This window comes from Pinus tabuliformis, chromosome 2_1 (assembly GCF_031772625.1).
Source record: "Pinus tabuliformis cultivar Carrire ecotype Pingquan chromosome 2_1, CPIR1, whole genome shotgun sequence".
Classification (NCBI taxonomy): domain Eukaryota; kingdom Viridiplantae; phylum Streptophyta; class Pinopsida; order Pinales; family Pinaceae; genus Pinus; species Pinus tabuliformis.
This window is the reverse complement of record NC_142299.1, coordinates 660,528,161-660,672,339: the sequence shown is the minus strand read 5'-3', so window position 1 is coordinate 660,672,339 and position 144,179 is coordinate 660,528,161. Positions and strand designations below refer to the sequence as shown.

The following is a 144,179-nucleotide window of genomic DNA, read 5'->3' as shown; positions in this document are numbered from 1 at the left end:
ATACCTCAAGCAGATCTTGAAGAAGTATGGCATGGAAGAGTCAAAGCCAGTATGTACACCCATGGTTACAGGATGCAGCCTCAGTGCAAATGATGAATCAGCAACAGTTCACCAACCCACTTATAGATCCATGATTGGGAGTTTGCTTTATTTGACAGGTACCCGACCAGATATTACACATGCAGTAGGAATTGTTGGAAGATTTCAAGCCAACCCAAAGGAAACTCATCTTCAGGCAGTCAAAAGAATCTTCAAGTATCTTCAAGGGACCCAAAACTATGGCTTATGGTATCCTAGAAATACGGATCTCACTCTTCATGCTTACACAGATGCAGATTGGGCTGGAAGTGTGGATGATATGAAAAGCACAAGTGGTGGTGCTTTCTTCATGGGTTCCAGATTAGTATCTTGGTTCAGCAAGAAACAGAGTTCGATTGCCTTATCTACAGCTGAAGCAGAATATGTGGCTGCGGCATCTTGTTGCACACAACTTCTTTGGATGATGCAGACCTTGCAGGACTTTCAAATCACTTGCACTCCACCAGTCTCTATCTTATGTGATAATACAAGTGCAATCAGCATTTCAAAGAATCCAGTCATGCACTCAAAGACCAAGCACATACCAATCAAGTACCATTTTCTTCGGGAACAAGTGCTTGAGCAGAAGGTCAAGTTGGAGTATGTTCCTTCTAAGGAACAAGTTGCTGATATTCTCACAAAACCACTGCCCAGGGAAACTTTTGAATATCTCAGACAAAAGCTGGGAGTAGTTGATGCTTCATCCTGCTGTTAAAGATTGTCTGTTCTACAGAAAAGTTGGTATACGCAATTTACGTAAGGGATATCCGCGTATATACGCCTATTTATGCGGGGTAAGTCGCGTGTTTGTTGTACGCCTGTTTCAGAAAGTATATCCGCGTACATACGCTGTTTTATGCAGGAGAAATCGCGTATATGGAATTCTGAACAGCAAGGGCAAACTCTGGTTTGAAAAGGTCTGAGATGGTATGTCAGAATTCTTCAGGCACAGTTTCAGGGGGTGCAGCAGGCACAGGTTCAGGGGGAGCAGCTTAAAAGTCTCATAAAGCATTGTTGGCATTTAGATGTTTTGGTTATTGGTTTCAGGAGAAGGGGCTCAGAAAGAAATCCTGGTTGCTGATCTAAAAGATGTTTATCAGATGTTGCTGGTGACTTTCATAAGTCTTGGTCTAGATCTGTTGTCTCTATGTCATGTATCTCTTTTGTGGTATCTCTTTTATGGTGTCAAGGTCATGTAACGGCCTATGTCGGTTTCCCCATTATGCCTGGGATGAATGATGTAATATAATTGGTTGTTTCTGATGTGTCCCCTCTTGGTAGGGAGTATGGATGTATGTATTAAGTCTTTTGGTGATAGGAAGGTCCCTTATGGTGTATAAGTCTTGGTTCTCTTTGAAGAACATCGTTTGCAGATCGTGCCTACAGTCAGGGGGAGCATGATTCAGCACAGCCAAGCAGAGGTATCAGCATGTACTCAGGGGGAGCACAACCCTTTGCCCTTGATGACAAAGGGGGAGAATGATTCTAAGGATCTGAAGGTTGCCATCAAGTCCAAAGGGGGAGATTGTTGGCATTTTGGCTCAGGTGTGGCGCTATGATACAAGTGTTGTCCTTGATGGCAATGATACAGGTGTTGTCCTTGATGGCAACTCTCTTTGATGACAGATCTCCGTTCAGACTACAAGAATGAAGAGAAATCTCATATACGCAGGTTAAAGTTGCGTATACACGCTGGTGATATGCATAATAAGTCGCGTGTACGCAGGCTATCTATATACGAAGGTGCGTATACACGCAGATGCATGAACAGAAAAGGGCGTATATGTCGGGAAGTTTCCTTTTGGTCCATGGTAGTTAGTCCTCGGTACTTGTGCCCATGTCTTTGGACCAAAGTACCTCGACAGACGTGTAGATCTCTAGTTTTGAAGTTGATGGTTTTGGATTTCTATGGTTTTGGCTCTTGGTATTGAGCAAGGCCTAAGGCTATATAAGGAGAAGAAGATCATTAGGCAAGAACATCTTTGAAAAGGCTTGAATATCTGAAAAAGAAAGAGATCTGGTATGCAGGTTCTGGGTTGCTTGATCTAAGCTAAGGAGAGATCACTTCGGTTGATGGAAGACTAGATCTAAGGATAGATCGGGATCTAATGATTTGAAATGCACTATTATGATATGGTTGATTATGCGTATTTCTAGATCTGCACACTGACGCAATGTTATGTTCTGGGTCTAACTGATGTCTGGTACAGCTGCAAGTTGAGAGAATTTATTTTTAGATCTATACGCAGGTTGGCTTCGGTAAAAGCGCGTGTATACGCGGGTTTCTCTCATTGAAGTAGCGTATATCTTTTGAAGTTTGATTTTTGGGTTTACAGTTGGGTCTGACTGTTATTGCAGAATTCTGTAGTCTGCTCTGTGTTCTGGTAACTGGTGATTGACAGGGTTTCAGTGGTTCAGTGATTGATGATGCTAGTATTGGATGTTTTGTGTTTCAATGATCTGTTGTGAAAGTTGAATGAATTGTGGTCTTCAGATTGTAATGTTATGCTTCAGGAATATCCAGTCTGAAAATGTATGAAAGGTGGTACCTGAAGGAAAGAAGATTGTAGGCCAGCACCTACGTACTAGTATCTTGGCTAGTACAAGAGCAAAGGGGGTTGGAGCTCCCTTCCAAGGAAGTTTGGAGAACGAGAGAAGGTTGTAGCCTTCTGCAGGTTGTAGCCTGCGTACTGGTATAAGGCTGCACCAGTACAAAAAGATTGTAAACTGAAGTTTCATATTAAAGAAAGATAGAGACGACTTGCAGCAGGTGGTTTTCACCCACATTGGGTTTCCACCTTATATCATGGTGTTCATGTGTGTGGTTTTTGTGTGATCTGTTCTACTGCATCTGTTTACTCTTAATATGGTGAATAATGTCCCTATGCACTTAACTGAAGATAAACTGACTGAATTATAAGATTTCTGGTTATACGTTGTTTTCTTTAGACACAGTTGCGTGTACACGCCGGTTCACTTAACGAAAGTAGCGTATATGTTTCTAAGCATTGAAAAAGTTTTATAGTTCTGATAATACTGATTCACCCCCCCCCCCCCCCTCTCAGTATTATTTCCAACAGGGAGACACCTAAGGGTCCTATTCATATTTTCTCTGGCAGGATAGGGTGAGCCTGACAATGCCAATATCGTTTCCAGCAGCTCGTCAAACTGAGTTCTCTGCTTGTGAAAACGTTGTTGAGCCAATTCATTTTCTTACTATTTGAGAGATATATGCTTGAGTGATGATCACACTAGCTGTGTCTAGCCTGATGGAAGGTTCTTTTTATGTTGTTGTAGCAGTGTTGAGTCAATGTCGTGCCTCGTCTACGATCCTCGTCATTTAACCAGCGTTTGTCAACATGAAACAGGCCCTTGTATCAACATCGATCTTCAGCGTTCAGGTGGATTTCGGATGTGCTGCTTGTGCCAGGTTTTGGGCATTCTTGGAGACAGAGACATGAGCGAAACATTGGCTACCCTGACCTTAGACTATTGGTATTCTTTGTTAAGTGATTGGATGCATTTCTGTTGGTTCATCATTCGTTGACAGAAAGCCTTGAGCTAATAGACATCCCTTATTTTCCATTATGTCAGCTTCTTTGTTCAAAGTTCGAAGGATATGGTAGAATGAACAGTTAGTGAAATTCTAAAGCAGATTTCTTAGGATTTCAAGGGTCTTGTTGAGTGCAGAGCTATTGAATTGATCACCACTGTTTAGAATTTTTATCAGGATTTCTAAATCCCCAAAGACTTGAAGGTTTTCCCCTCTGTTCCCCTGAGCTAGATGACATGCTTTGAACAATCCTAGAATCTCGGCCTGATTATTAGTTCTTTGTCCTATGCCCCAACTAGAGCTATCCTTTTTGTGCCTGTCTGGAGAGTAGATTACTCCCCCTGCCCCTGATAACCCCGGGTTTCCTTTGGAGGCTTCGTCTAAGAATATCGATACTTTGCCCTAATTTTTCTGCCACTTTTGAAAGTCCGACTTAGAGATTCGAAGCTGCCACTCTGGGTTGAGGCAAGGCCGGGAGGGATTCTTTTTATTGTTGGCCCGCCCTAGGGACTCACCTAGCCAGCTGATCTCTGTGGGGAGGAGAGGATTGTCTGACTTATGAGGACTATTTTCGTATGTTTCCAACAGCAGAGCTTTTGCTTTGGCTATCACTACATTGGTGGATTGTAATCTGTTGTTGAAGATGGCTTCATTCCTAGCTAACCAAATTTCCCAGCAGATGTATTTTGGAATTGCATTCCAGATTTTGGCCCATGTTGATTTGCTCTTCAGAGTGTGAGGATAATGCTCTTTCCATGAGACGAAGAGGCTAACTACTGTAAGCTGCAATGGAGTTTGGGCATTGAGCCCCAGCATTATTTGCAACCATACTTCTTGAGTGAAGGGGCATTCGATGAAGATATGTTCAATCGTTTCCTGAGCCATGCAGTAGAGAGGGCATCTATGGAGACCCATAATTCCACGTTTCTCTAAATTATCTCCAATGAGAACCCTTTTGTGCATGATAATCCAATAGAAGAAATTGATTTTTGGGAGACCAAAGGGGTCCCAAACATGCTTCCAAATCATTGTAGAGTGGTTCTGAGGTTGTTGTTCTTGAAGAGCTGCGAAGCCCTGCACTGCTGAGTAAGCTTCAATCTTCCCCCAGCCCCACTTGTCCCTCGAATGGAGATGCACAGGAGCCAGACCAGAGAGCTTAGCTTAAAGGATGTAAAGTTGATGGAGCATCCAATCAGGGGGGCGATGGAGAGCCCAATTGCTATAGTTCCCTTTGGACTCCCAAGAGCATATATCAGCAAGCTTGTGGACACCTTTCTAGATGAGCCATTCACACAAATCTGCAATTTTAGGGGTTGGAAGCCCATCATCTTGTCTTCCCACGGCCCAATTCTTTTTCTGTTTCCTGGGATTCTGTAGAGATGGTCTTTAAAGAACTCCCAGCCTTGGTTGCAAAGCTTCCATAGCGTGGTTCCTTTGTAGGAAGCTCCTTCATCCATATTATTTATTGAGAGTCTGTGCAGATACTTTTTAATTAGAACTTGGCTTATAGGATGTCTTTGATTTGTGAAGATTTTCCAGAGAATCTTGCCTCCCAAAGCCAGATTGGCCAACCCGAGATCTCTTACCTATAGTCCACCTTTAGATATTGGCCTTTTCACTATGTCCCAGCTTATAAGGTGAAATTTTTTTTGGTTCCCCTTTCCTCCTTGCCATAGGAAATTTCGAATCATCTTAGATAGTTATTTGGTGATCATTTTTGGAGCTAAGAGAAATGAATCCTGATAGATAGGAAGGGAGGAAAGAACAAATTTAACAAGAATGAGCTTCCCGACTGTGGTAAGCCACTGCCCGCCCCATGCAGTCATTTTTGCCTTGATTTTGCTGATAATTTCCATCCAATGAGGGGCCTTGCTGGTTCCAAATGTTAAAGGAAGGCCTAGGTGCTTGAATTTGTCCCAAGAGATGTAACCTGTGAATCCTAGGGCTTGGGCTATACTGAGAATAGTTTTTTGGTCTACCGCCCAGCCATACACATCATTTCTCCTCTTGTTGACCATAGCTCCGAAGACTCTGCAGAAGCTTTGGATTACTTCATTGAAGGCCCTAGCAATTTTAATGGAGGCTCCTCCAATAAGGATAGAGTCATCTGCGAACAAGGCATGGTTCATTGGTGTTGTTCCATTTATTACCCTGATACCTGGAAGTGACCCATTGAGCTTCTCTGTTGTAAGCTTTCGGCTTAAGGAATCTGCCATCAGAATGTACAGGAAGGGGGATAGTGGGCAGCCTTGCCTAATGCCCCTCGAAGCTTTGAAGTAGTTTGTCGGCCTGCCATTTACAAGAGGGGCTATCCAAGGTTCTCCAATACATGCTTTAATCAATTTTATAAAATCAGGACTGAAACCAAATGCAGAAAGAACTTAGAGGAGGAAAGAGTGCCTTACTTGGTCAAAGGCGTTCGCCATGTCTAGCTTCATAAGCATACCTTGCTCTTTGCGTTAATGGCTGGAATGGATGATTTCCTGCAAAATTATCACATTATCCACGATGTGCCTGCCTTTGACAAACCCACTTTGATTAGGAGAGATAAGTTTTTCCAGTAGTGACTTTATTCTATTTGCAAGTAACTTCGTGAGTATTTTGTAGGATGCATTACATAGCGAGATTGGCCTGAAGTGGTCGAATGCCACCGAGTTCGCTTCTTTAGGGATTAGAGCTAGGAAAGTGGAGTTTGTGCTTCCTCCCATTTTAGCTTTTTGGAGGAAGCCTTTGATCATTCAGTACAAATCAGCCTTGATGGTGTCCCAGCAGATTCTATAAAAGTGGATGGAGAACCCATTAGGTCCTGGACCTTTGTCTGGTTCCATCTTCCATATGACATTGTTGATTTCGTCTTCAATGAAGGGCTTTAGGAGTATTGAGTTATCCTCCTCATTAACTAGTCTTGGAATGTGCTTGAGGAAGCCTTGTGATTCTTCATCACCATCTGCACCTTCTTCTTTGTACAGCTGCTGGAAGTGAGACGTTGCAGCCTCTTTTATCAGATTTTTGCCTTTGTGAATAGCCCCATTCGATGAGGTGATTTCGGCAATGTGGTTTCTATAAAGTCGAGTTCGAATTTGCTTGTGAAAGAAGGCTGAGTTTTTGTCTCCAGACACAAGCCAGAGATTGCATGATTTGAGTCTCAAGGATTCTTCCTCCTCTCTAAATGATCAGAGAGTGCTGAGTTGGAGTTCTTGCTCGATCTGAATTTCTAAGCAGGTGATGTCTTACAGCTCTAGGCCCCTTTGCAAATCAAGCAGTTGCTTTATATTTTGTTTTTTATGAATAGTGGGGGAGTCTGTGGGCTTTTTTATCCATTCTTTCAACGCTGTTTTGGTGGCCTTTAGCTTTTGCTCCCACACATAGCTGGGCGATCCCTGGACATGGATGGACCAGGCCTTCTTGATTGTATCCATAAACCCTTCTCTGTCTGCCTAGGGAGGGTTGAACCGGAAGGGGATTGGCCCCAAATTTTCCTCTTCTTCTGTTGGGTTTATGATCTGAAGTCAGCTTTGGCAGATTTTTGTGGGGATGATATTTCTTTCAGAGAGGAAGGTGCTCTGGAGTAGGAATCTGTCCAACCGGGCTGAAATGTACTCCGCCCTAACTCTATTATTTGTCCACGTATAAAGCCATGTTTTTGGCTTAAAGTCCAGTAGATCCCATTGTTGAATCAGGTCTTCCACGAAGGGAAGGAAGTGGTCCCTACTGCTGATTCCTCCTCTTTTTTCCTTTGGGTCAAGGATTAGATTGAAGTCTCCTGCTAGAATTATATTCTTGAGGGAGTAAGCTTCAAGGAAGTCGGTCAAGGTTTGCCAGCAGTCTTTCTTTTCTGCATAGAGGACAGGTACGTAAATATTAAAGAGAGCAAAGATAATCTTACTAGGAAGGTGTCAGAGTTCAGTGTAAATCCAGTGCTGTGTCTGAAAGGATCTCTCAAGTTGAAACTTGTCTTCCTCCTCGAGAGTGGCAAGCCCACTGCATCCACCCCTTGCACTTACTGCTTTTCCAGATTTTGTTTTCCATTTTAGTTTGTTGAGATCTAGAAGGGCTTCCCCTTCTATTTTAGTCTCTTGGAGCATGAGGATCTCAAGAAATTCTGATTTTAATAGGTTCTTGATTTCTTCAGCTTTTGAGGGATTCCCTAGTCCTCTACAATTCCAAGAGACTAATCGCATTATTTACTAGCAGAGGGAGGGGCAGTACCTCCCTTGGGAGGCCTGGTTCTAGTATTTCTACCGATGGACATCTCAATCATGGGCTGGCTGCCTTGCATTTTTTGTCTCTCCGCCTCTTCTTCTCTGGCCTCTCTGTGAGATTTCCTCCCCACTCTTTTCGAAGGCCTCTCAGTTGTCTCATCTTCCAAGGATCCCAAGATCTCTGGAGTCTTCTTCCTTGTCATATCTACATAGGTTGGGGAGCTGGAGACACCTTTTGGAATTCCGGTTTGGAGAGGGCCTATTTCCTCCTGCCTTTTGTCTTCTTCCATGATGATGGCCTGCCATTCAGCCTCTTTATCTGCTGGATCTGGGTGTTTTTCTGGTGTACTGAGTATATCAAAGGGATTGGTGGGTATGTCGGCTATTGGAGGGATTGTGCTCCCCTCTACTTGAGCTATGGGAGGAGCACCACTCCCATTGGACACTCCTTTCCCTTTGTTTCTGTTTTTCTACTTAGTTGTTCCTGGTTTCTGGACCTGAGTCCATTGGTCTCCTTTCGCATTCTCAGCCCCCTCCTCTGTTTTCTTTTTACAATGCCTGGAAAAGTACCCATAGCCATGGAAATACCGACATTTAAATTGGAGTTGCTCATAATCTAACACTTGGATGTGAGACCAGTCAGCCACCGTGAGTTTGATTACTTCAAGGAGGCCTTCCTCCAGGTCAACTTCTACACAAATTCTCGCATAGGATTACTGGTCCCTCCTTTTTGCTCGATCGATGTATTTTCCAAGTTTATTGCCTATGGCTTCTAAGGATTTGGGGTTCCAACAATGCAAAGGTAAATGAGGCAAGCGCACCCAAACAAGGACAGCCAAGGGCACATCCTGTGTCGGATCAAAGTCTAGAGTCCATTGATTCAGGTACAAACCCTGAGGCCCCATGAAATACGGGTTGTTTATGAATATGAGGTTCTTGTCTTCTATTGCTTCAAATACGAATACAAAGAAGCCTTTGCCGACAAAGTGATTTTTGATTCCTTCCTTGACGATAGATCGCCAGTTCCTTTGCACCCATGCATATACAGCTTTAGGCAAGGGCCACAGCCCAATGAACTATCCAATAAGCCCTCTTTTTGCTAGATTCAACACCGCTATATAGGGTTCTTCAGTCGGCAAAGCAACTGTAGGGATGGATTCCATACTTTTGACGAACTTCTGCTGGTTTTCGGTTGTTGGCCGTTTATTGCTTGTCACTACCAAATCCCGGAACGCAGTTAGCTCAGGTGGAGGGGGCAGATCCAGTTCGCGACCCCCTCCTGGGGCCATGGCGTTAGAGTTGCACATAGTCTCTTGTTGTGTGCTCCTCGCACGTGCAGAGCTCTCTGCAGTTAGGGTTCAAGTTTTTTTGTTCAAAGTATTTATCTTGATGTGCAAGGGAATTGATAATATCTCCACAAAAAGGTTCTTTTCTTCTTGTAGTTCCATATTCCTTATTTTTCAATGCACTCTTATATATGGAGACTACCACTTCATGGATTATAGAGCTTCAACTATTTAAAGGCTTGATTCATGAATATCACTTACTAAAGTATTCTTTCATCATGTACCATTTTCTTCGAGACATGCACATATCATAAATAGAATTTAATTAAAAAAGCTAATTGTTCATGGAAAAAAAAAGACAATAAATCCACATTAACCTTGAATCAATACATTTATTCTTGTAAATCGAAATCTCATTAGTGAACCATAAGTCACCATCGAGAAATACATAACGTGCATAATTAGAAAAACTTGAAATTTCACTAAGTATATAAAAATTATACAAGGCCGTATAAGTAAAGACGTGTGGAGGTAGGAAATGTGTGTGGTATGAGTATTCAAGGCTTTTTGCACCATAATCATCATAAAATTATTAAGTGTAGAACAAATGGGAGAATGCCCTGTGCATGGTGTGAAAGTGTGGAAAAAGACAAATGTGCGAGGGAAATAATATTTCTAGAGTTTGAGTCTATGTAGTGTGGAAGTGTGAAGAAAGGCAATTGTGTGAGGGGAAGAGTATGTATGGAGGATGAGTTTGTGCAGAATGTGGGATTTTTTTTAAAGAGAAGGATCTCCACATAACATGGATTTCCACACGAATTATAAATATGACTAAGTGTTGTAAAACTTCACTTGATACTTAATATAATCTAGACATACGGTGGATTGTGAAAAAAGGAAGGAAGAAAAGAAAAAGGGCTATTGTGAATGACCAAAATTGAAAGGTGATACATGAAAATGGATCAACAACTACCCAACTATTAGGACAAATCTTTGGAATATTTTTTAAACGATTAGGTGAAGGTGTGTTTCTACTAGTCAACCATCTCAATGTTTTTTTATCATGTCCCGTTTCATTTTTTTCTCTTTGTATAATGTGAAACATGGTTGCACTGCCTTTATGTTATGAAGGACAAATTTATCGATGGCATCGATTTATGAATTTTCTTATATAAAATAATTAAAAATGAATATTATGAGATCAAATATATATCATCAACTTCAGTGTAAACAATTTCTCTATACAAAAAAAAAAACAAAAAACAAGTTACTTATTATTTATTATTTATGTTTTTCTTTCGTTCATTTGGAGTAGCTCCTCTTCCCTTTTGTCTTCATCCCATTGGTTCCCAAACCACTACCCCTATTGTGCCATCAATTTTCTTGATGTAATCATTGGAATAATAGAACAACTCGTATACTATGTATCCCTTCACCATAGAGACCTTTGATTTTGTCCTTTGTCAAACAAACCCCTTCAAATTTTTCATGTATCTCTCTAAGAAGAAAGTCCAATGACATGAGAGCAGCCCAAATAAGTCAACATCATGAGTTATATGAACTATAAAATGGACCTACAAGTCCGTAAAACTCGTGGGTGGTTCCTTCTCAAACATGCAACCAATCGTAGCTATCTCTTAACGCCACCAAGAAATGTTAACCATATGAATCTCCTTTGATGTGTGATCCAGACTGGATCATTATATTGTTTGTTATCCATATCGAAGATTTCATTATGAATAAATTGGTGGAATAGACTTACAAGGTCATTTCTGTTAGCAATCCCAATCTAGAAAATTAGGGGCGAAAGACTTCATGAGCCATTTTGATGGCTAAATTACTACTTTTGTGGTATCAAACTTACTATGAAACTAGATTCCATACTATACACACCAATGTCTTTTCAACGACACAAGAACCACCTCAATCAAAGCTTGTATTAGAAAGTTATGCCTCCTATAAGTTGACCTATTGTGATTGACCATCATATTTCAAGAGGATGCCATATTAGCCCCCATTACACATGGAAAATACGCTATCTGCATGGGTACTATTAAGAACACTCTAGAATGGTTGAATTGTAACTCATGTTGAGGGTTTAATGGGTCAAATTTAACCCTTGTAGGATATTGGGCTCTGTTATAACATAGCCACCAGGAAGAAAAGGGGTTCCATTCTATTCAAGTGCATTTTGTTCCATTGTATAGCAAAGTAGTTGATAATGGACAGATAGAGAGCACAATAGGGGGACCCACGAACCACAGGCCTTAGCTAACTCCAAAAATAGTGCTTCCTCCTTTATATTTGCATTATTTCCATTCAGAAAAAAGAGACCAGAGCAACCTCACCTTGCAGTTGGGTTTCCTCCCAAAAGAGTTTCCCAAATCATATTTTGATGCTCTTTTCCATTAGTGTGTGTTTGTATTTCACTATTCTCTACTTTATGCATTTTATCAATTACATGCATAAGAAGAAAAATAGTAAGTAATAAATCCATAAACCTAAGGAAAATTAACCCTCATAGTATAGATTTTAAATTTTGGTATATTTTTACTAGATTTGTTGCGACGAGCTATCCCATGGAATATCCACAATTATTTGTTGCTCATCTAGGTATCAAAGTAAGTTTCTTTGGGTATTTTGTGGGAAATTGCAAGAGATAAAATTAGTTTAAGCAGAAAGACATAAAACCTCAACCATGGCCAATGAATCGATTGATGATAAACCTTGAGATCTAGTAGAGGAGAGGTTTGCGTGGCTAGAAGCACAAGTCATAGATATAAACTGTAATGAAAACCTCTTCATGGAAACCCTAACTAATAATCTTGGAACTCTGTTTTCTCAGCAGCCTTCCCTCCCCTGGACATACGGCAGTCAGGTTTTACTATCGGTTACAATGGTCGAAGAAGACCTCGTGGATTACGAGGAGGACCCCATGCCAGAACAGGAGATTTGGGCTCATCAAGCTGGCCCGGACATGGGCCCCTGGCAGAATAAATCGCTTCGGACGACAGCTGCTATTCAGTCGCCGCAACACCCCCCCTCCTCCGGTAAACGACACCCTCCTGCTGTCAATGTTGATGACATACCCGGTTTGGAATGCCCTCCCCTCTCTCCGGCCACTCTGAATCTGCTCGGCACTAGTCTTCAGGCATCGCCCACTTTTGACTCTCCCTTGACTCATCCCCCGCACCATTCTTTGCCACTGAACCCTCCTTCCTACTCCTTGGCTCCGGCTGGCCCTTCAAACCTCCCGCACCCTGCTCAGTCCTTCGTACATCCGGGCTCGTGTAGCTACAACCCACACTCCCCGATTAGATCTGGCTGCTTCAGTTCTCCCATTCCAAACCCTAGACCTGCAATATCTGCCCAGCAAGGCTCCTCGGAAGCATGCAGAAGTTTACTCAGAGAACATCCCACGGGCCGTCGCACGGACAAGCCCAAAAAGGGCCGGTGCCTCAGAGCGGTGGACACTGACATAAATTTGACCTTTGGAGAAGACGTTCCTATGGCTGACGCTATGGACACGGCGAGGAAAGTTCTTGTTGGACGTGTACGAGGCAGGAACTATTCAGTGGAGCGTCTGCGTCAATGGACCATGGAGATTTGGGGTTCTCTGTTGAAAGAACTTCCTGTGATTAGGGTTTTGGCCAGAGGTTGGTTTGCCCTCCGCTTTCATAGGGAGGAGTACACGGACTGGATATTATCGCGCTACTGGCATATTGAGCTTGCTCCTGTACTGTTGAAGAGATGGGATCCACTCTTCGATCCGGAGCGTGAACAGTTGGGAGCAGGGCCTATTTGGGTCAGACTTCCTGGTTTGCCCATGCAGTTTTGGACTCCTCAGGTTTTCAAACGTATTGGTGATGCACTGGGGACTTACCTTGAGCACGATCAGTCCTATGAAAAGATCGGCATTATGACTATGGCAAGGATTTTGGTACACCTTGACACCAGGGAGGGGCTTGAAGAAAAAATCACTCTTCACAGGAGACATTTCTCGCGCAAACAACTTCTGGACTATGAAGGAGTCCCATTTCGATGTAGGAGGTGCCACAAAGTGGGTCACCTATACAAGGATTGTCCACTGCTTTCTTCGGTGACTACAGAGACCTCTCAGGGGACCAAACACCATATCTCAGAAGAGATGAATAAGGGAGATCAGCAACAAGGACAGGCACCACCTGAGGCTGCGGTGGGCGCTACACAAAAGGCAAAAAATCGGCGAAGGGCTTCGACCTCACCTCCGCGGACTCACTCCAAATCTGCTGCGGAAGCGCCTCCTCTCCCGGGTAATGGATCTATCCCCATAACCTCTGTACTTTTTTTAGATGTTATGTTTTCTACTCTGCATTCACCCATGCATCCCCCTTCCACTGCTCTTTGTTCTATCCCTACCATCCCTTGCTCCATCTTTCCTCCTCCCCCTACTTTCTCTACTACACCTACTTCCCACAGGGATTTTTCCACTCCTCCATCTCATACATCCTCCCCTTCTGGGACGGGATCCCATCCCTACAACCTCAGATCCAGAGCTCGTCATTTAACTCCCCATTTTGGTTTGGGCCACTCCCCCGGAAGGACCAAGAAAAATAAACCTACCAGAGGGCACCCATCCAGGATCAAAACATCCATCAAGACAGCGGTGGCTGATGTAGCGAGGGGCCGTCAATACACCATTGAAAGGGCACTTAGAGCAATTGAGCCCTCCACCCCTGTCTCCCCATGATTTGGCTCTCATATAACTACAGGGGATTAGCCAACCCCATAAAGAGATTGGCTCTTAAACGTCTATTACATGGTTCCAATTGTGACATCCTCTTCCTACAGGAAACCCTTGGCACATCTGACATCATTACCAGAACCCTCCTCTCTATCCTTTCAGGCTGGGTTTTTCAGGGTATGGATGCTATTGGCAGATCCGGTGATCTTGCAATAGGTATAAACCCTAAATCTGTCAAGCATATTTCCTCCTGGGGCAGTTTGGGTTTCACTGGAATGGATATTTTTGTGAGTGAGCTCGGGTACCAGTTAAAAGTGATAAACATATATGCCCCAAATCATAACAGAATGGAGTTTTCCCACAATCTGTTGGAACACAATCTTGTCTCAAGCACCACCATTATTGGGGGTGACTTAAATTTTTCTTTGGGAATGGAGGAATCTTGGGGACATCATTCACAGATCGACCCTATATCGGACCAGATGAGCACACTACTGGATACCTTCAAACTTGTTGATGTTCCAATGAACAAGAAATTGCCCACATGGCATAACAGGAGGACGGGTGAAGCTGCCCTGGGATGGAGATTGGATCGTTTCTTGATTCATGAAGATCTCCTTTGTACCCTACCCTTATACAGATAATGGATTGGTATGGAGGATTTTCTGATCACCTCCCCATATATCTACAAATCTCTGGTCCCTCTAAAAAGCCTCATGCCCCCTTCAAATTCTTTACTGGATACCTAAAAGACCCAGATTTCATCAATCTGGTAATTGAATTCTAGAGAGCACAGCCCCCTCTCAGGGAGCAGAGAATGGCAATTGATTTCTATGTTCGACTTAAAAAACTCAGGACTATGACAGAGGAATGGTCAAGGCAAAAGAAATTGAGAGATAAACAGAACCTAAAGGTCAATGAATTACAGATAGCCCAGCTCATGGATGAAAAGGGGCTTGGATACTTAACGGATGATACTAAACTCCATCTGATAAGCCTGGAAAACCAAAAGGCAAAGATTCTACTTGAAAAGGAAGAACAGCGGAGGCTGAAAAGTAGGGCTATTTGGCTACAAGCGGGAGATGGAAATACTAAGTTCTTCCACAATTTTTCCAATGGTAGAAAGGCCACCAACACCATTTGGCAGCTGCCCTATGAGCTAGATGGATGGGCCTCTACTCACCCTCAATTAGCCAAGTTGGGGAATACCCATTTCAAAAGTCAATTTACTGCACCGGCAGCCATCACCCTCCCGGACATCATTAACCTGGCAGGCCATTTCCCTAGGTTTGTGGATACGGATGATGTGGAGGATCTGATACAACCTGTCACCATGGAGGAATTGGAAGGAACACTTAAATGGTTCAAGAAGGACAAGAGTCCTGGCCCGGATGGCTGGCCGGTTGAATTCTACACGGCTTTTCTGGAGCTGCTGGGACAGGACCTGCTGGTGGTCATTGAAGAAAGTAGAATCACTGGACACATCCACCCGCCCATCAATTTCACCTATTTGGCTTTGATCCCTAAGACTGATTCACCAGCCTCTTTTAACGATTTCCGCCCCATATCCCTTTGCAACTGTCTGTATAAAATCATTTCCAAAATCATAGCCAACCGCATCAAGCCCATTTTATCTAACCATATCTCTCAAGAGCAATTTGCTTTCCTCCACCATAGACATATTCAGGATGCTATTGGCTCAGCCCAGGAAGCCCTTCACTCCATTAAGCACAAAAATCTCAAGGGACTTACTCTCAAAATAGATCTATCAAAGGCTTTCGACAAAGTGAATTGGCTATACATCAAGATGATTATCACTCACTTGGGGTTTCCCCCAGCTCTCATCAACTGGATCATGGGGTGCATCTCCTCTGTTTCGTTTGCCATTCTCATCAATGGGTCTGCAACTCCATCCTTTAATATAGATAGAGGGATAAGGCAGGGATGCCCTTTATCTCCACTACTATTCTTATTAGTTATGGAAGGATTGAGTAGGTTAATTGATTCAGAAAAAAGAAGAGGGGGCCTCAAAGGGCTAAAAATTATGGACCACTACTATCTGACACATCTACTATTTGTACATGACATATTGATTATTTTGAATGGTAGTGTTCTGGACACCACTTCAATGAATGAGATTCTAAATCTCTTCTGCAGAGCGACGGGAATGGAAATTAACAAAGATAAATCCACCATCTCTCTATCTGATTGTACACAACAGGAATCACAGCTAGCCATACAAAAATTTCCATTTCAAGCTACTGAGCTGATGGAGGGGCTCAAATATCTGGGTTTCAGGTTAAAACTAGATGGGTACAAAATTGCTAATTGGACCTGGCTCGTCACAAAAGTGGAGAAGAGAATAAATTGTTGGTGCCATAGGTTCCTCTCTAGGGCTGGCAGACTAATTCTTATCAAATCAGTCCTTGAAGCCACCCCGGTTTACTGGATGTCACTGGCTTGGATTCCAAGAGGGGTCCTTCACAGAATTCAACAAATCTGTTGCAAATTTCTTTGGAATGGAAGAAAGGAGGGCAAACCTTTTGCCTGGGTTAAATGGATCAAAATTGCTACTCCAAAGAAGTGGAGAGATTGGGGCCTTAAACTACTCCCTACCTTTGCTCAAGCCTTGGCCGCAAAACAAAGCTGGTTACTACTAAAACAAAAAAGTCTTTGGACTGAGGTTATCCTACACAAATATATCTCGCCATCTACTATTATAGACTAGATTAGAAGTCCAACATGGAACAGAAAAGGCATTTCAGTGATATGGAGGGCCATACTCAATTCACTTCCCATTATCAAGGATGGACTATTATGGAAAATTGGAAATGGAGCCTCAGTCCATATTGGAATTGATCCATGGACTGGAAGTGGAAATTCCCATCGGCTACCAAGTGGGCTGATAAATAATTTAAACAGCAGGGGCATTAAGTATATTGGGCAGATAGGTGATCAGCAGAACACTACTTTTCATACACAAGCTTGGCTGACTGAGCAGAACTGGAACATACCAAATGAATGGAGCAGAACATGGCAAAACTATATCCAGGCACTCACAGAATCGCATGTTAGATTAAAGAATGAAGAGGATGAACTCATATGGGCACACTCAAAATCTGGACAATACTCTTCAAAACAGGGCTATGATACCATCATTGCAGATAAAAAACCAGAGGTCTTAAGGAGCTGGTGGGTATCATTATGGAAATTAAAAGCTCCACTGCGTACCAGACTGTTGATGTGGAATATTTTAGAAAATAAGATCCCCACTGGAACCTATCTAAAAAAGAGGGCATTTTTGGGTCCTACCTGGTGTGTCCTATGCCTCCAAGAAGAAGAATCGACCCAGCATCTTTTTCTCTCATGTCCGACCACCAGGAACATTTGGACTCAAGTCCTACAAACTCTAAATCTGAATATGAGTTGGCAGGGCACAGATATTATAACAGCTTGGGACAGCTGGTGGGGTACTACTACTATGGAAAATACAAGAAACCTTCCCCTCTTGGTCTCATGGTACATATGGCTCAAGCGAAACATCAAAATATTTGAAGACAAGCCGGTAAACTGGAACCTGCTCCCTCCGCAAATCTGCGCTGCTTTTGAAGAACTTCCAAATGATGAGTGCCAAAAGAGACCTAGGATTATTCGACAGGAACAGATAAACACAACAATACCTTGGGCCTATTTTGATGGTGCTGCCCAGCAGCATGGCTGTGGTGGAGGCATATGTTTCTACCTATCTGAATCACACTATTTCTAGATTTGTATGGGACTGAGACTGGGCACAAATAATCATGTTGAACTGATATCTCTACGCCACCTGATATACTTTGCCATTCTGAAACAATGCTAAAACATACAAATATTTGGGGACTCAAAGATTGTGACTGATTGGTTTAACAATACAGCTGTTTGTTTTGCTTACTCTTTGAGATCTATTATGGAAGAAATTGTTTTTTTCAAAACATTCTTTGATCAGATTTCTGTTTCTCACATCTACAGGGAAAGAAATGAAACTGCTAACAGGCTATCGAAAGAAGCGACGCATCGCCCTCTAGGAGAGTGGATGATCGCCGAACATACACCTGCCGGAATCTATCACTATTTCCACAGGCCATACATCGATGGGGGACTACAGAGGGGCAACAGCCCCTAATTATCAGCATCTTGATTTTGAAATTTTTTGCAATTTTGATATTGTTTATATATTTAGTATTTATGAGTAAATGATTGTAAATATGGACAGCAAATACACACCCGCGTGGATGAATATTATTTTGAACTTTTTATTGAGGTCTTGAACAAGCACAGTATACCCATTGGGTTTCATTGTAAATATTAGTTATTGACAATGGATAGACAACCACATTTATAGCATATGCCTTCTGGCATCTACAACATGTAATTTCACCAATGAAATTATGAATTTTCTTTACGAACAAAAAACAAAAAAAAAAACTAAAAACTAAAAACTAAAAAAAAACTAAAAAAAAACAAAAAAAAAACAAAACAAAACAAAACAAAACAAAACAAAAAAACAAAAACAAAAAAACAAAAAAACAAAAAAAACAAAAAACAAAAAAACAAAAAACAAAAAAAACAAAAAAAAAAAAACAAAAAAAAAAAAAAAAACAAACAAACAAACAAACAAACAAAAAACAAAACAAAACAAAAACAAAAACAAAACAAAACAAAAAACAAAAAAACAAACAAAAAACAAAAAAACAAAAACAAAAACAAAAACAAAACAAACAAACAAAAAACAAGCAACAACAAAAAACCAGCACAGTATACCCATTGGGTTTCATTGTAAATATTAGTTATTGACAGTGGATAGACAGCCACGTTTATGCCTTATGGCATCTACATCATGTAATTTCACCAATGAAATTATGAATTTTCTTTACGGGGAAAAAAAAAACAAACAACAACAGAAAAACAAAAAACTATTAATCTCAAGCTATTCAAAGAAGATGTAAATTCCAATTCAGAGGTCACATCAGAGGGGAAAGTAGGGGATCAAGAAGAACCAGGGAAAGTGTCCAAGGAACCTGCAAAAAAAAAAAAAAAATCGAGTTTGAGCATTTTGAACCACTCATAGTCTCTTTTCAATCAAAATAAAATTGAAGCTTTGAAATTAGATCACTAGTTGTAGTAGTTAGAGGTTTACTTTAGTGTTCACCACATAGAGGAGGAAGATATAATTTCAAATTAGGGGAAAAGCCACATGGAAACCCTAACGTTGGAGGGGGATTCTTTGGCCTTAAACTTGGGTGTGGAGGATAACAATTATTCCTCTCAACCACCTGAGAAAAACCCAATTGATTATTTAATCTTATAGGGAACTACCTTTAATTTTATTTTTTTCTTTGAAAAAAATATGTATTTTTAATGATATAGAAAAAATATATTATCAGATGCCCATGGAAATAAATAAGTGTTGTTAGCATTTTTATACGACATTATTATGCCCAATCCATCATCACAAAAAAGAGTTTCAAATTGTTTACATCAGTGGTCTCTTCAAAAAGGAAAATAATGGCCCTAAAAAAAGTGCATAAATCATTCATCTAAAGAGATATGAAAGTTGGTCATTATATAATAACTGAGATAGAAACTATCATGTCTAAAGTTAAATCCATGGTGCATGAGTATGTTCTACAACATGTCCATTATGGATTACTAAAATAATCTAGGTTCCTCATTCTAGCCCAACTCCATCTTTTAAGAGGGAATTTGTAGCACTATTCTTATCCCTATAAATATGATACATAGATGTATATGAGAAAGATGTCAATAGATTGAGAACTTCATCATATAAGGTTTATAATGTAAAATTTATAAGAGCAATTTCTTTGCGCATTCATTGGAACCAACTTTGAATCTCTAAAAAAATGTAATTGGGATACACCAAATTCTTGTGTTGGTTTTAGATTTAGCTTTAAAACCATCAATTCATAAAAGTTGCAAGTTTATTGACCAATTCCAACTTTAAAATAAATAATCAGATTTGTATATAAGTATAGAATACATATTAGATCTCCTTTGGAAGGGTTCTCGTATAATGCACGATAAAAAAATAACCCATGAAATATCCTTATTTATTGCCACTTCACCTTTCATATGAGAGATATATTTGTCCTACACCTATGGGTAGAAATTTAAAATATTCAAGGATTGGACGACACATTTGAGTGGAAGTGTCTTTTTATATTGGAATAATTTTAGATACTAATAAGCTATATTCCCCATTTTATGTTAGTAGTGCTTTGATCTTGGAAGTCTCCTTTCAATTACACCAAGTCCTAAAGGCCTCTTTAAGACTTTATCGCTCCTATAGATTCCCAACCCTTATTAATATTTACACCTCTTTCCATACCTCCTTGGAATATGAACATTTCAACATGAGGTGCACTATAGTTTATGATGCTTTGTGACATTAACATCACCATATTGGCCCTTTAAAATTCTTGTTAAAGAATATCACATGTGGAAGCCTTGTTGTGTAAGCTCTACCACATAAGATCTTTCTTTTAGTTGGGAATTTTAATTTCCAATTAATTTTCCACCACAAATTTTGGTAGTCTTCTATTCCTTCTTTTGGTGGTGTTTTACAGCCTATTCTAGGAACATATGCTCCAACTAGATTCAATGACCAAATCAACTAATCATCTTCTTCCTTAAGCCTAACATTGTAGCTAATGAGGACATTTGTGTATCTATTCCATTTTTTGCATATGATGCTACCAAATTAATTTCTTCCCATGATAACCATTGTTGTTGCCAAATAGTTGACCTTTCCCAATTTGTGATATGTTTAAGATTAAAGTAACATTTATGCCTCAACTCGTAAATAATTTGAAAGGGAAGTATGTGCTCACTTTGCTCTCTACTTAAGGGTCATTATGTATTTTAACCTTATCCCCTTTTCCAGTTTGTTATATCAACCGTTTTCCAACTAGATGGAAACATGGATAACAACCTTCCAAATTATTGTGGCATTATTTTGTTGCTTGATGGGATTCCTAATCTAATTCTCCACTATAGTAAGGGTTAACCTAAACCCACAACCATGTTCCTTGAAATAGCCTCCAAACATATTCTGTAGCAAGAGCCTTTGAAAAGAGAAAGGCATTTTTGAGGCCTCGTGCTCCAATAACTTTTGGTAGTTCGAGATTTTTCCAAGAGACTAGCACCAATCCTTTCTTTTTTTTGGTCTCAATACTAGATAAAAATTTAGCAAAGCTTTTGAATGATTTCCAAAACAACTTTTGGGACCTAGATAAGTGATATCCAACAGACTAGAATTGCTTCCATAATTAAATTTACCAAAACCAAATGACCTCCCCTAGATAACCATTTATTTCACCATGTGTTTATTTTCTTATCCACTTTATCTATCAGCCATTACAAATAACATTTTTTTATGTTGATTTTGCTTCAAAAAGAAACCTAAATTCTCTAGCCCCCATTTTAGAACAATCATCCTATACTAAAATATTTGAGTAATAATTTTTTTTCTTACTAAAATATCACCAATAAGAACATCATGGATTTTTACATATTAATGACGATTCTAGTTGCTTTACAAAATAAACACATGGGCCCATTGAATTTCTTAATAACCATTATGGTTCTTTCTAAAAAATCGTGTATCTTCTACAAATAGTAAATGTGTGATATTGCATGACACTCCAATAGGTACCTTTTTATACTACCATTTCCTTCTACTTATTTAAGTTGCCTACTTAAGCCTTTGATTGTTAAAATAAAGATAAGGGGGCATAAGGGACATCCTTTTTTGGGGTCCCTCCTTGATCTAAAGAAAGGGTTTCCTGCTCCATTTAATAATACAAAAACATGATATTGAGGAATAACTCATTATCTAAATAATGAATTGATGGTTGTAACACACCCGACCCCCTAATACCTTATGAGGGCTATGGGGTGTAATCTAGACCCAACCTTTGAGGTTTATTATAAAGATGGGGTTATCAAAATTCCTCTTACTCCCATCTCCTCAATTCACAATTCTGATACCACCATTGCCTTTTTCTCATTGAGAGCTTTCCAACAATATAAATTGCATCTCATTCCAAGATAAAAGCACAAAATTATGCCCACTTGAAGATTTACCCCTTACGAGGCCACATCATCATTCTTACACCCACGTGGTTAACATATAGGAGTCATTTTCCACATGTTACCCTCCCGTTGGTCCACGTCTTCAACCTACCTAGCTTATAGGTGATTTCTATACAACATCCATGTCTTCAACCTGCCTACGTCATCATGGTGTCACCCTCTAAGGCATCGATACTCCAATATTTTGAGGCCGTTAGTTGACAGGCCTACTAAAAAGAGATGAGATCATCATCTAACTAGGGCCATGGTAAATAAGGGTTTTCCATATAAAGTAGTTCCTTTTATTCTTCCAAGGGGTGATATTCCGATAAGCCCCCTTTTCAACTAGCTCTTGGTCACAACCCTTGTGTTGGCCATCTGATCAGGGCTAGGGATGAGGCCTCCAAAACTCCAAATTTCTAAGGAAATTTGAGGACTCTGCCTAGTTTCATCTTTGTTAATACAATAACCTTCAACCATATTCAATAAAACAACCCATCACCTTTGACTAGGCAGCTTCAAACCTCCTTATCTGTAGTGCATATACCACATAGAAGGGCCACCTATAGGCTTGCCTCCAAGGACATACAAAGCTTTATGTTTCTCCCAACATGTCAATTTTACCGTGTCATATACTGCACAATAATTTAAAATATTAGCATTCAAGAAGTAGTAAATAAATGTGGTCATCTTAACCAAGGCCAATCTCTCTATTTGTGGAAATACAACACATACTATTCTCATTTTACATATATGAAAGATTCCCATGTCACATATCACTCATATGCATAAAGGAATGCATTTCAATAGTCAAGTAAACCACTTTAGCTACTCAACACTATGGTCATGCATATTCAATGTGTTAATACAACATCTTTCAATCTGTCATTGCACACATACACAAAAAATCCAACATAATAATTAAATATGTCTTGAATATCATTTACAATTCATTTACAAGAAAGGAATACACTTATATGTTCCTCTTAAAGTTGTCGGAAATTGAAAAAGGGATTGCCACTCTCCACTAAACCGTAAGCACAACTACACTGCAAATTTGTTGTAGTCGGCCACCCTCGATCCAGATCTGATGTCTGAAGGATGTTTCATTCAGTGTACTACACCAAAGGTTCAATTCAAGGTATAGAGAATGAAGGCCAATCCCCTTAATTTATTGGGAAATATGGATGCAACTTATCAAGCACTAAGTCTAGGTTAAATACACAATAAAGTATGGCCACTAAGGGACTACACAACAAAAAGGGAGACCCCATCACCACTTCATATGGTTCCCTCAATGACCCTACCTCTTTCCAACGCTTCATGTGCATAATCACAATCAAATAGCCGAGTTCCCGACTCAATCAAAGGGTTGTCTCACTAGTTTCCTCAATGATCACAATTCAATATTGGACTTTGCAGTCCAATTCTAAACATAGGTTTATAGGGCTACAAGTTCACAATGGTTTTGGGTACACATAGTTTGTAAGTATGGCCACTAAGGGATTGCACAACAAAAAGGGAGACCCCATCACCACTTCATATGGTTCCCTCAATGACCCTACCTCTTTCCAATGCTTCATGTGCACAACCACAATCAAATAGTCGAATTCTTGACTCAATCAAAGGGTTGTCTCACTATTTTCCTTAATGATCACAACTCAAGCTTGGACTTTGCAGTCCAATTCTCAACATAGGTTCATAGGGCTATAGGTTCACAATAGTTTTGGGTACACACACAATTTGGCTCTCTCCCTCTCTTTCTCTCAATTTAAGCTTGGACTTTGCAGTCCAATTCTCTCTCTCTCTCAATTCAAGCTGGGACTTTGCAATCCAATTCTCAACTTAGGTTTATAGGGCTACAGGTTCACAATGGTTTTGGGTACACACACAATTTGGCTCTCTCTCTCTCTCTCAATTCAAGCTTGGACTTTGCAGTCCAATTCTCTCTCTCTCTCAATTCAAGCTAGGACTTTGCAGTCCAATTCTCTCTCTCTCTCTCTCTCTCTCTCTCTCTCAATTCAATCTTGGACTTTGCAGTCCAATTCTCTCTCTCTCTCTCTCTCCCCTAGGCATGTCCACATCTTTAGCCTTAGTAATTTATGATTAAATTAGAAAAATAGTTGAGTTCCTCTCTCTCTCTCTTAGGCATGTACACATATTTAGCCTTAGTATTTTATAATTAAATTCTCTCTCTCTCTCTCTCTCTCTCTCTCATGTCCACATCTTTAGCCTTAGTATTTTATAATTAAATTATCTCTCTCTCATGTCCACATCTTTAGCCTTAGTATTTTATAATTAAATTAGAAAATTAGCCTTAGCATTATCATTATTTAATTACATTATTTTGTTTAGGCTCTCTAGCATTATCATCATTTAATTACATTAAGAAACTTGGGGACTAGAAAAAGGGATGTTACAATGGAAAAATCCCAAAATAGTTTTGGAATATTTTTGTGTTGGCTCTCTAGCATTATCATCATTTAATTACATTAAAAAACTTGGGGATTAGGAAAAGGGATGTTGCAATGGAAAAATCCCAAATGAATTAGAATCAATCTGATGTAAAGAAAACTTACCCTATCATAATTTTTTCATGGGTCCACTTTCACCACCATCGATCTTTGGTTTCTAACCTTTACAAAATGGATGCATTCTTTGGCAACCCCAACCACCTTATGAATTTTCCTTCTCTCAAAGAACCCATATTGTTCTCTGAAGATTTGATTTGAGAGAACATGTTTTAATCCCCTAGCAATAACCTTTAAGATAATTTTGTGTATGCAGTTGCAGAATGAAATGGGTCTAAATTTCTTGAAGGTTGTAATATTTTATTCTTTAAGAATCAAAGCTAGGAATGTTTTTTTCCCCTAGGAAAAAATCGTAATTTTATTCATAATTGATAAAATTACATTTTGTAGATGCCATAGGCATATGCAGATGGCTGATCCTGTAATAACAGTCAGCAGAACAAAGAAAATAACACTGATTAGCAGATGAATAATTCCTGTAAGGACAGGATCCAACAGAGTAACAGAAAAAGTAAAATAAAAATAAAAAAAGTTCCAGCAAGCCTATTCTTTTCTTCCCTTCTTCTTCTCCACCCGGCGCCATCCTCCCGAGTCAACTGTGGGTGTAGTTGTAACTAGCTGGTTCCCCATGGTGATCATTTGTTGTTCTTTGTCTGATTCTGAGCCCTCCGAGCTATGGGTTCTCTTTATGCCACTTACTTCCATTTGCAACTCTTGATGTAGATCTGTAATGATCAGCCCCGTATGAGTAGAAAGGTTTTTTGCTTCCTGAGTTTGTTTCTGTCCCATTTGAGGTTCTGGTTCCATGTGGTTCTCTGGAGGGTCCTCCTTGATGTCCTCTTCTTCCAATGGCTCTGTGTGTTGCCAGCCTTTGGGCTTTTTTTGTTGTTTCTTGGTTTTCCTAGGGTCCTTTCGAGCTGATGGACAGTCATTTTGGAGATGCCCTGTCTGCAAACAGTTCCTGCACCGGAATGCTGTGTTTTCGTAGTCAAGCTGTTGTATCCATTGGGTATTGTTGAAGTTTAGCTTGATGTGGTCTGGTAGCCCCTGACTCAAATCCACTTCTACGCATATTCTGGCGAATGTAAAGATACCCCTGACTGCTCTGTCTTCATCCATTTTTAGGAATTTCCCTAGAGAATTCCCAATGGCGGTTAGCACTTTATGATGCCAGAAATGCAGTGGGAGCCCGTGAAGCCTCACCCATACAGGCATGGTTGAGACTATCATTGTAGTAGCATCAAATCCCGAGAACCAGGGGGTTGTGAAGAGGCCAGCACTGCCCCAAAACCAAGGCCCCTGTTTAATAATACTGTCTCTTTCCTGTTCTGTATCAAAGCTAACTATAAAAAACCCTTTAGGGCAGAGGTAAATTTCGCAGTTAGATGTCCATGTTGAGTAGATCCATTGATGCAGGGCATCTGATTTTGGCCAGAAGCCATTGAATCTACATATGACTGCAGTATTTGATAAATCAGTGTATAGGTTAATTACCTCTGGCATAGATACCTGAAGAGTTGGTGATTCTGGCTTTTGTTCGACGATGTAGGGTCCTGGCAATTCTGTTGTTGGTGCTGCTTTGTTTCCCATTTTTTCTTCCTTTCCTTTTACTGCATCCCGAAAGGAACCTGTATTTTTAGAGCTGGTTCCAGAGCTTCCGCCACGCAGTCGGAGGGTTAGATTAATGGTTGAATCATTTGCTATGCCATAATGCTGCAGGGTTTTGTTGTCTTGCAGATTGAACCCTGAATAAATGAGGTTTTGTAGTCGTTCTGGGATTCCATGGCGGCCCTGTATTTCCTTTTTTAACTCCTGGATGCTTGTTGCCTTCCTGAGCTGCATGCAGTAGTGTTTTCCTTCAAGCAATTTGATGAAGATCTGAATCAGATCTGCATCTGTATGGGTTAGATCGGTACTGTGGAGCCTTTGTTGAGCCAGATCTGTACCCCTGCGCAGTGGATCGCTCCTGTGGAACCCTGTCTTTGCAAGGTCTGGTCGGTTGTGAGGCGTGTCATTCTGTGCGGCATTTGTTGGAGCATCCGTTCCCAATCTGGGCGCTTTGTCTTGTGCAGATCTGATTGGGGGCGAGTTGAAACCCCTGTAAGAAGGCCGATCTATCGTCAGGAGTCGGTCTGCCCTGAAGGATTTGTTTTTTGGCCCGCCTCGAAGCCGTCTCCATCTCTGCGCAGGTGCTCCACTACCCTTAAACGCGTTCAGTGGATGCGAATCAAGGTGGGTTTGCGTTATCATTGGTAGATTTGAATATTGGCGAAACTCTGACCACAGCGCTCCATACCTACCCTTAAACGCACTCAGGGGGTGCGGATCTAGGTGGGGTTGCACTATCAAAAGCGGATCTGAACATTGGCGATCTATTTCATCCTGGCCGTGACCTGTTACAGTAAGGGCAGGAGTTTTACCGTGAAAATAACCCTTAATCAATAGAAGAGAAAAATACCATGACCTGTGAGCCGTCTGTTCTTCAAACGAGGCTCGATTTGTTGCAGGGGCTTTGTGTTCTTGTTCTCTGCAATACCCAATCCAGCGCAGCGAATACAGTTCGATTGGATCGGCGTTCAGTCTCCAGGGATTCTTCGTTAACTCTGCCTCTTCGCAGCGCACTGTGACGGCGGCTTCCATGTAAACCCTAGCCATTACTGCTTCAGAGCCGATTCTTCTCTCTAATCGTCCTTACTCAAAGCTAGGAATGTTGTATTAAAGGCTCCCAACTTTTTTCTTTGAGTTCTTGTTATCTCCGCCACTCTTTGTAAATCTTCCTCTATAAAATCACAATAGCCCAAGAAGAATTCCAAAGGTAGTCCTTTAGGCTTAGGACTTTTGTCATTTTGAAAGCTTCATCAAAATTTGAGACAATTCTTCTTTCTAGCCTCCTTTATCAAGGCCTAATTATCTTCCTTTTTGACAAAACTATGGAAGGATTTTAGTAGCTTAATCACTTCCACTATTGTAGTCCATGAGTCTTCCTTGAAAATGGAAGAAAAATGCCTTACTCCTTTAAAAGTTGTGTCCCTGAAATTTGTAGCCTAGGTACCATCTCCCTTCAATTCTCCAAAGAAAGTTTATATTCTATCTACAATTGACATACCTATGAAAGAATTATGCATTATCATCCACATGTTGTAACCATAATGCCCTACTCTTGAGTCTCAATTCTTTTTCTTTTTCCAAAAGAATGTGCTTCCTTTTATTTTCTAATACTTTACTTATATAATGGTTCTAACTAGCAAATCTAACTGACATATATAAACATAGAAATTCATAACTATTAGTTGATAAAAGTAAAGGAAACTTAAGTAGTAATTGCATGATCCACATGATAAGTCAGTGGCATGAATTGAATGATACGACGTTGGTTCCAATGGACCCCAATGTTGGGGAATTGAAATAAGTCTAGAAAAAGAAAGGAGAGAAGGGGAAGATAAGTTATTTCTACATTACTTGATCTTCCCCTTTGTATTGTACTTCTATTTTCTTGTCTTTTTTAGTTTTTACTCTTCTTCAAGGCCTTTTGGTCGCTCTTTCTAAATGCTTATAAGTGTATGTAAATGTAACTTTGCTTTCGTTATTTTGTTTATATTTCTATGTTCACCACAAAAGGGTCTAGGTAGATCCTGGTGAATGAAAACGTCTAGTGTGTATATAAAAAATGTATTTTCTTTCAAATATGAATGGAAGTACGGTTTTTTGAAGAAGAAAAAAAAACGGTGGCATGAATATTACCTAAGAGAGGAAGAAATCAACTTACAACATTGTGAATGCATAATTGTTGCACTTTAGTCTTTGATCTAGCTATCAGAGAAATTCACATGCATACTTAGATTGGGAAAGAGAAATTACATCCTTGGTTTGCAATATGTGGAGGCTAAGGAAACAATGGAAATAGCTTAAGTTCATCATTTCAAATTTCTTATTAAGGCTTGACTTCACATGGGTTAAAAATTTAGGGTCATTACCAGTGAGAATAAGGTCATCAACATAAAGAACAAGGATTATGAGATGGCTTCCTACATTCTTGGTGTAGAGGTTGGGGTCAAAATGACATCTAGAGAAGTCAACGTCAAGAACAAAGCTATCTGTTTTTGCATACCAAGATCAAGGAGTTTGTTTAAGACCATAGGGAGATTTCTTACGGCGACAAACAAGGCTAGAGTCACTCTAAACATAGACAAGAGGTTGTTCCATGTAGATTTCTTAGAGATCCCCATGAAATAAGGTGGATTTAACATCCATCTAATGGACCTCCCATCCATGTGAGCTAGCAAGGTCTTAAATAAGGTGAATGGAATTTGTTTTGGTGACATGGGAAAATGTTTCATTTTAGTCAATTCCTTCAACTTGAGAGGATTCTTTAGAAATTAATTGGACCCTATGTATTTCAACACTTCCATTTGATGCATACTTAGTTCTATATAAACATTTAAAATTGACATTTTTTCTTCCTTTTGAAAGTGATACAAGTTTCCAAGTATCGTTCGCCATCCAGGAATGATATTATCCATTCATTATTGTTTCCCAATCTAGATGGCTTGAAGCTTCTGCAAATATTTTTGGATCACAAGTCTCTAAAACTTGAGCCAAAAGAGCGGAGGCTCATTGGAACTATGAATGGGCACAAAATTGATTTGTAGGATCACCAGAAAGGTGACCAACTACTTCTTGTGTTGAATGGACCCATCATGAAAGTTGTGGTGCCAATACAAATTTATAGTCGATGGACTCATCTTGAGGAAGGTGAGCAAGTTGTGGTGGATTTTCATCCTCATTGTCATCATTTGAAGAAGAAACTAGAATAGGAACAAAAGGTCGCAAAAATGTCGAAGATGGCTCATAGGCCGAAGAGGGAACGACCATCAAGTTAGGCTCACAAGCCAAGATATTTTCGTCAAATTTAACCTCCATTCTAATGATTATTTCATTGGAGTAAGGTTGAAGAAGTCTATAACGTTTTACATCTTCATAATATCCAACAATAATACACTTTTAGGTTGTAAATCTTTCCGTTTTTATTGAGGAATATGAACCCATGCTATATTACCAAAGACACAAAAGTGGCTTACATCTAGCTTAATGTTATTTCATGCTTCTTCTAGTGTTATATTCTTTAAATCCTTTATGGGAGTGTGATTTACTATGTAATTTCCACAATTGATTGCTTCCACATATTAAGGAAGACTTAATCCCTTATATTGAATCATACAATTAGTCGTTTCATTTAATGTATGATTATTTCTTTCAACAACACTATTTTGTTATGGTGTATATGGAACAATATGTTGCATTTGAATGCCCCATGCAGTGCAATAAGTTGTGAATTTGTTGTTGATGTATTCATATACATTATTTGTTCTTAACCTTTATGGCTAATATTCTTATTATTTTTCTACAGGGGTTTTGTAGGCCAAGAACTAGTCAAAAACTTCACTGTTAAGTTTTAAGAAGTAAATGTCCCAAGTGCGTTCAAAGAAGTCATCAGTTAAAGTTAAGAATTACTTGAATCCAGAGAAAGAAGGAGAAGAAAGTGGACCCCACAAATTACCATGAATAGGTTGCAAAGGGACTAAGGCATGCCAAAATGCACACTCGTCAAAATTGTCCTGATGATGTTTGTTGAGAACACAACTACCACAAACACCATCTTTACAAGAAACGAGAGGAAGACCAATCACCATATTTTGGTTACATAGTTGTTGTAATGAACGATAATTTAGATGGCCAAATCACTCATGCTAAAGTTTGATCAAGTTATCGCAATAAAAACCAAGAGAAAATACACTAATCCGAAGTTGTCAAATTTGTACAACCTGGTCATATCATCAAGTATTCTATTGGCAAGGACATTCTTAAGATTTTTAAAAGCCTTAATTACAACTTGGTGAGGTGAAAACTCTATTATTTTACCTTCACCTGAATGAGTAATCTAATATATTAATAGAACGTTGCGGGAAATACTTTGAACATATAATACATCATTGGAATAACCATTATCCAATGGAACTATTCCTGACCTTATAATAGTAAGAGATCTATTTTCACAAACAAATATGTATTTGGTATTACAACCATTAAGAATAAAAAAAATTGGTTTTATCCTTAACCATATGATAAGATGCTCCATAATCAATAAGCCACTCATCAAAAGAAGACGTAGAGGTTGCATTAAAGGAACAATTAGAAGCATAAACTACATGTCCATGAGAAGAAGTGCTAGAAGAAGAACCAAGATTGATGTTGTGCTTCTTCATTGTTGCATTCAAGGCCCCCATCATTTTAGAATATTTAGACTCCATATGACATCTTTCCCATAATTTCAATGTTTGTCAATCTTCTTACTCTTTGATTTTTGGTCCTTTGTCACCATTGGGAGTAGAAGTTGTCTAAGAGGATTTGGACCCTTGTTTTGTTTGTTGTTGCAAGGTGTTGCTTCTTTGGATGCTTATTTTTATATTTATGCTAGGTAAAAGTTTTACCCCCCCAAGAAACATTGTTTATTACTCAAATTGCTCCCATAAGGTTTGAGGCCCCAATTTGCCTAATTAGGTCCCACCGGTAAAAATGGTCCTATGAGTTGATTCCTCATTTTTTTCCACTATGAGAGCATTAAGATGGATGACAAACAATATAATTATCCAATCTTGATCATTATGACATTCCAAAAATAATTATAATTACCGAGGAATATCAATTGTACGTGTGATTGTGAATTACTAATGGTAACTTTTTGGTAATGTGAATCTTGCATATAATTGTGATCGCTTACCAAATACTAATCTATTAATTGTTTTGTGCTTTGTTGAATTTTGTAACAATTGTAGAACATGGTTAATTGCTTAAGTATGCATTCTATTGGTATTGATAAATTACATTGTTAGTTAGGTTGTGCTCTTTGATTCCTGTAACAATATGAAGAATAGACTTATTTATTTTTGCATACATTTCATTGAATTCAATAACTATTTTAAGAACACAATGGAGAAATAGAGTTATTTATTTATGTACATATCTATTTATTTCAATAATTAGTTTAAAAATAAAATCGGTTATCTGTATACATTTCATTCTAATCCCTGTTATGATAATTGCATGAATAAGATGAATCCATTTTCAGACTTGAATTTGGTTCATCGAACCCTTGTAATACATCCAATTGAGTTAATCAAAGTTAGTGCCTCTACCCATCTCTGTAACTTAAATAATAAATACCCATTACTTGGGTTTGTGCAACATAAGACTATCAAGTATGATTAATACATACACAGAGGGTATCCCCTCTCCTATCCATCGAAAGCTTGTAAAATTATTACCTCCTCCACGTTGCCTCTACAGAGTCCACCTCTTACTTCGAAGCCCAAGTACTCTGACATAGTCATAGGGGTACCAAGTAATCCTACCTTGTGCATATATTTGAAGTCACATGCAAGTTACAATGTTGGAAGTTTGTAATGCTATATAGGTTCCATGTAGGAACCCTATTGTTAACTTGGCAATCGTTTTGCAACTAAATTATGGTAGTTCTACGCTTCCTACACTTTCTTCCCCTTTTCATGCAAAAAAAAATTATTCACTGCTTCAATCTCATCACCTCTCCATTTTAGATCTAACTATGATCTATGTGAAATTGTACCAAGGGTTCGACCCTTGAGCATCCTAGTGCTACACCATCAAGCTATAGAACCAAGCATTGTGTTTGAGTGCTTCTATACCAACATATTGACTACCCATAGGGTTTAGCTCTTAAGTCTTTTATATCGGTCCAGTGTGATGGACATCACTCGATGACAATTTTTCCCATCACTTGACATCACCAGAGGGTCCACCCCTTGGAATATCCAAGATCAATGACATTGGGTATCCAATTAATTAAAACTTTGATATGGCTATCGTTCTAAAAAATGAAATGTTAACTAACATTTTAGTCTCCATCCTAGCTTCTCCTTAGTTGACGATGGAAAACTTGGGATATCAAAACTTTGACCATTTCAAATACACAAGCAAAACCTTTACAAAATGTCGAGACTCAAGGTGGAACCTTGCAGTGGAACCAATTGAAAGTTGTTGTCATGATGATGTTAGAGGATGACATGAAAATGCCACGTGTATGACACGTCACACAAATTTGGTTATTTGGCATTCCAGGCAGGCCTGAGGAGAGTGACACATGGCACAGGTAAAAAATGTCATATGGATGGGAACATGTTAGTACCTTCCATGTGTCAAGGGGTGATTGGGTATGGAGAATGATGTGGCATGTTGAGCTACCATATTGTCATATCTGCATATCAGGGTTTTCCAAAGGTTAGAGTTGGGGAAATTGTTGATAATCAAATACCTAATATACACATCAGATTGCCATGTGGTTAATGAGGTGTCAACATTGTACACGTGTCCTGCGGTGATCGTAGGGTGGATTTGAGGAGGTAGTATGAGTGGCAGGCTGAGTTGGCCATAGGCCTTGACCTATTGGAAAATCGGGGTTTCATAGTTATAGACCTTTTTTTTGAATTTTCGTTACCTAGTATGCTATATCGACGTCTCATAGATTTAGTGTCAAAGGGTATGTTGGCGGTATGGCTTACTAACATATCACCATATCGATGATTATGTGTGATTGTATTGTTTATTTATCTCGATATTATCATATTGCCATATTAGTGAATTGATGCTTTTAACATATCGACATATTTGAGACCTGAAGATTTTGGAAAGTGTGAGGCTTGGAAAAATCTGGCACAGTGGTAGTCAATATAATAGTCATGCAGTTGATGTGGACCCACACGGAGGTGTCTCTTGACCAATGCTTGCCATGTGTCAAGCCTAGTGGATTGTATAGATCGTTGATGTGGCCCTCAAAGGGGTAAAACTTTAAACATGAATAAATTTGTGCTTAAAGCTCAAATTTAAGTAAAATTTATATTGGTGGAAAGCTCTCGATGAACAAAAGACGGTCGAAATGTTAGATTTTTAATTTAAGATGATGAAATAAATATGAATTTTGACTACCCATGTGTAATATGAACCTTAAAAGGTTAATCTAGTTAAAACCTACACCCTTAATTAAGGTTAAGGGTTTGGTTATGCTCTGTATGATAGAAGTAGGTTATGGTTGTGTGTCCTAGTTCACCTCATAAGTTATACCCTCAATCAATACTACATGAAATTAATAAGGCCATATTTAATAATAATACGAAGTTATAACAACCTTTAACCAATAATGGGTCAAATGATTAATTAAACCTTAATGATACATTTACCTTAAGGATAGTAACCCTAAAGAGTTGTTTTACATATAGCCTTGGAACCTAGGATGATCTCCTTGTTCAATGATTTAGTTTAAGAGGATTACCATCCTTAAGGATGAGCCTAAATAATACTTGGGTTAATGTATACAGATTTAAGTATACACACATACATATGATTGTTATTCAAAAAGTACATACTTTTGTAAGTGGGAAAATAAATACCTTAATGTTGAGAATAATCCAATGTGTTTAGAATCCCAATATTGAGTTCCTGTGGGGGGGGGGGGAGGTTTAATCCCTAGATAGAACTAAACATATCTCTAACCCAGATAGAGATCCCTTTCCTAAATGCTTGAAGTAACTGATTCTTTGATGCAATATGCTTGTCAATATCTAAAGGTGAAAACAAACTAATTTTATACTGAATCTTTATAGTCGATTTGATTATTACATGAGTATGGTTTACAATTGTGTATCAACCTTGTTATCAATGTTATTCTAACCAGAGTCCCAGGGGGGTAGCTCAATTAGTGATCAATGTAATGTGAAAACTAAGAGATCCAAGGTTTAAATCTCGCCAATTGTGACACAGTTTATGAAGAGGAGGACATGTTGTATACCCCCAGAGGTTTACTAGTAGCTTTGTGTCAGGCAGACAGTTGGGTTCCTTTGGGTTACAAAAAAAATGTTATTCTACCAAAAAAAATGGGTATGTATATGTCTGCTTAAACGAGTGGCATTACACGCGTTATGTGCTCTAATACATTAACTTGTTACCACTATGTTTATATCTAATAGATCTAAACTTATATTCACTTTTATTATTGTCGAAATTGAAAAACCTAGATAGTAGATTGAGGTTATTTTTATCAAATTATCACTAAGAGGGTAGATCTCTTTCTCTGTCTCTCTCAGGGTGTGTATCTATTAGCACCAAATTTATGGATCATTTCTCAAGTTGTTACACATATTCTTTAGTGAGCCCTCACTTTGTGAAAATAATATGTGGAAGCTACATGCTTGGTTCCTTGGGAGCAACCTTTGTACCCATAAATTGGAGAGCTAACTACTTTGTATCATTAATATTCAAGTATGATTACAAATCTTAGAGTTATTATTTTCACTTTTAAAGAAAGTAATTATTTTAACCTTTATTTGGGAAGGCCCAAATGTCTTAAACGTTATAATTAGAGCTATGATATCATACGTAATCACTTTAAGCAACAAATCTAACCTACATGTATTACATACACAAATTCAAACTATTAATTGATAAAAATGAAGGAAATTCAATTAATAGTTGTCTAATCCAGGTGAAAAGTGAGTCGTGGGAATATTACTTGAGAAAGGAATAAATCAACTCATCCAGAACATTGTAAATACAAAAATATCGTGCTCCAGTCTTTGATTCATCTCACTACAATAAAGTGCGGGGGAAAATTGTCCATCCAACCAGCCTCTCAGTGAAGACAACTAAGAACCCTTAAGCCCTCAATCAATTACTTATGCCAGTGTCTAATCTTCACTTCCTAGGAATTCTCTAGGGAAAAGATGCCTCACACCCTTCTCCTCATCCATTAAATAGAACTCCTTGTCATCCATTCAAGGAAACACCAATCTTAACATTTTTTTGTTTTAATTTTTCCATAAATTTATATTTACTCTTTTTATTTTATTGGTAAAATAATTATTTTTATTTATTTGTTATGATCTTTTACTTTATTTGCTATTATTTTTCTATTTTGATACCATTTGTTTATTTATTATTATTACCTATTTAATAGTATGAGACATCACAACTTCATTTTTTTATTCTCATCCATAAACCCAAAACCTTCCCTATTATAGAGCCCCTCCAAGGTTTCCTCTAATTCTCTTAGACCCCTATCATCTTTAAACTTTTTATCCCTTTCATAGTTATTTCCTGTGTGATTTTCTCCCCATTTGTCATAGTCTTTTACAATGAAATAATAGTTGTATTCATATTGTCAACTAGTCCAATTACAACTAACTTCTTTAAGGGTTATTTTTTTCAACTGAAGAAATCGCGCCTAGAGCAGCTCTCAGGCATACATAGTCATGCCTGGGATTGGACCACAAGACTTGTGGGGACCAAACCTCTACATGTAGCCATTGGGCCACAACCTCAGGACTACTTCTTTAAGGGGTTACCCATCCCTTTATAATTGATAGGCAGAAAAATAATTTGCAATCCTCGAAAGGGGCATTTTCTCCAACAACCTCAATTAAGGATAGTTGTTTTCCATTTTTGGCCCAAGGACATGAAATATTTTCTTCTCCTTTGATTGGGTTTGGGTATTTCTCTTCAAAAAAGCCTACATCTACCATCACCTTTACTGGAAAATCAAGCGTTCCTTTTTTTCTAGGTCTCAAATTATATGTCCCAGTTCCAAGGGATTGGATTCTTGTGTGCCATTTCCATACAGACAAGAATCCATATTAGGCCCTGCAGTGGAACCTTTTGGAGCTTGTCCAACATCCACACCCTTTATGATTACAAGAATATCTCTAAGAGGTGGTGGGTTTGAATTTTTTATTCCAGAAAAAACTAAGTAGAAAGTCACTAAGGGATTCCAATTCTTTAGATCCATCTTAATTTCCCCATGTCCCTAAAATATTTTTTTTCGAGGAAATACTTTAATTTACAGAGTGAGACAAAGGGGCATTACTCAAATTTGCCCCACTGTCCTTGTTGTTTTTTATGATATCTTGGTTAGATTCTTTCATCTATCTATTGTTCGAGTTCTATGCAACTTTTATCAGTGTCCCCATTTAAAGGTCAGCGGAGTTCACTTGAACCCCTACATCTTCTTTCCTACTCATAACCTAAATTGTTTCCAATTCCAATGTCTGTAGACTTCTTAGATGCTTCCTTAGAGTCCAATTCTCTTACATACTTAGATAATTGTATTCTACAACAAATTGCCCATAACAATGGCAACATACACATCTAAAAGGTATCACCTCATAGTCTAAATTGAGATGGAAAATATCATCTCCCCTTTTAATTTCCATTGACTTTGAAAAAACTTTGCTCGTCTTTGGCCCTACCAATATCCAAGTCATGCCATAATACCCAATATCTTGAAAGGGTATGTTTGCTTCATAAAAGGTACCTAAAGTGTTACCATTTTTTTCGAACATCTCTTCAAACCATAGAATCATTGGTATTTTGGGAATATGAACCTATACTAGGAGAATGTCCCCATTAGCTTACCATGCATCAAACTCTATATGCCATATCTTCAAGAACAGGGATTGGGATCCTACTTCCAATGTTGGTGCAATATTTTCTCTACTTCATTGGGCATCATAAGAACCTAAACTAGCCACCATTTTACTAGAATCAAGGTCCCTACCATTAGCTCAAAATTGAACTTGGTCCAAATTTTCAACTCCTCACTACTCATTTACTTTTAGGGATGACATCTTATCAACACCCAATCACCCATCTCCATTATGTCATCTATTTTAGTTTTATCGCCCAGGTTTAGGATAATGGTCTCTTATTCTCCTTTGATACATTTACACCTCTTTAGCTTTCTTGAGCCCTCGTAAGATTGGAGTCCTATCACCTCCAAATCCAAGGGTGGAGCACCACCTAGTAGTAACATCATACTAAGAAAACCAAAAATGGAAAAACAATCATGCTAATTGATAACATAATAAAAATAAAACACTCTTTACATACCTCATTCAATGCGTTTTTGTATTCATACTTAGAGTGCAATAAACCATCATCCTCCTTTGACCATGCATTCAAGGTTGAAGGATCTATAGTATTGGATTCATAACTCCAAGTGTGGGGTGAAATGCTTAAGTAATTGCAGTTTTTAGATTAATTGCCCATAATTCATATCACCCTTTTCTTCATTTGTCATGAGGTTCTAGCACCTTATGTATCTAGTTCATGTGCCAACTCATTGTCATAGTGGTCTCCTCCATGGGCTTGGACCCTAGATGGTGTATCTTGTTGAAGCCTTAGGTTACATCCAAATGACCTAAAATAGGGTTGGACCAAATCCCTTGTCCCTCTAATGGATCATTCGTGAAGTCAACGACTTCCTCATTATACCCTAATCTACCTTCTGCATGGTCTAAGTTTGACATAATCTATGATAGGTTTACCTTGTGTCCACCTTGGCTGCTCCTGTAGAACCCCTTCCAATTGGTTTGAATGTATACCCTACTGCGGAAAACCTACCGTGGAAACCGTATTCCAAAAAATACAGTTATTATACATAAAATATATGGTCAAGGTGGGTCTAGTGATATTAGACCATGTAGCAACACATGACCCTTTTGATGATTTTATAGTTTTCTAATAGTTAATTCTTTGGCGCTCCTTCAAATATGATCTCTTCACTATAACTATTAGCTCCAAAGCACGAGCCTCGTAGATATCAACAATATTATTTGCCAATCAATTGTTTTTTAAAGGCTAATCTCTGATTATGGAATGGAGGGATTGGGAGCTCCCATATAAGAGACTAATTTCGATATTCATTAGAGCATGAAATAGACATATGTTTCAAATATGGCAAACCATACAGAATATTGCATTGAGTAGCTGACCTTGATGCCCTAGTTATGCTTTCATATTCTTAGTATATTGCCTTTACAAATGCATGACCACTTTGTGATTTCCTATTTCAAAGCTTTCCGTCAAAAGCCTCATAAGGTTAAACCTTATCAACAACACAAATGGTATATAGGCTTGATCATGTAAACCCTACCATGAAAAACCTACTATGGCAACACTACTCCAACCATTGAAACACAACCATCCTATATTATATGGTTTATCATAAGTGCCTTCAACTCATCATCTATATTTGATGCTTTTAATTCAATAAGTTGTTCTATTTCACCACAGTTTTTTTCCCTTGTTGAGTTCAATTCACTATTCAATATGTTGCAGAGTTACAACATAGTTCAATTCACTGTAAAGTTTCGTTAAAAAAGGCACACACAAATTGTGTGTGGAAATAAACGACGTTGTCTACCAAGATGACAATTTCACTCGAATATTTTTTGGCAGTAATTTGGTAATTTTTGTATTGCCAAATCTTAATTCTTTAATGTTTCAATCACGATTTTAAAACTAGAAATAGATTTAGCATTATCAACAACCTTGTGGCACCCCAAATTCCACAACTTCACAACCGTAACCTGGTTTTTTAAAAATTTCGACTAGAATTAACTAAAAATCTACTAGAAAAATCAATATTTCCGAGCGAAAATGTAGCCTATATAAACTACATGAAAATAATTCTATTAAACATAATTTTATTTTTTTTCAAACTTCTTTTAATTTAAAAAATAAAAAAAATTATAAAATTTAATCATTTTAATTTATATAATTTTTTAAAAATATTATAAAACCAAATTTAAATTAAAAATATTTTAATTAAATATTAAAAAAATAAACCATTTACAACTAACTAAAATCACTTACTAGAACTCCTTTTAATACTTACTTTTAAACATTAATATAAAAATAAACACATATGCTAGAATCATCTTTAAAATTATTGGGAAAAGATTTGGATAACACACTAAAATACTCCACAAAACAACTTTCCATACTCTTTTAAACATTAAAACTTACTTACTTTTAAACATTAATATAAAAATAAACACATATGCTAGAATCATCTTTAAAATTATTGGGAAAAAATTTGGATGACACGCTAAAATACTCCACAAAACAACTTTCCATACTCTTTTAAACATTAAAACTTACTTAAAAACGATCATATTTGAAACTTAAACCTGACAAAATTGGAATCATTTTTGAAATTTTCCAAAAATATTGTTAAAAAATTGTGATGAGAAAAACATTGTCACACTTCAAGATCATTGAAAAAAAATTGTGATGGAAAAAGGGTCGTCACACTAAAATCCCTTTTAGCGGTCAGCGAAGCGGCCAACCATTTTCTAATTTATCGTGTCTTCCTTAGCTCCATATTTTTATTTGACGCTGCGCACGTATCACTACATATACGCGAATTTCAAACATTTCTTCTGGTGTTATCGTGGCTTCCTTAGCTCCATATTTGTATTTTACGCTGTGTATATAACCATACCTACGCGAACTTCAAAACATTTCTTCGGGAGTGGCAGGCAGAGTTAATCGACCGAAATGGCTGGGATCAAAAGGGCATTCGTTCATTGCCAACGTGCAGCAGTATTGCTCCACAACGCGGGTCGAACACCCAACCTCGCTCAGGCAAGAAAATTTGCCCCTCTATTCAGCAGGTACGGTCAATCAACCCATCCCAGAGTACATCATTGTTGATTTTCCAGTGTATTGATCGTCCAACCGCTGTTTTTTATTTATTTATGTTGTTTTCACAGTGAATATGGCAATCCAACTGCAGGGTTATCCCTGCGGTTCTCCACTGAATCTGAGGTCGGGAGTTCGAATCCTACAGGTCATATCCTTGACGAAAACAAACGCCGTTTCCTAAATCGGTAAAATTCCCATCAATCCTCGCTTGATTATTGTCCTTGTGGTTAAACTGAATACTTATATGATACGAAATTACATGTGTGATTGATTTTATCTTGTATCAATGTTATTACTGGATTCATTCAGGAGATATGATTGATTGATTCAGGTTGTTGTATAGAAGCAAGCAAAGGGGTTTGCTGGAACTTGATTTGGTGCTTGGGAAATGGGTGGAGGAGAATATTCAGTCTCTAGATGACACCCACATAAAGGCACTTGTAGAGGTTCTGAACCTGGTAAGGCCGTAGTTCTTTTGTTGTCGTTTTTGAATTGATTTTTTTGACTATTGTTCATGTCCCTTACGCCTCTAAGAATCAAAATACGATGCATGTTGGTTGGAATAATATGACTTTCAGTAAATGTGTTTCGGGGTTTATCAAACACAGACCCCGCAATCTTAAGGCGCTTAAGTTTGAACATCACTTGGGGGATACCCACTGGCCCTGTGAAAATTTTCCGAGAATCCTCCAATAATTTCAGAGCATTAGCAGTAGTCTATGGATGGCCCTTTATTAGCCTCTAGTAGATGCTATGGATCTTTCAAGCCACGGTGAGAAGGTGGGTGTGGATCTTTCAAGCCACGTTGAGAACGTGGGTGCCTAATATATGAGTGCCCACATAATAAATACGTATTATGTTTAAGCCCTGAACTTTGCAAGCTCAAAATCAAGAGGAAAAAGCGTTAACGTTCATGTGCCTTGAGAGAAGGCAAGCTCTAAGCCATATAAGAATTGATTCAAAATTTTAACTACAAGAATACCCATCATTATGGTGGTTTGCCCCACCATCACTTCTGGTCTGGTGTTTGTTTGATGTTGGATTGTTTATGATTAGTATGTGAGTTACACATTAGATAGAATATAGCTAAAACTTGATACCCTAAATCCTTAGAAATCTTTTGTTTGTAGCTATCAAGTAAGATGAAAAGGTGCTTCTCTTGAGCAATATAGAAAAGTGCAGGCAAGTGATCTATAGGAGCTCGATTTCTAGTGGAAGTCCTTTGGATAAAACGCAGAATGAAGCATATCAAGATATTGTTTAATGAGTGCAATCAAATTGGAAAACATAGTAGAGAGCTTAGATATGAAATCCAAATGGTAGCTAGCCTGGAAATTGTCTACAGACCCTATGCATAAGATTTAAATGCTAGCTGGCTGGACTATCAATTGCCACAAGTGGAGTTGATGAGGATAGACTTCAAGATGTGTAGTAGGTCATTTGGCCACATTGACATTAGACAACTGTGTCATGTTAGAAGAGCCCAGGTTACCAAAATCCTTGGGGATGTTTTATTTTTAGTTGACAAGTAATGAGTTGAGCTTGGTACCCGACTTGGACATTATCATTTAGTATTAAGAACAAAATCCTAGAAATGTCTTGAAAGGAAAGGTGAAGAAACCTACTGAAGAATCCAGTGATGCAGACAAAGTGAAGTATGGAGAGTCATAAATATTTGCTACGACACTGATGGTATAAAGCATAAAGGACAATTTTGTCCCATACGTTTCAAATATAGACCATGCTCAAGAAATGTATGAAGCCTTATCAAAATTGTTCACTATTAAGAACATCGGTCAAGTATCAAGTTTGAAGAATGAATTAAAGACTACAAAAATGACAAAGGATGACACTGTGACTTCCTTCTTTGTAAGGATATCTAGAATTAGAGATGAACTTCAAGTCATAGATGAAATTGCACTGGAAAAGGAACTAGTCATTACTGCATTATTGGGATTGCCACCTACTTGGAGTTCTTTTTGCTTAAGGTCTCAACAGTTGGAAAGAAGCTCCTACCTTTGAGCAATTATGGAATGCTTGCACCCAAGAAGAAATGAGAATTTCATTAGTATCCAACAATGAAGAAGAAAAGGTTTCAAATGCATACTTTGCTTTTTACAAGAAAGGAAAATTCAAGAAGTCAAAAGGGTCAAGAAGGAAGGTCGATATGTCCAAAATAGAATGTTACTAATGCCACAAAATGAGTCACTATAGAAGTGACTGTCCTGACAATCCGAAGAACAAGAAAAGAAACAGAGACCAAGCCAATGTTGCTAAAGCAAGATCTCCAAAGAAGAATAAACTTGAAGAATTGGGTATAAGGGACTTACACTACTAAGTCCTTTGATCCAAGGCTTGGTTATTTTCGTTGTTTGATTTCTAGTATTTGTAGGTTTAACATATTTTGGAAAAACATTTTTGATTTGTTTTTATAAGGTTATAACTACCCCTCAAGCTTGGAGGGAGCCCTCACCAACTTCCAAAGATAAGTATCCTATTACCTTTTCATTTTTAGTTTTTCCTTATCTAGTTTTGCTTGTATTAATACTAATCAGATTTCTATTCGTATTTTCCTTGTTTAGGAAAAGCTTGCTAAATACTCAAGGATTATGGAAGAAGGTCTCACAAGACAAAGCATTGAAATTACAAGGTTTGTTAAGAAACAAAGGTCTGTCTTAAAATATAAGCTTTTGCTCTCTTCATGATATTCATTTTTGTTAAACTATTACTAACATCATTGTGTCTAGCTCTCCTGAATCTTAAAGATTCTTGATTGGGTGATTCATCATTAAAAAAATCTACCATCCTCATATCTTTGATTACTCTTGTGGAACCCTAGAAAGGTTCTCTGTGAAAAACCCTACCTTAAGGGTATGTGATCATAATGTGTGAAACCCTAGCTCTGCACTGTGGAGAAGCCAAGGCTCGTTACAATACACTCCACGCTTTCTTTAAGATACACCTATTGGAAGCTTGGCTACCCAAAAGCCCTTACAATGAGTTATGAGGTTCTATAAATAGCAAAGGGTGGGGTGACCCTTGACCTTCCCCTTTGTGACTCTTCACCTACCCTCATGACTCTTCAACTACTACATGACTGTTACATTTGACTATCGACACTTGGTCTTTCACTTTTACAACATGTTACAATCTGCACATGTACCCATGTGAGGCAAAACAGGTTTGAGTAAGCCATGCAAGACATCACTAAGACTCGAACAGCTGTGGAAAGACCAACTCTTCGACATTCTTGCAATGATCGACGGTGGCGAACTGATGCCAAGCTTGGTAGTCTATGATGGTGTCCGCATGCTCAATGGTGACATCTCGTTGAAAGCGAACTCTTGCCTCCGTTGCATTTGGGTACATTGATTTGGCTCCTCCGTCCAACTCATTTGATAACATGCGCATCATAGTCTTGAGTGCAGCTGGATCAACAACATACTGATGCATAGTGTCTGTGTTGATTTCCAAGTCTGTGTTGGTGGCTATGCGCATCAACTCGTCGAAGTGCATGTCCAGCTCCAGTCGGACTTGGTTCTTCATCTTCGCCTCGGTGAGTGTGCTAACGGATGGGATCGCATGCGTGCGTGCGCACAATGACATCCATGCTTTTGAACACTCGTGCATGTGATCGACAACACTGCTCACCCTGTCTACTTTGTGCCAGTTGCTGGGATGGGTCTATAACCTGTATAGGCGCAGTTTCATCAGTCTGTGCATGTTGCGCCTCCTGCTGTACCTGTTCCTGCTGCGCTTCCTTCTCTCTGCACAACTTCTGTTCTTCCTTGAGTTGTCGCTTCAACTCCTGCAACTCCTTTTCTGTTTCCTCCATCTTCTGTTTCTCTCTTCGCTTTTGTGTGATCCTCCCGTCGCGCTGTCGCCTCATAGCCTCAATCTCCAAAGCTGCTTTCATCACGAGTGGATCTGCTTTGAACTTGCAGCTTTGCTCCGCCTCTGCGCTATCAACAACCTTCCTCTTGCCTTGGTTGTGCGCAGGTCTGCTACCCTCTGCTGTTGTTGATGGTGCTACTCTCTGCAATGCCGCGACCATTTCATCTTGATATCCTTGTCTATGAACAACTTGGTGTCTTCATAGATAGGCAAGCTCATAGACACTCGCTCAACTGCATCTCCAGTTGCGCTCTCAATGGTGTCCTTTGACCCTGCTCCTTGGGAAGCCATGTACCTGTACTACTGAGAGGCAGACGAACACCTGTGATACCTAGAGACATAGCAACACTCATGGCAAGCAATCTGTCAGTTGAAAACCAAAACAAAATAGAGGACTGACATGCAACATACCTGTGTGACTATCTATGAAGATTGCGCAATTTTCACCGGGAGGCTGGGAGATTGACTGCCAAAACTGCGCAAGGCACAGTCCGGGCTGTCAAGAGGCTGACTGACTGCTGGAACTGTGCAATGCACAGTACAGCCTGGCCTGCTGGAAATGTGCAATGCACAGTACAACCTGGCCTGCTGAGGACTGACACTGCACAATGCGCAATTTCAGTTAGCAGTGAGAAGCAAACCAGCAAACTGCATTGCGCAGTTTCTGGGTCTAGCAATGCACTGCCTCCCAGAATTGTGCAATGCAAGCCTGGAGGCCAGTGTTGGGCTAGATTTGCGCAATTTTTGGAGGGAAGGCAGAGCCTTCACTTCTAGAAATGCGCATTTACTAGCCGGGCAAGGCAAGGTTTGGGCCAAGGTAGCTCAGACCAGTCGACGGGCGACTGGAAACATGAGAAGTCTGAATGCATGGTGAAGCTGATTGCAAACAAGAGTGAATGATCATGCATACAAACAGTGAGTGCAGGATTCAGAAAACGGGAAAGCCAGCATGTGCGTGAAGCGAGTCACCGTGACGACAACTGTCAATGCAGAAACAATGTCATGCATGCGACAACAGTGAGATGCAAAGAAAAACTGAAACAATGCTTCTACAAGCTAACATGCATCAAAACGACAACAAGCGTTCATTGAAATCAAGCAGACAACACTTACACAAAGCGAAATACAAAAAGCGACAGAAACACAACACAAGACATGAGAAGCAGACTTACCCTGAAAAAGTTGAGCTGAATGTGCCGAAGACTCCTAGATGCGATGTGGGATGTCAGAGTTGTAAGATCGATGTGAGGAATGAGCTCTGCAGTGTCCGACAAATGAGTTTTGATAAGATCGAGGTTATGACACGCATGCCACAAATCTAGGAAAAAACGACACTTGGTGAGAGGTTTCTAAAATGGTCTTTGCATGTAACCTCTAGCTGCTAAGAATAGATCCCTAAAATCTAGGGATGTTTTTTGCTTTTTTCTTTTTCAGGAAAAGCAACCCATGCATGCAAATTAGGATTGCTCAGTCTTGGAGGGAACTAGTCAACCTGACAACACATGCAACAGTCTGCAAGACTGAGGATGAGATTTGCGCAGTTTCTGGGCTAAGCAAGACTGACTGTCCTTCATGCATTGCGCAATTTCTGGACTGAAGCCTCGGTTGTCAGTCAGAATTGCGCAATTTCTGAGCTGAAGCCCAGTGTTGGGTTGGATTGCGCAGTTTCCAGAGGGAAGGTTGCCTCGCTGAATTGCGCATTTCTGGAGCCCAGTTGGCAGCCCAATAGGATTGTGCAATTTTTAGAGGGAAGGCTGGTTCCCCTCCAGAATTGCGCAATTTTCAAGGGGAGCATCTCAACTAGAAAAATGACCAAGTCGGAATGACAGCCTGCGGGTGGGAGACAAACAAGTTGATATGCACAGGCTGGCAGGCCACTGAAACTCAGCTGAAGCCTATGTACTTGACAGTGCAAGACATGCTGCTAAGGATGGTTGGTAGGAAGGCTCCAAAACGAAGCTAAGGCAAAATTTTGGAGGGTGGTTGTAGCCGCTACAACACTTGGCGACACACTGGTAGAACTCCAGCTCTCTGAATGGACCTTGTTTCGTGAAAAGCAAGTCTAACTCCTCTGGAAGTATTGCTCGATTCTCAGATCATCTTGATTTCCACACTAGCTTGATTGAAAGATGTAGCACCTGCCATGCTCTTGGTCGGTCAACACACATTCCAAGCCAAGTCAACATAGTTGTTTCGATTGGGGATGAGGGGTATATTGGTACACAAGTAATATGACAGTCAGAGTTTAAGTTTCATCTCTAGTGTTGCTCCGTTGCCAGCAGACCTGGACAGTACCCTGACAGAGTCACGCAGGAACATAAGCATCGCTCCGCTGGCAGCGAGTGTGGTCAGTACCCCGACGGAGTTACTTGCATCACCTCTCTGCGCAGGTAGCCTTTCTCTTCTTTCGCCTTATTCATTTTTCATTTTTTCAAAAATTTTCATATTTTCATATTTTCATTTTTCAACAACTGTGCATAACACTTATTCATTTTGGAGGCAGAAGAGGGATCCCGACTTATTGAGAGCATAAGAGGTTGTTCCTTCAGAGAAGTATTTTGTATATACCTCTGACATACTTGTTAAGGTTTTCCCCCTCACCTTACTCTACTTGACTGAGTTGACAAGGGTTAACTCACAAACAACTGACTAGAGTAGGTGATGTTAGTTAGCGCGCAAGCGTTTTGTTTTCATCAAGCTTCACTTCGAACATGTAAAAATTTCTGTTTTCCCACCCCGGTTTTCAGTTTCTCCTTATTTCTTCCATGTAGTTAAATGCCCATTCCCATAACCATACATTTAACAGACTGAAAAAAATAAATATTGCTGAAAACACAAATTCTGGAAATTTTTCAGAATGCTGGAAATTGCAGAATTAAAAATCAGCAATTAAAAACAGCCATTAAAACACATTAAAACACTGATATTTTTGGTCAACTTGACCTTGGAAAAACCCCCTACAACTCTTGGGGAAAACCAGTTTGAGAGCTCTTCTTTATTTCTGAAAATTGTCTTTTTACAATGAGAATTATTCAGCAAAAAATCAGCAAGCAAATTTACAACTTATCTCCTTTCCCGTGCCTCACAGCAATCTGGAAATTACAGCAAACAGGATAGCAATAAATGCTGTACGACCTCCGTTTTGTGTGCAGAAAAATCAGCAAACTGCTCCTCGATTTTTGTGCAAAAATCTGCCTTTCACTATGTGCTGAATCAGCTGTACAAATCTGCTCAACTGCTGCCTTGGAATGTGTGCCAAGCTGCTGTCTCCTTCTCCTCCCTGCTCAGAAATCTCTCTTGCTCTCTTGCTCTCCTTCTCCCAATCTGCTCATGAAAGAATGAATGACCTTTTCCTCCTTTTCCTCCTTTAATATAACTCCAAGTGACTTTTGGGTGATCCAAGTGACTTTTGGGTGATTTCTAAATCCAATGGCTGAAATAGATTTAGATCAATGGTTGAGATTAAATGCTCATTTAAATCTCACTTTCTATTTTTTAATTCACCCCACTTTAATAAAGACCCACTTAGTCATTTATTTCCAAAGTCACTTTTCCTTTCTAATTTTTCATTGACTTTATAAAAGTCACTTTAAAATTAGACTTAATAACTTTATCACTTAAAGTCACTTTTAAATTAGATTTAACTTTATAAAATTATAAAGTCACTTTAGGAGAAAAATTAAATTCTTTTGGACACTTTTCCCTAGGCCAAAGATCAAAGCCTAAGGGAACTACCTGTCCTCCGGTACCAAATTTCAACACTCCCTCTTACCGAGGAAGGTGTTCCTCACCACACCCATCTTGTCTCTGAAGTAGACATGCTTGCCCCGTGGTAAGGCTTTGGTAAGGATATCTGCAACCTGCTCATCAGTGGAAATATACTCAAGCTTCACAGCTCCCTTCTGAACATAGTCTCTGATGAAATGATATCTGATCCCGATATGCTTTGACCTGTCATGAAATACTGGATTCTCCGTGAGTTTAATGCAACTCTGATTATCACAGTAAATCACTGAAGGTCTCAACGGCTGACCAAATAAGCCAAACAACATCTTGCGAAGCCAGATAGCCTCACAACTAGCTAGACTGGCTGCCATATACTCTGCTTCCGCTGAACTCAGTGCTACTGACTGCTGCTTCCGGCTGAACCATGACACTACTGCTGAACCCAACCCAAAACAACACCCTGAAGTGCTCTTCCTATCAGAAGCACAACCTGCCCAATCAGAATCAGTGTATCCTGCCAATCTCACTCCATCTCCCTGCCTGTAGTCCAGACCATAATCCACTGTCCCCTGCAAGTACCGCAAAATGTGTTTTGCAGCCACCCAGTGAACCTTCCTAGGCTCACACATAAACTGACTCATCGTGTTGACTGCAAAACAGATATCTGGTCAAGTGTTGACCAAATACATCAAGGAACCAATCAGCTGCCTGTACAATGTGGGATCCACCAACTCGGAATCCGAAGCATGAAGCTTCTTCCAGTTGGTGATCATCGGTGTCGACATGGGTCTACAATCCTCCATGTGGAATCTGCTAAGGATGTCCACAATATACTTCCCCTGCCCCAGGAAGAAATGCCCCTCCTCCTGCCACACCTCCAAACCCAAAAAGTAATGCATCAAGCCGATGTCCTTCATCTCAAACTCCGCCGCAAGATCTCTCTTGCAGTGCTCTATGAGTCTCTCTGCACCTGTAATGATCAAGTCATCCACATACAGCACCAGAATGAGAGGCTCCTCACCAATCACAATAAAGTAAAGGTTCGGATCTGCCTCACTCTTTGTGAAACCCATCCCCTGCAAGTATGCATCTATCCTGGAGTACCAAGCTCTGGGAGCTTGCTTCAGGCCATAAAGGGCCTTCTTCAATCTGCACACATGGGACTCCTTCCCATGCACCTCAAAGCCCTGTGGCTGCTCAATGTACACCTCCTCCTGTATGAAGCCATTGAGAAATGCGGTCTTCACATCCATCTGGTGGATCTTCCAACCCATCTCTGCTGCTATCGATATAATGGAGCGGATCGAAGTATATCGAGCCACGGGAGCGAAGGTCTCCTCATAATCAACTCCCTCTACCTGGGAGAACCCTCTAGCCACAAACCTCGCTTTGAATTTCTCAATGCTGCCATCTGCAGCATGCTTTACCTTGTAAAGCCATCTGGAAGTAACCACGGATTTGCCCTCAGGCCTCGGCACCACCTCCCAAACATCATTCTTCATGATAGAAGAATACTCCTCCTGCATGGCCTCTCTCCAGACCTGCTGGCTAGCTGCCTCCTCATAGCTAGAAGGCTCAGAGTCAAGGATGCTGGTAACCATCGCCATATAGCTACAGAACCTCTCAGGTGGTCTACTCTCTCTGACCGGCCTCTTCGGCTCAGCAACAGATGTGGCATCTCTCAAGGTGTCCTGAAGCCACTTGGGCTTCCTCTTCCCTGAGCATGCTTCTCCCATAGGAGAATGAAACTCCTCCTCCTCATCACCATCAGTAGCCTGAACTCCTGACTGTCTGTCTGCTGTCCTCCTGCCTGCACCTGAACCTGTAGAAGCTGAGGTACCGTGTGAACTGTCCATCAGTGGACTCCCTAGTGAACTGCTCTGTGAACTGCTCTGCATGCTGCCCGGAGCACCACCCCTCTGGCTCGGCGAGCCACTGCTCACTGATGGACCTGACATCCTCATAGATGTACCTCCGGATCCTCCTGATCCCTGCCCACTGGATCCTTGCGATTGACTCAACTGCTGCTGAGGGTCTGGCTGATCCAGATACTCTAACTCCCGTGACCTCCTAAAGGCCCTGTCCTCCTCGAACTTCACATCCCGTCTGACAACAACTCTCCTCTGTGCAGGAATGTAAATCCGAAAGGCCTTTGAGGTCTCACTGTAGCCCACAAAGATACCCTTCTTTGCGGTGGGCTCTAGTTTGGTCCTCTCCTCCTTGGGTATATAGGAGTATGTAATGCATCCAAAGATATGAAGATGACCAAGATCAGGCTTCTTCCCAGAGAAAGCCTCCTCCGGAGTCATGTGCCCCAAGGCACGATGCGGACTCCTGTTCTGCAAGTAAACAGCTGTGTTGCAGGCCTCTGCCCACAAGAACAATGGCAACCCCTGATCATGTATCATGGCTTTGGCAGCCTCTATGATGGATCTGTTCTTCCTCTCTGCAACTCCGTTCTGCTGGGGGTTGTAAGGAACAGTGAACTCCCTCCTAATGCCTGCCTCCGCACAATAATCAACAAACTCTCCAAGGGTGTACTCTCCTCCATTTTCCGACCTCAGGGACTTGATCTTTCGACCTGTCTGAGTCTCCACAAGAGCTCTGAACTCCTGAAACCGCTTGAAGACCTCACTCTTGGTCTTCAAAAAATAAATCCAGGTCCTCCTGGAGTGATCATCAATGAATAAAACATAGTACTCATATCCACTCAAGGAAACATGAGACATCCGACCGCTCACATCGGAATGAATCAAATCAAGTATCCCCGTCGCTCTGCTGTCACTGCTGGGAAAAGGGGATTTGGCAAACTTGCCCATCGCACAACCTCTGCAAGTATCAAAGTGATCAGTACTGAAATCTGGCACACCTGTAGTGATCTCCGCAATGTCCTCAAGGCTCCATGATACATATGTCCCATCCTGCGGTGCCAAATCTCACACAGCTCAGAACTGCTAGCTCTGCTGTCGGTACTACTGCTCAATGCCAAAAGGGGTTGGAATGCAAACTTGTACACCTTTGCATGGCGTACCCCTATCACTCTAGCTGAATCAGCTGGAGTGCCCCTGGGATACATCAACACCTGTCCTCCCCTGAACAGTACGTCATATCCTCTGTCCTCCAAAGCTGAGACAGATATGAGGTTCTTCCTCATCCCTGGCACATAAAGAACCTCTGACACCTTCAAGGGAGGTTTGGACTCCCTCTGAAATGTCACTGTCCCCACCCCGACTGCTCTAACAACTCTTTCATCGCCGAGTACTACCTCAATATCAGTGCCACTCTCTGAAAGCTCTGAGAAGTACTCACGGACTCCTGTCATATGACGTGAAGCCCCACTGTCCACATACCAGATACCTGAAGATGCTCCGCTAATCGAGGGAAAAGCATGCTCCCTCTGAACCTGTGTGGCAGGTGATCCTGCACTAGAGGACTCACATGTAGTGAACGCAAACTCCCGGTCAAAACGACCTGCAAAGTCCTCAATCTCAGCTGAAGCTGCCACGTCCTGGTTCTTTCCCTTCTTCTTCTTCTTCTCCGGACACACAACTGCATAGTGTCCCATCTTTTGACAATTCCAACACTTCACCTTGGAATAGTCCTTCTGTGTGTTCCCCGGTTTACCTTTACCTTTGCCTTTGCCCCCACCACTGCTTGTGGAAGCCTGCTTCTTCCCTTTGCCTTTCTTGCCTCCTGCCACCAGTGCTACATCCTCATCCTGCTCAACTGGCTTGGCTGCCCCAAGCTGTCCTTTCCTGATCTCTGTCTGAATGCAATCATCCCAAAACCTCTCCCATGTGGGAAGGGTCTCACGTGCACAAACCCCATCAGCAAAGTTCAACCATGAACGGGGGAGGCTATTCACTGCAATACGCACCAACTCAGTGGATGGAATGGCCTCTCCAATCGCTGCCAACTCATCTCTCACATTGGTAATCTTTGTGAGATATCCAGCTGCACTATCATTACCCATCTTAATGTTCTTCAGCTTCTCCTTCAGGACCATCTTCCGGTTCTCATTGGTACTCTGGTAGAGATTGGACAATGCTGTCCACATCTCATGGGCATTGCTCTTTCCTCTCACATGAGGAATGCAATGGTCTTTGATTCCGTCTAGAATCAGTCTCTTACCCTTATTGTTCTTCTTTTTATACTCAGCCAACTGAGTAACATCAGTGGGCACAACAACAGGGTTCTGTGCGGTATGCACCATGATATCCCAGACTTCTGCCTCCTCAAAGATACTCTGCATTCTCTCCTTCCAAACGCTGTAATTTATATGCCCATCCAGCCTATCCTCCACCCTCAATCCCAATGACATCCTGCTGTCCTAAAACTGAAAAATAGCACTGCTGTAGTAAAGATAAAACTGCTGTTTATGAAAAAATCAGCTTGCTGGAATTTTCTGAGTGAAAAATCAGCAACTGTAATTTTTCCTTTTGCTGTCCCAAACTGCCCTTCAGCACTCAAGCTCCGATACCATCTAAAAATTTCTGTTTTCCCACCCCGGTTTTCAGTTTCTCCTTATTTCTCCCATGTAGTTAAATGCCCATTCCCATAACCATACATTTAACAGACTGAAAAAAATAAATATTGCTGAAAACACAAATTCTGGAAATTTTTCAGAATGTTGGAAATTGCAGAATTAAAAATCAGCAATTAAAAACAGCCATTAAAACACATTAAAACACTGATATTTTTGGTCAACTTGACCCTGGAAAAACCCCCTACAACTCTTGGGGAAAACCAATTTGAGAGCTCTTCTTTATTTCTGAAAATTGTCTTTTTACAGTGAGAATTATTCAGCAAAAAATCAGCAAGCAAATTTACAACTTATCTTCTTTCCCGTGCCTCACAGCAATCTGGAAATTACAGCAAACAGGACAGCAATAAACGCTGTACGACCTCCGTTTTGTGTGCAGAAAAATCAGCAAACTGCTCCTCGATTTTTGTGCAAAAATCTGCCTTTCACTATGTGCTGAATCAGCTGTACAAATCTGCTCAACTGCTGCCTTGGAATGTGTGCCAAGCTGCTGTCTCCTTCTCCTCCCTGCTCAGAAATCTCTCTTGCTCTCTTGCTCTCCTTCTCCCAATCTGCTCATGAAAGAATGAATGACCTTTTCCTCATTTTCCTCCTTTAATATAACTCCAAGTGACTTTTGGGTGATCCAAATGACTTTTGGGTGATCTCTAAATCCAATGGCTGAAATAGATTTAGATCAATGGTTGAGATTAAATGCTCATTTAAATCTCACTTTCTATTTTTTAATTCACCCCACTTTAATAAAGACCCACTTAGTCATTTATTTCCAAAGTCACTTTTCCTTTCTAATTTTTCATTGACTTTATAAAAGTCACTTTAAAATTAGACTTAATAACTTTATCACTTAAAGTCACTTTTAAATTAGATTTAACTTTATAAAATTATAAAGTCACTTTAGGAGAAAAATTAAATTCTTTTGGACACTTTTCCCTAGGCCAAAGATCAAAGCCTAAGGGAACTACCTGTCCTCCGGTACCAAATTTCAACAGAACAAAACGTATTTTCCATTGGTGTATCATGGACTGAAGTCAACAAGTTCTTCATATAGAGATAGGACGACAGATAACCAAGTATTGATAACTTTACCCAACTTGTTTCAAGAGTCGCACATGGTTCATGCGAAACTAACCTACGAACGTAAACAAGCAATAAACAACAAAAGAGCGAAGAGCAGAAGCAAATGCGAAAGCAAAGGGAGTAAGCAAACAAGCAAGCAAGCAAACAAACAAACAAGAAAGCAAACATGCATGCAAGCAAACCAACAAGAAGCAAACACTACTCCTACTCACGTGAAGTGATACTTCCAATGCAGCCACTGACGCATTGGTTGACCCATGTTGGTGAAGGCATGGTTCGCGAATAGCACAGTCACGCAAACCAACAAACATGAAAGATATAACGATGAAGACAAACACACTCCGGGTTTAAGTGCGTCCACAGAAAAGAAATGAGTGAAAGCGCATGACATGCACTCTGTGGACTTGCCATGGTGTTGTGCTACACTGCGTGCAGATGTTAAGCATACACATTCTCTTGACTGTGACATGCAAGCAAATGTGAGAAAGGTAGACCACTTACATCGCGCAAGTGTGCTTGCTGTGTAAGATTCCTCCAATGCAAGAGCAATGGGATCATGTGATTTGAGTGGAGGAAGTGAAATCTGGGTGTTTGGTTGATCTTCAATGCAAAGCAGAGAGTGATGAGGAGCCTTGCGTGTTTCAACAATTTCTTGATCGGAAGTGAAACCAACCTCAGGACAGCGAGGGCTTGACATAACCATCAGCTCGGGCTGAAGTGCCTCGACAACCTGTGGGGTTTTGACTTCATCGACAAGTAGATCATCGGAGACCAGTGGCCTAGACATATTAACAGTGAGTGAATCAACATCGTGATCGAATGAAGAAGTATAGAGATCATGACAACCACGATCAGAAAATTCGGGATGTTTGTCGACATCCTCATGATTTGATGAATCGTGCAGAGGGGTAGATGAGAAACAAGGATGTTCACCCTCTGTGTTTTCAGAAATGATAGATGACAGATTGGACGGATTTTCAAAGGAAGATGTGTCATCTCCGCAATGTAATGATAGATTGACATTCGATGTGTCCTATGAACGATCGGAAGTAGAAACATCTGGAAATGAGTTTTTGCAGGGGGATCAACAGTGGCAGAATCACAACGGATGTTAGGATAAAGCGAATGAGGCACGGATGGAAGGGAGTCATCCTTCACTGCTGGTTCTTCTTTAGATTCCCACACACACTCATCATGAATGATAGCGCAAGTTGGCTGCACAACACCAACTCCGTCAACAACTTGATCCTCGTTCACAACAAGTGTGGAGTTTGGAACGAAAGAACACAAGACAATACAATCCGGAGGATCAATGGAACGTGGGGACGAAGGTTGAGGGAATGAATCCATGTGACAACCAGCAGGCTTGCAAGCCAAATTTGCGCAGATATCAAGAGCAGGTGGGGTGGGAGGATGTGACAGTTCAACAAATGTGTGTGCATGTTCTCCCACATCACTCTGTGGTGGTGGAGCTGTTCGATGAGGTGAAGGCGGATAGTCACTTGTGATAGCAACTGTGCCTGCCTGTGATTCATCATCCGAAGTATGTTGAGCGGGGTTCGAATGATTTCAAGAATTGCTGATTTTCGGATATGTAAAGAAGATACTCAAATCTTCCATTGAGAAATTCCCAATCAATTTCATCTTTGGGAAATCGGTATGCAAGATTACAAAAACGCATGTAAAATTGTTCAACAGATTCATTAGGTGCTTTTTGTAATTTCAAAATTTCTTTGTTGAGTGCTTTACAGTCAAAGTGATTGAAAGCACGGTCTATCTCTGCGACCAGATGAGAAAGAGAATGAATAGATTTTTTTGGCAGCGTGGAAAACCAATGCATTGGGTGCCCTCGAAGTGTGTAGGCGAACAACGCGCAGGTCATGTAATCTTCAAAGATTTCATGTCTTTCGCATGAGCCTATAACGCCGACCGCGTGCCTAACCAAGGCTACGTAGCCTCCACCATCGTATGTTTTATGTGACAAGTTATTCTAGAGATCTTCCGAGACTTCAAAGTCATTTTCGTAAGACATACACTCCGGAAGAGAAACTCTGTAGTTAGTCATGATAAATATGCAGAGATTCAAAACAGATTGTGAGGGCTCAACGTGTCATCTGGCTCTCCTTCTAGCGCCAAAATATTGACGGTGTTGGACCCGCCAACATGTCAGGGGATCTTCCCGGTAAGAAGTCCCAACTAGACCTCAGACCGTTTGGTGTAGGATTCCCAGCAGTGGGTCGTACGGTATTGCCTTGACCGTGGTTGCGCGCAGAGGTAAGTAGGATATCCTTGTTGGTAGCAAGGGTGTGACCAACGCAACAAGCCAAGGAAGGTGCATGAAAGGTTCTAACACATGGAATGGGGAATGAGTGTGCCCCTTAGAAACTTGTGGAAACATGTAGCTTGAAAGGGAACACACGAGCAAAGATACATCAGAAGCTGGAAGGCAAGATAACCAACGATCCAAAGTGATGGTTAAACCAACAACACATCTCAATAAGATTCATACAAACACATATAGAAAGAGTCCATACATACATGCGTAAGTAAACAGTTACATATATCATTAGAGTAACCAAGACAACTGAAATTCAATAACAACATATGCATGAAACGTGTTGGCTTTGTTATATTAAGAAAGTGAAAGTTCCAATCATACATACGACCATGTCCAACTACTAGTCCCCAAAACAAAACGTTACAGTCACTGCCGCTTGCTTCTCTAAAGAGATATAATAGCTTTGCACTGTGGAAAAGCCAAGGCTCGTTACAATACAATCCAAGCTTTCTCTAAGATACACCTATAGGAAGTTTGGCTCCCCAAAAGCCCTTACAATGAGTTATGAGGTTCTATAAATAACAAAGGGTGGGGTGACCCTTGACCTTCCCCTTTGTGACTCTTCACCTACCCTCATGACTCTTCAACTACTATATGACTGTTACATTCGACTACCTGCACATGTACCCATGTGAGACAAAATAGGCTTGAGTAAGCCATGCAAGGCATTATTAAGGTTCGGACAGCTGTGGGAAGACCAACTCTTCAACATCCTCGCGATGATCGACAATGGCAAACTGATGCCAAGCTTGGTAGTCCATGATGGTGTCTGCGTGCTCAATGGTGACATCCTGCTGAAAGCGAACTCTTGCCTTCGTTGCATCTGGGTACACTGATTTGGCTCCTCTATCCAACTTGTCTGATAACATGCGCATCATAGTCTTGAGTGCAACTGGACCAACAACATACTGATGCATAGTGTCTGTGCTGATCTCCAAGTCTGTGTTGGTGGCTATGCGCATCAACTCGTCGAAGTACATGTCCAGCTCCAATCGGACTTGGTTCTTTGTCTTCGCCTCGGTGAGTGTGCCAATGGATGGGATTGCATGCGTGCGCACAATGACATCCATGCTCTTGAACACCCGTGCATGTGATTGACAACACTGCTCACCCTGTCTGCTCTGTGCCAGCTGCTGGGATGGGTTTATAACCTGTATAGGCGCAGTTTCACCAGTTTGTGCATGTTGCACCTCTTGTTGTACTTGTAACTATTGCGCTTCCTTCTCTCCTTTGCGCAGCTCCTGTTCTTCCCTGAGTTGTCGCTTCAACTCCTGCAACTCCTTTTCTGTTTCCTCCATCTTCTGTTTCTCTCTTTGCCTTTGCGCGATCCTCCTGTCGCGCTGTCGCCTCATAGCCTCAATCTCCAAAGCTGCTTTCATCATGAGTGGATGTGTTTTGAACTTGTAGCTTTGCTCTGCCTCTGCTCTATCAACAACTTTCCTCTTGCCTTGGTCGTGCGCAGGTCTGCTACCCTTTGCTGGTGCTAATGGTGCTGCTCTCTACAATGCGATGACCATTTCATCTTGATATCCTTGTGTATGAACAACTTGGTGTCTTCATAGATAGGCAAGCTCATAGACACTCACTCAACTATATCTCCAGTTGCGCTTTCAACTGTGTCCTTTGACCCTGTTTCCTGAGAAGCCATGTACCTGTATTGCTGAGAGGCAGACGAACACCTGTGATACCTAGAGACATAGCAACACTCATGGCAAGCAATTTGTTAGTTGAAAACCAAAACAAAATATAGGACTGACATGCAACATACCTGTGTGACTATCTGTGAAGATTGTGCAATTTTCAGAGAGGCTAGGAGACTGACTGCCAAAATTGCGCAAGGCATAGTCCGGGCTATTAGGAGGCTGACTGATTGCTGGAACTGCGCAATGCACAGTCCAGCCTGGCTTCCTGAGGACTAAAACTCCGCAATGCGCAATTTTAGTCAACAGTGACATGCAAACCGACAAACTGCATTGCGTAGTTTCAAAGGCCAGCAAGGCACCGCCTCCCAAAATTGCGCAATTTTTGGAGGGAAGGCAGAGCCTTCACTTCCAGAAATGCGCATTTGCTAGCTGGGAAAAGCAAGGTCTGAGCCAAGGCAGCCCAGACTTGCTAATGAGCGACTGGAAACATGAGAAGTCTGAATGCATGGTGAAGCTGAGTGCAAACAAGAGTGAATGATCATGCATGCAAATTGTGAGTGCATGATTCAGAAAATGGGAAAGCAAACATGCGTGTGAAGCGAGTCGCTGCGACGACGATCGTCAGTGTAGAAACAATGTCATGCATGCAACAACAGTGAGATGCAAAGAAAAACTGAAACAATGCTTCTACAAGCTAACATGCATCAAAACGACAACAAACGTTCATTGAAATCAAGCAGACAACACTTACACAAAGCAAAATACAAAAAGCAACAAAAACGCAACACAAGACATGAGAAGCAGACTTACCCTGAAAAAGCTGAGCTGAATGTGCTGAAGACTCCTAGATGCGATGTGGGATGTCAGAGCTGTAAGATCGATGTGAGGAATGAGCTCTGCAACATCCGACAAATGAGTTTTGATAAGATTGAGGTTATGACACGCATGCCACAAATCTAGGAAAAAGTGACACTTGGCGGGAGGTTTCTAAAACGATCTTTGCATGTAACCTCTAGCTGCTAAGAATAGATCCTTAAAATCTAGGGATGCTTTTTGCTTTTTTGCTTTTTCGGGAAAAGCAACCCATGCATGCAAATTAAGATTGCTCAGTCTTGGAGGGAACTGGTCAACCTGACAACACATGCAACAGTCTGCAAGCCTGAGGATGAGATTTGCGCAGTTTCTGGGCTGAGCAAGACTGGCTGTCCCTCATGCATTGCGCAATTTCTGGACTGAAGCCCTGGTTGTCAGTTAGAATTGCGCAATTTCTGAGCTGAAGCCCAGTGTTGGGCTGGATTGCGCAGTTTCTAGAGGGAAGGCTGCCTGGATGGATTGCACATTTCTGGAGCCCAGCAGGATTGCACAATTTCTGGAGGGAAGGTTGGTTCCCCTCCAGAATTGCGCAATTTTCAGGGGGAGCATCTCAACCAGAAAAATGACTAAGTCCGGAATGACAGCCTGTGGGTGGGAGACAAACAAGTTGACATGCACAGGTTGGCAGGCCACTGAAACTCAGCTGAAGCCTATGTACTTGACAGTGCAAGACATGTTGTTAAGGATGGTTGGTAGGGAGGCTCCAAAACGAAGCTAAGGCAAAATTTTGGAGTTTGGTTGTAGCCGCTACAACATTTTGAAAGTTTGTTACTGATTGGGGTTGTGTTTGTACATGTAAATCTCTCAGAGGTTTGATAACAAGCTGGTTACATGAGAGAGATTTGTTACCGATCTGTTTGATCGGGGAGGATTTGTTACCAATTGGAATAATCAAGAAAGTTGAGGCCTTGTGTGTGAGACACATTGCTTGCGAGGACATTTGGCCGACACTTTGTGTTGATGTCTAGTTCCCGAAGTAGGGAGGGTGGCATTGGTCATGGAGCTCTGACCTCGGATACACACCTAAATCCCTTTGTTGATGGTTAGCAAGTAAGCCTGATGGTACCTAGAGAGGCTGAAAGCTTTAGTTCATCTTAGTCCCACTCGGATAGATTGTCCTGGTTAGGAATCTAGTCCGTGGCATTGCAGTGCCTAAACTGTTGAGAAACCTTGGATAGATTGCCCTGGTTAGGAATCTAGTCCATGGCATTGCAGTGCTTAAATTCTTCATGGTTCATGTGTTTTGAGATCTTCCTTGTACTTGTACTTATGAATACATCCCTAGTTAAGAGGAAATGTTGAAATATGTAACTAGGTTTAGTCTTCATAAATATATTTGAGTCACAATGAAATGTATTTATCAAAAGAATGAAGATTTTATTATTATTATTATTATGACTTATTAAATCATGAGTTTCATGCTTGGGTCATCTTTTTTAGGTCAAAGTCACCGCTGAGCACTTCCAGGATTTATTCCGAGTCATTAGAGTCATTGTCGATTAAAAGAGACCATTCTTGGGCTTTTGAATCATGTAAAAAGAATTTTTTTTGAGTCAAAAACGAATTTTGTCACCTCCACACCAAGTCGGCCTTAGGAATATTAGTCGACTTCAAGAAGGATAATTCGACTTCTCTGGAAGGCTATATATACAAGGCACTTCGAATTCATTTGGACCAATTCACTCTCTCTCATAGTTCGATATCCCGAAGCTAGAAGTTGGGAAATGCGAAGTTGAAGAAGAGTTGGAAAGGGGCTGTAAAAGAGTGCGAAATTTTGGAAGCAAGAAGACATCAAGATCAAAATTTTGGGCCATCTATCTCTCACTCTGGAGGAGTATCTAGGGAGATCAAAGTTTTTCTTTGTCTAGTCGAAGCTGTTGCTGCTACCAGTTGTTGGGTCGAAGCTTCTACCACAAGTTGATGCTGCTAGGTCGAAGTTGCTATTGAAGGGTTATCATCTGCGAGAAGGATTGAGGGCTGATTTGGTGTGGAAGAAGTCTTTGTCTAGGTCAAGAGTCTTCGATTATCTCGAGAAACTATTGAAGGAAGAATTTTTGACTGGGTTTTCCCCTAGATAGGGGTTTTGCCCTGGCTATCTGTCTACATGTGTTGTTCTTGTGCTATTGTTTTGGTAATTTCTTAATGAACTAAAAGATAAAAGAAGAACATAAAGATACAATAACCACAAGTAATTATCTATATGAGAAAATCTTTTTGCCTTTATGATTTTCTAACACTTCGCTTGCCTTATTGGCATGAAACGGTTTCTGCAATTATTGATGCCCCAGAAGGATATAAGAGCCCTGGGCACGACAAGGCTAGAACTGTGGGACTTGATCATGAAAAAGCAAAAATAGCACATTCTTTGAGTAAAATGACAAATTCTTGGAATGAGCATGGGGTGTCCATTGTATTTGATGGATGGACAAATGTAAAAGGCAAGCCATTGATAAGTGTTCTTGTTGTGTCTATTAATGGTGCAATCTTCCTTTCAACGTATGATTATTCAGAAAAGTTCAAGATCGCCATCAACATTGCAGAACCATTACTTGAAACTATTGAACGTATTGGGCCATACAATGTCATCCAAGTCATCACTGATAATGCTTCTAATTGTAAGGCAACGGGAGCAATTATCGAAGATAGATAACTCAACATATTTTGGTCTGGGTATTTGGTTCACACAATGAACCTTTTGATGCATGATATTATTAAGAACAAAAACCACCAATACAAATGGATTGGTGATTTGTACAAGAGGCAAAAAAAATGATAAAATTTATTACAAATCATAGCAATATCCATGGGATTTTCTGCATTCACTTAACATTGGAGCTGTTGAAGATTGCAAAGACTAGTTTTGCTAGCTATTACCTCACCTTCATGCGCCTTTTGAAGGTAAGAGAGTCATTGGCTAGCATGGTATCAAGTCAACACTGGCAGGTATTAAAGGACAGGGCTCCAATTGCAATTGACAGGCAAGGTTTTGAACAAGTGGAGGAGACCGCTCTTGATAATTTGTTTTGGGCATGTGTGAGGGAAGTTTTGCAATTCACCAAGCCCATTTATAACATGATTTGTTTTGCAGATACAGATAAACTAGTGATTGGGGAGGTGTATGAGCAAATGGATAACATGTTGGAGCAAATAAAAGGTATTGTTCATGAAAATGATCCCAACTTGTATACAGTGATTCACAATTGTGTGTGCACGGTGGAATAAACTTAATGTTCCACTACATACCTTGGCGTATATCCTTATGCCAAAATACTACTCTCCATCTTGGTTGGGCCAACTTGCACCTGGGGGTGGGGTTAGGATCAAACCCCATACAAATCCAGAGGTATCTAAAGGATATATGGAAGCATTAGACAAGTTGGTCCCTCACAAGGAGGAGTGTGCTAATTTGCGTCTTGAATTAAGTAGATACTTCAGTTGCACTGCTTCGTTTGGTTATTTGCATGCAATGGAAGATAAAGACAGATTTGATGCTCGAGTTCCAACAACTGTTCTTTTGCTGCTGCTGCCTCCATCCACATCCTCACGTGGAGGGCATGTGCCTTCTGGTTTTGGTCGTGCGACTATGCGGGAGGAGACTCCTAGAAGACCACCACGACCTGCTCAGAAATTAGACATTTCTCGTGGCAAGAGGCCCAAGCATTAGCAATAGATAATAGATTTACTTGTCTTTTCTAGTTTCTAGTAGTTTTTATAACTGTTGACTCTTTCATATTTATTATGATATTTTTTGTAAACAATATATGACAATTTAAGTTTGAAGTTGGCAATTATAACTCATTGGTAATGAATTATGAATATGATGCTTCGTGAAAGTTGAAAGTTGTTTCATTTCATTTCATTTTATAACCTTTCATTTCATGTTAGAATTTTTATATAATTTTGGTGATCAGTGATGATAAATGTTATGTATTGAATTTTGAAAGCTTGAAACTTTAAGATTGATGAATCATGAGACTCGATATGTTGTATGTTACTAACTTGTGGACGTGGTTGATGAAGATTAACACTTCTAGATGATTGATGTTATTTGGTTCAATCTATGTTTTTATGCCTTTTATATCTAATTCATCATTCTACATGCTTTGTTGACTTATATGCATCAAAATATATAAAAATATATATTATATAAAAATTCGCTCTTGAACTGGGAGCTTTTGAAAATGTCGCTCCTCGCTCCCGCTCCCAAGTAACCTTGATTTGGAGTAGTGAGGGCGCAGAAAAGAACTACGCTTTCTTGGGGAAAGCAAGTGACGTTGCAATTATCTTTTCGGGCTTTGAGGGGTCATCACTGAGGTGAATTAGTAGCCATTTTGCAAGGTTTTGCTGGGCTTTTGGAGAGGCCACACTTTAGGCTGGATTTCTTTCTTTTGGGCAGCGCAGTGGTGTCTTGTCTGGGGCTTGTGCAGTCCTTGGGGGAGGCTACTCATTGTGGAGGTTGGGTTGGTGATTTGGGAGCTGAGTTGGCTGGGAAATTTGAGGGGAATACTTGACATTTTTGGGAGGTAGAAATAACAGAATTTCCAGGTGGGTCGAATTGCCCAACAGTTGGAGGACGCTAAAATTGGGGGTAATTTTAGGGTTCTGAACTAGACCAAACCCTTTTTGGCTTTTGGTGGGTTATTTAAGAGAAGTCTGGGGTTAATTTCCTGAAATTTTCTGAGCACCAAAAGTGGGTCAAATCACAGTTCTACTACAACCAAGAGTGTAGTTTTACTAGGGCTAGTGCAAAACTCAGAGGGGATTGAAGCTTCGGCATCCGTGCACTCATCTCTTCCACTTGGGACTTGTTTAGCTTGCCTTGGGCAAGCCTAGGTGCACTCATTTGATGCTTATATGTACCCTTGTTGATTTATAATAAAATGGCTCCGTTGGTGTAATTTTCTAGTGCATTTTTGGACATTTAATTTTGTGTGGGTTTGTGTATTGCATGTACCATTGTATGCTTTGTTTATCATTGTTAATTTTCCGTTAGGAATATTATAGTGGTATTAGAGCTCTGATCTTGGCTCAGTCGTGGGAATATTTCTATGACCTTGGAGGACAGACAGAACGTGACCTAGCAGAGGCAGAGGTACCAAAGTAGGGAAAGAGAGTTGGAAATCACCCCTGACATTGAGACCCCAAAGCAGGCAGTGGAGGAGGTAGATATGGGAGAGCCGAAGAGCAAAGAGGAGGCAACGTTTGATAGCCTCTTAAAGGCCCTAAATGACTTGGCCAGAGGGCAGAAGGAGATGTTGGAAGAAATCAAGCAACAAAATTGGGACAAGGGCATATATCGGGAATTCCTGTTTGGGGAAACTTCTGGGGCTTCCCACCAATACGACCACCATTCACTAGTGACTCACCCACATGCTTTCAGTGGGCCAACCAAGACCACTTTGCCTACGTTTTTTCCCTCAGGACTGGGTGAGCAACGTGGGTAGGACGAGATGCCCATGGGAGACTATTTCCGGGAGTGGTGGTCTATGGGGGATGGTTTTCGAGTTGCACTCTCCTTCAGAGGTTTCTGCCAACTCAAGCAGAACGAGAAGGGCAGGGGTACAAGGGGGTTCCAATGCGCAGAACACAGAGCTGCAACGCACCATAGGGAGGATGTACCTCCCCACATTTGATGGGTTGTCCAAGTGCATGTTGATTTTTGGGTAGCATCGGATGTGCTCTAGCTCGAAAATTTTGTGGAGGGGCTAGAACACATTAGATCTCCAAGACCCATAAATCGTTTGGTGAAATTCTACTTGGATTGTATTTTAATTAAAATAATTAATAATATTAATGAGGTTCCTAAGTCTAAACTTAAGGAAAATTAAAATATTAATGGGTATTAATAAAAATATGGGTGAGAAGCTTTTAAGAGACGAGGATCAAGTCTAATTTAATCTTAGCTGTTGATTAGAGATTAGATCACGATCGTTGATTTCTCAACAAGAAAAGTATAAAGGAAGGCTTGGGGTCAGTTGGAGAACACACACAGAGAGAGCAACACTTGAGCTAATTCGAAATTCTAGGGTGTGGTTTGCTGAGAATTTCGGAGTGAGTTTCTAGTGCAGAGAGGGGCAATTCGGTAGAGGGACTTTAGTCCAAGGCCGAGAATACATAGCAGAGAGGCAGAGCAACACCAGGGAGAGACAATGTAGCTCCAGAAAGGGTGACGCAGAGGCTAGAGGAGCTGACGCAGTCACTTAGAGGCAGCGCTGGGGTTTCTGTGCGGCAGAGAGAGCAACAATTCAAAAAATCGATTTTTGAGCCATCGCTGCACAACACTGGGGACAACGCAGTCACCTGTGGGGTTTGTTCATCCAGTTGTTGAATTTGCCAAAATATCTCTCTGGATAGAGGTACTTTTGCCAGGTTTATTCTCTATTTGGTGAGTTGTGTTTGGCACCCTAGTTGTATTTAGAAATCTGCTTAATGATAAAACCCTCATATCTGCTGCATCGGTTTTCCCGCATTGGGTTTTTCCAGGGATAGTCCAAAAATAAGTGTGTCCTTTGTGTGGTTGTCTCATTTATTTTTCAGTACTTGATTCGTATAGTGGTGTGGGCTGCAGTGTATTTGCATTAATATTTTCTGAATATTTATGAAAATAACTTGTTAAAATGAAGAACACAAGTAGGTAATGCAAATCAGTTTATTGTGGTAGGATTTTTGGTTTGTTAGATTCATAAATTTTCACATGGTATCAGAGGAATTGCAGATCGAGGAGGATTGAAGCCATCGGCTAAAGGACAGAGGAAAATCGGTGTGTGAAGACAACTGTCCCGAGAGACAACACAATTTTTGGCTAAAAGAGCAGAGGGGTGACGCAATCACCAAGGGAGGCCCACACAGAGCTTGCGTCAGCTTGATTGGGTGACATTGTTGCTGTAGAGGGCAGTGCAATGGTTACTGGACCAACGTAGAGACTATTGAGTCTCGTTTTTCCAGTTGTCGTGGCTAGAGGTGCAGTGTAGATTTCATCTAGAGTTGCTGGTGGGGTGTTGATTCTGTTGGTGCAGAACAATACCTAGTAAGGCAGAAGCAAAATAGAGGGAATCAGTTCCTCAGAAGATTTCTTGCTAAGAAGTCTAGATCCAGTGTTGAGCAACAACAAAGAGAGATCAGAGAGGGGTGGTTCGACAATGATTGGCAGAAGGATTTCCGTGAAGGAAATCGAAATTCAAAGGGAGCTTGTTCCTTAGAGGATTTCTAGCGCCAAAGAAATCCAGATCCGAGTTTTGCTAAGGCAACAATGAAAGAGGGAGAAGAGAACTAGTTCGACATTCATTTGAGCAGAGATGGCCATTAACAGACTGAGGGATTAGGATAGGTTGGATGGAGCATCCAACTTCGTCATCTGGAAGGCCAGGATCTTAGCAGTTTTGGATAAAAAATGCATCAAGGATTATGCCTTGAGGACGGTTTCCATTCCGGTTGACGCTGATCCTCTCAAGAAGTACGAGGAGGCTCAGGGAAAATCAAAGTGCATGATCTTGGACGGGGTCAAGGATCACGTGATCCCACATATTGCTGAGAAGGACATAGCAAGGGAAATGTGGGAGGCCTTGACCACATTATATTAGGGAACTTCTGTTTAGCGGAAGATGTTGCTTGAGAGTCAGCTGAGATAGTTTCAGATGCAGAAGGGAGAAGAAATCGGTCCCTTCCTTCTCAGGTTGCAAAGAATCCGTGACCAGCTAACTTCCGTAGGGTCTACACCAGATCTTGAATTTATGGTCAGGATTGTCCTAAATGCAGTCACTGAAGACTGGGAAACCTTTGTCCAATGCGTCTTGGGTAGGGTTTCTCTTCCCAATTGGGAGGAGATGTGGGCAACTCTTTGACAGGAAGAGATAAGACGGTTGACCAAGGCGGGAAGCAGCAACAAAGGGATCAGAGTCAAGGAGGAAGAGCAGGATGCGGCTCTCGCATCAGCGGGACATCAAGGGCAGCAAAAGAGAAAGAATAAGGACATATCCAAAGTCAGATGCTTCAGATTTGGAGAAATGGGTCATTTCGCCACGCAGTGCCCTCGGAAGAAGGGCAAAGAAGAGAAGTTTGACTCAAAGGCTGCTCCAGCGAAAGCTGATGGAGAGGACGATGATGATTGCGCCATGAGTGCTCATATACCTCTAGAGAAGAGGTGGGGCGATATTGAGCTGTAGTTGGGAGGACTACATACAGGGCAGGATCCTTGAGGTGCCCAAACTCTTGGATCACATACGGCTATGGGAGCCCTTAATGACAGTAGCAAAATGACAGGAGTCAGTTGATGATGGAGCAACAGTGGCAGAGCTAGAGTGCCAAAGTCTGAAGCAGCGCAGTGGAGTGTTGCAGCAGTGCGGAAGGCACAGAGCAGATACAACAACAACGCAGTAGCATCAAAGGGTCAACACAGATTAGTAGCAGAGGTAGCTTCAGCGTCGAGGGGCATCCAGACTGACCAACATGTCAGCTTTTGGGTGGCTTTTCAATTGCTTACTTCTCAGCAACTGAGTTGCATTGCAGCAGTTAGCAGTGACAGTGCTATGGGCAGCATGATGCAGCATAATGAGAGGGAGCTGCAGTACGGATGCAACAATGATAATGGCAGTGTCATAGGAAGCAGTACAGATTACAATTATGCAGTGGATGAAGGGTAGCAGACTGAGCATCGACAATGCAGAGGACCGATGTCGTGGATCAATGTGATACTTTCGCTGGGAAGTATTGCTAGAGCACATTCCTCGCTAAGAGGGAGTGTTGATTTTTGGGTAGCATTGGATGTGCTCTAGCTTCAAAATTTTGTGGAGGGGCTAAAACACATGAGATCTCCAAGACCTAGAAATCGTTTGTTGAAATTCCACTCGGATTGTATTTTATTAAAATAATTAATATTTTTAATGGGGTTCCTAAGTCTAAACTTAGGAAAATTAAAATATTAATGGGTATTAATGAAAATATGGGTGAGAAGCTTCTAAGAGACGAGGATAAAGTCTAATTTAATCTTAGCCATTGATTAGAGATTAGATCACGACGATTTCTCAAGAGGAAAAGTATAAAGGAAGGCTTGGTGTCAGTTGGAGAACACACACAGAGAGAGCAACACTTGAGCTAATCCGAAATTCTGGGGCGTGGTTCGTTGAGAATTTCGGAGTGAGTTTCTAGTGCAGAGAGGGGCAGTTCGACAAAGGGACTTCAGTCCAAGGTCGAGAATACATAGCAGAGAGGTAGAGCAACATCAGGGAGAGACAACGCAACTCCAGAAAGGGTTACGCAGAGGCTAGAGGAGTTGACGCAGTCACTTAGAGGCAACGCTGGGGTGTCTGTGAGGCAGAGAGAGTAGCAGTTCAAAAAATCAATTTCTGAGCTGGAAAGGCTCACTGGGAGGGTGAAGCAGCGCCTAGAGGAGGTGACGCAGTTCCAATGCAGAGCTTGGAGCAACCATCACTGCACAACACTGGGGACAGCGCAGTCACCTGTGGGGTTTGTTCATCTTGTTGTTGGATTCGCCAAAATATTTGTCTCCGGATAAAGGTACTTCTGCTAGGTTTATTCTCTATTGGGTGAGTTAGATTTGGCACCCTAGTTGTATTCAGAAATCCGCTTAATGATAAAACCATCATATTTGCTGCACTGGTTTTCCCGCATTGAGTTTTTCCTTGGACGTTTAGTCCAAAAATAAGTGTGTCCTTTGTGTGGTTGTCTCATTTATTTTTCAGTACTTGATCTGTATAGTGGTGTAGGCTGTAGTGTATTTGCATTAATATTTTTTGAATATTTCTGAAAATAACTTGTTAAAATGAAGAACACAAGTAGGTAATGCAAATCAGTTTACTGCAGTAGGATTTCTGGTTTGTTAGATTTAGAATTTTTCACAGTGCACAGCTAGGGCTTGGGTGGAGAAGCTGGAAATATATTTCCATCTCAGCTGGACAATAGAGGTGGAGGCCATCAAGATGACCACTTTACACTTGGAGGGAAAAGCCCATGATTGGTGGTTCCATGGGATGAGTACGCTTGGACATGCAAGTGTAACTCTTACGAGAATTTCACAAGGAGGTTTGTGTAGCGTTTTGACAGGAGGGACCCAAAGGCACACTTTAGAGAGCTCACACAGCTCAAACAGACCGACAACCCCAAGCATTACATATCAGAGTTTTTGAGGGTATCTGTGATGGTGCCAGACTTGTCCGAGGCTAGGAGGGTCTACACTTTTGTAGAGGGTTTGCTTGAGCCTTTATGTGGGTTGGTGAGATCTCGCAGACCAACCACGCTGTAGGAGGTCGTGTCTTGCACTTGGGATTTGCAGGACACAATTCCCAAGACTAGGGCACTGATTCCACCATGAGCTCCCTTTCCTCCCAGGGGCCGTGACACCAAGGCCCCACCACCGAGAGCTAACCAGGGGCGTGGACAATTGGATGAGGAGACTAGGAGAGATCTCTGGAGGAGGAAGCTATGCTTCACCTGCTAAGAGCCTTAGCACCGGGTCACAGATGCACTGCGAGCAAGGCACATTACATTGAGGTCTTCTCTGATAGTGACCAAGAGGATGATGTAGAGCAAGAGGTAGATGGGGGTGACAGTGAGCCACATGCGGCAAGGGGACCACCTCCACCACCACCACCTGGGGGAGCACCTTTCGCACCTGCTGGGGGAGTGCTTGCTTCATTGTGTGGGGTTCCCAAATTTTTGACCCTGAGGATCCGAGGCATAGTGCAGGGGCAGTGTGTCTCAGTTTTGGTAGACAATGGGGCTACCCACAACTTCATTGATGTGGATATGGTGTGAAGGGCATTACTATAGAGGAGTTTGAGGGGTTTTTTGTCCTTGTGCGGGGGGATAGGAACATGTTGTGCACCCGATATGTCCCCTCTTTGACGGTGACCATGGGGAATTACTCAATGACCGACCACTTTTTCGTGGTGGATGTGCTGGACACCAACGTGGTGATGGGTGTCTAGTGGCTCTACTCTCTTGGGCGAGTGACTACTGATTGGCAGAAGCTGGAGATGGAGTTCGTGGGGCCAGATGGGAAGTTGGTTGTCTTGAGGGGCATGCACTCATACCCATCACAGACAGTCTCGGAACACATGATGGAGGTCGACTTGAGGCATGGTGACATTGAGTGGGGTGGTGGAGTTGAGGATTTCGGAGGCTGGGGGCCAGCCCCAACCACCCCATCGAGATATTCAGGCTGTTTTAGACAGGTACCCTGCAGTGTTTGGGGACATCCCACCAAGACGACCACTCGATAGAGGGTTTGAGCACACCATGGAGCTAGAGCTAGGGGTATAGGCAGTCATCACAACCCCTTACAGACATCCCAAGGCCTATCGGGATGAGATTGAGCAGGCCATTCTGGAGTTATTAGCATTGGGGCACATCAGGCCCAGTTCTAGCCCCTTCGCTTCATCAGTTGTCCTAGTGAAGAAGAAGGATGGTACGCTGAGGATGTGCATTGATTACAAGGCCCTCAATAAGAAGACCTTGAAGAACTGGTACCCCATTCCCTGTATAGATGAGCTGATGGACGAGCTTAGAGGAGCCAAGTACTTCTCTAAGATAGATCTACATTCAGGGTACCACCAAATTCGGGTGAGGGATCAGGATATCCCCAAGACAACATTCAGATATCACTATGGCCACTTCGAGTTCTTGGTTATGCCCTTTGGGCTGACCAACGCTCCTGCCACCTTTCTATCTTGCATGAACCACGTGTTCCGCAAGCAGTTGCGCAGATTTGTGTTGGTGTTCTTCGATGATATCTTGATCTACAACAGGACATGAGAGGAGCACCTGCAACACCTATAGGAGGTGCTTAGTATTTTGGAGGGGCAACAGTTCTATGCGAAGCTGTCCAAGTACGAGTTTGGGCTGATGGAGATGCTCTACTTGGGGCATATTATTGGAGAGGATGGAGTGCAGGTGCATGAGGAGAAGATTAGAGCCATCCTTGATTGGCCAGTTCCCCGGAATGTGACAGAGCTAAGGGGATTTGTGGGTATCTACACATATTACAAGAAGTTCATTAAGGGCTTCTCATAGTTAGCGGCCCCTCTCACAGATTTGACCAAGAAAGGGGCGTTTGCATGGACGGACATGGCATACGCAACGTGTGAACACCTCAAGGAGATGATGAGCAGTTGTCTAGTGTTGGCACTACTTGATTTTACACAACCTTTCACCACGGAGTGTAATGCATCAGGTGAAGGCATTAGCGTTGTTTTGTCAGAGGGAGGTCACTTGATAGCTTTCGAGAGTCGGCATGAGAGGTTGTACTCGATTTATGACAAGGAGATGTTGGGCATCATGCATGCATTGGCCAAGTTCCAACAATACTTCGTGGGCAACAGGTTCAGAGTGAAGATTGATCACAACAGTCTTCGCCACTTTCTGGGGCAAAGGGGCCTCAATGATAGCCAACAGAAGTGGGTTAGTAGGGTCCAAGCCTACGACTTTGACATAGAGTATGTCAAGGGCAAGCATAATGTGGTGGCAGATGCCCTATCCAGGAGGCCAACGACACTTTCACTCATGAGCATCTGCCAGGATTGGAAGGCACAATTGTTGGTAGAATACTCCAAGGATCAGCGGGCGTGTGAGATCTTGGAGGGTACCCATGGAGATGAGCGTTATAGGGTGATCGCTGATATCATTTACTACAAGGGCCGCATATTCTTGGTACCCGACTCACTGTTGAGCGAGAGGATTCTCCATGCAACACATGATTTCCCACTGTCAAGGCATCATGGGTTCTTGAAGACTTACAGGGTAGTCAGAGAGCATTTCACATGGAAGGGACGCAAAGGGGATGTGTTGAGGCATGTGCAGGAATGTGAGGTCTGCCAGAGGAGCAAGGGGGAGTTGACCCATACTTCCGGGCTACTGCAGCTGCTCCCCATTCTGGAGGGGAAATGGGAAAGCATCTCGATGGACTTCATCACTGGACTGCCCATGGTGCAGGGCCGTGACTGCATATACGTGGTGGTGGACAGATTGACGAAGTATGCCCATTTCTTCGCTATCCCCTTGAGGTACTCTGCTTCGCAAGTTGTAGAGCTATTTTTCAGGGAGGTTTTTCATTTGCATGGTCTTCCCAAGACCATAGTCAATGATAGGGACAACAGTTGTATGCGCCATTTTGGCAGGAGCTCTTTAGGTTGGTGGGCACTGAGCTCACTCCCAGTACCAGCTACCATCCTCAGACGGATGGGCAAACCGAGATAATCAACAAGTGGCTGGAGGGGTATTTGAGGAACTACGTGACAGGGCAACAACGAGCTTGGATGAGATGGTTGCACTTGGGGGAGTATTGCTACAACATGACCTACCATTAGTCCATCGATATGTCCCCTTTTCATGCTTTGTATAGGTATGATGCTTTTGTCTTTCATTGACCTTGTTTTTTGAGACAGTCGGGCCCCAAAGGCCAAGGATTAGATTCAGGAGAGCCAAGACATACTTAAGGCTCTCAAAGACAACCTTCAAACTGCCCAAAATCAACAGAAAATGTACGCAGACAGACACAGGGTTGAGAGGCACTTTGAGGTGGGAGACTTGGTGTTTTTGTGCCTCCAACCATACATACAATCCACATTGAAGCAAAAGGGGGCCGAGAAGTTGCAGCCACGTTTTTATGGGCCCTACAGGGTGCTCATGCAGATTGGAGAGGTGGCATATGAGCCGGAGCTTCCACCTGGGAGCAAGGTTCATAATGTTTTTCATGTCTCATGCCTCAAGAAGGTATTGGGACAACATGTGACAACAACCACTGAGCTACCCCCATTGGACGATGAGGGGCATTTAGTACTTGAGCCAGAGGCCATTTTGGAGACAAGGGAGAGAAGGCTGAGGAGCAGGATTATCAGAGAGTATTTGGCTTGGTGGAAGAATTTGCTAGAGGAGGATGCTACATAGGTGGGGAACACATCTTACAACATTTGACATGTCAGTTGCTTGGGGACAAGCAACATTTGGGAGGTGAGGACTGATATTCCCGCTTAGCAACTATTGCTAGGTGAGAATAAAATTTTGATAATTTTTTATTTCTAACTTAGGAGAAGTGGGTTGGCGAACCCCACTTTCAATTTTTGGTTAAGGCACTCGCATAGGGAGAAAGAGGCAAATCACATACTTAGTGGATTGTGGGGGTCACCCAAGTGGAAAATACGCACCCGGGAAATTTGTGCTTTTTGGATGGAGGAGTTCAATGTATGGGTTCCACACGAGGAGGAGGCAGTCCAAGGATAAATAGAGGAAGCACACATCATTTTGGGACTTTTTGACACTAAGATAAACTCACTCACCTAACACGCTTGAGCTATTGAGCCAAGTCTACAAGTGCTATTCAACACAAGAGGTTTCCAGGGAGAAATCTCAACTCTTCTTCGGTGGACTCCGAGTGCCATCCTAGGAGAGCCATTATTGTGTGGTGGAGCTATTCCGGAGGAGATTTTCCAGGTAGATTCATGGCTATCTAGAGTGGTGAGGGCGCAGAAAAGAACTACGCTTTCTTGGGAAAGCAAGTGACATTGCAACTATCTTTCCGGGCTTTGAGGGGTCATCAATGAGGTGAATTAGCAACCATTTTGCATGGTTTTGTTGGGCTTTTGGAGAGGCCACACTTCAGGGCGAATTTCTTTCTTTTGGGCAATGCAATGGTGTCTTGTCTAGGGCCTGTGCAGTCCTTGGGGGAGGCTTCTCATTGTGGAGGTTGGGCTCGTGATTTGGGAGTTGAGTTGGTTGGGAAATTTGAGGAGAAATTTGAGGGGAATACTCAACATTTTTGGGAGGCAGAAATAGCAGAATTTCCAGGTGGGTCGAATTGCCCAACAATTGGAGAAAGATGCTGGAATTGAGGGTAATTTTCGGGGTCTGAACTAGACCAAACCCTTTTTGGGTTTTTTTGGGTTATTTGAGAGGAGTCCGGGGTTAATTTCTCGAAATTTTTTGAGCACCAGAAGTGGGTCAAACAACAATTCTACTATAGCTAGCAGTGCAGTTTTACTACGACCAGAGCATAACTTAGAGAGGATTGAAGCTTCAGCATTCGGGCACTCATCTCCTCCACTTGGGACTTGGTTAGCTTGCCTTGGGCAAGCTCAGGTGCACTCATTTCATGCTTATATGTACCCCTACTTATTTATAATAAAATCGCTGAGCTGGTGTAATTTTTTGGTGCATTTTTGGACATTTAATTTTGTGTGGGTTTGTGTATTGCATGTACCATTGTATGCTTTGTTTATCACTGTTAATTTTCTGTTAGGAATATTACATAAGCTACCTCCAAGCATAAGCTTGGTTGATAGATATTTAGGGCCACCCTTTCTCAATTTAGCTTGAGGAATTTAGCCCCTTTTTAGTGGTTAACATGGTGAACTTGTAGTCGTCAGAGCCACAGTCTTTGCAACACCAAAAACATTTGGTGGTTGGAACACAGAGGGAGGTATCATTAATCAAGCCTCTGCTTGCTTCCCATTGGCTTCCATCCCACAACCTACTCTAGAGATGAGTTGCAAAATAGTTAAGAGGAAAGTTACATTTAGAATAGGCATATAATTAAAAGTAATCAAGATTCTTGCATCACACCTAGGTCTTAGGATTTGCGTAGCATATAAGTTAGTGAAGCATCCAAGCAACGATTGTTCATTCGGTTACTTCACATCTAATTGGTAATAAGCAAGAAGTTGACTCCACAAGGCACTGGTCTCACATTCGAATCTAAATCTAATCTTTAAGTCTTGCTAAAATGATCCAAGTAGCTAGGCCATTCAATCGTGTCTCTCGGATTCGTTGGTTGCCAACTTGTCCTTCATCTTCACATTTCCATAGGGACTATCCCCCATAGCCTGTTGTTGGGAGACAACTAGAACGAAGAGGTTGGGGATTAGAGTGACAGCCGTCGGCCTGAGTCGTTGTCACAGTGCTTGTAAAATATGAGCGACAACAAGCACTATGCCACTAAGTGGCCTAATCGAAAGGAGGAGTCCAATAAGGATCATGTAGTTGCAAGCCTGCAACAACAAAGGTAGATGTGTTTCTTCCTAGTTGGAGAAAGATTTCTCATTGATAACTTGCATGGCAAGCTCAACAGACAACAATGTATGGTATATTGATTTAGGAGCATCCTTCCACATGACTGGGAATAAGAAGTATTTCAACCACTTGAAGGAGAAGGGCATGCAGTTTCAGATCGAGCTAGAGGAGTTGGTGCTATCAGTTTTCAGAGGGAGTCAGGTAATCCTCTTCGTCTTAGAGATGTCTTCTATGCTCCAGGCCTTAGGTAGAATCTTGTTTCAATAGCTGCCCTTGAGGACAAGGGTTATGAATTCATCTTTAATAGAGGTAAGGCTTACCTCCAACACTTAACTTTTGGATGTAAGAAATAGATTGGTGTGAGGGTGAAGAATCTCTACAAGTTCCAGGTAGAGATAGACACAACCTTGAGCAGCAAACCCGAAAGCTCTCAGAGTAGAGAAGTGATGGTTGAGCGAGAGCAGGATAGAGCTCTCAAGATGGAGTGTCGACCAATATCTCAATTTGAGTCTAGGCTAGTTGGAAAGTGGGCCGACTAATAGGATGATGAGGAGAGCCTAGGGCAAGTGGAGGCAGCCACTCAGTCAGTGACTCCCAGTATAGGGAGAGTTCGAGCCAAGTGGGAAGAAGAGTTGTTTGGGGAGAATCGGAAGAGAGTTGGATCTCCTAGTATCACCTTCAGCTAGAGGAAGCAGCCACAGAGGTACAGATAATTATCATTGGAGTGATAGACTTGCAGAGCATGGTTGGAGAGTACAGGTCTTCAAGTCAGATTCTATAGCAGAAAGCAGAGAAGTCTTCTAGTTTAGAGGGAGCAACTGCAACAACGGAGAATGTGGTAGTGTTGGAGAGAGATCCAGGTGGATGAGGTTCTTCCAGCAACACACCTTCCTCGGTAAGAGGGAGTGTTGAAAAGTGTAGCGAGAGAAGGTTTTCTCTGGTTCGTGCCTTAGCCAAAAAGACCGAGTTTGTCTTTCCTTTAACCATGGATGAATTCATGGAGATGGAAAGTTCATGTGTAGTGATGGAGCTTCAATTGTTGATCAATGGTTGTCATTGATGTCAACCCAAGTAGCACCAGGGGCTACCCCGATCTTTCATGGGCATTTTGACTTGACAACTTACTCTATTTTGAGTAAAGGATCTTCTACATGGATTCTACTCATCGAGAAGTTTCCGTTGACATATGGCACGCTAAGTAATTCTTCACGGTTTGAGAGATATTCGTGTTTGAAGTTAGTAACCCCAGTTAGTGGGCTAAAACTCTATGGGGTTGTGGCATGGCACTCATAATTGGTTGTGGTCATTGAATAGTCAATAATTAATAATTTTTTTTTTTTTTGCTCCTAAAATCCCTCCAACGTTCACTTATTGAGGACCCTCTCAACTCAAGACATTCATATAAATAATGACCCTCATATCCTCCTCTAGTAGGGATTTTGTGGCTTCAAACAGGTCATCATGGCATTTTCGCTATAACTTCTTTTCTGCGAAGTTTCAGAAACTGAAATTAAAACCCATTTGAGCCGAAATCTTGATGAACCTCGTGACTGAATTTCAGATCTTGGTGCGCTATATTTTCGGAGATATGATATGAGGAAGTTAGGGTTTTTGCAGGCTCCTGAATTCCTTGTCAAACAGGGGATGTTGGGAAAATCATCATAGCTTTCTCTTCGAGCATTGGATTCAAATTTCGTAAATAGTCACAGAAAGATGACGGACTATAGTTTGTTGAGTAGTGTTTTCAAGGTCGAAGGTTGCAACAGTGACACGTGGCACTTTGTACAAGTTCGCTCTACTGAACCAGTGTATAATTAGGTCATCATGGGAGATTGGGCATAACTCTTTCTTGAAGAATCCAATCTTGATCAGACCTGTGGGGTTGGAAAGAGGACTCAGAGGGCTACCATAGGACGAAATTTCAGAACCTGGAGATCCGAAATTACATAGATACAACAGATTCAATATCGAGCTCCTAGAAGGCAAGAAAAAACATGCATTCAAGGATCACTGCAGTAAGGACCACACATCAACAATCAAGGGTAAGTCTCCTACAACAAGGTATGTATGATTAGTGTTTACATTTGAAATATGAGTATCATCTCTGACATATGTTTTTGCAAGACAATGTAAGTATATACAGGGTCTCGGTTATATCTCTATGTCTCTATATGTCACAGTTAGTTTTCATACCACATTTCGGATGTCCTATTCTTGATACTACATGTTTGATGCTATATATTCCTGATGTTACACCAAGTTTGCTAAATCTATATGATGTTGTAAGTTCATGTCAATTGTCTTGTCATAATTGATAGAATGGTCTTTGTTGTTGTACTTAGAACTTGGTCCATCACAAGTCTAGGCTCTGTCATTAGTTTTCATTGTATATATTTTTAGGTCAGTTTTGGATATAGTCTTGTATAGAATCCAGGGCTATATCAAGAGTGGGAGTCTTTGTCTACTGCTGCAACAAGTCAACAACAAAAGTGACAAGCACACTTTAGGTACGCATTGTAATTTCAATTTGTATTTATTCATTATTATGCACTTACATGTGTTTTGCAGGGAAAGGTAAGTTGAAGGGTTTTTGTTTTGTTTTTGGATTGGTTTCGCCGGGCAAATTTTTCATGCACAACTTCAAAAGCAGAAGTATCAAATCAAAGGAAGCATTGCAGTGGGACATCCTTTGAAGACATGACAAGCATCCGTATATTGTGAAGAAGTGTTAAGGTCAAGAGTCATCATTGTAAAGTTGTAAAAGAGCCATTTGTAAAAGTGTCATCATTGGAAGAGTCATTATTGTAAAAGAGTCAATCTGCCTAGAGTCGAAAAGGCATTATTGGGAGGTATAGGAGTCTCTGTTGGGATGATGTCATGGTTGGGTTGCAGGTCATAGTGTGATTGGGTGTTCGGTCAAAATCATTGTAAATCATATTGTATCGTGGATTGTTGTCCCTGGTACGGGAATCCACACTCTTGTCTCATTTCAGTCATTATAGGGTGGCAGGAAGGTGCTAGGCATGTGTATGAAGTTGCCTACAGGTTGAGGCTTGTGAACACTTCAGGGTGGTAGGGTGGTGTTAGGGCGAGTTGTGGCTCGCTAGGGTGTTGGGGCATCCATTTAGTTGATTACTGAAGAAACCAGGGCGTTGGGGCGTCCTTCCAGTGGGAGCTGGAGAAGAATGCTTTTCTAGAATTCTAGGAAGTTGTTGCTTTCATTTCAGTTGGGGCTAAAGATTAAAGAATTTATTAGAAAAGTGTTAAGTGGTTTTTGACCTGGAGGGGGTTTTCCACCTAAAATTCTTGTGTCTAATGTGTTCTTTTATTTACTGTTATTACTGCATAAACATTAATAATAATTGAAGATTAACTAATGCTCTGAAAAGATTTAAAAGTGCTAATTGCTAAGGAATACTGATTCACCCCCCTCTCAGTATTTCCAACATCAATCATGTGGAGCCTTTGTCAGTTAACTACAGGATTGAGTGGCAGTCCACATTTAGAAGACGACTAGTTGGGAGCTGTTGAAATTTGGTACCGGAGGACAGGTGGTTCCCTTAGGCTTTGATCTTTGGTCTAGGGAAAAGTGTCTAAAAGAATTTATTTTTTCTCCTAAAGTGACTTTATAATTTTATAAAGTTAAATCTAATTTAAAAGTGACTTTAAGTGATAAAGTTACTAAGTCTAATTTTAAAGTGACTTTTATAAAGTCAATGAAAAATTAGAAAGGAAAAGTGACTTTGGAAATAAATGACTAAGTGGGTCTTTATTAAAGTGGAGTGAATTAAAAAATAAAAAGTGAGATTTAAATGAGCATTTAATCTCAGCCTTAGATCTCAATCTATTTCGGCCATTGGATTTAGGGATCACCCAAAAGTCACTTGGATCACCCAAAAGTCACTTGGGGTTAGATTAAAGAAGGAAAATGAGGAAAAGGTTATTAATTCTTTCATGAGCAGATTGAGAGAAGGAGAGCAAGAGAGCAAGGGAGATTTCTGGACAGTGAGCTGCGGAGTTTCAGCAGCAGAGTTTCAGCAGAGCGGAGTTTCAGCAGCAGAGTTTCAGCAGGGCGGAGTTTCAGCAAGTCTGTACAGCGGAGTTTTAGCAAGGCGGAGTTTCAGCAATGCTGAGTTTCAGCAAGGCTGAGATAAGTTGTAAAAGTTTGGTTGCTGATTTTTGCTGAATATTTCTCTTACTGTAAAAAGGCATTTTCCAGAAATAAAGAAGAGCTCTCAAACTGGTTTTCCCCAAGAGTTGTAGGGGGTTTTTCCAGGGTCACATTGACCAAAAATCTCAATGTTTAAATGTGTTTTAATGGCTGTTTATTACTGCTGATTTTTATTTCTGCAATTTCCAGCATTCTGTAAAATTTCCAGAATTTGTGTTTTCAGCAAATTTATTTTTTCCAGCTTGTTAAATGTATGGTTATGGAAAAGGGCATTTAACTATATGGGAGAAATAAGGAGAAACTGAAAACCGGGGTGGGAAATGAGAAATTTCTACATGGTATCAGAGCTTGAGTGCTGAAGGACAGTTTGGGATAGCAAAAGGAAAAATTACAGCTGTTGATTTTTCACTCAGAAAATTCCAGCAAGCTGATTTTTTTCATAAACAACAGTTTTATCTTTACTACAGCAGTGCTATTTTTCAGTTTTAGGACAACAGGATGTCATTGGGATTGAGGGTGGAGGATAGGCTGGATGGGCATACAAATTACAACGTTTGGAAGGAGAGAATGCAGAGTATCTTTGAGGAGGCAGAAGTCTGGGATATCATGGTGCATACCACACAGAACCCTGTTGTTGTGCCTACTGATGCTACTCAGTTGACAACTTATAATAAAAAGAACAACAAGGGTAAGAGGCTGATTCTAGACGGAATCAAAGACCATTGCATTCCTCATGTGAGAGGAAAGAGCAATGCCCATGAGATGTGGACAGCATTGTCCAATCTCTACCAGAGTACCAATGAGAACCGGAAGATGGTCCTGAAGGAGACGCTGAAGAACATTAAGATGGGTAATGATAGTGCAGCTGGATAGCTCACAAAGATTACTAATGTGAGAGATGAGTTGGCGGCGATTGGAAAGGCCATTCCACCCACTGAGTTGGTGCGGATTGCAGTGAATGGCCTCCCTCGTTCATGGTTGAACTTTGCTGAACGAGTTTGTGCACGTGAGACCCTTCCCACATGGGAGAGGTTTTGGGATGATTGCATTCAGACAGAGATCAGGAAAGGTCAGCGTGGGGCAGCCAAGCCAGTTGAGCAGGATGAGGATGTAGCACTGGTGGTAGGAGGCAAGAAAGGCAAAGGGAAGAAGCAGGCTTCCACAAGCAGTGGTGGGGGCAAAGGCAAAGGTAAAGGTAAACAGGGGAACACACAGAAGGACTATTCCAAGGTGAAGTGTTGGAATTGTCAAAAGATGGGACACTATGCAGTTGTGTGTCCGGAGAAGAAGAAGAAGAAAGGGAAGAACCAGGACGTGGCAGCTTCAGCAGAGATTGAGGACTTTGCAGGTCGTTTTGACCGGGAGTTTGCGTTCACTACGTGTGAGTCCTCTAGTGCAGGATCACCTGCCACACAGGTTCAGAGGGAGCATGCGTTTCCCTCGATTAGCGGAGCATCTTCAGGTATCTGGTATGTGGACAGTGGGGCTTCACGTCACATGACAGGAGTCCGTGAGTACTTCTCAGAGCTTTCAGAGAGTGGCACTGATATAGAGGTAGTACTCGGTGATGACAGAGTTGTTAGAGCAGTCGGGGTGGGGACACTGACATTTCAGAGGGAGTCCAAACCTCCCTTGAAAGTGTCAGATGTTCTTTATGTGCCAGGGATGAGGAAGAACCTCATATCCGTCTCAGCTTTGGAGGACAGAGGATATGAGGTACTGTTCAGGGGAGGACAGGTGTTGATGTATCCCAGGGGCACTCCAGCTGATTCAGCTAGAATGATAGGTGTACGCCATGCAAAGGTGTACAAGTTTGCATTTCAGCCCCTTTTGGCATTGAGCAGTAGTACCGACAGCAGAGCTAGCAGTTCTGAGCTGTGTGAGATTTGGCACCGCAGGATGGGACATATGTATCATGGAGCGTTGAGGACATTGAGGGAGATCACTACAGGTGTGCCAGATTTCAGTACTGATCTCTTTGATACTTGCAGAGGTTGTGTGATGGGCAAGTTTGCCAAATCCCCTTTTCCCAGCAGTGACAACAGAGCGACTTGGATGCTTGATTTGATTCATTCCGATGTGAGCGGTCGGATGTCTCATGTTTCCTTGAGTGGATATGAGTACTATGTTTTATTCATTGATGATCACTCCAGGAGGACCTGGATTTATTTTTTGAAGACCAAGAGTGAGGTCTTCAATCGGTTTCAGGAGTTCAGAGCTCTTGTGGAGACACAGACAGGTCGAAAGATCAAGTCCTTGAGGTCGGACAATGGAGGAGAGTACACCCTTGGAGAGTTTGTTGACTATTGTGCGGAGGCAGGCATTAGGAGGGAGTTCACTGTTCCTTACAACCCCCAGCAGAACGGGGTTGCAGAGAGGAAGAACAGATCCATCATAGGGGCTGCCAAAGCCATGTTACATGATCAGGGGTTGCCATTGTTCTTGTGGGCAGAGGCCTGCAACACAGCTGTTTACTTGCAGAACAGGAGTCCGCATCGTGCCTTGGGGCACATGACTTCGGAGGAGGCTTTCTCTGGGAAGAAGCCTGATATTGGTCATCTTCATATCTTTGGATGCATTACATACTCCTATATACCCAAGGAGAAGAGGAGGACCAAACTAGAGCCCACCGCAGAGAAGGGTATCTTTGTGGGCTACAGTGAGACCTCAAAGGCCTTTCGGATTTACATTCCTGCACAGAGGAGAGTTGTTGTTAGATGGGATGTGAAGTTCGAGGAGGACAGGGCCTTTAGGAGGTCACGGGAGTTAGAGTATCTGGATCAACCAGACCCTCAGCAGCAGTTGAGTCAGTCGCAGGGATCCAGTGGGCAGGGATCAGGAGGATTAGGAGGATCAGGAGGTACATCTATGAGGATGTCAGGTCCGTCAGTGAGCAGTGGCTCATCGAGCCAGAGGGGTGGTGCTCCGGGCAGCATGCAGAGCAGTGCACAGAGTAGTTCACTAGGGAGTCCACTGATGGACAGTTCACACGGTACCTCAGCTTCTACAGGTTCAGGTGCAGGCAGGAGGACAGCAGACAGACAGTCAGGAGTTCAGGCTCCTGATGATGATGAGGAGGAGGAGTTTCATTCTCCGGTGGGAGAAGTGCGCTCAGGGAAGAGGAAGCCCGCTGCCCAAGTGGCTTCAGGACACCTTGAGAGATGCCTCATTTGTTTCTGAGCCGAAGAGGCTGGTCAGAGAGAGTAGACCAGCTGAGAGGTTTTGTAGCTATATGGCGATGGTTACCAACATCCTTGACTCTGAGCCTTCTAGCTATGAGGAGGCAGCTAGCCAACAGGTCTGGAGAGAGGCCATGCAGGAGGAGTATTCTTCTATCATGAAGAATGATGTTTGGGAGGTGGTGCCGAGGCTTGAGGGCAAATCCGTGGTTACTTCCAGATGGCTTTACAAGGTAAATCATGCTGCAGATGGCAGCATTGAGAAATTCAAAGCAAGGTTTGTGGCTAGAGGGTTCTCCCAGGTAGAGGGAGTTGATTATGAGGAGACCTTTGCTCCCGTGGCTCGATATACTTCGATCCGCTCCATTATATCGATAGCAGCAGAGATGGGTTGGAAGATCCACCAGATGGATGTGAAGACTGCATTTCTCAATGGCTTCATACAGGAGGAGGTGTACATTGAGCAGCCACAGGGCTTTGAGGTGCATGGGAAGGAGTCCCGTGTGTGCAGACTGAAGAAGACCCTTTATGGCCTGAAGCAAGCTCCCAGAGCTTGGTACTCCAGGATAGATACATATTTGCAGGGGATGGGTTTCACAAAGAGTGAGGCAGATCCAAACCTTTACTTTATTGTGATTGGTGAGGAGCCTCTCATTCTGGTGCTGTATGTAGATGACTTGGTCATTACAGGTGCAGAGAGACTCATAGAGCACTGCAAGAGAGATCTTGCGACGGAGTTTGAGATGAAGGACATCGGCTTGATGCATTACTTTTGGGCTTGGAGGTGTGGCAGGAGGAGGGGCATTTCTTCCTGGGGCAGGGGAAGTATATTGTGGACATCCTTAGCAGATTCCACATAGAGGATTGTAGACCCATGTCGACACCGATGATCACCAACTGGAAGAAGCTTCATGCTTCGGATTCCGAGTTGATGGATTCCAGATTGTACAGGCAGCGGATTGGTTCCTTGATGTATTTGGTCAACACTAGACCAGATATCTGTTTTGCAGTCAACACGATGAGTCAGTTTATGTGTGAGCCTAGGAAGGTTCACTGGGTGGCTGCAAAACACATTTTGCGGTACTTGCAGGGGACAGTGGGTTATGGTCTGGACTACAGGCAGGGAGATGGAGTGAGATTGGCAGGATACACTGATTCTGATTGGGCAGGTTGTGCTTCTGATAGGAAGAGCACTTCAGGGTGCTGTTTTGGGTTGGGTTCAACAGTAGTGTCATGGTTCAGCCGGAAGCAGCAGTCAGTAGCACTGAGTTCAGCGGAAGCAGAGTATATGGCAGCCAATCTAGCTAGTTGTGAGGCTATCTGGCTTCGCAAGATGTTGTTTGGCTTATTTGGTCAGCCATTGAGACCTTCAGTGATAATCAGAGTTGCATTAAACTCACGGAGAATCCAGTATTTCATGACAGGTCAAAGCATATCGGGATCAGATATCATTTCATCAGAGACTATGTTCAGAAGGGAGCTGTGAAGCTTGAGTATATTTCCACTGATGAGCAGGTTGCAGATATTCTTACCAAAGTCTTACCACGGGGCAAGCATGTCTACTTCAGAGACAAGATGGGTGTGGTGATGAACACCTTCCTCGGTAAGAGGGAGTGTTGAAATTTGGTACCGGAGGACAGGTGGTTCCCTTAGGCTTTGATCTTTGGCCTAGGGAAAAGTGTCCAAAAGAATTTAATTTTTCTCCTAAAGTGACTTTATAATTTTATAAAGTTAAATCTAATTTAAAAGTGACTTTAAGTGATAAAGTTACTAAGTCTAATTTTAAAGTGACTTTTATAAAGTCAATGAAAAATTAGAAAGGAAAAGTGACTTTGGAAATAAATGACTAAGTGGGTCTTTATTAAAGTGGGGTGAATTAAAAAATAAAAAGTGAGATTTAAATGAGCATTTAATCTCAGCCTTAGATCTCAATCTATTTTAGCCATTGGATTTAGGGATCACCCAAAAGTCACTTGGGGTTAGATTAAAGGAGGAAAAGGAGGAAAATGTCATTAATTCTTTCATGAGCAGATTGAGAGAAGGAGAGCAAGAGAGCAAGGGATATTTTTGAACAGTGAGTTGCGGAGTTTCAGCAGCAGAGTTTCAGCAGAGCGGAGTTTCAACAACGAAGTTTCAGCAGCGGAGTTTCAGCAGGGCGGAGTTTCAGCAAGTCTGTACAACGGAGTTTCAGCAGGGCGGAGTTTCAGCAAGGCGGAGTTTCAGCAAGGCTGAGATAAGTTGTAAAAGTTTGCTTGCTGATTTTTGCTGAATATTTCTCTTACTGTAAAAATGCATTTTCCATAAATAAAGAAGAGCTCTCAAACTGGTTTTCCCCAAGAGTTGTAGGGGGTTTTTCCAGGGTCACATTGACCAAAAATCTCAGTGTTTAAATGTGTTTTAATGGTTGTTTATTACTGCTGATTTTTATTTCTGCAATTTCCAGCATTCTGTAAAATTTCCAGACAGCAAATTTATTTTTTCCAGCTTGTTAAATGTATGGTTATGGGAAAGGGCATTTAACTATATGGGAGAAATAAGGAGAAACTGAAAACCGGGGTGGGAAATGAGAAATTTCTACAGGAGCTTCAATTTTTTTTATTGAAGCAAGGAAGAGTTGGAGAGTTAATTAAACTCAGTTAATAGGTCAATCACAATTGCTGTTCTAAATTTGTATTTGCCAGATTTAGCATGGATCGAATCAATAAAAGGAGGACTAAGGCACACCGTTTCACAAGTTGTTGTGCTCATGAAAGACTGTGACAAGACACAGGTCACTAGATTGTGAGAGAGCACAATTTTGTGTGAGATCATCCTTGTTGTGAGTGTGTACCTTGGAGGAGTCAATACACAGTTTTGAAGAGGCTTTCTTGTGCAGACCTGTGCTAGGAGTTAGGGGTTGTGTCCTAAATAATAGGATGCCCTCTGCTCTAGAGAATAGGAGGTCTGTGCACAAATAATTCGGGCCAGGCAATGGAGATTAATGCAAAGAAAATTGGGCTAGATAGGCCGCAAGGAAGTTGGAGCTGGATCAAGTGTGTTTGCAGGGTGATTCCAGCTAGTACAACGTGAGGACTAGATTGTTATCAGTGTGATAAATTGCCCTGTAAGAGATCAAATTGCTCAAACTCTGTCAATAAAATACTACAACAAAGAAGAGGGTTTTCCGGGCTGGGTTTCCCAAGAAAAAATTCTTATGTCGATTTGTGTGGCTGTGTTTTTATCTCTATGTTTTAATTCCGTTGCTTAGAAGTGTTAAGAAATTCCGTGTCTTGGTAAAAGAAAGTTAGTTTCAGATTTTTCATCTAAGCAGTCGCAGAATTTCGTGGAAATTAACATTTTGAAAATAGAACTATCTTGAACTACTTTTTGTTGATTTTTTGAGCATCCTCTAAACTGATAATTAATTCTTATGATTTCTCTTAGGTTAATCTTTTCTTACATTCATATTCATCATAAAGCAATTATACAGACGATGTCAACAGTAAAACAAAATGGCAGTAGGATCATAAAGAGACAGTCAAACAAGAACACAAGAATTTTACCTTGGGAAAACCCACTTGGGGAAAAAACCCAACAACCTTTTCCCTAGAGAAATTATTCAAGTTCAACAGAGATACATCTAATCATAAACAAGGTCAAACTGATCAACAACATAGCTAGTTCAAACCTGGCCAACTACCCTTAGATCAAGTCACAATGATGCCCAATTAACTTGGCTTAGATTGCTCTGATAGGGCTGAATTTATGTTCTGTTGCTTAGATAAGCGCAAAATCTTTGCCACTGATCTACCTTAGATTCATCATTTCTCTTTACTCAAATTCTGTGATGTTTCTTTTTCTGGTATTCCTTATGGCATGGTTATGATGGACTTTCAGGGTTGGACGTAGACAGGTCACAGGGGCAAGTTTATGTCATCAGCGGGCCCAGGGGCTTTTCCAGATGTTTCATGGGGTTTTGAGGAGTTTCTATGGGATTTGATGGCATTCGCTTGGCGTGTTCCATCCTCTGCGCAACTTACCTTTTGTTCTGTTTCATTCCGACAATTTTCGAAAAATAGGGTTATTATTGGGCCTAACTCAATTAATTACGCTTAAGGTTGCGTTCCGAGAGGAATACTTGATGGAACACCTTAGTGTAATAGCTCGTTGGAACTAGAATGAGAAGGTCTACAAGATATGATGGTTAGAAGTGATTTTCAATGACTTGAGGAGGCATGGTGGCTAATTTACCCTTTTCCCACAGTAAAAAGAATATTTTAATTGAAATAAAAAGAGGGAAAAATGCTCCATGATTAAAATAATAATAAAATAAGAGGTTCTAGAGGGGTCCATCAGATTTATAGAAAGAGGAGGAGGAGGAGGCGGCCATTAGGGGACATCTTTGATTTGATATTTCTTCTTGTATGAGAGGGTTGAGAACTTGGTTCCCTACTCCATTGATAGCTCTAGGACAAAAACGCTGGGTGATTCAGTGAGATTGGGCGAGTACCCATCTCCCCTTGGTGAATTCATCCAAAATTCATAGGAGAGCTTAGTAGTGGCATTTTAGTTCAGTTTTGGAGGGCCAACACAACATTGGAGCAGATTCTTGAGGCCAGTTTTCCATCTCAGCTATTTTGTTGTATCAGCGTGTAAACCCCAGTTTTCTATTTAATAAAAGCTAAGATTATTTCTACTCATTGTATTATTGAATTGCATGTAGTCTATTAGTTATTTTTTACATGGCAATCTTCTGTTAAGTGAATGATAATTTTATGGAGAAATTTTGGTTGGGTTAAATTTCTGCAAAATTAGTCAAATATCCCATTTGGGATATTACAGTGGTATCAAAGTTGTGCATCTTGCTAGCTTGCAGGTTAATTGCAAATCAACTTCAGGAAAATGAAGGGTTTAGGAGAACGCAGTGTTGTGAAAATTGCGATTTTTTCCTTCTGCCGATCAAATCGCGATTTTTATACAAAAAAATCGCCGGTATTTTTTTTTGCCGATTTTTACTGAAAAAATCGCGATTTTATGAAAAAATCGCGATAAAAACGAAAAAATCGCGATAAAAACTTAAAAAATCGTTCGCGACAGCATAGTTTTATAATGTTTTTTTGGGTTTTTGCATGCAATTTTTTTTGAAAGAAACAAATAATTTTTGAGTGGGGCAGCTTAATGATCAAGTCTAGGCCCTAGTATGGATATGCTATTCATGGTAATGTTAAATTCTTAAAGTAAAAGTGACATTCTCCTTAATCTTCATTTTCATCCTTTTACTTAATTTTTAACATTACCATGAAATGACTCAGGATGTTTGAGAGTGGTTCCAGCCTCATTGGATTTCATATGGAGAAAGTAGAATTTTAGATTTCATTTAAAATCCAGCAGACTTATTAGTTTTTCAGGATTTTAGGATTGGGAGATTGTAATGTTTCCAGGTGACACCACCTGCCCGGGCTACCCCTGCCACCAGTAGAGGACGTGGTCTACCTCCTATAGCTCCTACTTCTAGTTCTTCAGCTTCTAGAGCACATTAGACTCCACTGCCATCTCCACCAACACAGGGACCAACATCTACATCTAGAGGGAAAGGGAAAGCTGTGGCATTTTCTCGCAAGAGCGGCAGAGGAAATCAATAGGATTAGACTTTCATTTTATTGTATATGACATTATGACATGATGAGATACATTATCATGTTTTTTGTTGATATTTTGAGGCTGAGTTGGGACTCAGGAGTCAGGACTTACTATTCAGGACATGATTCAATGTTATGTGTGATTTTAGCGCTAGAAATGATATTAAACATCTTATATATTAGTTTTTTTTATCATATTTATGTGTCAATGTATTTATTTTATGTTGTAGATGGTTTAGATATTAAAAAAATTGAAAAAAAATGAATATTTTTGTACCAAACGATTTTTTTCCGATTTGTTCCCCGCGCCGATTTAATCCCGATCGTGATTTTCACAACATTGGGAGAAAGGCCATTGTGCCAACCATTTTGTAGAAGAAATATCCTTTGTTAAAGAGGGCAAATGATATTTTGGCCAATTATTTCAAAGAAAAAAAAGGGAGGGCCAAAACTGCATTTTTATTAAAAAAAGGGCCAAATATTTAATACTTGGCCAAGGTAATGTTTGGCCGAATTATTTTGTTTAAAAAGGTCGATTTTGAAAGGCCATGAGCATATGTCTAGTGGGGCTGTGGAACTATTCTAAATGGCCAAATTAAATTAACGTGGGCAAATTATTGTGGGCTGTGGCAAATTTTACCAGAGCGCAATGTTATTTGTTTGAATTATTGATTTGGGTAAAAAGCATACGTGCAAAAAATTATTTCCCAGGGCCGAGTGATATATTCTGGAAGGAGCCAATTATTAAGCCGTTGAGTTATTCAGCTAGGTCGCCGCTTTAATTTTAGGAGCTGAATTATTGGATTCCAAGGCGAGTCTGTTTTCCTTAACTGACTGAGGGCATCATTCAAACCTGAGAGCATCCTGTGAAGATCGGGCTATGGGCAAATTTATTTGACCCAAAATTCAGATATGCATTTCCTACAAGCCGTGGGCGGTTTCTTTTGAGCTGAGACTATTTAAAAATAAAAAATCGAGCACCATATTCTCTGGAGGCCGATTCTAGTGCTTGAAGGCCGAGTATAATTCTGAAGCTCAAGAAGAGACATATTCTTTCCAAAGAACCTCAGGTTGAATTGTGAGTCAATTTGAAAATATTCTCCAGTTATTCTGGGAATCTTCAGGTGGCAGACAATCGCACCTCATACCTGGGCGTGGTTCTCTGTTACCGGACACAAAAATTTGGTGTTCTATCTAAGCATGTTAATTACCAGATCGATCCTGAGTGAGCTGATCAAATCCATCTGGGAATTCTGGGCATATTTGGCAGTCTGAAACCAATATCATCGCTGGGCGTATCAATTAACTGATCCATTCCTGAGCATCATTCAGTCAAACAGATCAAAGGACTCCAATCTTGGGCCATAGAGTCTATTCCTGAAGCAGGATGAGAAGTGTCAAATGAGGTATATATCAGTAGTGAACCCCAAAGTCTAAAATATTACATCATACAGGAGAATCAAATAGCTGGGACTAATAATTTTGTTCCAGATTAAATATCTCATTGGGCTGCACCATTGTTTCTCATCAATTTAGAAAATCAAATTAATTGAAGTTTACAACATTAATTTACGAAGAGGGCCGAGCAATATGTGCTTGTTGGTGACCATCACAGATAAAAGGAGTCGTTGGTTATTATGTTCCAGATCTAAGGTTTTATCCAGAACCATACCCATTGTGCCTGAAGCAGCTCCAAGATCAGTAAATTCAAGTCCCGTCTTTGAATTTCAAATTGGTTGGGTACATTACGATATAGCTTCAGAGGTTAGTAGAGAAATCAGAGGCCACCTTCATTTCCAAAGTTCAATACTGTAGCAGTGGACACCAACTTAGAGATATTAGCTATGTTGCAGGAAACGTGGTATAGAGGCCCGTTTCCGTACGGAAATGGGTACGAAACGCGTTTGGTACGGCCGTGAAACGCGTTTCCGGCCGTATTGCCACGTTTCCCGAAACGGAAACGTGGCCAGTACGGCCGGAAACGCGTTTCAGGGCCGTACGACCCATGTTTCCTCATTAACTTGTGTTTTTTTTTTTTTAATTTACTTTTAGGGTATGTTAGTGACTTTTTGTTGCTTCTAGATGTGTGTCTAAAGTTATAAAAGTGAATTTTTGCCCTAGTGTTGATATGCAGTTCATCAGGAAGTTTGAGGGATATGCAGTTCATGGTAATGTTAAATTCCTCTGTTACACGGGAACCGCTCCCTAGAAGTGGGAAACTCGTTCCAGTGGTTCCCGCGCTCCCGGAAGCTTTGGAACTATATGGGAACGTTCCCTTTTCTGTGGGAGCTGCAATGGGAGCTTGGGAAAGTTCCGGGAGCTTTGAAGACTGTTTTTTTTGGAGTTCCCGCGTTCCCTGGGGTTGGGGAATACAGAGCATGTAGAAAAATATGTTGAACTTCCCACAAAACATGAGGCTTTCTTGAAACCTTCGCAGGGAGAGAGGCCAAAGACATCCTTAACACCGATATCCTTAATTGAGAAACTGGAGCAATCCCTTGATGGGTTAAGGAAGCGTGTGACACCTCAATGTAAGGGGGATATCTGGGGTGTCATGCTGATGAGTATTTTTTTTTTGTTTATGTATATGTATCGCAGAATATTGTGTGCATATTGTATGTGGCAATCAATGCTTAACCATTAGAGTCGCTTTACTTTTTCTCATAAGAATAACTAGAGAAACATAGGTAAAATTGTTCCTTTGTATTTTTAAGGCAGATTGTTTCAAACACTGGTCATGTTTCAGAGAACTAATAATGAACTTGACATTTTAATATTTTATATATATAAAAGGGAGAGACTCGGGAAGAGAGACACCCAGAGAATATATTTATATATAAGAGAGATTATATATTTAAATTGATTTTAATACTTGAATATTTTGATTTAATATTAATTTTGATTATTATATAATTATATATTTTATATTTTTATATTTTAAATTTTTTTATTATATAATATTACCGTTCCCGATTAGCCGTTTCCTGTAAATTTTGGGGAAACCTCTAGCCGTTCCCGACACCCGTACCCAAGTTCCCAACGTTCCCACGTTCCAGAAACTCATGCAACATAGTTAAATTCTTAAAGTAAAAGTGATATTCTCCTTTATTTTTCATTTTCATCCTTTTACTTAAATTTTTAACATTACCATGAAATGACTCAGGATGTTTGAGAGTGGTTTCGCCCTCATTGGATTTCATAAGGAGAAAGTAGAATTTTAGATCTCACTCAAAATCCAGCAGACTTATTTGTTTTTCAGGATTTCAGGATTGGAGGGATGGCAATGTTTCCATTGGATTTTATCATGTACTAGGGTATGGAACTTGTATTTAATCAAGAGAACCAAGCCCTCTATGCAGGGGAAATTCCCAATAATCAAGATAATGTAGGGTACTAGGGTATGAAACGTGTATTTAATCAAGAGCACTAAGGTCGTTCGACTATGTAGGAGGAGACTCCCAATACAATAGTGGTCCTTCTAAAGAATGGGATGTGGATGCAGAAAATCCTGATTTGGATCTCTCTCTTGCAGCCTTATAGTCTTTATTGTACTTGCAGCCTCATATATTAATATAAATAAAGGCTGATTTTGAGATTTGGATATATAATAAAGGTTGCTTTTGGATATTTCGATATTTTTATTTTCATTATGTGATCATTCATGAGTAAATGTGATGTAAATTAAATCTTAATGTTTAAGTGTAATAAATTATAATGTATCATTTATGCTTTATGATTGCACATATATATATATATATATTTAAATATTTTCAATATATATATATATATATATATATATATTTGCGTTTCCCCATTTCCAAAATTTGGGGAGGTCGCGTTTCGTATCGCTTCCCGTTTCGGAAACTCGTACCCGTTTCCCCGTTTTGTGCAACTTAGAATATTAGTCTCTGAGGCATTAATTTTTGAGTTGCATGGAGCATAGAACCCCTGAAACGACTGTTGAAGCAAATATGTATATGTTGGAGCCTTAATACTGCCAAACTTTGAAGTCTGAGCGTGCATAGTGGACTAACCAGCTCGCTCTCCCATTCCAGGTTACAGTGTATTTATTTATGAGTTTATCGCTGCTATTTCTATTCGTAATGTGCTAAATGTAAAAGAAATCTATGCTCCATAATTGTGAATTGATGTTGCATAGAAGAGGTGCATTTTATGCTCAATTTGTATGAGGTTGTGAATCACATTTGGAGACATTAATCTATTGAGACCTATTGTGTGAAAAAATAAAACTATCCAGTATATACCTGCAACAGTTTGTCATGAAACTGTTTGCTAAAACACTTCACTGAGAAATACAACAAACATAGAAAACAATGTCTTCATTATCACAAAGGTTCTTGTCATCATTAAACTAAACCATGGAGAGGCTCACAACATTCATGAATGAATTGAGAACATTGAAAAACACAAAAATTAGTTCCTTGAACCACCTTGCGTCATTGGACCGAAAACCCAAGAAAGAAAACAAACCTTTATCAAGAGGCGTCTATGCCATTCTTCAAAAAGAACAACCAGAGGATCTACAAAAAGCGCTGGAGATTGGATGCAAAATCCTTACACTCGGAACAGATTTAAAACACATGAGGGTCACATGGAAAGTCCTTTGCAAACTAGATGAACTGGATGCACTCCTTTCCGAAGTGAACCAATTAGAAGGAAAGAAACTAATTTGTGCTCTAAAACCAGTTATGATTGCTCTCATCCAACAGAAGTTCTTGGAGGAACTTTGTGAAGGGGTCAGACTTCCAATTGCATCTTGTCTTAGTAACATTATGAGGTTGACCACACCTATACCTCCTTACAACAATGATGTTATGAGGAGAGTTTTCAGATTGATAGTAGAGACCTTTCAGGACTTGGATAACACTGTGGGTCTTACCTTTGGGAAAAAGCTCCGGGTTTTGGAAGATATGGCCAAACTCCGAACCTATGACATCATGTTTGATCTAGAGTGTGATGACTTGATTTTTCAAATGTTCCAATACTTTTTCAACATTAAGGGACAATCATCCAGACATAGTCAAAGCACACATGCAGTCCATCTTGTCTTCAATTATGGGAGACTGTGATGCCATCTGCAAGAAGTTACAGTCTAAGTTGTTGGCCATTTGGAGAAAGGAACAGGTGGTCTTGCCCACTGCTTATGAGCTAGCCGAAAGGTTGGTTGAGCAGAATATTAAACTGTTTCGAAGACAGTTGACTAGGGAGGAGCTGCTCAGGATTGGTGGACCATGTAGCAAGAATGAGTTAAGGAGGAAGGGTCTTTGCTTCACCTGCAAGGAACCTTGGGGACTTGACCACTCATGCAAGATTGACACGGAGGAGATGGCAGAGGTAGATTAGGAGGAGGTTCCTTCTGACTTTCCGGTTGAGGATTCTTCCTTTTTAGTTGAGTCCATGGGTTCTTATGGGGATGCCTCTGAGGAGCATGAGCAATCATGTGGAGTTGATGACAGTAGCCCAGATATGCATCCATGTGTGGTAGAGGAGTATGATGAGCAACCGATTGTTCCCATGAGGGAAGGAGATCAAGGAGAAGATGAGCGATTGATGTTTCAGCATTGAGAGCACATAGAGGAGCATGAGTCAGATGATACACACAATGTGCGGGATGGGCCATTTTTGGAGGGTTAGCTAGTGGCTCATGTTGAGCTGCTAAGGGAGGATGAGCAGACACCCTTGGGGCCAACCATTGATGGGGAGCACGCAAATGTGCAGGCAACCACCAGGGAGGTAGTATTTGCAGATATTGGTCATCAGGAGGCATTGGGACTTGACAGGACAATTTTGCAAGTGATGAGTGGACCGGTGGAGCATGGAGTTTTCGTTCAGATGAGGGAGGCTCTTTTGGAGATAGTGGTGCATCCATCTTTGGGTCTACCCATTGATAAGGTGCAGGTAGATGCAGTGGCAGCTAGCAAAGCTACAATATTTCCAGGCAATAACCCTCTCTAGGAGTACATATACAGGGCATGTAGCATAGTTTGGCCTCTTATACCCATTACAGTGAGAGAGGTAGGGTTTTCTCAATGGATATTGTTGATTGAATAGACAGAGTTGCGTGAGTTGGGCACTGTGCAACATAGGAGACTCATCCCAGATACATGTGCCTATGCATCTGATCCCTCCCACAGGATGGATTGGTGAGAGATCATGAGTTGGTACCCTATTGATGGAGTATCATTTTTAGTCAGGAGCATTGTACTGCAGGAGCCCTTAGATGTGAGGGATATTACATGCTCCAGTTGGCAACAAGATAAAGGCTGGCCACTCATCAGTATTTTAGCACAACATCAACATGGTGAGATTGACCTTGGTTTATGCCAAGGGTTGGATTGGAGAGAGGTGATGAGTTGGTATGCAGTGGATGGAGCAACACTCATGGTTGGAGTTATAGCACAGCAGGAGCCATGGAGCATTGATACTTGTTCTTGGTGGCATTGGGATCCAGGAGGATTGGTTGATGACAGGTTCAGTCAGAGATTGGTCTGGGATCCAGGCATTGAGGGGTCCATTCATGGTGGGTTGACACAAAGGCATACCATCACCCAATGGTTTGTATGGGATCCGGGCATTGGGTCTCAGTTACATTGGGCCACCAGACTGGTCCACAAGTTTGGATTGCTTGAGGGCAAGCAATCTTGGGGCGGGAGGATTTGTGATGTTCCTTTTTCTGGTATTCCTTATGGCATGGTTAGGATGGACTTTCAGGGTTGGAGGCAGACATGTCATAGGTGCAGGTTTACGTCATCAGCGAGCCCAAGGGTTTTGGGTGATGTTTCATGGGGCTTTGAGGAGTTTCTATGGGATCCGATGTCATTCACTTGGCGTGTTCCATCATCTGCACAACTTGCCTTTCGTTCCGTTGCATTCCAACAATTGTCGAAAAATAGGGTTATTTTTTGGGCCTAACTCAATTAATTACGCTTAAGGTGGCGTTCTGAGAGGAATACGTGACGGAACACCTTAGTGTAATAGCTCGTTGGAACCGGAACGAGAAGATCTATAGGATGGGATGGTTAGAATTGATTTTCAGTGACTTGAGGAGGCATGGTGGCCAATTTATCCTTTTCCCACATTAAAAAGAATATTTTAATTGAATTAAAGAGAGGGAAAAGTGCTCCATGATTAAAATAATAATAAAATAGGAGGTTCTAGAGAGGTCCATCAGATTTATAAAAAGAAGAGGAGGAGGCCATTAGGAGACATCTTGGATTTGATATTTCTTCTTGTATGAGAGGATTGAGAACCCAATTCTCTACTCCATTGGTAGCCCCATTACAGAAATCCTCGGGTGATTCAGTGAGATTGAGCAACTACCCATCTCCCCTTGGTGAATTCATCTAGAATTCACAGGAGAGCTTAGCAGTGACATTTCAGTTCAGTTTTGGAGGGCCAACACAACATTGGACAGATTCTTAAGGTCTGTTTTCCATCTCAGCTATTTTGTTGTATCAGCATGTAAACCCCAGTTTTCTATTTAATAAAAGCGGAGATTATTTTTGATCATTGTATTATTGAATTGCATGCATTCTATTAGTTATATTTTACATGGCAATCTTCTGTTAAGTGAATGATAATTTTATGGAGAAATTCTGGTTGGGTTAAATTTCTGCAAAATTAGTCAAATATCCCATTTGGGATATTACAGATTCGTCCTTCTCCTTTTGCTCAGATTCAACCTTTCTTCTTTGTTCAGATGGTCTGAATTGCCCTTGTGCAGATGATCATCGAATTGCATTTTGGAGGAGGTCGAAGCCTCTATTTATACTTGTCTAGGAGGCCGAATGGGTGTGACTGAAGGGGTAGGCCGACCTGACTTCTTGGAGGGCCGACTTTAAGTTTTGGAGGAAAATAACTTAAATTTCAAAATTCAAAATTTCTCTTTTGAAGCCAACATGAAAAACATGTCTCACATTAATTATTTTGAGGGCTAACAATAAAACAACATGGAGAACCTGTCTTACATTTTCATTATATAGTTCAAGGGATAAAATAATAATTATGAAGACCGACCACAGCTACAAAATTCAACACTTTTCACACGGATACATTGAACATTGTTGACACCTAATCCGAAACGGATGAGGTGAAGCTGGACAGTCATCTATAAGATGAACTGATCCGTTTTGTATATGTATAAATAATGTGTTAGCTAATGAATAAAATCAATCAGTGTTTTCTCTCGTTCAATGTGGAGTTACCCTGGCCTGACATGGTATCAGAGCACAGGTCCCAAAATAGTGTAACTCCTGCTGAGTGCTGCATCATCCTGAAGGATTCCTGACACTGCTGAGGACTGCGCCCTCTGTCCTGACATGGAGACTGCGCCCTCTGTCCGTGGAACTATGCGTTGATGCGTTTTCTGCTGTTGGTAAAAACCTATCTCATTCCATTCAAACAAAACTGATGGTGACTGCGTTTTTCCTATGACTGAGTTGTTGTATTGAGGCTGTCATAACCATGACTGTATTTTAATAAAGACTGCGTTTGTATAGAAAAAAAAAAATGCGACTGTGTTCCTTGTAATGGTGGCTGAGTTCTTATGAAGACTGCGTTTTTTTTAATGCTGGCTGCGTGCATCCTTATTCTAATGAAAGACTGCGCTGTTAATGGTGCCTTCATGACTGCGTTAATGGTGTGTTAATGGTGACTGCGTTTCTAATGAAAGACTGCGTTTTTAATGGTTGACTGCGTATTGATGCAAGAAGACTGCGTTGATGTATTTTAATCGTTGACTGCATTTCTTATTGAAGACTCTCGGCATTTGATCCCATGGCCTAGTGCTTTTTCCCATATAATGTAATCATTTTCGAGTGATGAATTCAAGTCTGTATGAGAGCAATGGGCTCCCGATACATGTTCTCTGTTATGGTATCATAGATTTGGTGAAAGAAGTGATGGTGTGTGGGACTTGATGTCGTGCGTGTGAGCTGCATGAGTGTGTGCGAGCTGCTGTGCATGTGAGGTGATTTATTTTTGAGTTTTGTGGATGAAACATTGTCCATTGATAAAGCTGTGTGAGTTGATCTATGTGAAGGAGAAACACTGTGAAGTCTAGTGCCGAGCTTGTGTAATGGTGACTGCCGTTTTTATTGAAGACTCTTGGTATGGTGACAGCGTTTTCATGTGATATATGTAAGCAGTCATATATATATGAGCGCCCTTTTTTTGTTGAACAGTGATATATGTAAGCAGTGAGCGCCCTCGTTGTGATATATATGTGAGCAGTGATATATATATATGCTATGGAATGTTAGAAGAAAAATAAAATGCATAAGGCTATCATATAAGGATTTTTTTTTCTCTCTCAACAGAAGTGTTTTTGGCAGAGATATATTTTTTTTTACAGAATGCATAAGGCTATGACATAAGATTTTTTTTTCAGCAGAAGTCTTGCTGTGGCATAAGAATTTTTTTTCTCCAGCAGAAGTCTTTTATCAACAGAAGTTTTTTTTAGCAGAGATATTTTTACAGAATGCATTCAATCATTTCAATGGTCGGAATAGTTCTCACTGGCAAGGAGAACTATTCTGAATGGTCTCGGATGGTAAAACACACCCTCATCTACAATGAGCTGTGGAAAGGTGTGTGTGTCGGAGAAGAAGACAGAGACCCTGTGCAGCCCACATCAGACAAAGAACTCGCCATTTGGGAAAACAAGAACAGCAAAGCCTTTGCATTGATCGCAACATCCGTAAGTGAGGAAGTAAGTCGTCATATTTCATCCTATTCCACTGCCTTTGAAGCTTTACAAAAGCTGAAAGAACTCTATGATACACATTCTGCACTTGAAGTTGTTCAACTCATGATTAAACTCTTCACTCTTGAACTGAAAAATAATGATCCTCTTACTCTTGCATCTGAAATAAAATCTATAGTGCATGATATTAAATCCACTAAGGTTGAGCTGGATATCTCTCTTATTGCCTTTCTCAAAGCACTCTATCCTACCTACTCTAACTATCTTGAGTCTTTACAAGCAAATGGAAATCTTAAAGATATAACCTTTGACACTCTTGTGAAAAAGTTTGCTGAAAGAGAGAAAGCCTTTGGAAAGAAAACAGTCCCTGAATCTTCTGAAGAGACTATTTGCCTTGCTCATAAAGAAAAGCATCCTGCTCAAGATTCTACAAGAGGAAGAGGTGGACGAAGAGGAAGAGGAAGATACTTCAGAGGCAGGGGGGGCAGACATCCTCAAGTAGAAAAGGCAGATCTGCATTGCATTCGCTGCAAACGAAATGGATCACATGATGCTTCTACATGCAAGCTACCATGGGACAAGGTTGAGCAGAGAAGAAATCAGCAGAAAGGTAAAACTGATGACACAGACAAAGGTAAAGCACCTGAATCTGCTCACTATATTGAGGCACAATGTAACATTGGAGTAAATGAAGATTTGTTTAATGCTTCACTTGCTTCTTCGAAAAATGACTGGTTGCTTGATTCAGGAGCAACCTGTCATATGACTCATAGGAAAGATTTTTTTGAAGATTTCACTGATAATGTTGATGGAGCAGTATACTTTGCAGATCAGTCAAAAATCAAGCCATCAGGGCTTGGCACAGTCAGGCTTAAACTGCCTGGTCTTCCAGACTTTCTTCTGGATCATGTTCTATATCTCCCACAGCTCAAGAGAAACTTGCTGTCCCTGGTCCACATCCGCCAGCAAGGTCACTCCATTCATATGTTTGATGGAAAGCTTGAGGTAAGAAAGGCATCTGACCATTCACTTGTCATGAGAGGTATAGAAGAAGAAAGACTTCTTAAACTGCAAGGAACCTCTGCTCATGCACAACATTTTTCATATGTTTCTCATCATGATGAAAGTACACTTCCATCAAGTTTATTATGGCATGCTAGATTTGGACATTTGAACTATGATAGTCTCCGCTTGTTGAAGAAAAATGGTGTTGCTGGTTTGCCTACAATTCCTAGAAAACATAAACAATGTGATGCTTGCATTCTAGGAAAGCATAGCAAACAGTCTTTTCATGATTCACATTCAAGAGCACATAGGAAGCTTGAACTTATTCATTCAGATTTATGTGGTCCAATGCCTGTTCCTTCTGCAAATGGAAATAAGTATATCATGACATTTATTGATGATTACACCAGAATGTGTTGGGTTTATTTATTGAAGAACAAATCTGATGCTTTTCAAACATTCAAGAATTTTCATAAGTGGATTGAAAATGATGCACAATCTCATATTGGGTCTATTCGCACTGATAATGGAAAAGAATATACATCAAATGAATTTGAACACTATCTTCGCCAACATGGGATTAAACATCAAACAACTGTGCCTTATAATCCTCAACAGAATGGTGTAGCTGAAAGAATGAACAGAACAATTTTGAATATGGTACGATCCATGCTTTTCTTCAAAAATGTAAAGACAATGTTTTGGGCTGATGCTGTTCTATGTGCTGCATATATAAAGAATAGATGTCCATCTAGTGCTATAAGAAACAAGACTCCTTATGAATTGTGGTATGGACATGTTCCTTTGGTAAAACATCTCAGGATATTTGGTTCCACCTGTTATGCTTTAATACCAAAGGTACATAGAAACAAACTTGGTGCTAGAAGTCGTAAGTGTATCTTCCTGGGGTATTCAAACACATCTAAAGCATACCGCCTTTATGATGAAGTAAATAAAAAGTTTGTCTTATCTAGAGATGTCATTTTTCTTGAATCGTCCAAATCTGACAGTGTTGTTGAGCGGCAACTTGATCGCTTGGATAGATTCACAAAACCGAAATCATTTCAAGAGTTTGATAATCAGATTCCACATCTTGAAGGGGGGATTCCTATACTAGATCAACATGTGGAATCTTCTTCTGAAGAACAATCTCCCCTGCATAACACTCCAACAACGGATGATGCTTTAAGTGATGTAATTGATAGAATTGGGAGACTCAATCTTGATTCAGACCCAACTCAATCAACAGAACAGCCTGGACCATCTCAGAAAGGTCCCCCAAAGTGGCTGACAAAGACACTTGAAAGTGTTCATCCTGATGAAATTGGAAAAACAGGAACCAGAAATTCAAACCGACAAGATGGAGGTGATGTAGATAACTCTAATTCACCTGTTGATATGGATGTTACTTATGATTGTGAATTGAACTTGTCTACAGATTTTGAACCAACTTCCTTCAAAGAAGCTGCTTCTCATGATGAATGGAAAGAAGCGATGCAGAAGGAGTATGATGCCCTCATAAAGAATGGCACTTGGAAGCTGGTTGATCCTCCATTTGGAACCAAACCAATTGGCTGCAAGTGGGTCTACAAGAACAAGTACAAAGCTGATGGCTCACTTGACAAGCACAAAGCTAGGCTTGTGGCAAAAGGTTTTGCACAAAAGGAAGGGGTCGATTATGAGGAAACTTTTGCTCCCACAGCAAAATGGGCCACCATCCGGACACTCTTTGCACTAGCTGCTCAGAACGGTTGGAAAGTCCATCAAATGGATGTAAAAACTGCATTCTTGAATGGAGATCTAAAAGAGAATGTTTTTATGTCCCAGCCTGAAGGATTTGCTGTGAAAGGACATGAACACAAAGTATGCAAACTTGTGAAGTCCTTGTATGGCCTCAAACAAGCACCACGAGCCTGGTATGAAAAACTAACTGAGCATCTTCTGAAACTCAACTTCAAACATTTTGATCTTGATGATGCAACTTTATTTGTTAAGAAAGTTGGCAAAACAGTTGTATATCTTGTGGTATATGTAGATGATCTTTTAATGACAGGGAACAATGAAAGTTATATTGCATCCATAAAGAAAGAATTAGGAAATTTTTTTGAAATGACTGATTTGGGCTATGTTCATTACTATCTTGGCATTGAAGTAACCCAACATCCAAAGTCCATATTTCTTTCTCAAAAGAAATACATTGGAGATTTGTTAAACAGATTTGGCATGACAGAGTGCAATCCCCTTTCTACTCCAATGGAACAAAACTTGAAGCTCACATCTATTGAAGGAAAAGAATTTGAGGATGCAACAAAGTATAGACAGCTTGTAGGAAGTCTCATCTACCTCACTACTACCAGACCAGACATTTCATTTGCTGTTGGAATCCTCTCAAGGTTTATGCAAAAGCCTTGTGAAGGACATTGGTCTGCTGCAAAAAGAGTTCTAAGGTACTTGAAGGGAACTCAAGACCTTGGAATCAAGTATACACAGGTGGACGACTTCAACTTGATTGGATACTCTGATTCAGACTTCGATGGAGACAAAGAAACTGGGGTATCTACTTCAGGATATGCTATGAGTCTTGGATCAGGAGCTGTCTCCTGGAGATCATGCAAACAATCAGTACCAGCAGATTCCACAACAGAAGCAGAATATGTGGCAGCAGCTGAAGCAACGAAAGAAATTGTGTGGCTCAGGAAAATTCTTGAAGATTTGCAGGGAAAACAAATACAATCAACTCCACTCATGATTGATAACACATCTGCAATAAAGTTGGCCAAGAACCCAAAGTTCCATGATCGTACTAAGCACATCAATACTAAATATCATCTGATCCGACATCATGTTGAGGCCAAAACAATCCATCTCCGTCATTGTTCCACAAACGAGCAAATTGCAGACATCTTCACCAAAGCGCTTGGAAGAGAAAAGCTTGAAAGATTCAGAATGATGCTTGGACTCACCAACATCCCTTCAGATTAAGGGGGGGAATGTTGACACCTAATCCGAAACGGATGAGGTGAAGCTGGACAGTCATCTAGAAGATGAACTGATCCGTTTTGTATATGTATAAATAATGTGTTAGCTAATGAATAAAATCAATCAGTGTTTTCTCTCGTTCAATGTGGAGTTACCCTGGCCTGACAAACATGTGTAGAGGTTCCTTCCCTAGCTATTTCTTAACATTCATTAGGTTAGTGATTGTAATTTTCTTGTTTTTATAAGTTAGTGTACCTCGGGATTTTTCCCATCCAAAAGGCCAGTTTTACACAGTAATTTCCACCATCTGTGAAAGATAAGATTAATTCAAACAAATTTTGAATGGGAGCAATTTTTCTCTCAGAATATTGACATGTGCTTAGAATTTCAAGGGTATGATTGATATTACAACCCTAATACTGACTTGGTCAAGAATGCTAACCTTAACTTAGACCTAGTTAGGTTAACTTACTGATATGCTTATGGATGAAATGGACAACACCTTGTGTTACTAATAATCCATTCCATCTATGGACAATACAAACCATATAAAAGATAAGGTTGATGCATGCAACATCGAGTTTTTAGTTTCAGCAGTAACCTTCATAAAAACTTTGGCCTTACTTTCAAGTTTTAACCATGTAAGATCTGAATATGTACTGCTTGCACTGCTGTTCTCACTTGTTAAATAGAAAATATGAAAACAGTGTTTTTGTTTCCTTCTTAGTGAAAAACTATTACAACCTCTTCTAATTTCTCTCTAGAATCCTATTGTGTGTTACGTATCCCGTATTGCCTATTCAAGGTATAATTAAAGTTTTATAGTATAATAGTGATATTATTTTGATTATATTGAGACGATTGTGTATGGTGCGTTGCAGGATGTATCGTATATCACAACCAATTTGCTGCTTTATGAAATACAACATAATAGAGAACCAAATTGTTCTGGTTTTCTAAGGAGGATTTGCATCTCTTTAACGATGTCTACTTTCTTATCTACCTGCAGGAAAATCCAGACTTGTGGAAGTGGCTTACTGCTCAGGAACCTGCACCTGAGGCTGTGATTAAAAATCCGGTACGCATTTTGTTAGAAATGGGATTTACCATCATGTTTAGGAGACTTTATGGCTCACACACATTATTTTGTTAAAACATTATTAATTGCAGCATTATTGGTCAGGTATTCTCTGCTTTGCATGAAAAAGTTTTGAAAAAACTGAATGCTTATGCTTCTCCTGAGACAAGGGCTGCACCTGGACAGCCATGGGTCAGGGGATGGGATGATAAGAGAGGACTGGGAGGTCCAATAGCTGGAAATCAATGAATGATTTGAAGATTTAATGTAAAAATGTCTTTGGATCTCTATTTTGTTTCTATTATCTGTACTTTAACATGGGTTAGGTAGAATGGAATTCTACACCCCATATTATTCTACGACCAAAGTTCAATGGAATTGAATCCGCCTGTCTGTTTACTGCTGGAATGAAATTTCTTAGCTTAAGAGGGTTGTAAAAATTATTCACAAGCAGGAAGAGCTAGGTGAAATGTGTGCAAGGGTTCAAAATAATGTGTGCTTTTACCATGGTGTTAAACCATCTTTGTAATAGAAATGATTTGAATAAAATCTGAACAATGTGGATCAGCCATTTCGTGGCTTCGCTGCTGAATATCAGAAAATTTCTTAAGATTAATGAAATACTGTTACAATAAGCTATGGATTGTCCCCTTTGCTTTTTGTAAGCTATTTTTGCTTCTTTACGGGTAGTTAAATTGGTTAATGTCTTTTCACAATTAAAATATCTCTCTCTCTATGTATTTCAAATTTCGTATGTACTTCTATGATAGCAAATGGAGCAAGTTTTTGAATTTAATATTCCTTACTGTGTCCATAAATTCTATCTATCAAATGGCGGTTAAAGAGAATCATAAACAATACAAGTCTGTCGTTTTTAGTTGCTTTATAAATAACTGGTACTTAGATCCCTTTTGTATTGTATAAGAAAAGGAGTTTGAAGTAAAGACATCCATGTATAATGGAGGAGACTATATTGAATGTGGAGTTGCCATTTTTTGACTTTTTAGAAGGTGGGTATTCTGCGAATAATTCTTTTTGGCAGGAGAAGATTGGATTTCGTTAGAAGTATCTTAATTAATCAGAGAACTAAGAGTGTAGAATGGCAGAAATCCACTCTCATATACATCTAAAAGAACACAGTAAGCTAGCCATGAAAAACTAGTTTCTTATGCTGTTGCTGTGCATCTGGAATTGTATGTAGCTAATGGAAGGCATTTTTAATAGGGTCAAGTTACTAAAGCTAGAGCTATAGCCAGGACCAAAGTCAATAGCCAGAGCCAGGAGCCAGAGTCAACCATGTTGTAGAGAAGCAAACTGAAGGCACATTGATCCAATTGGTTTCCTAGGAGTGTTTGGAGACTAAAAAGACTCTCAATGGGGAGGTGTGATGCGAAATGGATCTAAAACAAGAATGGTTGTAAGACTCAATACTCAGATTATTTCAGCAAGTTTATGAAGTTTATAAAACTATGAAAATCAATGCAGATGTAAAAAAATGAGTAAGTCAAAAGAAAAAAATGAGACTTAAAGAAAAAGAAAAAAAATATAGGAGAGAATATGTCGAGGAATGGAAAACAAAAGGTCAGCCTGTTGGCCTTTCGAACACCTCAGCTCTCTCTATTTACTCATAGAATTACATTCTCTGGGGGTCTTTTGGGCAAGAGAGGAAGCAAAAAGAGCAAGAACAACATTGTAATAAAAAAATGGCTGAAATGAAGACTGAGCAACCATTGAATTCTGGTTTTCCCATTGAATGAAGACTGAGTTTCCAGGGTAAACTATTTTGTCTCATAGTGTGTTAATTGCTGTGTGTTTGCTTCATTTGTGGTGTATTTTTAACTGATTCCAGATAATAGAATGGCGATCACTATCTGAAATTTATTTCCCCTAATCTGTTCTATGGCCACAATAGCCACGTACCTCAGGCAGTAAATTTTATTGAGGTAGAGCATATCTAAGGCTGCAGTGATAGAGATGTTGGCCATGGTTGCCAATCCTGGTTAGAATTCCTAATTCGGGCTCTTGAATTTAGAAATTTTGCTTCTTAAGATTGTTGGAATGGCTATTCGTTGCTCAAAGAAAATCATTGGCATCCCCAGACCAACTTCCACTTTGCGAATTCTAGTTTCTCGAGGCTGCATGCTGCTAAACCATCTATAGGAGGGACATAAACTGCCCTGGAGAGAAGTCTGAGACTATATAGTCTATATGCATCTCGATAGCAAGAGTGATTGATTCCCTTCTTGCTAGTTATTGGGTGCTTGACACAACGTTAAGTGTTTTATTTTATTTTTCTTACTATCATACATAGTAATATCCCTTCCATTACAATTGCTAACAATATATAGTTTAAGCTTTGCCATTACTTCAAATGCCCAGGAATTTGGTTAGAAGTAATAGGAGACCCACTTAGTCTTTGTATAGGTCGTGAGTGACATCTGAGTGAAGGCAGCAATGATCACGAACTTGATGGTGCTCCAAGGAATGGATAACCTAGTTGACGCCTTTCATTTTATGCAAATTTCATGACACAATGACATATCTCTGAATTATATTTATGTCGTTGGAGAGAAGTGTAGATGCTTTCCTATAGAGTTGAAGAGAGGACAAAAATTGATTTCGAGGAGATTGAGCAGAAGCTCTTTATTTTATTTATCACTTCGTGAAGATTGTTCCATGGTGTAACATATCTCCATCTTATCATCAAGATTTGAACTTTGATCAAGGTGTGCACCACCACAAATTGTCATCATTCGATGATGAAACTCTTGTAGCTTATGATGTAGAGGTCACTGTACACTTTACATGTTACCTAGTCTATTTGGTACTAACTGTTCCAATGATTGTGTGCCATCTTGTTTAGTCTTCACTAGTCATAAGGATATCATGAGATAATCCTGGTGTTATATTTCAGCTGGAGAATAAGGTTGAAGAATGGAGCTTTAAGCTTACTCATCAAATCATTTAGAAAGGACCTTGAAAGCCTTTTAAGTTATGAGAACAAAGTAGAATACAAAATAATTTCTACATGTTTTTACATCAATGGCAATTAATGACAAAAAAAGGATGAAGTGAATAATCACAGTAGAGAGAAGCAAAGAAGTCAAGATTTATAGGCTTCTATGCTTGTTAGATTTTACTTGCAAGGTTTGTGATAACCTTACAAGTTTTTGGTTGGTAAGGTTTGAAGATGCTTGTTGGAGAATAGTATGGTAGGTCAATGGCTTCACTCAACAAATGCAGTGTGCTCAAAATCCTTGGAGAGAAATCTTGTTAACATATTACTCTACTTCAAAGGGGGTTAGAGACCTAACATTGATTAGCATATGGAAAACTAAGGTTTATTTTCCATTGCATAACCATCTAACTATTTGTGGGTAGGTTAAGTAAAGGAGCTAGCCAACCAATTTGGTGCAGAGGTTGCATAGAGAACAAGCTTTGCAACCACTAGAAGTGCAAAAATTCTTATACAAAATACATGAATAGAGGCTTAGAAGCCTCTAGAAGGCAAAGCTCTTATATAAACCTAAGAATAGAGCTTAGAAGAGACTTCCACAAAGGATCCATGTTGGCGAAGCGAGTGGGCTATAAGTCACTTGTTTACAGATCATCTATGGATCAAAGTATGAGGCAACAAGTTGTTGAATTTTCTACAATGATGAACAATAGAAACCAAATTTTTGATCATATAATTACTTCCTAATGATCTTCAATTAAGTTATCTTTATGCTACTGATATCATTGAACAATTATACATAGAAAATCTCAACAATAATATAGCAAAAACAATAAGATCATAAAGAGACAACCATGCACAATAAAGACAACAAATTTTCCTTGGGAAACCCAAACTTGGGAGAGAACTTAACAACTTTTCTTCTAGGAGAAATTGTTCAACAAGGTTCACAATTACTTAAATTGTCTAGAAATCTGTGCCAAAATTTAAGTCCAAGATACTAGTCAAACTTGGTCAAATACCAATAAGTCAGTTGGTCAAACCACCCAATAACAGAGAAGTCAATGTTGGTCAACAATCAAAATTTTGGCTCGTGGTCAAGCTCGGACCTCCGGTCAACTTCAGTTTGCGACCAAGATCTGTGGTCAAATTTGTACTGTAGTCAGCCCCAGTGAACAGTCAAACTTGGCCAAACTCAGATTCGATCAAATTTTCAATTCATCCTCCTTTCTACGGCTCCTTGAGAAGATATGTTGTTGTGTTGTGAGTGGTCGAAATGAGGAACTCTCATTTTGTATATATATTAGTCAAATGGTGTGAATTTGACCAAGAGTCACACCCTTTCATGGCGGGGCCGACTTGACATTTTTGGAGCCTACATGAAGCCAAAAAATTAGAATTAGAATTTTTTATTTTCATAATTTTCCGAGACTAACTTAGGAGGCCTCTTGGCATGCAGGAATACCTTTTGATGCTACACAAAAATTAACACTCCCTTTTAGTGAGGGAGGTATTCTCCTTGGTCACAATAGATTTCCCCTTATTTGAAATTTCTCCTTCACAAGAAAAGTTCGTGAGCTTGTTAAGTTGACGTGTCTATAGATAACTCCATCCTAGAGTGGGAAATGTGAGTATCCAGGGCTTTTTACCTCTAGCCAATGTCCTTTATGGCTCCTTAGGTAAATGCATTAATCTCCTTTGGTCAAAATCCTTTATGACTTAACCAAGTCTTTCTGGTAGCCAAGTCCCTCTGGCTCAGGAGAGAATCTGCCCTTGGACCATCCACCCAGCCAAAGTCCTTTATAGATTTTTAAGTGAATTACATCTCTCCTTTGGTTAAAGTCCTTTATGATCTAGCCAGTTCCTTCTGGTTTCTCAAGAGAAGATTTGTCCAATCCTGTAATTGCCCTCGGCCATTCACCTTTGGTCAAAGTCTTTTATGACCCAGCCAAATCCTTCTAGCTTCTCACGTGACTATATCCATCTCCCTTGGTCAAAGTCCTTTATATCCAACCAAAGTCTTTTATGGCTTTAAGAGATGGTCGGGCCTAATCTTGCAAAGACATCAACCCTCCCTGTCAATGAGGGAGACATTCTGCATCACACCAAGCTTGTCTCTAAAGTATACAAACTTCACTCTGGACAAAGGCCTTGTGAGAATGTTTGTAGTCTGCTCATCTGTGAGCTCTACTGCTCCTCTCTGTTGAGAAATCTAGGGCAGCTAGATTAGGACTTCTTTTAGCTTGATTTTTCTTATAATGACAAGTTCTTGTGATGTTATATTACTTCCTTTTGTTATTATTATGTTTTCTTCATCATCACGATAAGTGCCAAACAAATGAAGATCTTAGACACAAGAAAAGAACACAAGATGTAGGCACTCAGCCAGGGAAAAACCCTTAAGAAGGGGAAAACTCTGTCAAACTCTTTACATTAGATAAATTTTGAGGTCTAAAATGGGCCTCCTAAGGAATATTATAAAATAATGGTGGAAATAATAAAATAATAGTAGATTACATCATCAAGTTTTAGAGGGAAAAAAGAAAAAACTATTTTTTTTTCAAATAGTATTTTCAACTTATCTCTCTATGGTTTTACTCAAATTCCGAGCGGGATCACTCATTGGATGCAAAATTAAATTCTGCATTCAATGAGTGCTCTTGCTCGAAATTTGAGTAAAACCTTGGAGAGATAAGTTGAAAATACGAGTTGTAAAAGTAGTTTTTTTTTTTCCTCCAAAAATGGTGAATCATCTCCCATTGTTGACATCATCATCTTGAATCCTATTGTTTCTTATAAAGTTTATTTTGTTGTACATTTTTGTTTTGAGGCCCATTTTAGACCTCAAAATTTCTCTAATGCTAGTATAACTAGATCAGAATGAGACAAACCAAGACCATGACACAGTGTTTCCTCCCGAAGTCAACTCTTGAGAATCTTCTTTCAAAATTCAATACTTCAACTAAACCAATAAACTTCCATTTGTACTTCTGCAATCTTTGGTCTGTTTTACTTTCAGTCATGCAATGCATCAAATCTTTGTGATACAATGTTCCTTTTATACACGACAGAAAAACAATTTCGACATCCACTTCAACTCCTTTTAGGCTACTTTGCATCTTTCTTCTTGACTAAAATATCACAGATCAAAGTTGCTCGTCTACCTTCCAACTAGGTCGAGTTCCCTTTGGTATAAATAGTTGTTTCAGTGTGTTATATTATGGTCGACATGAATGGTAGGAGAGGTTGACTTGATAGAGAGCACAACCAACTTGATGGAGGAGGATAAGACACAATTTTTGACATAGAAGTTTTCTTTCTTTGACACAATGAGCCCAAGAAGGGTCTCTTACATAATGACTTTACTCAACAAAAAATCCTAGCACACTCAATGGGTGCTTTGACCTATTGAACATTGACCCAAGCATGAAACCCATGCTTTTATAAGTCAATTTAGTTTACAATAAAAATTCATTTTTCTTTCTTTTGGCAAATTCGTTACATCATGACTTAAATACAATTATGAAGACCAACACTAGTTATATTCTTGAACACTCCCTCTTAACTACAAAGGTATTCATAATTACGTATATACATAGGTACATGGAGGATCTAAAAAAAAATCCACTGGAAAAATCCGTAAAGTTTTCATTAATATATGAAAAGATTACATATGTAGATGCTATAGCATATGCCGTGATCGCTGTGGATCTGTACAAAGATACAAAAATTACATATATTCCTGTCTGATATAAACATTTTGAGCTCTGTTTATCTATCAAAAGTTGTGTTGCTTGTCAGCAACCTTCAGTCTGTTCAAAGAAAGAGTAAATTTATGCATAAAGCTGTGTTCTGTAATGTTGCTGCCGAGTCAAATATATTAGAAGTGTGGTGGACCCGCTGTAGGATAACCCGGGTCTATATATGGCCTATGATAAAATTTCTGTTCTTGCTGATCCAAAAATTTTGTGATCTCCCATGTTCCACGTTCCATCAGCGCGGCCTCCTTTGACAGCTTGTCAGCTGCCATATTATGCTCCCTGTAAATGTGAGCAACAGAGATATGGTTAAAAACCTCTTTGAGTTGCCGAACTTCATCAAATATGACTCTGAGTGTGTGCAAGTGGCATATTGAGATCTCATTGAACCAGTTAATGATAATCTGTGAGTCTCCAAATATGTTAATACTAGAGCACTGATGACTAATGGCAAAGTGAAGGAGATGGCGTAAAGTGATTAGCTCCGCTAAATTGTTGGTGCCTGCCCCCAGTCCCGCTTTGATATGATATGAAAGATTCGAGGAAATGTGCAGAATGAAACCACCTCCACAGCTTTGGGCATTTGCAGCACCATCGAAATACGCCCAGGGAGTACTCTGATCAATGACGGGAGGGGGATTTGGTCGACGAGTCTTTGGGGGAGGCGGCTCAGGCAGTTCTCTGAAAGCAGAAATGATGCTGGCTTCAATGAGCGGCCAGACAGGTGGTTTATCATCAAAGATCACACGATTCCTCACTTTCCATATGATCCAGTTAACAACTATTAGGAGATTAGCTTCTTTCTTTCCCTTGTGCTGATTACCCTAGTCTGTCCAAGCACTGATAGCATCGGGCCCATTCCATTCTCCGGTGTAATTGATGAATGGTTTTATATTGCTCCAAACCTGCTGTATATAATTGCATTTTAGAAATAGATGCACAGTGGATTCGGACTCAGCCTTGCAAAGTGCGCATCTGGTCGGACCATAAAGAGATCGACGCATGAGAAAGTCACCAGTAGGTACCCTGTTCCGGAGGACACACCATGTAAATAATTTTGAGCGAGGGGAGGCCGAGAGTTTCCATATATGATGCCACCATTTGTCAAGTACCTCCGGCTTCTTATGAATGATAAGATGCAAGTAACCCTCCTTTGGGGAGTACAGTCCGCTGTCCGCCTGATACCAGATCAGTTCGTCTGGGCCCTCAGTAATCCTAATGTGAGATTCCGTCAATGCCGCACAGTAATCTTGCCAGATTGTGTGCCATCGCAGGGGAATATTTAATTGAATTGCTGACTGCCAGGCCTGGTGAAATATGTCTGATCGATTCTGGTCTGCTATCTGCGCAATAGTCTTAGTGCCCTGAGAAAATAGGTAGTCCACCAAATCCTGTGGGAGTAGGTGTCGACCACCACATCCGCTCCAGGGGTCAAGTCCAATACGAGCCCTGTCTCCACTTTTGATTCTCCAAACTATGTTATCCCGGATGAGTGGAAGGGCATGGAGCAGAGCCTTCCAGATAGATGAGATTCCAACTTTGTTCCAGTTGGGCTGTCTGAGCCAATCCATAGTGTTTTGAGGCCAAATATATTTGTGATATACAATAGAAGTCCATAGGCTATGAGTAGTCATCAGGGCCCATCCCATCTTTGCCGCCAGAGCACATGCGAAGGTGGGTAGGTCCTTTAGCCCCCACCCACCCCATTTCTTTGGGAGGGCTATCGAGTTCCATCCTACCCAGGCAAATGTGCGCTTTTCATGTTTTCCAGCCCAAAGATACCTGTTGCAGAGCCTCTGTAGTTTAGATAAAATATTGCGGGGTATCCAGGCAAGCGCCATCCAAAATACTGGTGTAGCCTCCAGAACAGATTTGATCAATGTTAGTCTGCCTGCCCTGGACAGATAGCGAAAGCTCCAGCATGTGATCCTTTTCTCAATCTTTGTAACCAGCCAAACCCAGTCCGCGATCTTTTGAGAGGTGGGTTTAAGCCAGTATCCCAGGTATTTGAGCCCTCTATCCAGGGGTTGGGTAGAGAAAGGAAAGGCTTGACTGGCAGCCAAGGATTCATTTACTGTGGTGCCGACCATAGTGATGGAAGATTTTGCCTGATTTATCTCCATTCCTGTAGCATGTGCAAATAGTTTTAAGATTTTGTTGAAAGTGGTGGTATCTTGTATGCTGCCATCTAACATAATAAGCACATCGTCAACGAATAACAGATGAGTAAGATAACAATCCTCAGATATTTTGAGGCCCTTGATGGCTCCATCCCTTCTTGCAGAGATAATCAGACGGCTCAGAGCTTCCATTACCAGAATGAAGAGAAGAGGTGACAGAGGGCAACCTTGTCGAAGACCTCTTTCGGAATGAAAGAAATGAGAGGCAGCCCCATTGATAAGGATGCTGAAGGTAGGGGAAGTAACACAAGCCATAATCCAATTGATAAAGAGGAGGGGGAAACCCAGATGAATGAGGATCATTTTAATGTAGAGCCAACTTACTCGGTCGAATGCCTTTGAGAGATCAATCTTGAGGAGAATACTTTTAAGCCGCTTAGTCTAGATGGAGTGAATTGCTTCCTGGGCAGAACCAATTGCTTCATGGATTTGTCTATCTTCAAGGAAAGCAAACTGCTGAGGGGCGATATGATTAGACAGAATGGGCCGAATCCTATTGGCGATGATCTTTGATATGATTTTGTAGAGGACATTACAGAGAGATATGGGCCTGAAATCGTCGAAAGATGAAGGGGAATCAGCTTTAGGAATGAGGGCAATGAAGGTGGAATTTATAGCATGGTATATCTGACCTGTAGTTCGGCTTTCCTCCACTACCTTCAGAATGTCTTCTCCAATGATCTCAAAGAAAGCAGAATAAAATTCAATGGTCCATCCATCAGGTCCAGGGCTCTTCTCCTTCTGAAACCATTTGATGGTATGTTCCAGCTCTTCCATTGTGACAGGGTCAGTAAGTGAGTCACAATCCTCCTCATTTACAAATCTAGGGAAATGTGAAGCCACCCTAATGATTTCCGCCAGATTTGTGCCCGCAGGACTTTTGTATATGCCTCTAAAGTGAGAGGTACCTAAGTGTGAGAGTTTATTGAAAGTATCCGCCAATCCTCCATCAGGCAGGGGGATATTCCATATAGTATTTGCCAACTTCCTTCCCTTTGCATAATTGTGGAAGAATCTAGAATTCTCATCCCCTGCTTTGAGCCAGATTGCCCTGCTCCGAAGTCTAAGCGATTCCTCCCTGAGCTTTAGAATGAGATGCTTTTGGTTTTCTAAATCGATGAATCGAGCCTTGTCCTCCATAGATCCGAATGCCAGATTCCTGTCATCCTGGAGAGCTTTGAGTTCTTCTTCCATTCTAATAAGATGTTCATCCTCTCTCTTCTTCTTCTCTTTTGCCCACTCTATAACAATGTGCTTGAGTTCTGTCAAATTTTTAACAAAACCCCTTGCCATCGATGCTTCCCGATTTATAGGGTGGGATTTCCAAAAGTCCGACACTAATTTAGTGAAGCTTTGGTCCTGAAGCCAAAGGTGATTGAATTTGAATGGTGCCTTTGGCTTGGGTAGGGGTCCCATAATTTCCAATATGATAGGAGAGTGATCGGAGATCCCTCCTTGTCCTACCCATTGCTTGTATCTGTGGAGATGATGGATCAGAGGTTCCTTCATCAGAAAGCGATCGAGCCTACGGGCAAGTGCTGCAGATCCAATCCTTCTATTTCTCCAAGTTGGGAGAACCTTCATCATAGGGATGTCAATAAAGTCTTTTTGCTCCAGGAGGGATTTCATGAAATCCGAGATGGGATCAATCTGTGCCCTAGTTCCCCAAGATTCTCTGTATCCCATTGAAAAATTTAGGTCTCCTCCCAAGATAATGCGATCATGAGCCATCAGTCTTCTGCTGAGGAGCTGTCTCCAAAAGGTTTCCCTTTGCTGACAAGGCCCGTATACATTGACAATGCGGAGGTGTTGCCCTAGCTCAGCGGAAAAGATATCAACTCCCATGAAACCTGGACCCCCCCAGGATGAGTCCAATCTGATGGTTTTCGGGTTGATGCCAATAGCCAAGCCCCCTGATCTGCCATTCGCATCCAAAGCAATGTAGTTCCAACGAGACGAGATGAGGTTGAGATTGTGAGAGATATTCTCAGCTGATCCCAGAGTTTCTTGCAGGAGGATAATATCAGGATTTTCGACCTCAAAAAGTCGCTTAATGGCAAGTTTTTTGGGGGAACTAGCCAAACCCCTGCAGTTGAAAGAGAGACACTTCATGAGGGACCCCGCTTTGGGGGTTTTGTTGCTCTAAGGACCCCGTCGATGGTGGACTGTCGCCCAGAGGCAACTTCCGCGCCAGCTCGTTTGATAGCTTTGTTGAGATCTGATTTTCTGCCTCGGGTGGAGATGGATCCCATTCCCGGAGCGATGATACCCAGCCCAATCTGAGAGTCGGAGAGTTCTACATGAGATGTCCGAGGGCGAAGGGAGTAGGGGTGGGGGGGATAAATCCGGGGGGATGAATCGGATGGAGAGGAGGGGGATCGGATCAATGAGGGCGAGACAGAGGAAGTGACCAGGGGAGGGAGAGGAGGGATAGGGCAATGCACCATTGAACATGTTACAGAGATATGGGGCTCAGATGATTGCTCATAAGAGGAGGGGGTGCAGGGCGAAGATATGCAATGCATCCTAGGACCAGCTACTGAATTTAAAAATTCAATTGACTGATCAAAAGACATAGGGATAGAGATAGGATTAGTACCCGATGCCAGTGCTGCCGCCGCAGCCGCTCGAGCCCGAGTCATGGGAGGAGAGGGCACGTCCGTCCTGCTCTGCACCGGATCCACGCGATCTTTTGTAGGTTCAGCTTGCTTCAGATCCGATCGGGTGGTGAGAGGAGAGTTCCTTCTGGATGGGATAGGCGAGACCTTTGGAGAGCTATCCTGACTGTTATTCAGTGGGCAATCCTTGTATAGGTGTCCCACTTGATGGCATCGGTTGCAACGGAAAGGGACGCCCTCATAATCCAGTATCTGGGAGCGCCTATAATTTCCCAATTTGAGAGTAATTTTCTCTTCCAATCCTTCTCTGGTATCCAGATGCACCAGAATCCGCGCCATCGACTTCTTTCCAGTGTCCTTGTAAGATCGATCGTGATCCAGGTATGTGCCCAAGGCATTACCAATTTTGGTAAATGCTTCATCTCTCCAGTATTGCAGAGGTAAACCAGGTAACCTAACCCATAGAGGTCCTGCTGCAATTTGTTCTCGCTCGGGATCGAAGAGCGGGGTCCAACGCTTCATTAGAACAGGAGCAGATTCAATATGCCAAAATTTCTCCAGGACAGCATCCGTGTGCCCCTCGAGTGCGAAGTGTAGGGAGAACCATCCCCTTTGCAGAACCTCGACTTCTGGCATCGGTGAAAACAAGCCTTCCCATATTTCCTTCACCCATCGTTTCAATCGATCCACCGTGTATGTGCGCCCTCTCACATGACCCACCAACACCGTGCGAGAAATCATCAAAGTTTCTTCGAAATCCATCGGGCTGCCGAAATCGACCGTGATGTCTTTTGTGGTTGCCCTCACACACTTGGACTTCCGTTTCTTTGAACGGGGAGCAGATGGGTGGTCGACCAGCGGATTTGTAACCCTAATCTGAGGAGGAGGGATTGTAGGGTTTACATTGGCCGAGGGAGTACTGAAGAAACCAGATGTTTTGACCCCAGAAATCGGATTAGGGATTTGAACAAACACTCCTTGATTCTCATGGGCTTTGGTCGAAACAGGCTGCTGAAGAGCGGAAGGGCCGACCTCAGTCGTTTCAGGCTGCAGGGGAGAGATAGGGCCCAAAAGCAGAGAATCAGGTGAAAGAGTGGAAAGAATGTGAGCAGTACCAGGGGAGAGTGGCGGAGCTTCCAAGCCGAATTCAGATGAAGAGGGAGCCGGTAGTGAAACTACCGGAAAAAAGTCCTGTGCTCGAGACCCATCCTCGAGAGGTGGAGCGAAACCCGGCGCAGATAGGCTAGGGTTTTGAAAAATCTGCTGATCCTCCAACGGGTCCTCGGTGTAGTCCACGAGGTCCGTTATCCAATGACCCTCCTTGTCGGTAGATTCCAGTTCATCTGTCGATTTCCGCAGCTGATCTGTCGTCATGTCGCTGTCCTGATTCCCAAACCGTTTACCAACTGCGATCCTGAGGCTGCGCTCCTGCGGCTTAACCCAATCCTCGCCGAAACGCCGTTTGCGCCATCAGAGCCTCCTTTTCGGTACATGGAGGATCTCAGAATGATATGTTCTACGAAGAGTCACAACACATAGTGCTACGGATTAGATACTTGACCAAGGTATATAATCAGGAGGGACTAAGGTGTTTTCCAAGCTTTAGCCACTCTAGGTACAATAAGGCTTTAACTTTAAAACCAACCTAGGTATCTAGGTGCGTAGCCAAGGTCGGAGCTCCAAGACCAATGCCATCCTCTCTACTTCGGGATCTAGACATCTTCACAGGCCAACTAGATGTCCTCCCAAGGATCTTGTCGCCCAAGATTCTTCATCTCCCCTTATCAACTAAATCAGATATATCCACCAGTCCAAGCATGCTTCAAATGTCCAAGTCTTATTTACAACTTTACCACTCACGAATATCTATCTGTAATGCTTTAGCCATGATCTTTATTCTTTCTTCAAGGTCTTTATTATAGTTGTCACATTATGCCCTCCCTCTCAACTAGGGAGATATACACTTTCTTTAATCCAAGCTCCCTCTCAACTTAGGGAGATCAACAAGTTCTTTATCTTATCATCGAAGAAACTTCAACTTTTCAAAGCTTCATTTTCTTCAGGAACATCATTCTTTCTTGTGGCAACAAGGTCATCTAGTCATCTTTTATGTCATCATCATTCTTACAACTCCCTTTATCTATCATGCTCATCATTATTATCAAGTCATCTTGAACATATTGAAGATTATGTACCTGCAAATCTTCAACAAGTACGAATATACAAAAGCATGAAGTCAACTATATCATGTCTTACAATCAAAACAATCAAGCTAGGTTTTTTGTTGCAAACCCTAGATTTCATTATCGAGACTTAAAGCCTTAGATATCAACAACTAAATCAAGTTAACAATCCAATCATAGTAATTTACATATGGGGCTTCAATATTATGCCCTATAAGTTCATGTCAAATTTTACTAGGGTTTTGTCTCAAACCTTAGATTTCATTAATCATGTATATCAACAATCAAGCTAACATCTCATATCTAGGGATTCAATCTTATAACAATCTCTTACTAAGGTTTCCCTAGATACACATATCTAACTTCAAAGATTAGATATACAACAATTTGATTAGACTAGGGTTTCAATCATGCATAAGCTCATACACCCAGGTTTTCATTGCAAGGGTTTTGTCATAAACCCAAATTCACCAAACCCTAAAATCTAGGGTTTTATTATTTAACTTAGATATCATTGACAAACCCTAAAAGGCCAAGGTTTCATAACATTAAAAAACCATAAACATCAAGAGTAGAATTTTATTTTTAAACTTTATCAACAAGCCCTAAGTAGACTAAGGGTTTCATTGTCAACATACCCTAAACATCAAGAGGCTAGGGATTTATAGTGAACCCTAAAGATTAGGGTTTCACAAAAATGATCAAACAAGAGATAGTATGATAAGGGTAGATTCAATTTAATGATTAATCACCCTAACAAGAATCCTTATGATTCAAAACCCTAAACATAAGAAAGAAAGTAATAATTTTCAAAATCCTCATATCCTTTAATGAATAAGTTATTATGGTCTTAGACTCAAAACCCTAAACATAAGAAAGTTAGTAATAATTTTTAGAATGATTGTATCCTTTAATGAATAAGTTATTATGGTCTTAGACATAGCTGGAGTTTCTCCTTTTTCAAACCCTGTAGGGTTTCCTTCATTGAAGTGCTCCCTCCAAATTTAGCCATAATCTTTATACCTGCTATACTTATTGGCAAATACAACCAAGCAAAATATGTGATACGAAAAACATGATGTCAAAATTGCCAATCTAGGGTTTCTACAAGGGAACAATCGAATTAGGGTTGGGATTCCATAATGCTAGGGTTTTCCTAACATTTCATGAACCATCTAGGGTTTACGATTCCTAGATATCAACAACAATTACAATCGCTAGAGTCATCCAATCAATCAAACCCTAAAACATTTTAAGTTAGACCCTTTATAAATTAATAAGCTATACATACCTCATGAATAACATACCTCTATCATAGTGGCTGCTATAAGGGGCCCGCTTATCTGGATGCCAAGTGTATGTCAACTCAAGGTGTTCTTTTATGACAACTTTTCAAATCAAGCAATAATGTTGTTGTTCTGCTATAGGACTTCATGATGGGTTTCAACCAAGGACACAATGCTACAACACTTCTGAGTATAGAATTCCAAACCTCTTGTGCAACTTCACCAATTGAATAAGATCTCCTAGAAATAATATATATATTGTTTGGAGATCTTTACAATTATCCTTACTCTACAATCTTCTTGAGACGAAGACTTATCACTATCAACACAAGATGATCTCTTCCACTACCTATAGCTTTCCTTGACTGTCTTTAAGCGATAGAAGGATAGACTTCGAATGTCATATGCAAGTCCTTGCTATAGGAGAAGAACTCTGGTATATATATCCTCAGAACATTGGTTCTTACGATACCACACTTCATCTGATCATGGATATGCACAAAATCATCACAACTTCGTGGATCCTATACCACTGTAGATATGCACATAATTGTATCTACCTTGTGGATTCTATGCCTTGCAAAAATTTTGAGAGATAGACCCATCGAAACAACTTGACCTTGAGTAGACTATATGCACATGTTATTTAGCTTCTTGATGAATGAGACAGTGACTACTTGTTTCTAGAATTAGAGGAGGTCTCGACTCCCTCTTTTCAAGGTGATTAAGGCCTTCAAGATTTCAGACTTAGATTATTTATGCACATGTATGATGAATAGGTCTTGGTCCTCTATTAATAAGACTTATGCTCAGAATTTTAGTTTCTTGAGAGGGAGACACTATCTCTCTCTTTAGGGATTTCAATGTTAGCTTTTGCTCAGAACTTGACTCCTTTCCAAGATTGAGGGTGCTAGTAAGTAGGCGGACTTCAGAACCATTGTAGTACATAATTTCAGATTCTTATGAAGATATAAGGCCTTATAAGGTCACTTTAGACCCTCACTCTCCTTGTCAGGATACATGGCCTTCCTTAGGTTGCTTAAATATGTATTTCAGTCCTTTAAACAAAGAATCTTTATGCCCTCGCTCTTCTTGTACATGTTTGTAGATTTTGTCATAGCGATGAGGGCTAATAAGGTGCCCATCAATTTGTTTTCTTTGTCAAGGTATTCAACCTAGAGAGGGCTATTAGATTAGCCCTTCAGTTTCCTAGAACAAGGCTTGTATGCCCTTCAAATACCCTCACTCCTCTTGAATATGCTTGCCACTAAATCACTGTGATTAGGGCTTATAATTATGCTCACAATTGCAAACTACTTCTAGGAGCTCAGTCCTAGATAAATGATTTCCTTTGCTTGACAAGTAGCCTTTTGTGACCTTCTTCCTACCCTTATACAAGTAAATCTAGCTCTGATACCGTTTTGAGAAATCTAGGGAATCTAGATTAGGTCTTCTTTTAGATTGATTTCTCTTACAATGACAAGTTCTTGTGATGTTATATTACTTCCTTTTGTTATTATTATGTTTTTCATCATCAAGATAAATGCCAAACAAATGAAGATCTCAAACACAAGAAAAGAACAGAAGATGTAGGCACTCAGCTAGGGAAAAAACTCTAAGAAGGGGAAAACACAATCAAACTCTTTACTAGTAGAACTAGATCATAATGAGATAGACCAAGACCATGACACAAAATTTCCTCCTCCCCTCAAGTCAACTCTTGAGAATCTTCTTTCAAAATTCAATACTTCAATTGAACCAATAAACTTTCTTCCATCTGTACTTCTGCAATATTCGGTATTTTGTACTTTCAGTCCTACAATGCATCAAATCTTTTTGATGCGATGTTCCTTTTATATGTGACAGAAAAACAATTCTGGCATCCACTTCAACTCCTTTTAGGCTACTTTAAATCTTTCTTCTTCACTGCAATATCACAGATCAAAGTTGCTTGTCTACCTTCCAGCTAGGTTGAGTTCACTTTGGTATAAATGGTTGTTTTAGTTTCTTATATTGAGGCCGGCAGGTAGGAGAGGCCGACTTGATAGGGAGCACAACCAACTTGATGGAGGAGGACCAATTTTTGACACAATTTTTTTTCTTTCTTTGACACAATGAGACAAATAAGGGTCTCTTACATAATGACTTTGACTCAAAAAAAAATCCTAGATCACTTAGTGGGTACTTTGAGCTATTTTCCATTGACCCAAGCATGAAACCCATGCTTTAATAAGTCAATTTATTTTATAATAAAAAATATTTTTTCTTTCTTTTGACAAATTCTTTACATGATGACTTAAATACAATTATGAAGATCAACACTAGTTACATTCTTCAACATCTCTCCACCATGTCTTGGATGAATTGACTTAATCAAGGAGTCATGCAAAAAACTTATGAAGTCACACTGCTTCATGACTTGCAACACAGACTGCGATATACTCTGCGTTTGTTGTACAGAGTGTGACAAAAGCCTACTTCCTGCTAAACCAAGATATCATAGTTGATCCCAAGCTAAAACAACACCCATATGTTCTCTTTTTGTCCTCTGCACTCTCGACCCAATCTGAATATGTATATCCTATAGCCTCACTTCACTCCCTGAGACATATCTCAAGCCATATCTACTATACCACGAAGATACCTCAACCATGCTTCGCTGCAACCCAATGTATCTGCCTTGGCTAAACCATACACTGGCTTAGGGTGTTCACTGCAAAGCAAATATTAGTCTTGGTGTTAACCAAGTAAATCAAGGATCCAATCAACTCCCTGTACATCGTGAGATCCACCAAATTTAAATTTCCAATCCAACGAAATAATGTGTTTATGCCCAGAATCCTTCATTTTAATCTCTAAGGCCAACTCCTTCTGACACTGAAGCAATTCTTCCTTAGGTAGTCCTGGATGTTCCCTCTATCATGGAAGAAAATCCTCGTGCCACTGCTGCTTCTCTGTCATGTAAGAAAATTCCTTTTGCCACTGCTACTCTCTGACATGTAAGCAAGTCCTTCTACTATTTGACATGGTCTCCTCAAGGAAGGCATACTGCTCCTAGAGACCTTTTGTCTCTGAGCATATTTACAATCTCAACCCATGATAGCCTCTAGGAAATATGCTCCTTCCACTCCGCCTGACGGTCTACTCCCTTGGAACTGGGAGCTCTTCCTGTCATCTAGCACGATCTTGGATGTCCTAAAAATTTGTACAATTTCTCCTTTTGAAAATTGATCACTCTTGCTAAGTTTATGCTTGAGCCCTTAGATCATACAAAAAAATGATCATCTGGTGATTGGAGAAAAACTATCCTTGTAGTCCACTCCCTCTCACTGGGAGAATCCTCTTGTCATAAGCCTTGATAGGTTTAGTTGAGGTAGATTTAGGGTGGGCTCAGGTCAGGCAGACTTTGATAAGGCAGGAACCTAAGGCAGGCAGATTAAGGTAACGCAGGTTCAGGCGAGAGGCAGACTCGGGTGGGGACTCTGGAATATCAATAAATTTCTATTTGAATGACCACTAGTATTAATAGTATTTATCGAACCATATTTGAATAAAAGTGAATAGAAAAGCCTTCATGTTCTTCAAGTCAAGATTGAATGGTCATAAACGGTTTAAGATAAGGACTAATTGCACCATCTATGTTTTCTTTTGTAGGTAATAAGATCAGGACCCTATGGTGCACCTACCTTTTTTGCAAGTGAAATGTTTGTTCATCCTTATGTTGCCATCTACTGCTAGAATCATTGCTTTGCATGCCTTCATGATGTACGTGCAAACCTCCTTCATGAGGCCATGGAAGAAACAATTATAACCAAACAAGAAATATAAAGACAAGAGGCTCACCAAGGAAAAATAACAACAATCAAGGGAGAAAGAATGAAGTGCTTATTTCTTGGTTAAGGAAGAAGTTGTTGAGTGTTGTAGGGAATTGTCAACTCCCTCTTGATCATTTTATCCTTAATGAAGTTCATATGAAATCCTATTAAGCTTAGATTCCTTTGTTTCTTCATCTTGCGAATTAGGCTTAGCAAGCCATTCATCGAGCTATCTAGCCACACCAAAGGCTTAACAATAAGCTAGTATCAACACCAAGTCCTTCTTGTACACTTCCTTTAGGGAAAGTTATCCCTTGGTGGACGAATCAGAGAGGTGTACAAATCTGTTAAAAACTGCTACTAGTCAAATTTATAACTTCCCTCTGGTCCAAATTCCAATTGATCAAGTTAACCGCATCTAACGTGTACCATAAACAAGGATTTGAATCCACGTTGAATGCAGGTTTGTGCTTGTACCAATAAATTCAAATCAATTTTTACACATCACATGCCATGCTTGAAAAGACGTCATCATCCATACTGTAATCTGTCTCACTTTATTCCACAAGGACAATTGATGTGGCAATCTTTAGATCATTCCTCAGAGAGACCGTCCTTTGCCTCCAATGCTCACAAATATTAGGTCCTTTTGATCATTGTCAACTACTTGTTGTCGCAATCCTTCCATTGAAGCTATAAGCTCCTTTTCCTCTTGTCGTCAACTCCTTGTTTTCCCAACAAACTTCACTCCAACCCTTAAGGCTTGCTATCCACTACTCCAGACCACTAGCCTCGACCTGGTTTGTTAATTTTTCCCAACTTTGGTCTTGTTCTTTTCTTGATTCTAGCCTAGATTGGGGCACAAACCAACCACTAATCATCACAAACTGATTGTAGCCTTGTTCTAAGTCACTTTGGCCCTTCTCTGTTGCCTCTCGACATGTCTAGGCACACTTCTTGAGGCCCTCAACCCTCTTCTAGGGTTGAGGCCAAAATTTTGCATAGAATAGACCCTACAAAACCCACAACCAACCTCTTCTCCTACACACAGAACGAACACAAAGCTAACTCGACCTTGCTTGGATTCTACTCAGCCTACCAACCCTCCTTTGTTGTGGCCTTTCTAGCAACCTTAGAGGTCCTCCTTATGTTGCTGTGTTGCCCTTCTAGGTCTACGACTCACTTTTATGCTTGTTCTCTTGCACAAGTGAAGTCACATTTCATTGTTGATTTTGATCACTGCTCTTTTAACAAGGGCTTTGATACTATGTTGAATTTTCTACAATGATGAACAATAGAAACCAATTTTATGATCTAGTAATTACTTCCTAATGATCTTTGATTAATTTATCTTTATGCTACTGATATCATTAAGCAATTATACACATAAAATATCAACACTAATGCAACGAAAACATTAAGATCATAAAGAGACAACCATGCACAATAGAGACCAAATTTTCCCTAGGAAACCCTAACTTGGGGGAAACCCTAACTTGGGAGAAAACCCAACAACTTTTGAGAAATCGTTCTTCGGGAAGGTAGAAATCTTTGCCAAAATCCAACTCCAAGATACCAATCAAACCTGGTCAAATAATAACCACTTAATGTTGGTCAAAACACCTAAGAACAGAGAAGTCAACGTTGATCAACAATCATAATTTCAGCCTGTGATCAAGCTCATACTTGCGTCAAATCCACACTGCAGTCAGCCTTAGTCAATTCGTTAATTCGTCCCCCTTTCTGTGGCTACTTGAGAATATATGTTGTTGTGTTGTGAGTGGTTGAAATGAGGAACTCTCATTGTGTATATATACTAGTCAAGTGGTGTGAATTTGACCAAGAGTCACACCCTTTCATGGTGGGGTCGATTTGACATTTTTTGAGCCTACATGAAGCCCAAAAATTAGAATTAGAATTTTTTATTTTCATAATTTTCCTAGGTCGACCTAGGAGGGCTCTTGGCACGAGAATACCTCCTGATGCTACACAAAACTCAACACAAGTCCATCTAACTCCTTAGTGTTCATTACAGGTTCTTTACTTTTGGAGGATCATCCCTCCTTATTAAACTTTGGAGGATCATGCATCCTCATAAAACTTGACATCTCTTCTCATAACAACCTTCCACTCAGATGGAATGTACACTTTGTAACCTTTAGAGGTTTCAATGGAATACAAAACACCCTTCAAACTAAAAAGTTCCATCTTTGTCCTTTCCTTATCAGGAACATGAATATAGACAAGAAAACAAAAAACACAAATATTTGGTGACTTGAGGCTTCTCGCCTATGAATGCCTTTTAAAACTCTATGTGGACACTCATTCAAAATATAGACAATTGCAAGTCATGCTTTTTGCTAGAGATACATGGGCATATGTAAATAATGAATCATAGATTTGGTTATCTCTATCATTGACTTGTTCTTCCTCTTTCAACCGGTTCCTTCGAAGGTTGCAGGGCACTAATCGTCCCTTCTTAATTCCTACTTTTATGCAAAAAGTGTCAAACTCTTTTGAGCTTGGAGTTACACTGTTGGTCATCATTTTTGTTGCCAAAAAATGTTATTTTAGCCATAATAATCCCATTTCCGTTCACTTTGTTATATTTTTCCTTCATATTAACTATTAAAGCCAAATAAGACCACAAAAATGTATTTTTACCATTTTATTTTAATTTTTATTATTGGAAAATTTTAAGCATTTGAATTGAGGATTCCTAGGTCATCACAAGGGTTGATCACTTCCATCATAGGAAGCTAAGAGAACCCATTGAGATTGAGAAGCATGCCATTAATATTAACATGGGCGATGGTTGGAAATTAAGTAGGAGATAGATTCCCGCTCTCTCTTCTTGATTTTTTTTTTTAATTATTATTATTATTATTTTTATTATTTTTAAGTCTCCAATCATTTTTGATTATCCTATTAAAATATTCTCTGATATTCTAATATAATAATATTTATAACTAATTGTTGAATAATATTAAACTTATTTTAAAAAACTAATTGTTGAATAATAAACTTAATTTTAATTATTAATATTCATATATAAATATATATTTCTTATTCTATAATTATATATTAATTTAACTTAATTCAATTAGAAAAAATAATTCAACAACTAATTCCTAACAGCTAATTCCTAATAGCTAATTCATAACGGTTAATTCACAACAACTAACTCTTTAACCAGATGCAACTTTACTATTTAAAATTTTGGATAGATTGATTTTTTCACCTTTGTCGTGAGGATGAGCCACATTAGATGGTTCAAAACACCGACCAAATATTAATGATGTGATTAATCTGAAAGACAATCTCATTATCATAATGGATCACAAAAGTCTATGATCTAACATTTGAAAATTCGTTTTGCCATTTTTTACCAGAATTAATTCGATCTGGTAATTTTTCATTCGTTAAGATATCTGCAAGCATTTTGACAAAAATCAAAGACATAGGTTTTGTTCCCATCCTTCATTACATGGACGCCTTGCTCTTGGATTTGCGAAAAACCACCTATAAGTGTCAGGTCAACGTGTGGTCAATGTAGCCACTCAGAGGGAAAATCACACTATTTTAGCAAACAAATTCATTTATATCCAAAAAACTGCTAGTTAACATGATTTTCGCTTCCACAAGGGCTGAAATTGATGAAGATAAATGCTAAATTAAGTGTATAGTTTGTTGGAAACACTGAGAGGGGGGTGAATCAATATTTCTTTTCAATTGTTATTATTACTAGTTTAGATTCTTTACAATTTTAATCAAAGAAATGATTTTATTAAATATAGAAAAAGATTGAATACAATATCTGATGAGTTTTTCCAAGCACCAACTTGGAATTTGATGAGGCTCCAACCTCTAGGGCTCCGACCCTATCTTACCAAGGCACCAACCTTGAATTTAGGAGCACCAACTCCAAGGACACCAATCCTTCCAATTCTGAGGCACCAACCCCAAGGGCTCCGACCCTATAGATTTACTTTGTCAAGAAATGTTTGATTGTATTATACTGCTTCCAAGAACTTCTTTACCAAATCCTGTCCTTGTAGTCTTTGCAACAGGTCGTTGTCTGCATTATGGCTTCACTTCAGGTTTGAACTTTCCAAGATGAATCAGGTCAAAAGATTGTATTCCCGCTCTGTCTTCCACTTCCTTTTTTTTTGCTCGGCTTTCGGCTTCTGCTACACCTTCATCTTCTACTAGACCTTTGGCTTCTCAATCTTTGGCTTCCTTTGTCTTTTCAAGTTCACAAGTTGTGAACTTTTTAATTCTTCTTTGTGCCCGATGCCCGATCGATGCCTTTAGTGAAACATTTTAACTTGTACTTATATGAGTTTCACCAATGACTTGAGAGACACGTTTATTGGAGGGAGGCTGACTTATTTATTTACGAAGAGACCAAAGAGGCTATAACCATATTATAATAAAAGTTTGGCGGTCCCCACATGCCACGTCACTGCTAATCGCGTTCACAACTTTCATAGGTCTCTTGCTACACAATACATATTGAAGAGGCCCTTTTTAATATTCATCCATGGCCCACATGGAGGTCCCACATCCACATCATCAAACACAATTGCAATCGCAACTTTTGGAAGTCTTGCAATCGCAACCTTTAACGTTACCGATGTAACATAGCCAATATTCATATTGCTGATGAGGCGGGCGTGATATAACATTAAACATATGTTAATAGATCCGTTGGATCCACAACTTCTATCACAATCAATAATTTGGGGGTTTATCGCAATCGGCAGTCCGAGGTGACAATCCTTTATGATTTGTATAACTTTAGATACCTGGTTATGTATAGATACTACATAAAGGTATATTTTAATGGAGCTGTCAAGTCCACATATTATATCGCAATTGGTGTTTTAACGTTTCATCCCTTTAAGCCTTGTGATATGAAAATTCCGATACGCGGATGCGATATTACATTAGGGTGTTTTATAATGGAGCAATCGGGTCCGCACCTTATATCGCAATCACAATTTTTATTGTGACATCCCTTTATGAATTGCGATATGAAAGTTTATACGGTGGATGCGATATTGTATTATGGCATATTGTAGTGGAACCATCGGGTCTGCAGTACAAATCACAATTGGGGGTTTTGTGTGGTGGCATGTAATAGAGCCCGCCGATATTATATATGCTGATATGTTAACTTCTCTGGTTTATTTTATGCGTTGTGAACATTTTAAGAGGTTTCCACGGTTTAATCCTTCCTCCGATAGATCTGCTTTGTCTTGGCTCGTCGCTCTTGTGGTTTATATTCACTCCTATGACTTCCGATACACTGCTCCGATAGCTCTTCTTTGATGGCTTTCGATGAACTCTTCCTACTCCTGTTTCTTCACAGATCTACTCTGCTTGGCTTCACATCATTATTTACTATCCAAAATATTTCCATATTGACATCAATGATAATCTAGATCAAAAATCTCCCCCTTTGTCATTGGTGGAAATATTCTTCTTCTCTCCACCTTTGATATCAATGGCAAAGGAGTGCACAAGGATTCCCCCTGTCGATCTGCTCCCCTGTCAAACTGCTCCCCCTGTCATGTGGCATCTTAAGAATTAGTTTAGTGTGATGCTAAAGAAATAACCCCCATCTTTTGACGGAGATGTTCAAATGCTTCTTGAGGAAGAGGTTTGGTGAAAATATCTGCAATCTGTTCCTTGGTATTGATATATTCCAACTTGATGTTTTGCTCAGCCACTTGTTCACGGAGAAAATGATACTTGATTGGTATATGTTTGGTTTTTGAGTGCATCATTGGATTTTTATTGAGACTGATAGCACTTGTGTTATCACAATGGATGGTGATTGGATGTTTAGTTTCTATGTTGACATCCTTCAAAGCTTCCTTCATCCATAGTATTTGTGTACAACAATCAACTGCGGCTATGTATTCGACTTCAGCTGTAGAGAGAGATATAGATGATTATTTTTTGCCGAGCCAAGCTACCAGACAACCTTCCATAAACAATGCATTTCCAATGGTGCTTTTACGATCATCCACGCTTCCAGCACAAACAACATCGGTATAGGCTATCACTGTAGTATTTGTGCTTTTGGGATACCAAAGACCAAAGTCATGCGTTCCTTTAGAGTATCTGAGAATTCTTTTCACAGCCAACATGTGGGATTGCTTAGGAGCTGATTGAAATGTTCCCACCATTCCCACTGCTTGCATAATGTCGGACCTTGTAGTAGTTAAGTATAAGAGAGCTCTAATTATTGATGTGTAAAGAATTGCATCTACCGGGGGGGAATCATCATCTTTGCTTAGTTTGCAGTTTGTGGTCATTGGTGTGCTCATAGGTGCACATTCTTCCATTCCATATCTTTTAAGCATATCTTTGAGATATTTTGTTTGAGAGATAAACATGCCTGCTATGGTTTGTGATACTTGTAGTCCAAGGAAGTAGGATAACTCACCAATCATTGACATTTCAAATTCTTTTGACATATTTTGAGCAAACTCATGGCTCATTTCATCATTATTGCTAGCAAAAATCAGATCATCAACATATACAAGGGTGATTAGTAATTTATCCTCATCCATCTTCATGTAGAGATTACTTCTTGCCACCCCCTTTTTGAAGTTTTGTTGTTGTAGATAGTGATCCAATCTTGTGTACCATGCTCTAGGAGCTTGTTTCAAACCGTATAATGCCTTTTTCAACTTACATACAAAGTCTTTTCCTTCTACTAGATCAAAACCTTCTGGTTGCTCCATGTAGACTTTTTCCTTGAGTTCCCCATTAAAAAATGTTGATTTTATGTCCATTTGATAGACTTTGAATCCTTTTGAGCATGCAAATGCCAAGAACATCCTTATAGCTTCCATACGAGCTACTGGTGCAAAGGTTTCTTCAAAATTGATTCCTTCAATTTGTGAATAACCTTTACAGACAAGTCTTGCTTTATTTATGATGATTTGTCCATCTTCATTCATTTTGTTTTTGAACACACACTTATTTCCAATTATATTTTTATCCTTTGAACGAGGTACCGGCTCCCATGTCTCATTTTTCTCGATTTGAGACATTTCTTCTTCCATGGCTTCCACCCAATGAGGATCCTTACTTTCTTGAGTAAAAGTTTCTGGTTCTATCATAGATAGGAGAGCAACATCATTTCTCTTTGGTGTACTTGTCATCCTTCTTCGGGTTTGTATTCCTTCATCTACATTGCCAATAATCTGCTCTTCTGGGTGATTCTTTTGGAGGAATTTCACTTTTAAAGGAGTTTGAGATGATTCTTTTTCTTTTTGTTTTTCTTCCTTTTCAGGTTCTTCTTCACTTTCTTCAAAAAAGGGGACAGCTTCATGATCTTCAATTTTCTTTTCTGGAAGCTCTTCATCAATCTTCACATCAATACTCTCCATATTTTCCATAGTCGATTATTGTAGCAGTTGTAAGCTTTGCTTCTGGTAGAATACCCAAGAAATATTCCTTCGTCAACCCGAGAATCAAATTTTCCTGATGAGTCATCATTGATCTTTATGAAGAATTTGCTTTCAAAAATCCTGAATTATTTTACTGAAGTAGGTCTTCCTTTCCATAATTCATAAGGAGTCTTCTCATTATTTGGTCTTAGTTGAGTTCGATTCAAGGTATAAATTATTGTCCCGACTGCTTCCTTCCAAAATTTTGGCTGCAAGTCAGCTGCTAGTAACATAGTTCTGGCCATTTCTTGAACAGTTTAGTTTCTCCTTTCAACTACCCCATTTTGCTTAGGTGTTCTAGCAGCAGAGAGCTCTTTTTCGATTCCATGTTCCTTACAAAATTCATTAAATTATTTTGATGTCAATTCTCCTCCTCTATCCGTTCTAATACATTTAATTTTTGAATCCCTTTCATTTTCTGCAAGAGCTTTAAGATTCTTAAAACATTCAAATGCTTCTGATTTATTTTTTATGAAATATACCCACATCATTCTAGTATAGTCATCAACAAATAAAGAAAAATACCTTTCTCCTTGGAGTGCTCGAGTTCTAGTTGGCCCACATAAATCTGCATGAATAATCTCTAGAGGTTTTGATGTGGAGAACTCCTTAGTCTTGTGGTTGGTTCTAGTTTGCTTGCCATATTGACATGGGCCGCATACAACTTGATCTGGTTTGGACATCTTTGGAATGTCCCTTACTGCATTGATTTTGCTAATATTGATCAAGTTATCAAAAATTGTATGCCCCAGTCGTTTATGCCACAACCAACTTTCACCTGTTTAACTTAGATAACATTTATCTTCTTGAATTTTGTTCAGAATGTAGACATTATCTGATGTTCTAACTCCTTTTTCTACAATTTCTCCTAAGGAAGAGTTCCTTATTTCACAATTTTTAGTGTTGAAGACAACATTATGTACTTGATCACAGATTTGGCTAACACAAGAGATTGTGTTTGAGCCCATCTACCAGCAAAGCATTTTGAGCCTTTCCTTTTCCATTAATAAGCGTAACAATTCCTTTTCCAACAATTTTGGAAGATCCACTCCCAAAGGATACATTTCCTTCCTTTTTGTTTAATGAGATAAACTTCCTTTTGTCACCTGTCATATGTCTGGAGCACCTACTATCCACAAACCAAAGATTTTCCTCACTGTGAGCACATAAAGCTAGATCACATTTATCCATATTGGGACTTTCATCTTTTGCTTCTCTACTCCTAAGGGGGGAATTTTGTTCGCTTGTCCATTATCATTACATAATGAGCAAATTGGATCAAATTTGGCCAAAGGATCAAATAGGTTGAAAGTCTTGATTTATTCTTTGCCTTTGAGACTACATGGTTTGTTTGTCCGATTCTTCAATCTTGGTGCTTCATTCTTATTAGCCATGAAATGTTTAGCTTGATGACCAAATTTTTTACAATAATAACACTGTCCAAGAAAGATAGTTGGGTACCTGTTATAATAGCCATGATTTGAATAAACTTTCTTCGTTGGAGTTGCTCTTTCTTCATTCTTTGGATTTGATTCGGGCCTTTGATGAGATGATTTTTATTCTTTTGGATTGCTGCAAAGTACGTCGACATAGCTTCTTGTATTATCCTTGGCACTTGATGAAAAACCGATCCCGGACTTGTCACTTTGAGATTTCTGAGTGTTGAGAATGTGATCAAGTGTTTGAGAACTTTGCCAAATTCTTTTGATTTGTTCCATTTCCTTTTTGAGAGATACTATTTCAGCTTCATGTCTTTCACATATAATGTCCTCCCTTATTTTAGCTTCCTCTTTGTCCGTTTTAAGAGAGATAACCTTATTTTGTAACTCCTCATTTTCTTCAATGGTACTTATCAATAATTCATTTGTATCTTCTTTGTTTTCCTATCTTGGTTCATCATCTTCAGTGAATTCCATAAATAGTACTTCCTTGCTTCCAACATAGTCATTCTCTTCATCTAATTCATCATTACTTTCTTTGTGATGGAAGATATCTTTGGATGATTTCTTCTTGATGACCACATATTCATCCTCATCATATTCATCTTGTTTAGAGAGGAAATTCTTCTTAGTAAATCCTTCCTTCCTCATTATCACCGTCATGCTTATGAGGACATTTTGCAGCGTAATGACCTATTCTTCCACAGTTGAAACAAATAAGAGGATGCTTACCTTTTAGCTTGGATCCTTTCTTTAGTCTTCGTACAAATTGTGCCAATTCAGATTCAACATCGGAGTCATCACTGCTGGTATTCCATCCTTTTCCCTTTTTTGATTTTGAGGCCTTGAATGCTACATCTTTGGAACTTGGGATTCCTTTTCTCATCTCATAGGTAGTGAGGATTCCATGAAGTTCATCCATTTTGAGAGTGTCTAGTTCCTTCATTTCTTCTATAGCACTTATTTTGGAGTCAAATCTGTCTGGGAGAGATCTTAAGACCTTTTTCTTCAATATTTTCTTCCAATCCTTTAAGAGAGTTGACTACTTCAGCTACTCGGAGGAAGTATGATGCAATATCTTCTTCATCATCCATTTTCAGACTTTCGAACTGCCTCCTATGAGTTTGAAGCTTTGCCTTCTTAACCTTGGAGTCCCCATCATATAAGCTAGCTAGTTTATCCCATAATTATTTGGCTGAGTCACAATTCAAGACTTTCATAAACTCAAAATCAATAATTCTATTGGTGATGGAATTTAGAGCTTTGGCATTGGCAATGTACACTTTCCTTTCCTCTTGATCAGTAGGAAGAGTGGGAGGGGCATTGTACCCATTCAAAACAACGTTCCAAACTTCAGGTCCAAGGGACATTAAGTAGTAAGACATTCTCTTTTTCCAAAAACCAAAATTAGTACCATCGAACAAGGGAAGCCTTCCTGCTGTCATTTCTTGATTCTTCATTGTAACTAAGAATCCTTCTTTGTTAGGATGATTCTGAAGAAGATGGCCCTGATACCAATTGTTGGAAATACTGAGAGGTGAATCAATATTTATTTTCAATTGTTATTATTACCAGTTTAGATTCTTTACAATTTTAATCAAAGAAATGATTTTATTAAATATAGAAAAAGATTGAATACAATATCTGATGAGTTTTTCCAAGCACCAACTTGGAATTTGATGAGGCTCCAACCTCTAGGGCTCCGACCCTATCTTACCAAGGCAACAACCTAGAATTTAGGAGCACCAACTCCAAGGACACCGATCCTTCAAATTTTGAGGCACCAACCTCAAGGGCTCTGACCCTATAGATTTACTCTGTCAAGAAATGTTTGATTGTATTATACTACTTCCAAGAACTTCTTTACCAAATGCTATCCTTGTAGTCTTTGCAACAGGTCGTTGTTTGCGCTATGGCTTCACTTCGGTTTTGAACTTTCCAAGATGAATCAGGTCAAAAGATTTTCTTTCCGCTGTCTTCTGCTTCCTTTTTTTTTTGCTCGGCTTTCGGCTTCCGTTGCACCTTCGTCTTCTACTAGACCTTCGTCTTCTCGATCTTCAACTTCCTTTGTCTTTTCAAGTTCATGAGTTGTGAACTTTTTAATTCTTCTTTGTGCCTGATGCTCGATCGATCCCTTTAGTGAAACGTTTTAACTTATACTTATACGAGTTTCACCAATGACTTGAGAGACACGTTTATTGGAGGGACGTCGACTTGTTTATTTACGAAGAGTCCAGAGAGGCTATAACCATATTATAATAGAAGTCTGGCGGTCCCCACATCCCACATCACTGCTAATCACAATCACAACTTTCAGAGGTCTCTTTCTACACAATATATATCGGAGAGGCCCTTTTTAATATTCATCCAAGGCCCACATGGAGGTCCCACATCCACATCATCAAACACAATCGAAATCGCAACTTTTGGAGGTCCCGAAATCGCAACCTTTAATGTTACTGATGTAACATAACCGATACTCATATTGTTGATCAGGGGGACACAATATAACATTAAACAATTGTCAATAGATCTGTTAGATCCACAACTTCTATCACAATCGGTGGTTTGGGGGTTTATCGCAATCAGCAGTCCGGGGTGACAACCCTTTATGATTTATGTAACTTCCGATACCCGGATGCGATACTACATAAAGGTATATTTTAATGGAGCTATCGGGTCCGCATATTATATCACAATCGGCGTTTCAATGTTTCATCCCTTTAAGCCTTGTGATATGAAAATTCCGATACGCAGATGCGATATTACATTAGGGTGTTTTATAATGGAGCAATCGGGTCCGCACCTTATATTGCAATCGTAGTTTTTATTGTGACATCCCTTTATGACTTGCGATATGAAAGTTTATACGATGGATGCAATATTGTATTATGGCGTATTGTAGTGGAACCATCAGGTCCGCAGTACAAATCACAATCGGGGGTTTTGTGTGGTGGCATGTAATAGAGCCTGCCGATATTATATATGCTAATATGTTAACTTCTTCGGTTTGTTTTATGCGCTGTGAAATTTTTAAGAGGTTTCCACGGTTTATTCCTTCTTCTGATAGATCTTCTTTGTCTTGGCTCGTCGCTCCTGTGGTTTCTCTTCACTCCTATGACTTCTTATACATTGCTCCGATAACTCTTCTTTTGATAGCTCTTCTTTGATGGCTTTCGATGAAATCTCCCTACTCCTGTTGCTTCACGGATCTGCTCTGCTTGGCTTCACATCATTATTTACTATCCGGAATATTTCCATATTGACATCAATGACAATCTAGATCAACATAGTTATCTTGAAAAGGATTATCAACAAATTGATTTTCTTTTTGTTTTGTATAAATACACAAATAAGTGAAAGCATGGGAATTAAGTTCCTTCATACAAATTTTTTTTAATTAATTTATGTACATGATTTCTATTATTAATATACAACAACTTGAGGTTCAACAATCCATAATTTGCTTAGTGTGTACAAGTCCAAGGCTCAGAGGGCCCCCAACTTCTTGGCACGTGGACCATTTCTCTCAAAGGTTCAAACCACCCTTTCCTGTGCATAGTTCGCTAGTAAATATCTCTTTGTTTTCATTTTAATTCATGTCATATGTGTATATCAACTATTGTTTATATTACAACAATTATCTCTCTTAATTAAAATAACATTTTCTTTATAAACCAAGTTTACTCTTTCCTATTAGGTAATGATTGATTGGTTAACATATACTCTTTCCTATTAGGTAATGATCGATTGGTTAACATAGTATTGTTGCAATCCCTTTCAACCATTAAGATTTGAATAAGAGACACTGCAACATGGTTTTCCACCCATGAGGCCTCATTGAATGCTTGACAAGCTAGTTAAACTTGTTCCAATTCCATTCATTTTATTTGCTCGGGTTTAGAGTAGTTTTCCATTCAATGCAAAAGTGATTAGATTTCTTTTTCGATCATTAATTTCCACAAGTGAAAATAATATTGTTGTGTGAGCCATTTGAGGTATGATATCCAAAAACCATAGTTTCTACCTACACAAGCTTTGGAAGCCTAGGTTGGAAGAAATTAGCTCCATTTTGTCTTGAAATTTGTATTGGTAGCTTAAAATCTTGTTTTTCTTTGAAGAAGCTCAAGTAGAGTTAGCCTTGATACAAAGAACTTTTATTGTTTTCATTGCAATGATTTGATGTACTTATAACTTCTCTAATTATACATACTAAGTTTGAAATTTCATCCTTAGTCAGATATTTGAATTATATTTTTAGATATTTAGCTTGAATTTCATTCTTAGTTGAAGTTTGATTTTCATTTTCATTCAAAGTTTGCTTATTTAATTAGATTTTATATGTTTTTGACCTTTGAATTTCATTCTTAGTTCCTAATTAGCTTAGAAACTAAGATGATAACCCATTTAAATTTATGGCTATTGACTCTCCCATTTTAACCTCTTCTCCAATTGCTACAAGTTGATCATGGAGTTTTGTAATATTCATCAAGTAAATGGTTATGATATTTATCTTGCTCATCCAGATGGCTCTATGCTTATTTCACATCAACATATTTTGATTGATTTCTCACTTTGATATAGAGTGAATAAAGAATAATATATATCCTTAGGATTGGTCATTCCAATGATGTGAGGGATCAAATGATCCTTCACAAAGACAAAGATGACTTGCCTTGTCTTGGTCATCTTCCTTTTAATATGTTAATCATTGCATAGGATCAATAGGATCTACCACCTTAGTATCCACAAAATCCCAAATATCATGCTCCTCCAACAACATTTGTACCCAAAAATTCCACAAAGTGAAATTGGAAGATCCTTTCATCTATCTTCGTATTTGATATTAAATATAGACACACCATTGCTCCTAAAACATGTTACTATAAGAAATAGATCAACAACCTAAAACAACCCATTATAGGTCTATAATGCTTTTCTCACGCATGGATTCCATGAATTCCACTCTCATATCCTTTTGACAATTCCATATCTCAGGAAGAATCCCTGCTATCCTTAGATACATTCCTAGAAGGTTTCAATAAACGCACTCTAATTCCATGTCATGTTCAAACTATTGTAAGAAAATTTTGCACTTAAGAATCTAACCAAACACCCTAGATAAATGAAAACACCAATCAAAACCATATCTATATAATACTTTCACCTATAAACATATCCTGCCGATAAATAGAACAACAAGCATTCAAATATGAACTCTCAAATTACAACATCACTAGTTTTCTATTGTATTTGAAAATAATAAACTAAATTGCTATAACTCAAAAATAAAACTCTTGAACCATGAAAATGATGCAACCTACTTATCATTTATATACTATGAAGGAGAAAGGGTATAATCAATATGGACACGTGTGCAATATTGTCTCAACTAAGAGTACCCAACCCTAAGCCTAATGCACCTTCCTTGCATGGATAAAATGAGCTAAATAAATTGCACCTCTATGGGAGATGATTTGAGGCATGTAAGCATGCATCCTCTTATAGATGCACACCCTTAATTGAGGCTATTAGTCCACATGCATGAATTCCTAGTATCACTAGGGAACAAAGCCCTCTAACCATGCATGCAAATACAAAATAAAGCAAACTCAATAGTAACACTGAATTGCTAAAGAGCTCAGTTGGGTAGCCTAGTTGGTCAAAGCTCTCCCTGCCAAGTTGTTGTCCCTCTATCACGAGGCATGTGTTTGATCCTCCTTGGGTCCATATGGGTCAAACTCATTCAATAGAATTGACTGGGATGAAGCCCCTTCGAGTGGGCCCACCTAGGGGTGTTATGAAAAATAAGAAGAAGAAGAAGAAGAAAGATCTAAATTGCTAAATAAGGAAAATAATCTAAAATTGGAACTAAATTGAGGATGGTGCATGCATACATCCCCTATCTGTATCTCGTCCATAAATTCTCTTATGCCTTATTAATGCTGCATGAATTGAATGAGGGCGACGATTATTGTACATTACTCTATTGGAAGAAGAAAAGTGTTATAGCTAGATCATTGTCTGAGCTATACACATGTAAAGCTAACATGTCTATATTAAGGGAGCCACAAAATTCATAGGACACACATTTGTTAAGCTCTTTACCAATAGAGTAAGGCTAGTACCATCATCTTCATTCCAAGTGCCATGGATTTGCTTGTATTTGACATCGAGGACCATCTATTTCCATTTTCTTGCATATTAGGTTATGGATACAAACACATATTAGTAGATTTATTTCTAGTTCCAAAGGTTTTTCAACTTTGGATCTTAAGGAAGTTTCTAGGGGAGACACCCTACATCCTGAGAGGATTGTTTGACCTAGCCCTTTCAACCTTGAGAATTCTATTATGTATATCATATCATATGTTGGCCATAATAATGTTGTGTATGATGACATATTTGGTCCCTCCATTTCCTTTTTGAGAATTGACACAGACATGTGCCAACATTGATCTCCTCTCTTCGTTTCTAGCTTTGAACTTCGTCTTCCCTTGAGGACAATTTACACATGTACCTATGTCTTTTAGTTTAGGTTTACTCGTTTTTTAGTTTATCCTCTCTTGTTATGTTTATAATGTTTCTCTTGTTCACATTATATTAGATATTAGTGTATGGATATTATTAGATCCTATATTGATCCTATTAGAGTAGTGGATGATGATGCAATCATTCCTTCATCTTTCTATTTTGAGCATTGATATAGTCATGTGACAATGTCAATCTCTTGTCTTGGTTTTTGAATTTGGTCTTCATCTTTCGTTGGAGGGAATTTGTACATGTACTCATGTCCTATAGTTTAGGTTTACCCATTTTTAGGTTTATTCCCTCGCTATCTTTATAATCTTCACTTTGTTCACATTTTTTTTAGCATGTTAGTGTTTAGCTACTTTTTCAATCCCTAGGGTGGTTCTACTAGGCTAGTTCTTTTCTATTCCACTGGATGTAATTTCAAGTTCCATTGGCCTACTTTGGTCATTCATGTACATTAATATAATTCTTTCCTTCTCCCCAAAGTTCATGTTACAACACATGCCTAAACAAAGAGGTATGTTGTCTGCAATAGCTATAGTATCAATGACCTTATTTAAGTAGTTCTTCTCTACTAGTTGAATGCCCCTTAATTCAAAAAGATAAATCACTTTAATTAGGCATTCTAGAATGGAATTAAATAGAGCTCATTATCCTCCTCAAAGAGGAATTGTATATTCCATCATTAGGAGCTCCAATTAGCATGTGAAGGAATGCTTGTCATGGATATTCTACAAGATTGTTATTACCAATGAGCCTTATTTATAGAAGCTATCTGTTTTAATTCCATTGCATCATATTTATTATTGGCTTATCTTCAGTTTTGTTGCTCCTCTTGGATCTTGTTACTACACTTAGTCACACGAGGATTGTTGATATTGTAGTTTTTGACTAGTAGTTAGGGTGTAATCTTATCCTGGTTTTCCCATGGCTTGATGCTATATGCATTGAACTATCCCTTCTCTTTAGGAAAATTCAATTATTCCAAAGAGGTAGCGTTCACGAGGTTAAACCTGACCTTTACCCCTTTTGCCATGAAACCAGAGACCTACCCTCTAACAACTAAATTACAACTATATGATAACAAATAAATCAAAACCTTTTGTTGAGCCTCTTCTTAGTATTGAAACATTGCACTCCTGAATCATAAGTGGAAAAAAAATTGACTATTGTTGAGGAGACTACCCTAATATGAATCCATACTAGTGAAAAATGAGGAGCCATGATCGTGCCTTTTCATGTAATGTGTACTCATTTCTAACACCAGAAGAGGAAAGAGAGTGTTAGTGTGGAATACCAATGATGAGATATGCCATTATGTTATGTGGACTTATCCCTCTTGTAGATAAGAGCGAACTCCCTAGAATTCAAAGAACCCTAGTAACAAAAAAATAGGAACTGCTACCTTTCTCTAGACTCCGATTGACTGAAAGCAAATACAATGATAGGCCTCTTATTGTTTATTAACGAAATGATTGATGAAGTCCCCTTCAAAGCTTTCGACCATTCGCTCCTCGATTCTTTAGAGATCCTCTCATCGCTCCCCACAACTTATCCATAATGTCCTGAAAGAGGTCTTCATAGACAAAGATAAATAAGAGATTAAACCATCTTGTATATAACCAGAGAGATAAATTGACTAAATAACCAATTATATGTCATAAACTAATCAATATGCAATCACAATCTATGTAGGTGATCAAATAATCCTATAAATTAGATCAACAGAGATGTAATTGAGAAAGAACAATTTCTTTTATATTAATAAACTAGAGAAAAACCTTACAACCATATATCCTTGATGTTGCAAGTCCCTTCCACAATCTCCAACCCTTTTCCTTGCAAGAATAGCCTTCCAACCTTATTCCAATAGTATAAACCTACTTCCAACAGTCCTCCCCAAATCCTCAGACCTATAATAGCTTTATAGGCCAAGAATGGGAAGTTTTGGATCCATTCTTTAAGGGATGAGATCCACTAATAATGGGATCCGAGTTCCACAAAGGAAGGGGAGATGCTCCATGATGGGAGGGATCAGGGGTGAATAGGCACCCATTCAAAGCTTGTTGGTTGGGATAGATGCTATCAACAATGCTTCTAGAATTTAATTTTTATTTTTACATTCATTGAGTCATGTTCGCAGGTCATAGTGTAAGACAATACATACTTATGTACATCTTTTAATGGTCTTCTCTGCTTATGCGCATAAATTAACTAGGGAACTGTGCAGGTAGCCCAAAACAGGGTTTTGTACCATGGGATCCAAGAATTCCACTTTCTTTGGGATGATTTAGATTCTAACTTTGTAGGGGAATGCTCTTGGGACACATTTATGGATAGAGAAAGATCCAAACCGATGGTCATTTGCCTAATGCAACAAAATGACGTGTAACACATTATAGTGGGATATGCCACAATGTGGGCCTTCCAATACAACTTGTGGATTTATCCTCCTTTAGTTAAGGGATTCCCTTTCTTGGTCGAAGGAAAAGGGTGTGACAATTTTTGTACTTAGGGAATTTTAGTATTTACCCCCTTTTATTGCCTGCCACAATAATTTATGCTAAAGGACACAATTTCATAGTTCTTGCTATTCAAACCATTTTGGGTTGCTCTGTCGCTTGTTCCTTGCATGGATCCACAAGACTATTTTGTGGTTTTAGTGTTATTTCATGTTGTTGTCAAGAATAACAATAAATGGCCATATTTAGTTAAAATTATGAAAATGTTTTGACAAGGGAAGTTTCTTGAGCTAGCATAACGTGATAGAACAAATATTTCCTATTTTATTTTTTGAAAATGGTAGGTATCTTTCCTTAAAACTCATAATCCCTTTGATACTACTTATAACAAAAACTGTTTGATACTTACGAGAATTTCAAGAAGGAAATTCAGATATCTTTACTTGAAGTCACGCTAAAGATAGTAGACTTTAATACTACTATGTTAAATACTAAGTTCTAAGAAATCACTACACTTAAACAATTTATTCTTTGCCAAGTCAAATGGATGGATTAGAAGGTTATTTTATTTTATATATTTTATTTCTTTCATTTTTTCTATTTATTTTATGATCCCCTTCTGATTAATAATGAAACTATCTACACCCTATTGTAATAATTATACACCCATTTTGGGCTTGAAAGAAGCTAATTCGAATAATTTTGAACCTCTTGGATGCATTGGACATGTCACATGAAATGCGTTTCTATACTATATTCAAATATTTAGTTTTCTTTTGTATGCATATTTGACTAAATTTACATACAAAATAATTGTGAGGTATGTAGAAATAATTTATTTTATTTTAATAGATTATAAATGCATTCAAAGAAGTAGTAGATGGAATGTCTTCTCTTACAACCCACATTACTTTGTTTTGTGATTCCATTTCCATTCTACCCATTTATCCCTTGAATTTTGGTCCAAGCATTGAAACTCTTTTGCATTTGCAGTTCCAGTTTTGCTTGCATCTTATCTTCCTTTGCATATGCACACTACTTGTTCCATGGATTCCTATGTGACAATTAACATGATATTTCCCAACCATATGGACGCATATACTCCTTTTCTAATTGAGATATAGATTTAGTATTATGTATATATTACTTTAGATAGTTTAGACAATTGAAATTCTATCAATTAGCACACAAATCTTGTTATTCAAGATCCTTGTTTCAACTTCATTCCTTTTATGCACTCCATTTATTGTGTTAGGATTTTCTCTTTGGAGATGAGACCATGATTCAAACATTGTTTTGTGTTGATAGCATAAGGGAAAGTATATGCAATATCACACCAATTTGCAAAGCTTTTTCCTTTAATGACGAATCCCTTTAGGTTTCGTGGCATACTAATGGCATGAAGCTAGATCTAGTGACATAGGATAACACATATATGTTTTAGGGGATGGTTTGATATGAATGGGGTCATGCAATTAGCTTTAGGTTGATTTTCATATGGAGTGGAGTTCTCTCCAAATATTCATGTACATTGCACTAAGTTTACACATTTAGCGATGAGTCATTATCTTTGGCATTATGTGTAGGGTATATTTTGTTTAAACCCATTTTTAAATAATCTTTGGAAAACTTAACTTGATTTTCAATTTATATTTTGGAAAATGTAATGAAGAAAACATGACATGTCCATGCATATGTTGAGAAACTAACATTAAATGTGGTTGCAATAGATATTGTGGATAATGCCTAGAAATTAATGGAATCTGACTTGTGTAATTGTTAGAAAATTAAATCATAGAGCAATGGAACACATCAAATATTGTGGAAACAAAAGCATAGGAACACATAAAACAATAGACACAAATTTATGTGGTTCACCCAATTCGGTCTACGTCCATGAAGAAACAACTAGTCATTCCTTTTATATTATCCAAAAAAATGAAGAGATACAACTTATAGTAGATCCACTATAATTTCCTCTCCGCTCTCAAACAATCTCCTCTCTCTTTCTTGCTCAAAATACTAATACATAGCCGCAATACAATTCCCTTATACAAATCGTGTTGAGAATTCAATAGGAAATGTATATGTTATTTCTCTTAACTTGATAACTATTTGTGTTACCTTTTTACTTATTAGCTTTGATCTTTCTTATTCCAATATGCAATACATCAAACAACTACCAAAACAGTAAGAACAATAACACAATATATAAGCTGCAAGCTAGGGCCAAAACCCCTCCTCTTGAATACCATGACCTAGACTCAAATAAATACCCTCCAAGATCAAGTCTTCCTCGACCTCTTGTTGAAATATCTTTGACCTCCGAGTAGATTCGAAATTATGCTCCCCAACAACTACTGCTACTCCTCTAAGAGACTTTGTTCTCCCTCTAACTGTCTTCCCCTTGACCTCGATTTCCTTTACTTGAGTCCTAGGGCTATTAAGATTCCCTAAGAGACCTTCACTTGCCTTATCTCTTTCTTCAAAAATCGAACCTCAGACTAGCCCAGTGCAGAAACCATAAACTTCGCACTTGCACAAGAATGTAGAGAGATCCCAACATTTCAACTTTCTTGATACTTCTCTTCTTCACACTTCCTTCTTCGACTTCTTTCTTTTGCCTTCTTCGCATAAGAGATGAGTGAATGAATGATCCAAATGGAGGACGAGTTTCTCTTATATATAGGATCCTTCAAGGGTGGACGAGGTTCTTCATGTAGGCGGATTTGACAGCTTATTAGGCTGACTTGATCTTGGAGGTATTTTGACAGTTTCAAGACAAAAATAACTTTTCTTTTTACAATTTACAATGTGCCCATAGAGTCTTCCATATATGACAATGACTCTTATACCTAGGACAAACCCTAGAATCACTCGATGGGTGCTTGACCTATAAAATAAAATAACTTGAGCATGAAACCCATTCTTCAATAATAATAATTTATTTTTCATTTTACATTTACAATAATACATTTCATACTAATGAAGACCGAACCTAGTTACACATTTTTCAACACTCCCTCTTAACTAGGGGGGTATTCATTGGAGGTACATGGTCATTCTCAATCTGAAGAGATATCATAAGAAGAGTCGGACAGGTAACCCATCTGTCTAGCATCGTAATAACCAACATTTGTCATATAGCAAGGCCTTGACTAAAAACTCTATCTCTCCACAAGATCAGAGCACAATGCTGGCGAGACCAATGATGTTTAGACACCATCATCATTGTCTCTCCAAGGTACATACCCAACCTGGGTGTTCACTTAGTATGACCTCCCATTGGACTATTCTTATCTTGGGTAGTTAATCCTCAAAGAATATCGGTCCATGACTACTCTTGTATTGAATTCCCTACCGCATTCTCAAAGAGTATCGAATGCTAAATAGTTACCCAATCCTCCATTCTTTCTTCCCGAGTGAAGACAAGAATGTTGTGTCTATGTCTCCCTCTTAATTCGGAAGGAAAAATCCACCAAACCAAGCTTGTCCCTTAAGTATAAACAATTCTTGTTTGGAAGTTATTTAATCAATATGTCAGCTACCTGCTCATCAGTGGAAATATATTGTAGTTGCACCACACCATTTTTTACTAGCTCTCGCATATAGTGATACTTATTGTTTATATGTTTTGTCTTCCCATGAAATATCGGGTCCTTAGACAAATGAATACAACTGGTGTTATCACAGCGTATCACTTTAGGTTTCATCAGTCCTTCAAATAAGTCATATAGCACCTTCCTTAACCAAACTGCTTCTTGGCTAACTTCATATGCTGCAACATATTCGGCTTAAACACTACTCAAAGAAATGGTGTTTTGTTTTATGCTCATCCATGATACCATAGATGATCCCAAACTGAAACATTCTCCTGTAGTTCTTCTTCCATCCTGTTCACTGCCCCCCAGTTTGAATCTCTATAACCAATTAATTGAACATCATTCCTTCTGTCATATTTCAGGTAGTAGTTGATGGTTCCTTGTAGATATCTCAGAATATGTTTTGCTGCTATCCAATGTTCATGCTTCGGTTCCACTTGGAATTAATTGAGTACATTTACTGCAAAACATATGTCTAGTCGAGTATTCACAAAGCACATTAATGTGCCAATCAATTGTCTATATCTGGAGGGATCCACAGGGCTTGATTCATAACTTCTTAGGCTTTTCAAATTTGTGATCATCGGAGTGGTCATAGATTTAAAATCCATCATATCGAACTTCTTTAGTATCTCGATCACATACTTTCCTTGACCTAAATAGAATTCATTAGGTTCCTGCCAAACTTCTAGTCCTAGACAGTAATTCATCAGCCCAAGATCCTTCATGTCAAATTTTGCTGCCAATTGCTTCTTCAATTCGACGTTCTACACCTGTTAAGAGAAGATCATCTACACACAAAAGAATAATTATAGGTTCATTGTTTACAACCTTAATATAAAGGTTTGAGTCAGCATAAATTTTTCTGAAAACTAATCTTTGAAGCTATGCATCCATTCTAGCATACCATGCCCTTGATGTTTTCTTGAGGCCATGTAATGCTTTCTTAAATTTGCAAACACATTCCTTTCTATCTTTGATTTCAAATCCAAAGGGTTTTTCTATGTAGACTTATTCATCATTCATCTATAGTGCCATTTAGAAACACAGTTTGGTGGATGTCCATCCCATCAATGCTGCCAAAGAGACTAATGATCAAATCGTTGTATATCTTGCTGTTGAGAAAATGTTTCTTCATAGTCGATGCCTTCTAGTTGAGAGAACGCTCTTTCCACAAATATTGCTTTATACTTATCTATACTTCCATCAACCACATGTTTGATCTTATAGATCCATTTGGAAGTAACTACAAATTTGTCTTCAGGCCTAGGTGCGATCTCCCAGATTCCATTCTTCATTATAGATTGATATTCTTCATTCATGGAATCTTTCCATTCTCGATGTTGTACAACCTCTTGAAAGGTGGATGGTTTTGATTCCATATATGACAATGAATCTTATACCTAGGACAAATTGTAGAAGCACTAAATGGTTGCTTGACATATAAAATAAAAGAACTTGAGCATGAAACCCATGCTTCAGTAATAATAATTTATTTTTCATTTTACATTTACAAGAGTACATTTCATACTAATGAATATCGAACCTAGTTACACATTTTTCAATACTCCCTCTTAACTAGGGAGGTATTCATTAGAGGTACATGGTCATTCTCAATATGAAGAGATCTTATAAGAAGAGTTAGATTGGTAACCCATATGTCTAGAATCATAATAACCAACATTTGTCATATAGCAAGGCCTTGACTAACAACTCTATCTCTTCACAAGATCAGAGCACAATGCTGGCGAGATCAATGATGTTTAGATTCCATCATCATTGTCTCTCCAAGGTACATACCCCACCCAGGTGTTCACAGAGTATGACCTCCCAGTGGACTATTCTTATCTTGGGCAGCTAATCCTCAAAGAATATCAGTCCACGACTACTCTTATCTTGAATTCCCTACCACATTCTCAAAGAGTATCAAATGCCATAT

General features: G+C 40.0%; 1 protein-coding gene across 1 annotated transcript; it reads left to right on the top strand.

Moving 5' to 3' along the window:
• The first annotated feature begins 39,765 nt into the window (after positions 1 to 39,765).
• LOC149202319 (succinate dehydrogenase assembly factor 2, mitochondrial-like) lies at positions 39,766 to 102,573 on the top strand. The gene is made up of 5 exons (XM_089403152.1): positions 39,766 to 40,042; positions 40,142 to 40,258; positions 40,405 to 40,531; positions 101,870 to 101,938; positions 102,044 to 102,573. Exons 1-5 carry the CDS (start codon positions 39,927 to 39,929, stop codon positions 102,185 to 102,187), a joined length of 573 nt encoding a protein of 190 aa, XP_089259278.1. The 5' UTR covers positions 39,766 to 39,926; the 3' UTR covers positions 102,188 to 102,573.
• Positions 102,574 to 144,179: the final 41,606 nt, after the last annotated feature.

Coding starts and splice junctions, on each gene's coding strand:
- LOC149202319 (XM_089403152.1), top strand. CDS start 39,927: ATGGCTGGGATCAAAAGGGCATTCGTTCATTGCCAACGTGCAGCAGTA. Junction 40,532..101,869: donor TTGTAGAGGTTCTGAACCTG/GTAAGGCCGTAG, acceptor ATCTACCTGCAG/GAAAATCCAGACTTGTGGAA. Junction 101,939..102,043: donor AGGCTGTGATTAAAAATCCG/GTACGCATTTTG, acceptor ATTATTGGTCAG/GTATTCTCTGCTTTGCATGA.